This window comes from Sus scrofa, chromosome 13, assembly GCF_000003025.6.
Source record: "Sus scrofa isolate TJ Tabasco breed Duroc chromosome 13, Sscrofa11.1, whole genome shotgun sequence".
In the NCBI taxonomy this organism is placed as follows: Eukaryota; Metazoa; Chordata; class Mammalia; order Artiodactyla; family Suidae; genus Sus; species Sus scrofa.
In genome coordinates this window covers 102,974,167-103,118,345 of record NC_010455.5, presented here as the reverse complement: position 1 = coordinate 103,118,345, position 144,179 = coordinate 102,974,167, and positions in this window count along the sequence as shown.

Below are 144,179 nucleotides of genomic sequence, written 5' to 3'. Positions count from 1 at the left end.
ATTAGAATTAAGTTAATTTTCTGCTTCTGAAATGGAGAAAGTTGGCTAAATTGCTCTGTTATAAGCATTTGGAAAGTACTTCGTATAAATATACATACTTACTGATAAATTAAACAGCTTAACTTCCTGGCAGCTTCCCCTGAAACTCACACACAGTGCAGTGTTCATGAACATTAGCAATTACAAATGCAAATGATATTGCCACTTCTATGTTAGTCTATTTCTTTAAAATACATTCAATTTAATGTATTTTGACCAGTATTTTGATTTATGTGTTGAATATAATTATCAGAATATAATTTTCTCAGTCTTGTTTTAGGATTTAAGAAGAATCTAGATGAAATTTTCCTGGGCATATTCTCTGAGTTCCAAATTATTTTTTTCACTAAGATTAATAGAGTGATTGCATGGGAAAAAGGAGATATAAAAGTATCTCTCGACATGAAAGCATTCTCTGACAGCTCTATAGAGAGAAATGATAAATTTTAAACAATAGGTTTTATTTCTTGATCAGGACTCTGACTCTCTTGTAAAGACCTGTCATAGAAATGATTCAAAGTATATATATCTTGAATATATGCTGAAACAGCTTAATATTCCCCAAGAAGATGTCTTTTGTTCATTGACTAATAGCTAATGTACAAAGATTATAGAAAGGAATAAAAAATAAATTTTAAACATTTTCAAAAATATTTTTATATTGAGATACAGTGGTATAATAGATATTGTTTTAAAGAATTTATATTCACATGGAAATGTATTAATAGCATATAGATAAGTTAAAATTACATAAAACTAGCTATTATATGATTAAGCGATTTAATTAATTAATTAATTTACTTATTTTGTCTTTTTAGGGCTGCACCTGCAGCATATGGAGGTTCCCAGGCTAGGGGTCAAATCAAAGCTGTAGGTAGCTGCCAGCCCACACCACAGCAACATGGGATCTGAGCCACGTGTGTGACCTACACCAGAGCTTTTGACAATGCCAGATCCTTAACCCACTGAGCAAGGCCAAGGATCGAACCTGTGTCCTCATGGAGCTAGTAAGATTTGTTTCTGCCGAGCCATGATGGGAACTCCTGATTATGTAATTTTAAATAACAGTAGATGTTTAGAAGGATAGTCACTAAAACTCATAACAATTATCCCTGGGAGCTGTTATTACAAGGAAAGAAAGTAAGGATGAATTTATTTGCATATTTATACTCGTGATTTTTTTTCAAGCGTTTTCTATTTTATATGTAATATAGTCACAATAAAGCAATAAAAATTATTTCAATTTGAAATAAAACTAAAAATGAAGACATTTCCTATATATTTATATTTTCTTATATCATATTCTCAAGAAAATAATAAATGATATTCATTTTTAAAATAGACTCATAGCTAGTCTATTTAATCAGTTATAGATACCATCGATATGCACTTTTATGATTTTTTAGCAACAATATATTATTTATATTGTTACATACATATTTAGGAAAAATTCTACAAATTTAGTAGATAGTATATCATTTTCTTTCTCTTAATTTCTTGGCATTAATAATTCTTCAGAATTTTTTCTTGAGATTTATGCAAATGTTTTGAATGCCCATATAAGCAGAATTGGAGTAGACATGGTGGGTTCTAATATCATTAAACAATTTCTATCTCCTAAAATTTTGGAGGATAGATAAAATATGTAATTTCTCTCATATCATACAGCAAGATCTAAATATAAAAAAATTAATTCATACAACAGTAAAACAGCTGTAGTTATAAGGAAGAATTAAAAATGAGTTGGTATCTGGGGTGGGTATTGCAGGATTTCCTTGGATGGTGTTATGGATAACTGTCATTGAATGAAGAAAAAATTGAAGGATAAACATGAGGAGGCGGAAAGCTAATAGCCACATTAGGAGTAGTGAAAATACATCCGTTTTGCTATAGCTCACTCTAGGAACTAGTAAAAAGAGTAAAAAGAGGGTAATTGAATGCTAGCTGAATGGTTTGTATTTCATCTCCAAGTCAGTGGGGATGCCTTGGAAAAATCTTGGAAATGCTGTGATCAAAGCAGAGTTCCTGGGATATCAGTCTGATGCTGGCATATAGGACAGACTGGAGAAGGGGAAATAAAAGAGAGCTGCAGAGATGCATTAGAAGACTTTGCTGGTATTCCAGGAATTCATGATTCCCTATACTATGGTGTAAAAAGCACCAATGGAAACTGAAAGGATAAAAATGAAAGCTCTAACTGAAGACTGCACAAAACTTGGCAATAGATTGAATGTGAAGAAGAAAGGAAAGTGTCAAAAATAACAATCCATGTTGGATAGACAGGAATATGGAATAACAGAAATAAGAAAATTGGAGGAAAATCTAGTTTAAGGGATAGAAGTGTAGTTTACTATTAGCATATGAAATTTGGCATGCTTGCAAAATGGCTATAAAGTAAAGGTACATGTAGAAATGACTGAATTAAGCTAGGACTAGAGGCAGATTGAAACTTCAATTCAACTGAGAAATGACCTTGCTTTACTTGATTTCCCTGGCACTGATGGTGGCAGGGGGTGGGGTGTGGCCTCACCATAGGTTTTTTTGTTTTATGGATGTTTATTGGTGTGATCAGTGTATAAAACATACAAATACATTTTTATTATATAAAAAATAAATTTATGTGAGAACAAAGAATGTATACACGTATGTGTAACTGGGTCACTATTTTTTTTTTTTTACCATGTGTACAATAGGAAAAAAAAGTATTGGAGAAATAACAATTGATTACGATTAAAAAAAAAGAAAAAATGTATACACTAGAAAAAAAATTATGTAATTTATATAGAAATCATCTTGGAGAATGACAGACCTTCTTATAGTTTTTTCAATTTTACTTATGAAATAAAATGCCAGACAATAAAAGAGCAGAAAAGCAATTTCAGAATTGAAGTCAACTCTCAAGTATACTTCTTCCCTGCTTTAAGTAAACTGAATTTCAGAATTGAAGTCAACTCTCAAGTATACTTCTTCCCTGCTTTAAGTAAACTGAAATGTTCTAATTAATTGTAGTCTCATGATATGACAATGATAAATATACTCCAGTGCAGATTCAAAAATTCAGATGCTTAAAATACAGACACTTATGCAATATTTTCTGTTTTGCCATTATTTTTTTGGAAAAGTTAATGTTGAATTTACCTCTTGCCTAAATTGCTTCTATGAAAAGCAAGTAAAAAGATAAGTGAGAAGAGTTATTGGTGAATACTGGAATAAAGGCATTTCCGACTCTCAATATTCCCCATTTTTATTATTTAATAACTTTTTAAAGTGATACTGAATAAATTATAAGGCACTTACTCTAACTTTCTCATTTCATCTTAATTCTTTAATAAACCTTACTTGTATGAAATACTCATTTTAAAATGCTCATATGTCTAATTTTATTTGAGTATACCTTAGAGAAAAGCTACCAAGCCAGAGTAAATTTCAACTCTAATTTAGGTTCAGATTAATAAGATATCATAGTATAGTAATAGAGAATTAAACTAATAAACAATATAAAAATGATCAATTTTTATCAAAGTTCTAAGGCAACACCTGGAAGTTTAAAAAATATTAAGAACTCACAATAGCTACTATATTACAACATAATATTTTTAGCAAAATTGTTTTTCAGTAAGATTATAACAGTGTGAAAATAAGTCTTACCACCTGAATATAGCAAACATAAATATTTTGGTAGATAGCCATAATGGTATCAACATTCACAGAAATACCAGGATGCAAATTATTTTAAATTCATTCAAACACTAATATATTTTTTCTGCAACTCTCAATTTCCTATTAAAAAAAAAATCATACCATATATACATACACAAAGAGAATGTTAGTGGCTTCATACTCCATACAGTTGTTCTAGGGGAATAAATTAGGTGATAAATGAAAGAAAAATACTCAAAATACTGCCTAATAAAAAGTATCAAATGCAGAATAAATATTATCCAGTAATAGTATCACCATAATCATGACAATTTCATTGTCGTGAACTATTTGACATTTGAGTTGCCTCATTGATTTTCTGTTTGGAAGATCTGTCTGCTGATGTATGCAGAGTATTTAAGTCCCCCACTATAATTGTATTACTGTCAGTTTTTCCCTTTATGTTTGCTAATATTTGCTTTATAATTTAGGTGCTCATCTGTTCGGTGAATGTATATTGATGGCTGTAAATCTAATTCTTATATCGATCCTTTTATCATTACATAATGCCCTACTTCATCTTTTGTTATAGCCTGTTTTAAAGTTTATTTTTTCTGATATGAGTATTGCCATTCCCAATTCTTTTGTTGTTTCCGTTAACATTAAATAACTTTTTCCATCCCCTAATTTTCTGTCTATGTGTGTCTTTAGCTCTGAAGTGAGTCAATCTCTTCAGCCAGTATATATGAGTTTCATTATTTATTTATTTATTTATTTTTGGTCTTTTCTAGGGCCACACCCATGGCATGGATGTTCCCAGGCTAGTGGTCTACAGAGCTCTAGCCGCCAGCCTGTGCCACAGCCACAGCAACGCGGGATCCTGCAACCTACATCAGGGTTCACGGCAACGCTGGATACTTAACCCACTGAGTGAGGCCAGGGATCAAACCCACAACCTCATGGTTCCTAGTTGGATTCATTAACTACTGAGCGACGATGGGAACTCCTAAGTCTTATGTTTTAATCCAATCAGCCACCTTATGTCTTTTGATTGAAGTGTTTAATAAATTGATTTTAAAGTAATTATTAATAGGTAAGTACTTATTGCCATTTTACTGCTTATTTTCCTATTGTTTATGTAGTTCTTCTTTGTCCATTTCTTCTTCTTTGTATTTCTTTCCTTGTAGTATGATGATTTTATCTAGTGTATGCTTTCATTACTTTCTTTTTAGTTTATGTTAATACCATTGTTTATTATATTTTATTTTTAACTTATACAAAATGAATTCTGTTACATTTATAGTTGTACAACTATCATCATAACCCAATTTTATAGCACTTACATCCCAAACCCCCAGCCCATCATCCCACCCCCAAACCTGTCTCCTTTGGAAAGTGAACGTTTTTCAAAGTCTGTGAGTCAGTACCTATTATGCAAATAAGTTCACTGTATCCTTTTTTTTAGATCCCACATATAAGTGATATATATGATGTTGGTGTCTCACTGTCCGACTAACCTCACTTAGCATGATAATTTCTAGGTTGTTGCTGCAAATGCCATTATTTCTTTCCTTTTATGGCTGAGTAATATTCTATTGTGTATATATATTACACTTTCTTTATGTACTCCTATGTTGATGGACATTTAGGTTGCTACCATGTCATCGCTATTGTATATAGTGCTTCAATGAACATTGGAGTACATGTATCTTTTCGAGTCTTGGTTCTTTCTGGATAAATGCCCAGGAGTGGGATTGCTGGATCAAATGGTAATTCCATTTTTAGTTTTATGAGAAATCCCCATATTGTTTTCTAAAGTGGTTGTACTCTTTTTAGTTTTTGTACATCTATTGTAGGTTTTTGATTTGTGGTTGCCATGGGGTTCATATATGTTGACTTATATCTACCTGTTTTAAAAGTCATTTAAGTTCAAACACTTTCTAAAAGATCTACATTTTTTACTCTTTTTTTCCACTCACATTTTGTGCTTTTGATGTCATATTTTATTAATATAACTATTTTATCAATAATGTTTATCACTTTATTATAATTATGCTTGCTTTTACGATTTTTGTCTTTAATATTCATTCCAGTTTATTTAAGTGTTTCATCCTCAGGCCTTACTAGTGGGATTTTCATTTTCCTATAGATTCTTACCTCTTTTCCACTTACAGAATACTTTTTAACATTTCTTAGTAGTGTTAGCATTGATGATCTCTTAGTTTTTGCGTCCCTATGTAGACTGCTTGTGCCCAGTGTCCTTGGTTGGAGGGCTAGATTTGGCATGCAAGCAAGTCATATCTTTCCTCAGGTTTTACTGGTAGCTATCATGGTAGTAGGAAGTAGGCCTAGAGATAGAAGGGCAATGGCTAGAGATGAGTGTGTGGTAGGGCTTCCCCTCTGCTTAGTGAGGGTGGGGGTTGGAGCACTAAGTTGCTGGGGTAGAAACCTTGAGGTCTAAGCTGGCTCTCTTCTCTTAGTGTTTTCTTTCCCCTCTCCCAGAAAGGGACCCTTGCTCCAGAGAGGGGCAGTGTTGAAGCATGTGCAGTATGAGCAGGTTCTCAGCTCATGATGGAGCATGAGCTGCAGTGTTTCCGCTGTAGACAGATGTCAGAGCTGCCTCCCATGCACTGTCTGTACATGTTCTAGCAACTGTTGCCCTTGTCCTGCTCAATACAATCTTGGGTCTGAGTCTTCTTTGTCCTTTACAGCTGGCCATTTCTGCTAGCTTGCCTCTGCAGCCCTGTTGTGGATCTACTCTGCAGGGCAGCCAGGGCCTTGTATGGGCTCTTTGTCTTAGAGGGATGGGCTGTGGTGGACTGGTCACCATCACAGTTCAAGACTGTGTCTGATATGCTGCCTGAGTGCCTGGCAACAATGTCCGTCCTCCCTGCAGATGTAGCTCTAGGTATGAGTCATCTCTGCCTCCCACAGCCAAGACAGTCACAACCAGGTAATGTCTTTTCTACTTGAAAGCATGGGATTTTTAAGTATATTCATAGAATTTAAAAATAATCTACATAATATTTACATTTATTGAGTGAAACATTTGTCCAGATTTTAATAGAGAAACCAGGGAGATGGGAACAACCAGAAGAAAGCAAAGTCTAAGGCAAAAGGAAATATGAATGCCAAAGGGGGAAGGAAATTTCATTCTTATAATTTTAGAATGGGAGACATAACTCTGGAAAAGATAGAGAATCAATATAAAAATATGCTTCTGCTCCTTGAGGGCTTTTGTTTTTTTAATGGACAACTGGCATGGAAATAGAAAAGGCTAAAATGTATGTATAAAGGACACAAATAGGAATTTTTCTACATGAGTTTACAGTTTTCTTCTGGTATTGATTTTCACTTCTGAAATTCTCATTATAAAATTCAGAATGGGTCTAATTATACCTGTGTTAGAAGCCCTGGGATTTTTTTTCACAGCAGCTGTCACTGGGAAGTGAGGCGGAATGAAATGTACAAGAATTAAAGATGAGTGTCTGAGGTGGATGTGTAAATACATAGTGGTTCAGTAGACAGAGCCCAAGCCCTTTGAGTACATCATGTGGGTAAGATCTTGGTGAAAATTAGATTTCTAACTTACAGCAGCTTTGATCCATCTAGAAGTTCTTATTTACTCTATAATATAGTTTGCAAAATCATGATCTGTCTGAATAAGAAAGATAAATTTAATTCCTCCAGAAATCAAGAATGTCTTATAGCGGAGCTACTATTGTGGCTCAGCGGGTTAAGAACCTGACTAGTATCCATGAGTATCCTCTACTATCCAATCCCTGGCCTCCCTCAGTGGGTTAAGAATCCACTATAGCACAGGTCACAGATGTGGCGTGGGTCCCCCATTGCTGGGGCTGTGGCGTAGGCTGGCAGATGAAGCTCTAATTTCACCTCTGGCCAGGAAATTCCGTATGATGCAGATGAAACCCCAAAAATAGAAAAAAGAAGAAATGAAAACAAAGAAAAAAAAATGAATGTCTTATGGTAATGAAGATAGAAGCAGAAAGTTTAAGATTGAGGTCAGGTTGAAATGTATTACTACTACATTTTACTATGACATGAGTTTAAGTCATCTAGAGTAAATGATTTCATTTTTAAAAATTCTAGGGGAGAGATTAGAATATTTAATATTTTTTTTATAAAAATGGGAATTGAGATATATTCAAAATAAAATGAATATATTTATATATACTGTTAGGCTACTATTGAATCAACAGTATTTTTAAATCCTTTTTATTAATTATTTTTATTTTTTCCATTATAGTTGGTTTACAGTATTCTGTCACTTTCTACTGTAACTCAGTCTCACACACACACACACACACACACACACAACACACACACATACATATATATATATACACATTCATTTTCTCACATTATCCTCCATCATGTTCAATCATAAGTGACTAGATATAGTCCCCTGTGCCATAGAGCAGTATCTCATTGCTTATCCATTTCAAATGCAATAGTTTCCATCTACTAACCCCTGACTTCTGGTCCATCCCACTCCTTCCCCCTCCCCCTTGGCAACCACAATTCTGTTTTCCAGGTTCATGAGTTTCTTTTCTATGGGAAGGTTCATTTGTGCCATATATTAGATTTCAGATATAAGTGATATCGTATGGTATTTGTCTTTCTCTTTCTGACTTACTTCGCTAGTTCTATCCATGTTGCTGCAAATTGTATTATTTCGTACTTATTTATGGCTGAGTAGTATTCCATTGTGTATATATACCACATCTTAGACAATTAATCTGTCAATGGACATTTAGGTTGTTTCCATGTGTTGGCTATTGTGAATAGTGCAGCAGTGAAAATAGGGGTGCATGTATCTTTCTCAAGGAAAGTTTTGTCTGGATATAGTCCCAAGATTAGGATTGCTGGGTCATATGGTAGTTCTATATTTAGTTTTCTGAGGTACTCTATACTGTTTTCCATAGTGGTTGTACCAATTTATATTCCCACCAACAGTGTAGGAGGGTACTCTTTCCTCCACACCCTCTTTGGCATTTGTTATTTGTTGACTTGTTAATATGGCCATTCTGACAGGTGTGAGCTGGTACCTCATAGAAGTTTTTATTTGCATTTCTCTAATAATTAATGATATTGAGCATTTTTTCATGTGCTTGTTATCCATCTGTATATCTTCTTTGGAGAAATGTCTATTAAAGTCTTCTGCCCATTTTTCAATGTTTTTTGTTTGTTTGTTTGTTTTGTTTTGTTTTTTTTTTTTTTGCTGTTGAGTTGTATAAGTTGCTTGTATATTTTTGAGATTCAGCCCTTGTCAGTTGCATCGTTTAAAACTATTTTCTCCCATTCTGGAGGTTCTTTTTTTTTTTTTTTTTTCTTATGGTTTCCTTTGCTGTGTACAAGCCTGTTGGTTTGATTTGATCTCATTCGTTTATTTTTGCTTTTATTTCTGTTGACTTGGGGGACTGACCTAAGAAAACATTTGTAAGGTTGATGTTAGAGAATGTTTTGCCTATGTTCTCTTCTAGGAGTCGGATGATGTCTTGTCTTATGTTTAAGCCATTTTGAGTTTATTTTTGTGCATGGTATGAGAGTGTGTTCCAATGTCATTGATTTACATGTGGCTGTCCAATTCTCCCAGTGCCACTTGCTGAAAATAACTGTCTTTTTCCCATTGTATACTCTTCTTCCCTCTTTGTTGAATATTAATTGACTCTAGGTATATGGGTTTATTTCTGGGTTCTCTGTTCTGTTCTACTGGTCTGTATGTCAGTTTTGGTACCAATACCACACTGTCTTGATTACCATAGCTTTGTAAGATTATCTGCAATCTGGGAGAGTTATGCCTCCTGCTTGGTTGTTGTTCCTCAGAATTGCTTTGGCAATTCTGGTCTTCTTATGGTTCCATATAAATTTTTGGATTGTTCTTTCTAGTTCTGTGAAAAATGTCATGGGTAATTTGATAGAGACTGCATTGAATCTGTAGATTGCTTTGGGTAGTATGGCCATTTTAACAATATTAATTTTTCCAACCCAGGAGGATGGAATATCTTTCCATTTCTACAGTACTTGGTGCCAAGATTCCCCTATGATTTTTTAAAGCAATATTTCATTTAAGTGTTGTAATTTTATGAAAATTAGAATGTTTAATGATTTTCATAAATCTAATATTTTTTTGATTTTGGAGAGTATTTTTATAGGATTTGGGAGAGATTCTAAATCTGTTTGCAGATATTAGGAAGTCATCAAACAATAGTTTTTATTCTTTAAGAGTAGGTATTATATTTTACCATATGTATACTTTATATGTTATATTCTAGACTTTGAAATATATGTGTGTATACTGCATACACAATAATTCATAAAATGATAATATAGAAAAATTAGGTAAACGTTTTGCTAAAATAATGCAATCCTGTTTATTCCAGTTCTGAGAATCTGGGATCTGAGTCAGCAAGTTATGACTAGTTAGGACAAGCATCCACTATCTCATGGAACAAGACTTCTGCCACCCTGCTTTCCTCCACCTATGATCTCCCTCTTTTACACCATGTGCTAAAGGAGGAAACACTTTCTTTTTCTACTTGAGTCAGAGAGCTCAGACAATCTCAGAAAATTCACATATTTGTAGATGCAAGCTAATAAACTTAGAATGGATAAGTAATGAGGTCCTACTATACAGCACACGGAACTATATCGAGTCTCTTGGAATAGATAATGATGGAAGATATTATGAGAAAAATAATGTATATATGTGTAAGACTGGGTCACTATGCTGTACAGCAGAAATTATCACAATGCTATAAATCAACTATACTCTAACAACGACAGTAACAACAGAAAATGACAAAGGATCACTCCACTTTTGATCAGTGAGTTCTGAACAGATTTGAAGAGTAAGTATAAGCATACACTGTGTGCTTTATGCCTAAGATATATTATCACTTAATCTTCAAAGCAACTTCTAAGGATAGCTGTCTACACTTAACAATTAAGGAAACCAAGGCTTAGGGAAATTACATAACTGCCTAGAATAACCATAACATTGAATTGGAAGAGTCAGTTCTTGAATTTGAGTCTGACTTTTTACCATACCATGATGACATTCAGCAAGGTGTTAATTGAAACAAAAGTTAAAAATGGAATTAATTGTAAAGCAACTTCTGTTGTCACTATGATAATCATCTGTCAATCTGTTTTTCTGATACTTTTTAACAGTTGAAGAATTTTTTAACTTTACGAGAATTCTACTTCTAGAAAATATTTGAAAATAATAAACTGGAAACTACAACCTATAATGATATAGGATATTAATATTTATAGATTTTCCCCCATAACTCACCACTAGTGCTGCTTAATGAACAATAGAGAGATTGGATGAGTGCATCCATGATTCAAATATCAATTTTTCTACAATGGGATCTCTAAGGAACTCCCAGTCACAGTTACTATATATCATTACTGAATATCAGGCAAAGAAGTTTCAAATTAGCTTGCAAAAAATGTTTCATTCTCAAAATTAGTGTTCTTGGTCATGGTACATAGAGTCCTGCTAATAAAGCCCCTTCCAGCCTTTCACTCTCTCTCTGTTTTTTTCTTTTTCTTTTTTATTTGCTCTTCTATTGGTTTTTACTCCAATGATGCACTATGAATGTAAATATTTATCTTTTATGTAATCAAATGCCAAAGAAATTCATTATTTATTCTTTTGGATGACAACAATACAAGTGTGTTTTGAATACCTGGTCTTAGGTTAGGCATTGTTAATCTCAAGCAATTATCTGTGAAGTTTGAGAGATTCTAAATCTGGGATTTCAGTGATTGAAAATTTAGAGTTATGAACTGTCCCTGATTTGTCTGAAACTGAAAGGGTTTCCTGGAGTATATGACTTTTGGTCTTAACACTGGGACAGTCCCAGGCAAACCTGGATGGTTGGTCACTATTACCTGTTAGAAATTATTAACAAAACATTTGACTTGGAGGACCACATATGATAGCAAATACATTATTTCTTTGAATTTAGCATTTACAAATATTAATTATCCCATGTTAATTTGCTAGTTCTGTAGAAGTATCTTCCTAACTTTTGGGAGGCTGATTAGACTTCTAAATATTTGCTGTAGTTCACATTCACACAAGATTCCAAAGACTTCCAGCTTCAATGAGGCTATGATTCTCTTGGACAGTTTCTTACCCTGCTACACCTTTATTTTAGGATTATGAAAGAAATATGGAGTTCAGGTGATTGAATTTCTTACAGCATCCTGCTGTATCTCTCCTGTTCTTCTTCAGAAATTTACTGAATCCACTTTTCAATGTGATGCTAATAATAAACATAATAATGGCTCTTTTCTGAACTTACACTTTGGTATATTATTCATTTCTACAAATATACTTAAGAATAATTAATTCATCTGGTTTGTAACTAATCTGAATTTAAACATGACTTCTATCTTTCTCACCCCAAATTACAATGGAATAATAAAAAACAAGCCAAGAGTGTAAAATGGCAAACTAAACTAAACCAACATCAAACAACCAAGCAAAGAAACACAGCTTCCCTACACTGGTCTTCCATAGTCTCTTACCACTTCTCCATAACTTCCCTTCTGTACTCCTTTCATAGTCCATATTCTTGAAAGAACTGTCAATATTGTTTTGCAGTTAAAACTTCTAACCATAAAATGAAGCTTTTTTTTTGTCTTGTTACAATCTTTGGTTATTTGTCTATCAAAGCACTGAGATTTCTCTTTTGTTGTCAGATTCAGTGGGCACTTAGATTTGAATGAAAGAAGAAAAGAAAACAGACTCTATCAACTGAATTGCCATATGCTGCAAGAACAAATTTAATCAAAAGTGCAACAGGAGTTCCTGTCGTGGCGCAGTGGTTGATGAATCCGACTAGGAACCATGAGGTTGCGGGTTCGGTCCCTGCCCTTGCTCAGTGGGTTAACGATCCGGCGTTGCCGTGAACTGTGGTGTAGGTTGCAGACGCGGCTCGGATCCCACGTTGCTGTGGCTCTGGCATAGGCCAGTGGCTACAGCTCCGATTCGACCCCTAGCCTGGGAACCTCCATATGCCACGGGAGCAGCCCAAAGAAATAGCAAAAAGACAAAAAAAAAAAAAAAAAAAAAAAAAAAGTGCAACAAACAAAATTATTATATAATATGAAAATGATCAGTCATTAAAGAACAAACCCACAGGTCCATCTGTGATGAAATAAAATGTAACACCACTTTTAGGGCACTCAAATTTGGAAACATGCATTGAAGACTATGTTTAACCGAAAAGGAGTCTGACAACAAAATACAATATACTTGAAAGCTTAATGAGGTGTGTTTTTCTCATTTTAAATAATCATAATATAAACAAACACTGAGTAAGGTAGGATTGAAAATTCACCTTGTTAGGGGTTCCAAAACCTTCCTGAAAACATTTCTTGAGAAACAACTAGGATAGCCCCCCCCCAAAGCAGAGTTTAATAATAGCCTCAAAGTTTTCTTTGCTGTATATTTGGAGTAGTTGCAAAGATTTGGGGAAAATAAAATTAAGGAATCAATTTCAAAATTAAAGCCTTTTAGTATTTTCCCAAACTGGATCAACCATGTTATAGAATAGAAAAAGGAACACATGTTCAAACCAAGATCTATCTTTGAAGAGAAGAGCCATGCTACTTTAGAAGTACTCATTTGTTGCTAAATATATTACAGAGGCAATGTCTTCAAATGTTTTCTCTGCTCCAACACAGTAATAGAAAATTTACTCCTTAAAATGAATAAGATAAAAAAAAACATAGGTACAAAGCATTAAAATATCTCTCTATCTACCTATCTATCTACTAAATTGATGAATAAATTACTACTTAATCATCAGTCTCTTTTTTGGAACATATGACAACATAGACATTTTTGTCTTTGAGGAATGTCAGCCCATTCCTATGATTATGCATAAAGATACACCTGTTGATTCAAAAGAATGCTTGGTGAGTTATTCAAAGGTAAATGAATAACTGCTTCTGCTTCATATACACATGCACACACACACTGCCCATTGTCATGAAAATGCTGATGTAACATCAGATACTATAGTAGGCAGAATAATAACCCCCCCAAATGCCTATGACCTAACAAGAATATGAACATATTAGCTTACATGTCAAAAAATATTTTTCAAATGTGATTTGGTTAAGGATTATGGGGAATTTATCCTGAATTATACAAGTAGACCCACTATAATCCCAATGGTCTTTATAAGAAGAAAACAGGATTGTTAGAGTCAGAAAAAATAGGAAACAGAAGGATGAACATTGAAGATGGAGGAAAGACCATGAACCATGGAATATAATTAGCCTCCTAAAACTGAAAATGACAAGAAAATAGACTCCACTAAAACCTCTATAAAGAATGCAGCCCTGCTAACATCTTGATTTTAGCCCTATAAGACTAATCTCCAACTTCTTACCTCAAGAAGATAACAAGTTTGTTATTTTAAGCAACAAATTTATGGTAATTTGAATAGCACTAGGAAGCTAATACAAATATAAAATAAATAGTTCTATAGATACAATTTTTACTGCCCTACCTGTGTAAAATTTCCAGGGTAGGGGTTGAATCAGAGCTGCAGCTGCTGGACCACACCCCAGCCACAGCAACATGGGATCCAAGCTGCCTCTGAGACACACCACCAGTTTCTTAACCCATTGAGTGAAGCCAGGAATTGAACCCACATCCTCATGGACACTACTCGGGTTTGTAACCCACCCAGCCACAATGGGAAATCCCTATATAGATAGTTTTGAGGAAGTTTTCTAGTTTCCAATTTTGATAATATTACTGTTAGAAGAAGTTTCTCTCTTTTACAGTTTTCCTATATCAGTTCTCAGGTAAGATGTGAGGAACATCTGAAGAACTGGTTGATAATTTATGCCTACAATATATTTTATGAAATAAGAATTAAAAGTAGCAATAAAATTAGGATTAATATATTATCTTCCTAGATATCAATATTTTCTTATTTAAAAGTTTAGATTAAAAAATTTTGAAACACTTCACACACAGGAAAATATATCTAATATCTCTCATCATACGACTAGACAAATGTATGTTAAAAATAAACTTACTTTAACAAAACGAGAGAAAAAAACTCTAGACTTTTTAAAAGAAATTTAATTATCGATACTGTGGATTGTGTCTGTTGTCTTGATATTGCTACTTATTGCTAAAATAAATATTTACTGAGAATTGATGATAACCTGGTTATATCTTAATTTATATTAATGAAGTCGTCTCTGCTGTTTTTCACATGGCCTCAAAACTATCTACAGTCTTTACAGTAATGATTGTAATTTATGCGCTGGCAAAACCTTATACTTAATGGTCCAGAGAAGAAAACTATAGCATGAAATATGCATACACTGTTCAGTAGACAGCCTTCACTATAATCTATTGAGTATAGTAACAGTGAGTATCTAAAATTAGAAGTCTATGCAGATTATGTAATACTTGGCTGTAAATATTCATGAATATTTTCCACAATAGATTATTTCAGTTGATGCCACTATATTGTCATAAAAATTGGAACGATTCTGGATATGGTGATAAGGATTTTCTGGAAGGTCTTATTAGGATGCTCTTTTGTTAGTCATTGAAATTTACTATTAAAGAAAGCAAGTTTAAAAATTTAAGGATTTTAACTATACGAACTTCTTTTAAGATATTTTATTCTATTTACTGGACTTATAACAACGCTTAAACGAGTTCTTCAGGTCTATCTGTTCCTTGATCTTTTCCTCCCTTTTCTCAAATCACAATCTTAGGTACATTGAGTTTAACATTTTGTTAACTAAATTTAAACTTTATGAATTTTGAACCTTCCATTAAACACTACATATGTAAAATATTTCCCATAATGATTAGGCTGTCACAAATTTCTCCAAGTCCATTTTAATCTTGAATATTTAACTAGCTTTTGAAATTTCATTTCATTCATATATTCACAAATCTCAGACGACTATTTTAGGCCAATTAAATTAACCTCCTCTACCATCCTAAATAACCTGGATGTAGATTTATTCCATTTTTTTTTTCTGATTTAACTCTATGGAAAATAAAGTTAACTGGCAAAATACTTTAGATTTTTACTTAACATATAAAATTAATAATTTCTACTAGAAATAATATAAAATACAAAAAGATAAAATAAATTTCCTTTCTGTAAAAATTATATTATCTATTAAAAGAGTAATATTTAACTAAAAATTGATATTATATATATGCTGATGGTTTGATAAAATAGGTGAATCTGAACACAGATAATTTAAGAAAGGAAAATAGAGAGCTAAAACCCAGTGACACCACAAAATTTACCAAATGGACAGCAGAAGTGATTAGGTAAATTGATAAACCAGGAATTCTTCAAATGAATACCACATTTAGAATTGCCTGGGAGACAGGTCAAAATATAGCATAATAAAAAAATCAGATATTAGGGGGACGGACAGCACTAATATAAATTTTTTTCAGATAAAATATAATACACATTCATTAAATAGTCATCTGAGATCTCAAAAAGTAAGAAAATTTTAAAAAATAATGATTATTGCCAAAAGTTTAGAAATGTGGGATTGTTATTTGTGCTTTTAAGATGACTTGTTAAAGAAGTCCCCATTCTGGTTCAGTGGTTAATGAATCTGACTAGGAACCATAAGGTTGTGGGTTCGATCCCTGGCCTTGCTCAGTGGGTTAAGGATCCGACATTGCCATGAGCTGTGGTGTAGGTCACAGATGCGGCCCAGATCCCATGTTGCTGTGGCTGTGGTGTAGGCCAGGAGCTTAGGCTCTAATTAGACCCCTAGCTTGGGAACCTCCACATGCCATGGGTGCAGCCCTAGAAAAGACCAAAAAAAAAAAAAAAAAAAAAAGATCTATTAAGCATTTGGTGGGCAAGGGCCAGGAATAACAATATTTCAACCATACGCAAGACAGCTAAGGAAATTTTAAATCTGTTCTACTCTAATTACAATCTTAATAGAAATAGGGATTCAGAAAAATGATCTATTTTTGAGTGTGTAAGGAAATATATGACTTGCTTTGTTATTGAATTTTCAAATTCACATCCTCCTTTGACTTAATTATACTCTTAGATAAATACATACCTTAGAGAAACTTTTGCATATATGAATGAGATAATTAAAAATGCAAAAAAAATAGCCATATCAGCATCATTTACATTGGAGAAAAACTGGAAATAACATAAGTGCCCTTATCAGCAGTATAGATAATCTGTGGTATGATCAGAAAATGGAATCCAAGAGAGTAATGAAAATGAAAACATAGCTACAATCAACATAAATGAGTTAAACACACAGAAGAGAGAGTTAAAATCATATAGATCATATAGTTTAAAAAATTGAAAAATGTATTAAGATGTAAATATATTTCAAAATATAAAAAATGATAAACACACAATTCATGATTTGGATATTTCTTGGAAGGGTGGGTCAAGGGTAACACTAGCAGGAAGGCATGTGCAGTGGACATTAACAATAATTATAATAATTTTTTCAAAATTAAATTTTCTAAACTTAGATTCTACAGCTTCGATGTCCAAATTAAATTGAACAAGATTCCAAGTATTCTTTCTTCTATGCTAGCTTGAAATTCAATTTCAGTCATTTCACCTATCATTCCTCCTTAAGTTTGCAGCAGAATCTGGTGGAAAGGCTAAAAGTCTCCAGACAAATTGACACTCCATTACCTGTGCAATCTTACTTTTTATCACTCTTTTCTTGCTCACTCAGGTCCTAATATGTAGGCCTCATATATATTCTTCAAACCTATCAGGGAAGACCCTGTAGAAGTGACTTTGTAATTGAGGTTCTCTCTACGTAGAAACATCTGAGATAGCCTCATGACTGCCCAGCGCTCCTCCTTCAAGTCTTTGCTCACATATTCCCTACAGAAGTTTCCTCTCATCCTTATGCTAAAATACTGATTCCCCACACCCATGCTCCCTAACAGTTTGTAATCTTTTAACTTTTTTCTTCACTGGACTTGTCTTCTAATACACAGCATAGTTTACTGGGTGACTTATTTCCTGCCCCTAGCCCTTTAGGACTACAGCAGGAATTTTTTTTTTTCCTTTGTCTTACTGCTGTCACACATGATAAGTACTTAGTATATTGTTGAAAATATAATGAAGGTCTTCTGATTCAAGCCCTACATACTTGATAATTAGATGTGTTAGAAGCCAAAAGATGATATCTTTCAGTTTTGTTGGTCTCATGTTTGGCAAGGTGATGGGAAATGTGTGTCAAGGCTCAGAGCCAAGTGCACAGAATCCAGTCTTCCATGGTATCTCCTATAGCATCCTCATCATATTTAAAGAAAAAATCTATTGTGATTCTTAAAAAAATTATACTTTAATCGAAGTATAATTGATTTACAATGTTGTGATTTACAATGTTGTGAATTTATGCTGTAAGACAAAGTGATTTGGTTATACATATACACATTTACATTCTTTTTCATATTCTTTTCCCATACAGATTACCAGAGAATAATGGATAGACTTCCCTGTTCTATACAGCAGGTACCCAATGGCCAATCATTCCATATATCACAGCGTGCATATGCCAATCCCAAACCCCTCATCCATCCATACACCATCTCTCCCCTTTGATAACCATAGGTTTGTTTTCAAAGTCTCTGAGACTGTTTCTGCTCTGCAAATAAGTTTATCATTATTCTTTCTTTAGATTCCATATATAAAGTTTGTTCCATATATGAAGTTTGTCTTTTTCTATCTGACTTACTTCACTTAGTATGATAATCTCTAGGTCCAGCCATGTTGCTGCAAATGACATTATTTCATTCTTTTTATGGCTGAGTAATATTCCATTTTATATATGTACCATGTCTTCTTTATCCATTCCTCTGGTGATGGACATTTAAGTTTCTTCCATGTTTTGGTTACTGCAAATAGTGCTGAAGGGAATATTGAAGTACATAAATCTTTTCAAATTATGGTTTTCTCTGGATATATGCCCATGAGTGAGATTGCTGGATCATATGGTAGTTCGATTATTAGGTTTGAGGAATTTCCATAATGTTTTCCATAATGGTTGTAACAATTTACTTACCACGAACAGCAGAAGTGATTTCTTTTTGCTCTGTACCCTCTTCAGCATTTACTATTTCTAAACTTTTTGATGATGACCATTCTGATTGGCATAAGATGATACCCTTATCCTAGTTTTGATTTGCATTTCTCTAATATTAGGGATGTTGAGCGTATTTTCATGGGTTTTTTTTTTTTTTTTTTTGGCCATCTGCATGTCTTTTTTGGAGAAATGTCTATTTAGAGCTTCTTCCATTTCTTTTTTTCTTTCTTTTTGATTTTTTTTTAACATTGAGCTGCAGGAGGTGTTCATATATTTTGGAGATTAATCCTTTGTTTGCTGCTTCACGTGCAAACATTATCTCTGATTCTGTGGACTGTATTTTTGTTTTGTTATAGTTTCTACTACTGTGCAAAAGTTTTTTTTTAATTTAATTAGGTCCCATTTGCTTTATTTTTGTTTTTATTTTCATTACTCTAGGAGGTGGATCAAAAAAGATATTGCTGCAATCTATGTCAGAGAGTGTTCTGCCTATGTTTTCCTCAAGGAGTATTATAATATATGGCCTTTTGTTTGGGTCTTTAATACATTTTTAGTTTATTTTTGTGTACATTGTTAGAGAATATTCTCATTTTATTTTTATTATGTGTAGCTGTCCAGTTTTCTGAGCACCGCTTATTAAAGAGACTGTCTTTTCTTCCTTGTATTCATGCCTCCTTTATCATAGATTACTTGACCATAAGTATGTATATATGTATTTCTGGGCTTTCTATCCTTTTCCATTGATAAATATTTCTGTGCCAGTACCATACTCTTTTGATGAGTGTAGCTTTGAAATGTATTCTGAAGTAAGGGAGCCTGATTCCTTCAGCTCCATTTTTCATTCTCAATATTGATTTGGCTATTCAGGGTCTTTTGTGTTTCCATACAGATTTTAATTTTTTTGTTCTAGTTCTGTGATTAGTCCAGTGAGCTTTGTATATTTCCCTCCTACTTCTTATGCCTCCAATCATCAATTTCTGTTTTAGATATTTTGGTTTCATCTTATACATTAAATTCCCCAACCTCCTGAATTGTATTAAACTTAATCTCTTCAATAACATTTCATAGAAAGCTTTAAGAATACAATAAAACCTTCTACCTTTGTTATAAGTGCACAACTCTACTAAGAAAGAGTTATAGAAAATGACCTGCTATCTACTTACAATGTGGAGAAATACTGAAGGAAAAAAAAAGAAAACTTCAATTAGCTGCTATTTATATTATAGTACGATATAGAGGGCCACAATTGGTGGTCACTATTAGGTTCTTAGTCTTTAAAAATGATAGTTTTTCTTATTTTATTAAATTTGAACTATAATTATTTTGTATTAATCACCATGAACTTTGAAAGTATGTACACACTCCACTCTATGTTACCTTTGTAAACAGAAGAATAGATTTTTATATGGGGCCAGAGACTGCAGTTTCTGAATGAATTTAAACTTGGCTTTTTAGTTCAGTGGTTTCAATAACTTAATTGATTACCCATATAAAATTATTTTAAGCTGCCTAAACTATATTAAATTAAGCAAAACACAGCCAAATTATACTAAAAATAAAAGGTGAAAACTCTGATTACATGTGTCAGTATAAATAATGAAAGAGTAACAACAGCCAATATTCCAAGGAATGTTACGCAGAATAGCTTAATTTCAGAAGCAAATTTGAAATTTGTATGAGAATGATATGAGAAATACATGCCATTTCTATGTTAGTTGCAAATTTAATTACTTCTATACAATGTGAAAAAAAGGAATAAAAGATTCAAATTCAATTACATGCTTTATTAATTTTATGCTCTACTAGATACCTTAACCATGAGAGAATATTTGAAATCATCATTTTAGTGTCCTATTTTTGTTTCAAGGGTATTATTGATTACTTGTGTAGGAGAAGGAAAAGCAAAGGCATGATAATTTTAGTACTCTCCCAATCAATTGATTACCCAGAGTTCACATCGCTTAATTATAGATTATAAAAAAAGAGAAAAGTAAGTGACATTTCCTGCTCATATGATTTTTTCAAAATTTCCATGAATTTTAGTCTTTTATTTCCAAAGGGGAAAAAGTATACTTATTTTTAGTGAAAATATTTTTTTGAAAATTCTAGCAATAGTTTGACATATCTAATATGTGATTTTGACAAGAAAACACACCTTATTTAAAGAGATTAAAAACAAGTTAAGTACTATCATAAATACATATTACTTCTAGGCAGTTCAATCATATTATTAAGGTATTTTTTAAAATATAGAGTTACAAACGTAACACTCTAGCCCCATTTTCCTTCAAAATTTTTGTCATAGGAAGTTTAACAATTTGACACCTGTGGTGAAAATTATAATGGTTAAGTGACTAGGAGAATGTAAAGGCAAAGCTAGGATCATATTTTAATACAAAGGAAAATTAGTCAGGATAAATTTGTAGTGTTAGTGGGAAAAGGGAAAATTCACATACTCATAGTTGAAAGGTCATGGGTAAAAGACACTTCAAATGTTGTTTTTAATATTTATAGAGACTTACTTGAAATTGTGTGTTGAAACATTCACAAGATCTCACCTAAGTTTATATCAAATGGACTTAGAAAAAGAAGAACAAAGCAGAGGAAGTAAATAAATATTAGAGAAGGAATAAACAAATAAAGAATAGAAGCACAGTATATGTAATCAACAAAACTAAACGTTGGTGTTTTGAAAGATAAAGTAAACATGCTCTTAGATAAAATAGCTAAGAAAAAAGAGAGACAATTTTAATAAATAGGATCAGGAATTAAAAACATTAAGATATAACACTCAGAAATAAAAAAGAGACCACAGAGTACTATTATGAACTATTTTTATTCAACTAACTGGATAGCCTAGAGATAATGGATAAATTCCTAGAAAAATACACTTGACCAAAACTGAATCTAGAGGAAATATAAAGTCTCAATTGACCAATAATGAATAAGGAGGTTTAACCAACAAAGTAAAAAAACTTCCCAACAAAGTAAAGCCCAAGGCCAGATGGTGTCATAGGCAAATTCTACCAAACACTCAAAGATTTCCATCTTAAACTCTTCTCCAAAAATACGAAAAGAAGGAATACTTCCAAACTTTTTTTTTTTTTTAATGAGGTCAGCATCACCCTTACCAAAACTAGGCAAAGACATTACAAGAAAAGCAATTTCAGGTGAATTTACATGAAAAAGTGCTGATGCAAATATCCTTGAAAAATACTAGCAAAACAAACTTAACAGCACATTAAAAGATCACAGAATATTACCAAATGGGATTTATCCCAGTGATTCAAGGATGGCTCAGCATACACAAATCAATCTATGTGATATACTACATAAACAAAATTTTTAAAAAATCCACATGATCATCTAAGCAGATGCAGAAAAAAGCATTTGATAAAGTTCAAGATCCATTCATGATTTAAATTCTTGAAAAGTAGGTACCATAGAATTTTCATCAAAACAATACAGGCTATATATGAAAATATCATATCAAACAACATAATCCATGGGGAGAAAAATGAAAACTTTCCAAGATTTGATACTAGCCAAGATGCCCACTCTCACCATGTCTTTTCAACATAGCCTTATAAGTTCTAGCCAGAGCAATTAGATGAGAAGAAATAAAAGAAAAACACATTAGAAAAGAAGTTAATGTATCTCAGTTTGTAAAGGACATGATCATATATAAATAAAAACCATAGAACTCAACATAAAAACTTTTTTTTTTTTTTTTTTTTTTTTTTGTGTGTGTGTCTTTTTGCTATTTCTTTGGGCCGCTCCCGCGGCATATGAAGGTCCCCAGGCTAGGGGTCGAATCGGAGCTGTAGCCACAGGCCTAGCCAGAGCCACAGCAACGTGGGATCCGAGCCGCGTCTGCAACCTACACCACAGCTCATGGCAACGCCGGATCATTAACCCACTAAGCAATGGCAGGGACCAAACCCACAACCTCATGGTTCCTAGTCGGATTCATCAACCACTGCGCCACGACGGAAACTCCAAAAAACTTCTTAGAATTTATAAACAAATTCAATATAGGTTTCAAAATCAACATACAAAAATCAGTCATATACACAATGAACTACCCAAATACAATATTAAGAAAATAATCACACTCACAATAGCAAGACAATAAATAAAATACTTAGAAATGAATAAAGAAGTAAAAGACTTGCTCTATGAGAATAATAAAACATTGTTGAAGGAAGTTAAAGACACAAATAGTTGAAAAAAACACCTGTGTTTGTGGATTGGAAGTAAACTTGATAAAATGTCTATTCTACTCAAAGTGATCTATTGATTCAATGCCATCCCTATCAAATCCCATTGGCATTCTTTATAGAAATACAAAATAATTCTAAAATCATAAGAAACCCCAGAAGTCCCTTAATAGTCAAAGAAATCTTTAGCAAGAACAAATCCAGAGGCATCACACCTCCTGATTTTAAGATTCAGTACCAAACTACAGTAATCAAAATATTATGGTATTAGCATAAAGGAAGACATACAGACAAATAGGGCAGAATAGGTAGCCCATAAATACGTCTAAGTCTCTAAAATTAACTGTCTTTTACAAGGGTGTAAAGAATACACAAGGGGAAAAGATAGTTTTGTCAATAAATGGTGTTGGGGGAGTTCCCATTGTGGCTCAGTGGTAATGAACCTGACTAGTATCCATAAGGATGTGGTTTCAATCCCTGGCCTTTCTCAGTGGGTTAAGAATACAGCATTGACATGAGCTGAAGTGTAGGTTGCAAATGTGGCTCAGATCTGGCATTACTATGGCTGTGGTGTAGGCTGGTAGCTACAGCTTTGATTCGACCCCTAGCCTGGTAACTGCCCTATGCTGTGGGTGTGGCCCTAAAAAAATGGCATTGGTGAAAGTGGGTATCCACATGCAGAAGAAGTAAATTGGGTCCTTACTGACATCATGCATAGAAATCAACTCTACATATATTAAAAACTTAATTGTAAAGCTTAAAACCATACAACTACCAGAAGAAAAATACATGGAAAAAGATTCTTGACATTGATCTGAGCAATGATTTTTTTTTTTTAATGCATGACACCAAAAGCAGAGGAGACAGAAGCAAAATTAGAGAGGTAGTACTACATCAAAGTAAAAGTCTGCACCTCAAAGAAAACCACTATCAGAGTGAAAAAGAATGAGAGAAATCTACAGAATGGGAGAAAATATTTGCAAATTATATCTGATAAAGGACTAATACTCACAATATATAAAGAACTCACAGTTAAATAGCAAAAAGCCCTCCAAAACCAAAAAATAAAAAATAAAAAGTAAAAAAAAAAAAAACATAGCCCAGTTAAAAATAAAGACCTTAATAGATATTTCTCCAAAGAAGACACAAAATGGTCAGCATCTATATTAAAATATGGTCAACTCCACTAATTATCAGGGAATTGCAAATCAAAACCACAATGAGATATTACCTCATACCTGTTAGAATGGCTATTATCAATCCGAAAAAAGATAATAAGTGATGGTAAAAATGTGGAGAAATGTGAATCCAGGTACATGATTGATAGCAATGTAAATTGGCAGAGACATTCTGGGAGGCAATATAGAGCTTCCTCTCAAAATTAGAAATATAACTACTAGGTACAGTAATTCCATTTCTGGTCTTATATCCTAAGTAAATTAAATCAGCATCATGAAGAGATATCTGAAACACCCATATTCATTGCAACATTATTCACAACAGCCAAGATATGGAAACAAACTTCTGTCAACTGATGAATGGATAAAGAAAATGTGATATATGCGTGTGTGTGTGTACCACAGTATCAAAGTGGTGTGTTATTCAGGGCTGAAAAGAAGTAAATCCTGCCTTTTGCAACATGAATGAACCGAGAGGACACTATACTAAACAAAATAAACCAGACAGAACGATAATATTGAATGATTTCTCGTATATGTGGAATCTAAAATAGTCAAGCTCACAGAAGCAGAGAGTAGAAAGGTAATTGTCAGGGGCTGTGGGGAAGGGGAAATAGACATGTTGTTCATGGAGTTCAGTGTCTCAGTTGCAAGATGAAGTTCTAGAGAACAAAGTACAGCAATATGACTTTAGTTTATAATACTGTATTGTAGAAATTTGCTAAGAGAGTTGATCTTAAAGTGTTTTTACCATTTCCCCAAAAAGAAGAAAAGAGAAAAGAAAGTGTTAGGTGATGGGCATGTTAATTGTGGTGATTATGTGACTACATATATGTATGTCAAAACATCAACTTATGCAACTTTAATATATATATACAAGTTTATTTGTCAGTTTTAGTACAGTTGGTAGGCCTAATTTATATTATGTCCTATTTTTGTACTACTTGTGATCTAAGAATGTTTTTAACATTTTAAAAATGAATAGTGTATTCATTAGTAGACCTGTTTATACGTGCCCAGTGATTTGAGACAACATGCAATAGCAATCCACAAGTTGATTTTGGAATACATGATTTATGAACTAATTGGTTATCATATGCTAAAAATTAAACACAATATTTGTCATTATAGGCAAAAGGTAATTCAAAAGTATCAGAGATCCATATGTATAACTAAAATTTCTAGAAGAAAATGTAGAAGGAACTCTTTTTGACCTTGGGTTTGGAAAATTTTCCTAATTATGACACGAAAAGAATGATCCATAAAAGAAAAAAATAATAAAATGCACTTTATCAAAATTAAGAACTTCTTGTTCTTCAAAACACAATATTAAGAAAGTGAAAAGAAAAGGTAGAGATTGGGGGAAAATATTTGCAAGTCATGTGTATATATAAACAGCCTGATCTTAGAATATATTAAATAATACTCAAAATTCAATAATAAGAACCCAAATAACCCAATAAAAATGGGCAATAAATTAGAAGAATTTACTTAATAAGGACATGAAACACTCCCTAATTAATCATTAGGGAAATATAAATTAAACCACAATTAGATATCACTACATGCCTTTTAAAAGATCATAAAAATAGAAAAACAAACACAAAACAAATCAATATACTAATTTTAGTGACAAGAATAACCTGAAGTTCATGTTAAAGCACTGATTTCCAGCCCCCATCTATGATTCTGATACAGAAGATGGTGGAAGTCAAGAATTTGGATTTCTATCGAGCACTCATAAGATAATGATATTCACTACAAAAGGAAAAGAATTGGAGTCACATAGAATCAGAATGTTTTTTGAGCTAAACTTAAGGAATTTTACTGCCTATGATCATAATATGAAAATATTATAAAGTAGAGGATTTCAGTCAGTATCTGAAATACTTCCACAACTATCTTGACGTGTATTAATGAAACGTGTTATATAAATTTCCCAGAGTTCTTATAGCTCAGCTTAGTAGTATACTTATTTTTGTATATTTTCATAATATTTTTGATTTTAGTTACAAACAAAATAAACATACTTTACACACTAAGCAAAACTTGTGGAAATTTAAATTGCTTTCAGAATCAAAGGTAGAGTTTTAAGGATCTAGATTGATTTGGATGAGTTTGAGTAGAGAGTTTGCAAACCTGCCTTTCTCACTTGTCTCTGGCATTCAGAGACATTTCTACATGATTTTACACTTCAATGCACACTGTGATGTACTGATAGCATTTTCCCCTTTTCTTTTTTTCTTTTTCTTTTTTTTTTCTTTTGTTTTTTTGACTTTTTCTAGGGCCACACCTGCGGAATACAGAGGTTTCCAGGCCAGGGGTCCAATCGGAGCTACAGCTGCCAGCCTACACCACAGCCAAGGCAACGTGGGATCCAAACTGCGTCTGCAACCGACACCACAGCTCATGACAACGCCGGACCCTTAACCCACTGAGCAAGGCCAGGAATCAAACCCGCAAACTCATGGTTCCTAGTCAGATTCCTTAACCACTGAGCCACTATGGGAACTCCCCATTTTCCCCTTTTAAAGTAAAGAGATTATTCTACCAGCTGGCAGGAGTTCCACTGACCAACAGTCTTCAGTCATTGTTGAGAAAAAAGCCTCACATGGAGTGACTCACTCACCCAAAGTACTTCATGGAGAAAGCTACATTTAATAGCTGTTTAACAAGGGTTAGAGAGCCATAACCTCTTTACCCCACCTTTGAACAAATCTGCAAGTTTATCCATGTTGAAATGTTCCTGTAGGTTTGACTGAGATCATCAACTCAATCTTTCTCTGTGCAGCCTATTTCCTCTATTATTCTACATGTGACCCCTAATATACTTCTTTCATTAAGCTAAAATATTGTTCCCTCCCAAAGACATGTTCACAACCTAATCATGGAACCCTGTGAATATTACCTTATATGGCAAAATTAAATATTACCTTATATGCCAAATGATGTAATTAAGTTAATGATCTTAAAAGGAGGAGTTTATCCTGGATTATCTAGGTTGAACCTAAATGACATGCATAAATTCTTATAAGTGAGAAGTGAAAAAAAAGGTAACTATGTGAGGTGATGGATGTGTTAACTAACCTAATTGTGGCAGTAATTTCTCAATGTGTACAAACATAAAGTAATTACATTGTACACCTTGAATTTACACAGTGTGGTAGGTATGTCACTTATATCTCAATAAAATTGTGGAAAAGGGAGAGGTAGATAGAATTTTGTCACAGATAGACACAGAGATGAAGGTGATGTAAAGAGAGAGCAATGAGAAATACAGACACAAGCCAAGAAATGCCAATCACCACAGAAAGCTGGAAAAGGCAAGGAACTGATTCTCCCTAGTTTTCACCTTTGGGAAGAACACAGGCCTTCCTACAGCTAGATTTCAGACCTCTAGCATTCTGAAATATGAGAGAATAAATTTCTACTATTTAAAGCCATATGGTTGGTGGTAATTTATTACAGCAGCCACAAAACAACAACAAATAATAACTGATACATTATGTGTTGATTTCCCTCTTAAAGTCTTTGTCCAGTGACCCCAAACCATGACGGACATGGTTATTGGAAATTACAAAACTACAACTCACATCTTCACAAATAGAGATACAAATATACCTCTGAAACCATATGAGTGACCAGGATACAAATCAACCATGTATTACTCAGAGAAGAAGAGAGGAATGAGGGATGGGTAGACAAAACATGTGTCATTTGGTACCTCTTTTCCCCATAACAAATCCCCATATCAAATTATAAGCTAGAAATCAGTGGACATGACTTAATAGCAATTTCTTATACTGAAGTATATAATAAGTATTAGTAAAATCCAAATTTAACTTTGCTTAATTTCATTAATATACATTTTAGTTAAATTGATAAATTTGTTTACTTGTCATAGGTGAATTGTGTTTATATGGTGAGCTTCTGACTTCCAGTATCTGAAAATGTGATTATGTATGTAAATAAGTCTTTTAAAAAGGTAATTAAATTAAAATGAGGTCATTAGGGTGAGCCCTAATCTAGTCCCACTAGCATCCTTATAGAAAGAGGAGATTAAGACATAGACATACACATGGAGAAAATCATATGAAGACAATGGAAGAAGATGGCCATCCATAAGCTAAGGAAAGAGGCCTCATAATGAAACCAACCCTGTCAACTTCTTGATCTTGGACTTCTAGCCTCTAGCATTGTGAGGAAATACAGTTCTGTTTTTTAAGTCATTCGATCTGTGGTATTTGTCCTGGAAGCCCTAGAAAACTAATTCATTACTGGAAGATAATATTTGTAATGTATAAAAAATATAAATAGTAATTTACAAATAAGTAAAAGTAATTATCAGCAAAATAGAGAGTGCTTTCGCATATAAAAATCTCATGAGTAATATTATTAAGATACATATGATTTATATGGATACTTATGAATGCTTCACTGGGTTTGTTTTTTAAGCTAAAGAAAATGGCATTATAAGAAAATAGTCTTATATTCACTGAATTTGTACAAATTAATTCTTGATTTATATGCATGAGTATAACCATTTTAGAATCTGCTCAATTAAAAAACTCTTGCTCATCTTCTGTATAATCAAATATTACATTAATAATGTTGAATTATAACAATTAATTGAAATCATTAACTTTTATCCTTGCACTTCTATCATCATGCAAATAGGGACCAATAACTATACTTTTTCCAAAATCTTGTTACTTTTTTTGTCTTTTTGTCTTTTTAGGGCCTCACCCATGGCACATGGAGGTTCCCAGGCTAGGGGTTGGAATTGGAGCTGTATCCACTGGCCTACACCTTGGCTATGAGGGATCCGAGCCACGTTTGTGACCTACACCTCAGCTCTTGGAAATGCCAGATGCTTAACCCAATGGGCAAGGTCTGGGATTGAACCCCAGTCCTCATGGATACTAGCTGGCTTCATTAAGCACTGAGCCATGACAGGAATGCCCCCAAAACCTTGCTACTTTTAATGCATTAAGAAATAGTACTTGATGATAACAATTATGATAGCTATTATGAGCATTAGGGAGATGACATTATAATATTCTAGGAAAGAAACACATTACATGTTCAGAAAGAGACTGTGGTACCTTTTTTTTCCCATCACAATTAAACATTTGCTTTTCTAAGCCATTGGAAATGCTGAATTCCTCTGTATAACCTAGCCCATCAGATGAGCACACATATTATCAGTAGTGAGCTACTGACAAAACAAAATCTAAAGTACATGGCATTATCTGAACTTCTTTTGGCCAGCAGCATGGAAATAATTGCCTGATATTGGAAAAATTGTAATTCACTATGGATATTTGGCAATTTGGGGAGTAAATTTGTCATCTAATAATACACATAAAGTAGACCATATACCATAAAGCCTGCTGTTCTAGGGGAAATATTGGCAATCAGGATAATAATGGCGGCATACAATAGTTACAGTTGGCTTCATTTAGTAAGATATTGCAAGAAAGGTATGAGTTCAAATATTGATGGATATCAATTTCTGGTCAGAACATAGAAAACAGTGATATGTAATTGCTCCCATAATTAAAAAAAAAGATTAAAAGACTAAAAAATATATGTATATATATTTGTGTGTATCAAACCTCTTTTAATGAAATGTTTACTTTTCTTACTTTTTTTTTTTTTTTTTTTTTTTTTGTCTTTTTGCCATTTCTTGGGCCGCTCCTGCATCATATGGAGGTTCACAGGCTAGGGGTCTAATCAGAGCTGTAGCCACTGGCCTACGCCAGAGCCACAGCAACACGGGATCCGAACCGTGTCTGCAACCTACACCACAGCTCATGGCAACGCCAGATTCTTAACCCACTGAGCAAGGCCAGGGATCGAACCCACAACCTCATGGTTCCTAGTCGGATTCGTTAACAACTGAGCCAGGACGGGAGCTCCTTGAAATGTTTATTTTTTTCTAGCAATGCTTTTAAAAAATGTTTAATAATTTTAGGTATAGAGAAAAATTTTGAGAATAATCAAATAATGAATATATTTGCCTAGATTCTTAAAATGTTAGCATTTTAAATTAGTTTAATGTCTCACATATATACACACATTTGGGTTTTCTGATGTTATTTCACGAATAAATTTCAGTTATGCAGTTTTGGCAGCAATAATGTTCAAGTGATGTTACACTCTATTAAAAGCACATCGTGGAGTTCCCGTCGTGGCGCAGTGGTTAACGAATCCGACTGGGAACCGTGAGGTCACGGGTTCGATCCCTGCCCTTGCTCAGTGGGTTAACGATCTGGCGTTGCCGTGAGTTGTGGTGTAGGTTGCAGACGCGGCTCGGATCCCGCGTTGCTGTGGCTCTGGCGTAGGCCGGGGACTGCAGCTCCGATTCGACCCCTAGCCTGGGAAGCTCCATATGCCACGGGAGCGGCCCAAAGAAATAGCAAAAAAGACAAAAAAAAAAAAAAAAAAGCACATCGTGTCAGGAAACTCATGGGATTTACATTAGCACTGATAATGCTAATTTTATTCACATGACTAAGGTAAGGCCTGGGAGGTTTCTTTAATGAAGAATTACTATATGTTTCTTTTGTATTTGATAATTACCTTTGGGACAGATAATTTAATACTGTATAAACATAGTATTCTTCAAACTATGTCTATTAGTTTTAGTATTCATAATCATTCTTGCCTAAATAAATTATTATAATGTTTTTGAAATAGTGATTTTTTTTAATAATTCCTTTCCTATTTTTTGTCTTTCTACTTTGTCTTTTTTTTTTTTTTTTTTTTTTTTTTTGTCTTTTCTAGGGCTGTACCCACGGCATATGGAGGTTCCCAGCCTAGGAGGCTAATTGGAGCTGTAGCCACTGGCCTACACCACAGCCATAGCAATGTGGGATCCTAGCCACATCTGTGACCTACACCACAGCTCATGGCAATGCTGGATCCTTAACCCACTGAGCACGGCCAGGGATTGAACCTGCAACCTCATGGTTCCTAATCGGGTTCATTAACCACTGTGCCACAAAGGGAAGTCCTTTGTCTTTCTACTTTGAAAGGAAGTGCTTCCCTTTCTCATTATTTACTTATATAACAATGGACTCATATTTCCAATTTATTAAATGGGTCATAATCCTTCATTCATGGCACATTTTACCTATAATGAAGGGAAGACACTTCAGGATGGTTCCTTTGTTTTTGGCTTGTCCTTTTCATTCCTTTAGCACTTTCCAGATTCCAAGATATCCCAGATTCATCCTCAACGTTAGCTGTTCTAGCCCTGGAATAAGATTCCTCCCCAGGGAGACTTAGTTCTTTTTAGAAAAGGCTTGGCCATAACTTGAGTTCCTGGACACTAGAAAGTCATTGTTTTTTAGACTATGTATCTATATCCATCTATATCTATACATACATATTTGCATACATATATATATATACACACATTATATTTATGTGCACAGATATCTACTTATAGATATACCTATATTTAAAACTAAATGAATCTATATTTATGCCTATTTACATCTATATCTGAATATGTATCAGTACGGGTTTCTGTATAAACACAGGAGCTCACACTGAGACCTTCCATTCCAACCCAACATCAAAGCCTCATTCTACCCTCTTTTCCTGTTCTCTAACTTCCATCTTCAGAGTGTGAAGTTGAGCTCCATTATCCACAATATACTTACATAAATGTTCAAGTCTTGTGGTTTCAGTATTTCTAACTATGTCTCTGTGAAAAATAAAGCTATTTACTATAGAGATCAATATGTTTTAGTTTTTTCTTTTTCTGAGGCTGAGGATATATCTTCCAAATAGTGTTGATTAAAAATCACTTGGGATAGTACCTTTCCAGGAGTTTCATGGTGGTCATGTCATTTATTTGAAATATTATTTGATTCATTTGTTTCTACTTGTATTCTTTTGCATTTTCACTCCTTTATTTTCTTTCAATTGTTTTGTAAATATTAATAGGTCCTAAAGTCATAATTCTATAGAAAGATATATTTTCTGAATAATTTTTAAGATAGAGAAAAGGGAATCATATTACTCCTGAAAATATAAATATGAATATTAATTTGGAAGAATATATTACATAATATAGGAGAGGTTCTGTGATATATAGCTCAAGAACTAATCATATTAAAGCACTTCATTCAGAGCACTCGCCCTTACCCCATGACAACCATATGTAGGATTTCTCCCTTCAGTAGTTTTAAAAATAGAAATGTTCCAGTATTTTGTCTATTCTCAAAACATTGTTAGGTTGTCTCTACACATTTTAAAAATATTCAGTAGTTTCTCATCTATCACATTCTTAAAATGTAACTCTAAATGACTAAAGACAAACACAATGAGGAATAATCAAATAAATTTCTACAGCAGAAAAAGGAAAGAGAAGTACCATTAATGGATGAATGAAATAATGAATGGAAAATTTATCGTCTAAATAATATAAAATCCACTCCATGGCTGAGTGAGTAATGTGGCGCTATGCTTCAGAAACCACAGTTATTGGTTTTCTTGGTTAAAGTAAATGAAGAAAATATGTAGAAAATATTTTATGCCATTAACGTTTTTAAAAAGTGTATTTTCCTAGTGATGAAGCATTTCCATAAAATATCAAATTATTCTATTCCATCTATAAATACACTACTTATATTTTATGGCTATTTACATATTTTTAAGTTGTATAATTTTTATTTAAGGTGAACAGAACTGAGCATATGCAACACAACTCTGCTACACTAATATTACATAATCATAATATTTTATTATTAGGAATACATAACATTAGCAGACAATGATTCAGTATTAATTGAGTACTAGCCTCTGCACAATTAAAAAAAAATTTACTTTTCATTTTATTGAGAGAGATAAGACATAATTTTGGACAATAAAATACAGAAGTCATTTTTAAATTATTGTCTTTTTGATTCATATAACCATGGATTAAAATATCTAATATTTATTTTTAATCTTGAAATACTGTTAATATATAAGCACATATATCATTATTACATATTATATTGTACATTTTATTAAATTATGTATATAATTTATTATATATTGCTTATGAATATCTCTATCTGCATCTATATGTATATATTTAACTATCTATTGAGAGTATCTCATTAAGTAACATCTTTGTCCAATAACCACTGAATTTTCTTTCCTAAGATAAAGAAAGGGAGAGGAATAAGGGACTAAAATAGCAGGTAAAAAGAAAAAACAGAACAAGATGATGGAAAAAAGTAATTGACTAAAACATTAGGTTTTGATTTTAAAAGTAAAAGAAGTTCAAAAAATAAAAATAAGTACGTAATTTCAATACAGCTTTTATAAACTTCTGTAACATTAATTACTGGTAAAATATATTTATTTTTTTGTTGTTGTTGCCTTTTTGCCTTTTCTAGGGCCGCTCCCATGGCATATGGAGGTTCCCAGGCTAGGGGTCAAATCAGAACTGTAGCCGCTGGCCTACGCCAGAGCCACAGCAATGCAGGATCCGAGCCACGTCTGCAATCTACACCACAGCTCACAGCAATGCCGGGTCCTTAACCCACTGAGCAAGGCCAGGGATCGAACCTGCAACCTCATGATTCCTAGTCGGATTCCTTAACCACTGAGCCACGACGGGAACTCCTGGTAAAATATTTTTGATTGTCATTTCTAATATTTTTGAGAAACCAGGGTATAGGACAAACCAGTAACCATCTAACAATTCAGTTTCCCAGACAAATTATTTTTGTCTTTGAAATGTGTAAAAAATAATTAGAAATATTTGTCATTTTATACTAGATTTCTTAATATTTTTCTATAAAAGTTTAATGAACTGTTTAAGCCAATGCTCAAAATTTTACTCACAAGAAATGACTTATATACATAGGAAAACTTTACTCACATGTTAAGTATGTGGCAGTTTAGATGTTCTCATAAACAATGTCTCTTTTCCTATAAATGAATAAAAATTGAATATTACATAATTTTTAAAGAAGCATATGAGAAACGAGGATATTGTATCAATAACGTATCAATTTATTTATACTCAGAGCTTTCATGTTTTTCAGGAATTGATTTTCTATACACTTTCACACTATCATAGGACAAATATTAAGTATTTGAAGCCTCAATAAATGAATAAATGTTCAAGATCATAAGTTTTAGATGAAATCCAAGAAAAGGAAATTTTAAATTACCTCGTATGTCTGGACTGAATTACAATAATTATAGTATTCATATCAGTAGTAATAACTTAAAAGGAACTGTCAAATTACTCCTTGATTTATTAATACCATTTTATTAATCAGATTTTACTCAAGCTGTGAGGAATTATATAGCAAAGCAAAATAATACTATTATTTCTTAAAAATATATATGTATAAACACTGGGAGAAAATTAGCCAAAATCAGATTCCTGATATAAGCACAAATTTGATTTTCTAAATCTTAAAATATTTCAGACATGTTTAACTAATTCATTTTTCTACAAACATATATTGAGCACCTTTCTTATTATATGATAGGCATATAGTAGTGAACGAAACAGATAAAAAATCCCTGTCCTCTGATGGCTATAGTTTATTTTTAATCTCAAAATACTGTTAATATATAAGCACATACATCATTATCACATATTATATAGTACATATTATTAAATTTAAATTATGTATATAATTTATTATATTGCTTATGAATATGTTTATATCTGCATCTATGGTATGGTAGTGATCTGCATCTATCTGCTATGGTAGTGATTGTAAGAATTTTTTTAAATAATACTTAAATTATATGACATGTTAGATAACAAGCCCTTTGAACAAATTAAGAAGGGTGGGAAGATAAGAAAAAGTTTGGAGAAGTGGACATAATTTTAACTTTTGAGTTTAAGGAAAGTATATTAGGTAGGCTAAGTTGCAGTAAAAAAAAAAATAGCTCTTAAATTTTGATTGGTTTAGCATATAAATGTGTCTTTTTAACTCCTGCAAATTCTTCTGTAGATATGGCAGCTCACTATGGCAACTTCCTCTTAAGCAGTGACATAGGAACTTAAATTCTAGACTCATTATAACAAAATAAGACTTTGTCTTTGCTGGAATGGGGATGAGCAATTGAGCTTATTAGTTATGAGTCTATCACTACCCAAAGCAGCTGGATTACAGTAACTGGATTGCGTACTATATGACTAATTTTGGCTGATGACCTGTGGGAAGAAATAGTGTCATATCTAGAGACAATCATGTCAGAAAGGTAAAAAAAAGAAAAAGAAGGAAATTTAGATATATATGAACACTAATGGTATCACCACAAATGCTTTCCCAGGAAGTTGACATTTAAGTTGAGAGAAGTTAGGAATTAATCTATTTATATTTAACCTATTTTTATATATGAAGAATCCAGATAGAAGGAATAACAAATTCACATTGCCAGCCAAGCTGCTTGCTAAGCTAGATTAAGGAAAGGTTAGGAGGAATATTATGCTTAGAGATAAGGCTGGCCTACTCCTGAGATAGAGAAGGTTAAAAACTTCCCCAAATTAGAATAATGGTAGATGTATACTGATGCGAGAGTAGTTGAAATCACCCTCTGCTTCCTTATAGTGCTTGAAGATGATGAAGAACATGCAGGAGTAGCATGGTATCCTAGGATATACCATGAATCTGAATTAAACACACAAGAGGGGAAAAGAAGCACCAGAGCTTCAGTGAATAACAGAAGGCCAATTTTATTATCGTATTCAGGTAAGCCAAAGACTCCTGTATATTAACTGCGGTATTTTGGCTCATAGGTGGATTTTTCATGGGAAATTTAGTCATGAATGAAATTCTATGTTTTGTTTGCTAAAAGGGATAGTGACCTAATCGGGTCATATATTAAAATTATGGTGGTTGGTTTCAAGCAATGGAAACAAAGACTAGATCTAGGAGTCTGGTCATGAATGTTTCCATGGAGACTAAGTGGCTATTTGGTATGTCTTCATCCTAAAATAATCTTTGAGCAATTTATATGGTATTTAAGTTAAGAATTGTGTATTGCCACAATATGTTGTGTTTGGAGGCAAAATGGAGCATAATTATGTATCCTTACTAACCCAGGGTTCCTGTCCCTGGACTCTTCACACAATCTAAACAGAAACCAGTGCCTTTTACCTTAGGTAATCTACATTCATGACTTTCTATCTCTAGTTCCCCTGATCATGGATAATCTATAGTAACTTTTCCAAATAATGAGTTTCTGAGTCGAAAGTTATGCCTGCTAAAAAGCTTTTAATTTATGTGCCAAAATTCCTTTCAGAAAGATTACATTATATGATATTCCACTTCTATGCGGGTTTTGGATGAAAAAACAGCATGCCAATTTTATAAGTGAAAAATCATATATATTTTTTTACAAACATAGCACTTTGATAATAAAAATCTAATGATTAGAAAAGTTTGATAAAGATGTCTTTTCTCTCACACTCACGATTCTCCATAAGGAATATAATCAGTGTTTAATCATATGTAGTCAGCTTGCAGATATTTTGAGTTGGAATTTCAGCTCCACAATTTATGCTTGTGAGACTGTGGGCAAATAATTCAACTCAGCACTCAGTTTCTCACCTATACTATAGTATAACAACTTCAAAAAGACTATTTGGGGGAATTAATTGGGATAATGTGTATAACAATTTAGCAGGGTGATTCTCCAAAATATGCATTGGTAAAATGTTAATGATTTTTTTATACAATTTTTCTCAAAAAAGCAGCAAACCTATGTCAATTTTTAAAGTAAAAAAATATAAGCAAATGTGAATTTTAAATTATTGCACTTCTCCAAATTAATTGGAAGGTTTTTCTTTTCTTTTTTTTTCCTTTCTTTTTTTTTTTTTTTTTTTTTTTTTTTTTTTTTATCTTTTTGTCTTTTCTGTGGCCGCACCCTCGGCACATGGAGATTCCCAGGCTAGCTGCCGGCCTATGCCAGAGACACAGGAACGTGGGGTTCGAGCCGCGTCTGCGACCTACATCCCAGCTCATGGCAACGCCAGATCCTTAACCCACTGAGCGAGGCCAGGGATTGAACCTGCAACCTCATGGTTCCTAGTCGGATTTGTTAACCACTGAGCCACAGCGGGAACTCCTGGCAGGTTTTTCTTTTAAAATTAATTTAAAAAACTATTTTCTAACTCACCATAAAACTTAAGATATTTTATCTTGGGCATCTTTTCATGTGAAAGCATTTATTGTTTACGTGATTTTTACAACACAGCCAAATTTAAATGTGCTGTCTGATTTTGTGCCAGAGGACAATGAACTTTATATGGCTTTTAGTACAGCTTTCAAATTGATTACTGAAATGAAAGGAAGCGGTGAAAACCCACCTACATTGTTTGGCAAATGCATGCTGCCTCTGTAGGTGAAATAACTCATTTTACTGAACAATACTCCTCTTGCCAGGCCCTTACTTATTCCGTGGAGGACAATCAAGGACTCTTCAAAGTGGCAGGTACCATTTTGACTGCTATGGCAGGTTTTTCTTTTTTTTTGTTTGCTTTCGCAATATGCCTATAATTATGCTCATGGGTTTAAATTATTTGGGAGATGTTGAAATTAGTACTTATGGAGTAAAATGCAGTGTTTGTACAAACAATTATGAATTTGTTCAGTTATTATCATTGGCAATAATTTTGAAGTTTTAATGTTAAAATAGCCTAACTTTCCACTTAAAACATTGTCAAGAATCAACTGAGATTTCATGAAAAGTTTTGAAAAAAAAAATTTTTTTAAACTAATAAACTTTTAGTAGATTTATCTGTTAATCTTCCTAGAATTAAAATCATTGTGTCCTTGATGTTCCAGACATTCAGGTGCTCAAACTTGTGGACTGCTAATAAGCAAAAGTAGAGTTGATAAGTAAGAGACTCTTTTCGTTAATTATATGTCTCATATGTCTCAGTTCAAAATGATGTTCTATCAGGAGAGAAAATGTTAATAAACATGAAGTGTTTAGCTGTAAGTAAACATTTTGAGACTCATAGATTTACCAATGAAAATTGGAAGTCTATATCTTGAATTTCATCAGCAGTTTATATAAAGACTTGAATACATTTCATTACAATTAGTATTGATTTGAAGCTTTACATTTTACAAAGTTATCTTAACATGCACTGTCATTTAACCCAAAAGGAAGACAATAAAATAAGTATTTTGGCAAATTCTCCAACTGATTTACTCTAATAAAATCAGCACTCTCCATACCACTGCTGGTATCATCTTTTAATATGTATATATATATCAGATGGTATTTCTGCTCCAACAGTTTCCATCTCACTCAGATTGAAATAGAAAATTCTTACCACTCCCTGAACATTTCACATAAACTCATTCTCTATGAGTACATGGAGAGGTACATATGTGACCTCTATGATCACATACATGTTCCTCTAGCTCTGTTCTCTGCTAAAATCATACTGGTCACCTTCACAGTCCTCTAATGAAACAAGCATGATGCTACTTTTTAATCAGTGCATTTGCTATTTCCTTTGCCTGGAGCATTCTTCCCCAGATAGTCATATCATTCACATCTTCACTTTATTTTGGTCTCTTCATTTTATTTTGGTCACTATAGAAAGGCCTTCTATGATCACCCTACATAAAATAATTTTGCAATTGTATTCCTACCAATCTTTGTTTTTTTTCATAGTGCTTGTCATTGATTGCTTATTACTATATAATTACATTTAGAATTCTAGATTACTTCTGCATTACAGACTTCTGGTTCACTGAAAGGCAAATGCCCTTATTGGAAGTGGATGTTTAGGTAATCTGTTGGTTCTTTGATCTCTATTTATTTTGCTAGAATAGTTCCAAAAAATTTAAATGTCCAAAACAAAGTGACAGTGCTAACACACAACTCAGACATGGGGCACTATGATTTAAACAATGTATCACAACCATGCACCTTACACATCATATCAGATATTTATAACTGATACATTAGAATTGTTTTAAAGGTTGACCTTGTTTAAGATTAGTTCTTATCTGAGCACTCAGCTTGTAAATTTCCAACATGGATGTATTGACTGCTCTGTCTCATGTGCCATGCATTTTTGAACCCTCTGAGGGTGCCAACCTAATTCATACTTGGTGAACCAAACTTAGCTCAACTACTGATAAAGCATCTTACCTCCACTTGCAGTTACCCAGTTACTACCCAAGTAAGATCTTTCTTCTTACCCACACACTAGTTTATATCTATATTCTAGGACAAGCTCTACCCTTTCAAGTTTTTATTATAGTTACACACACACTTACACACATATACACCCTCACTCCAGAGGGAGAATTCTAGAACTTCCATGTGACTGACCATGGAATATTTGGCCCTAAGCCTTCCTGATAACACTCCTTTATGTTAAAACTACTAATCAATTATTATCTACAGTTTAGGAGGAACAATGTTTTTCAAAATTGTATCACTGAAAAATATGAATTATAACATGCAAAAACAGTTCTTTTATTATGTTAAAAACTGGAGTTAGATGTAATAGTAGTGGCGTATGTTTGAATAATAGAATGATGCAATGTGAAAAGTTCTAAAATATATTCATTACAAAAAAAAAGTTCAACTCCTACTCTCCAATTTCAAACAATAATTAAACTACCAACCCTCTATCTCAAAGTATATTTATACAGCATTCACATGAGAGGTGTTGTTTATTTATTTGTTTGTTTTTATGGCTGCAAGTGCAACATATGGAAATTCCCAGGCTAAGTGTCAAATCTGAACTAGAGCTGCTGGCCTACACCACATCCACAGCATTCCAAATCTGAGCCACACCTGTGACCTATACCATAGTGTGTGGCAATGCCAGATCATTGACCCACTGAGCAAGGCCTGGATTCAAACCTGCATCCTCATGGATACTAGTCAGGTTATTTTCTACTGAGCTGCAATGGGAACTCCTACTTTTATTAATATCATAAATTAGGCACAGTTTGTATTTAGTCTCCCACTCTATGTGTCATAAGGGCACTACAGTAAACACCATATTTGCCCTTCCATATTGCCTTAGAAATCCAAGTTCTGTGTGGTTTATGTCTAATGGTTGGCACCTGCAATTGTCTGCATAGGTTTGTCCTTTGGTCCTGGAACCCCTTCTCCTTCAGCAGGAGAGAGCTCGGAGTGCCTGAGATTTACAGCCACTCAGGTATCAATGACTTACTTGTAAGGGAATCTGAAATCCTAATTCACTTTCTAGGAGCTGGAAAAGCTCTAGGATGTGATTTATGCTACAGTGTCTCTGAAATCATATTGGGGCTGGAAATTATTCTTAATTTCTTACTTTGTCCTGTTTTCTTCCCCTCTTTCACTGGGTAATTCTGTAAATAGTTCTTTAATAAATACTCAAGGTCTCCTTATAGGAAATGCAACCATAAACAGCACTATAGTTTTTAGTGTTGCTTTTGTCTAATTCATTCATCAATGAGGTCACATTTATCCCTGGGCATCCAAATGCCTAGAATTGCATTCACAACTTAAATAAGTCTACCACCCAGAATCTTCAAAACTCCATCTACTTATGGCCAGTTCCTTAAAAGTCCACTTTCAAAAACTGTGTTAGGACACCAACAAAAGCAAATGGGTTTCTATGAACTTTAGTAGTATAAGCTTTCTACTTCATTCTTGTTTTTCAGTTATTTTGGATATCTTAAGAATTAACACATTTAGATATGGACTATAGGTAATATTGTATCAAATTTATGTTTTCTGATCTATCAAACTTTTAAAATAGAGCTTATTTTTTAAAATAACCTTGTTTTTAGGAAATAAATACCATAAAATATATATAGACACAATGATCATAATATCTCAAATTACTTTCAGACATTTTAGAAAAATTACCATATCTCTGTCTCTTTCACTATAAATATTCATATTCATGTGATATAAGTTTCACGTAAATATATTAAAGAGAGAATGATAAAGGAAATGGAATAAATTGTATACAGTTGATGAATTTTAGTAAAAGGGATGTGAGCATTCATTAAGTATTCTCTCTATGTTTGAAGTTACATTAATTTATACTATTAACTTTAAGATACTTGGAAGTTTTGTTTATATCAAATTTAGTAATAACTCATTTACAAATATTGGAATTCTGAACTTTTTGTAACATACAATGATTACATGGGTAGTTTTCAAATGAAACCTGTTAATTTATCTTCTCAAAGGAAACCTGTGTACTCTAAATGCATTTCAAATGTAAAATACTGCAATATATACTCACTTTATATCAAAATTAATAAATTACAATAAATATTTGAAAACATCAAGATAGCAGTTCCAGTAGTAAGTACACCCTGCCTGCCTGCCTGCCTTCTTTCCTTCCTTCCTTCCTACCTTCCTTCCATCCTTCTTCTTTTTAAGGCCACACCTATGGCACATAGAAGTTCCTGGGCTAGGGATCAAACTGGAGAGCAGCAGCTGAGGTCTACACCACTGCCATGGCAACACAGATCCAAGCCACATCTGTGACCTACACAGCAGCTGGTGGCAAGGCTGGATCCTTAACACAATGAATAAGGCCAGGGATTGTACCCTCATCCTCACAGACACTATGCTAGGTCTTTAATCTGCTAAACCACAACAGGAACACCCCAGCCTTTCTTTTATATGCGTAGAAAACACCCCTTTTAAAGATATTACCACTTAATCACTTCGGAAGTTTTGCATAGTATGGAATTTTGCTCTCTTTGTTTCAAAGTTGACTAACTATTTAAAGTAAAGTGAATGTTTCTCAGTAGTTTTGGATGTAGAAACCAAAATAGATTACTTCAAAAATGGTTGTGTGTCAGTTACACAACTTAGAAGGAAAACGGTAGTATAACTAGGATAACTGGATTTATACCATAGTTAATTTGAACTGACATTGCCTTTGCTGGTATAACAAAGGTCAATTTTTCTGAAATGAGCCATGTTCTTATCTTCATTCTTCTAAAATATGATTTATTGCACATTTTTATTTTGCTTGTCTGAAAACATATCTTATGTGATTATTAAAAAAATAAATTGCTCTTTTCTATGTCTAGTCCCAGGATAATGATTAGATACAATCCTTTCTTCAGGAATTCAATTTTATTTTAAATTATTATCTCAAAAATCGCTATAACCAAGTGGTTTTAAGGAGGTTTCTGTCTCAAAAACACTTGCTTTATTTTATGCAATAATACACACGTGAGCATTGCTTAAATCAAGACTGGGATTCATTTTAAAAAGCAAAATTAAATATATATAGACATTGAAAAATAATATAAGAATTGATAGCATCCAGCTTATCCGGATACATTATTATATGTGGCTCAACCTTGTGAATCAATCACTTTAAACCAGTTTGACTACCTCTCTCTGGCATTTATACAAACCACTTGCCCTGCATCAGGTTAAGATGTTATTTCTGTATTCCTTTTTTCTCAGTAGTTTCAAAAGTACTCCCTACCTTTCTGCATCTTAGTTACTGATGCTGCCTGTTATGGATTGAACTGTGTAACCCCAAGATTCATATGCTGAAGTCCTAATACCAATGCCTCTGAATGTGATCTGATTTGGAAATAGGTTCATTGCAGATGTAATTAGTTAGGATGAGGTCATACTGTAATAAAGAGGACCCCTAATCCCATATTACTTGTATCCTTATAAAAACAAAATTTCAACACAGACCACACATGGGGAGAATACAATGTAAAGACTGGAATTATGCTGCCACAGGCCAAGCAATGACCAGAAACTAGGAGAGAGTTCTGATATATATACTTCATTCCTGGTTCCCTGAGAGAAAACGTGCCTGCTGACACCTTGATCTTGGACTTCCATGCTCTAGGACTGTGAGAAAATATACTTCTCTTATTTAAGCAGCAGAGTTTGCTGTGGCAGCCCTAGGAAACTAACACCAATTTTAACCAATATTGACAAAGTCTCATTTATGGATCCATTTGGATGCACTTTCCTGCTTGAATTTCAATTATTTCATTCTATAAAATATTGATAACCTCATTCCACCCTCCCTTGCCATATCTGAGGTGTTGTTACTGGTTGTTATTTCTCCTCTTTCATCTCTTCTTTTGTTTATTTGGGTCTTCTCTCTTCATAGTGAATCTGGCTAGAGGTTTGTCAATTTTGTTTATCTTTTCAAAGAACTAGATCTTGGTTTTTGTTTATATTGACCTTGGTTTTATTGATCTTATTTTTTTAACCTCTATTTTTTATTTCCTTTCTGAGTTTTATTATTTCCTCCCTTCTGCCAACTTTGGGCTTTGTTTGGTCTACTTTTTCCAGTTCTTTTAGGTGGTAGGTTTGATTGTTTATTGATATTTTTCTTATTTCTTGAGGAAGGCCTATATTCTATGAACTCCCTCTTAGACCTGCTTTTGCTGCAACCCATAGAGGTAGATTGGTAAAGCTACAGTTCACCAACCAAGTTGCAGAGTGGCAATGTGGATAATAGTAGCTCCAGGTAAAAAAGCATACGTTCCTGCATGTCTTACCAAATTCTAGAAAGTTTTCAAGAATAAATTCTTCTCCATTTGTTGTCTGCTGTTGGTCAATTTCCAACGACCTGAAACTGCTATTTTTGAGAATATTGTCCAGTTTTTATTTGTGGAAGGAAACGGCTGTTTTGGTGTTACCACTTCCACAAGAACTAATATCTTACTCCTCAGCATCCAAATACATGTTACACTGTACCAAAATGTTAAAACAATAATTATTTATTCAAATTCCAAAAGGTTAATAAATCACTTAAGAATTAATTCCTTTGAGCCTCCTACAACACTTAAAATATATTAACAATAATGACAGTTAACTCTCATATTAGAGTTGATTATTTTAAAATTCATGTTGGATTTAATGACTCTTTTACCTGTGATGATGTAATGGTTGAATTTCAGAGATATCATTTAAACCTAGGTGTTCTGTTTTCTTCTGCTGTTTATTATTATTTGAAATTAAGTTAACCTTCAGAATCTTTATAATCTACATCTTATTGGAAATTTAATTTTAACTTATGTGATACTCAATGTATACACATTTGTAGATATAGATATATTTTTATTTTATAAAGTAATAAAATTATCTTAAAATTTGGTTCAAGGGAGTTCCCACTGTGGCTCAGTGGGGATGATCCCTGAGGATGCAGGTTCGATCCCAGGCCTTGCTCAATGGGTTAAAGGATCCTGTGTTGCAGTGAGTTGTGGTGTTGATTGCAGATGCAGCTTGGATCCCACGTTGCTGTGTCTGTGGTGTAGATGGGCAGCTGCAGATCTGATTTGACCCCTAGCCCTGGAACTTACATATATCACAGGTGTGCCCTAAATAAAAAAATAATAACAGTTCAAGAAACAAGTATAATTTTATGTATTCTAACATTCTTGTAAATGTCCATTTTTTGTATATTTTTATTAAGCATTCCTTCAATTTCAATAGGGTATTCAAAAACCCTCACTTCAATTCACTTCTTTAGTATCTAATTTATCTATCATCCTCTAATATCTTTGCCCTCTCTCTTTTTTTTTTTTTTTACTGTCCTTTTGACTGTGTGTGTGTGTGTGTGTGTGTTGTGCTGTCATATGCTTGGATGAAATGCTACTTTATTAAAGGCAGTTTGATTATTGTAATGATATTGTTTTAGAAGTATATTTCATTTTAGCAGTTTGGCTGTATATGATCACTTAACATATCTTAATAGTGAATCTGGTAGCACATACCCATGCTTGTATCTTCTAAAGTTATGATTATGCCATTTTAAAAGACTGTGTTTTTGAAAATATTATAGCTCAATATTTTATTTTCTAAGAACTCTTTCATGATACAATTTGAATACTATTCTATCTTACGAATCCAAACTAATTCACTTGAAATATAAAGAATAAAGTCAAATTACATTATGTTTTGGTTGAGGGGAGAATGAAGATATTCAGAGCAATTAGCGTGTCAACACTTCAAAAGAGCTATTCGGAAAACAGAATAGACCTTGGGCACTAGTTCATCTGGATGTTAATGGATATAGTAGTTTGAAAGGGGAATTAATGTGTGTTTTGAGGCTAACTGAGGCACAATTGTTAAATGCCACATCTGTTGTTAATAAACCATATGGTTTTAAGATTTAATCTTGCACAGATCTGGCATTTTTTTCACAGTGTCTGCTTATTTTGGATCTAGGGTGATGTGATCCTTTTGTGGTTTATTTGAATTTGATATTCATGGCTAGATGACAAGAGGGAACCTTTAAAATATTTTAGGAAGGGATTTTAAAAAAGATTGTATTTGATAACTCAACTACTTAATATTTATGTCAAGATAAAATTATAATGTTAAACAGTTTCTAGGAATTAGAAAACATTTCAATCATTAGACTAGTAGGTATTCTGTGGCAAAGAATTTGAGATAATTTCAATTACACAATGTGTTTTTATTTTTGATAAAAATTATTTTTTTAAATTTCTATGTAACTATTTAGCATGGATTTGACTTTATACTGCCTTTCAAGTGAATGAGTATTAACAATATGAATCATACACAAAATGAAATGCATAACAGATAAGTTGAAATACATAAATACTACCACATTTTATTGAAGTTTGGGGCACAGAATTTTATGTTCAATTAATATTATCCTTCATTGTTAGAAGATAATTTGCCTGGTTTTCATGTCTGCAGTCTAGAAAGGTAAAACATGGAGGAAATTACAACCTCTACTTGAACTCTTTTCACATCTAATTTGAAAGCATTTTCTCTGTGGAGATAGCAGTCTCCATGGTTACTGGTTACACAGACTTTTTAAGTTTCTTAACAATGTTAGGGGAACCCATGGGGTTATTGCTTTGCATTTCATCAAATAAGGTCATTTGTCCTCTGAGACTGCACCTGTGAAATCATGTGTAGATTAGATGAAATGCACTGTGGTGTCACTTATTAATGTGCACATATGGATGATTATCCCATGTGAGAATCTGTACTTAAAATTATAATTTGTCAAACTAAATGCTTATTAATAGGTAGAATTGGATTCAAGTGTCTGGACAGATCAATATCACCATGCTGCTCAGATAATGTAGAGACAACCCTCCAACTGGGTACTGGTCTTGTTATTTTTTAGTTTTTTAATTTTTTTTTTTTTTTTGCTTTTTAGGGCTGAACATGCAGCATATGGAAGTTTCTAGGCTAGGGGGTGAATCGGAGTCACAGCCACAGCAATGTCAGATCCGAACTGTGTCTGAGACCCATACCTCAGCTTGCAGCAATGCTGGATCCTTTAACCCACTGAGTGAGGCCAGGTATTGAACCTGCATCCTCATGAATACTAGTCAGGTTCCTTTCTGCTGAGCCACAATAGGAAATCCCTGGTCTTATTATTTTTTAATATGGCAAGAAATGTCATAATCAAGAGGAAAAGCAGATATGTCACAGTATTTTATAAAGATAAACATTTATACAAATAGTCTAAAGCCCGACTTTAATGAATACAACTCCAGGTTTCTTTTGGTAATTTTTGGAAGGCAACAGCTGGAGAAGGAGGAAGTGGTATAAAACATTCAATATTACACATTTTAACACCCTGACCATTTCTTCCACATTTTTTCCCTAAAATAAATCATTTCTCAAGATGCCAATTCTATATGCATAGATTTATACGCTATATGTACATGTTTGCCATTAATCAAAATTGTGGATTTTTTCCTATCTTTAAAATGTTCAAGTCTGAAGATTTTAGTTATTTAAACCATGTAAGTTGTTAGTTCATACAAAAATATATTTTCATTCCCCTTCATATATTTGAATTGTGAAACTTTGAGCATTGACATTAAAAATAAGACAGAAATTATTCAATTTTAATATACTTTTTTTCAGTTACACATATTTTAGCCAATTCATTTGGCACTAACTACTGACTATCTGTATTACAATGATAGACCACAGCAGCAAACTGAAAGAAATAGAGCATGGAAGTAATCCTCTAGAGTGTTGGTATTTTGCTTGAGAAGATTTATTCTATGCTCTGTTTCACTCATCCTCAGAGTCAGTCATGTTAATTCAAAAGCTTTGTGTCATATACTTAAAAAAAATGTTTTCCCTATTAAAACTTAGCATTCAGCTACTTTAATCCCAAGAATGGAAGCTGGCTTTTTTTTTTCTTTACTTGTAAAAATTACAGAGTTAATATAAATTTGTTTTACATGAAAATATTGATAAAGTTTATTGAAATAATTTTTGACTATATATTTATTATTTTAAACACAGACAATTATAAGGACACAAGCAAATCAAAAAAATCCCGTAACTCCTTGAAAGCTACTGTTATAATTTGGTGTGTATGTTCTTTTCTACTTTCAGTCTTGTAATATGAAAATCATTATTTGACTTATGAGAAAGATTAAGTAGCCATTATAAATTATGTTCATGAAAGTACTTATTAAATAAGAAATCTTCAATTAAAATTATGTAAGAATATAAAACTATATTGAAATTTTAAAAATTTATATGAATATACATTATTGCATGATTTAAAAGGACTTACACAATTTTTTTTACATTTTATCATGTACTTAGAAGATACTGCTTTTTTTGTTCCCTTTAGATTATCAGTATAACTAATTCAGGCTAGGAGACTTTATAGAAAGAAAAAAGCCCATGTGAAATATCAAATTTACCATGCAAATATATCTGATCCAAAAAAATATAAAGCATTATTGCATTATTGCATTTATCTGCATGTATAGAAAATAGAAAATATTTCAGACATAAAGACCATTATACTAATGACTTCTTATGATTCTCAACCTACAATATTAAGATTAATCTAGAGATGATAAATAATATTATAAAACATTTCTAAGTGTTGGTATTCATATTTTTAATTAAAAACCTTTTCATTTCTTAAAAAAAATTGGAAGTCATTCAGAAATATCTGTACAGAAAAGCCCATCACAAATATTTTTATATAAAAAATAAGCAAATGTCTGAAATATCCACTAATATATCTATGATATTTTGGTGTATCATTTGGTTTCTCTTTAAGATGACATGAAGTCTACTGCTGGGAGATTCTAAAAGACGTATTTTCCAACTAGCATACACTATATAAATGTTAGTTGTAGATACTGTTATAGTTTCACTGACCTCAGGCAGAGGTAATCTCTGCATCAAAATATAAAAGTACTTAATATACTGAGTGCAGACAATTTATTTTGTCAGATGATTTATATATAATTGTTTATCAAAAACTATTTCCCTATTCTCATATTATTAATTCTTCTTTTTCTCATTTTCTATCATCCTTTATTTTTTTATCTTCTTTCCTTTATGCCTTTCATTCTCTCTTATTCTCAATTCCTCTCCATCTTTTCCCTTACTTTTTCTGTCTTTTATAACCAACTATCTAGGGATATATGTGATGACGATTACATTTATAGTAGAAATATAAGCCACTAATTAAGTTTTCCTTTTATCTATCCTCTCTTACCTTCCCCCAAAATTCTATTAGAATGCATAGAAACTAAGTAAATACATCCTCTTCATAAGTCAGTACACACATTATGTTAAATATATTTTTGTTTACATGTTGCTTGTGTGTATAAAATTTCATAATAGCAATATTTTGCAAGTATATGTTATTGCTTTGGTTCTGCTAACTTTGGATAAAGTGAGACTACTTATTTTTAATACATCAGTAAGACTACTTATTTTTAATACAAGATTGGAACAAGTATTTTCTAACTATGATAATGTTTTATACAGTTCTCTGTGATTTTGGTAGAAGATATCTACATAATTAAGTTCATTTTGTAATGGATAATTCAGGTATTGGGGTGCAAATTGGTTAATAAAAGTTAGATAAAAATATAGAATGCAATCCAGAGTTTAGACACAAGGCTTACTTTCTTCATGCACTGACAAACCCTCTGCTAATTTGCACATCCACAGAGATAGTTTTCAAAAGTTAACAATAATATCCACTATTTCCTCTTCCAATATTTCACACCAGTCTTTTCTCTGTTAATGTATAAATTATTATTAGATAAGATGTTGTCTACCAGACATATGATGATAAAAACATCATGATGTTTTCATTCATTCACTCACTCATTCAGTAACTATCTGAATATTTACTATGGTCCTGGCAATTTGTGAAGCACTGGGAATAGAACAAATAAGACAGGTCTCTACAGTCATAAAAAGCACACTTTACTGTACATAAATGAAAGAAAATAAAGAGCAAATGATAGCATTTTAAAATAGCCTAAAGCAAAGGATAAGAGGGAAGACTTTCAAGAAACTGCTTTTTTTTTTTTTTTTGACAATTACTTTATTAAGGAGCTGCCCCCTGGTAATAACTTTAATACTATATGGTAACTGTCTTGGGCAAGGACCATACACCTGTATCATGACCAACCAGGATAAAAGTGCAGTCTGGATAGAAATAGAGACTGAAGCAAGGAGCAAAGATGAGGTAAGACATGAGCTAAACTTTGAGGTATAAGTCAATGTTTACTGCATAAGAAAAATGGAGGGGAAAGTAGGTATAAAGATTTCCCGCAAGAGAAAATAGCAAGAAACACAGCTATTTCATTATAAGTCATAATTACTCATATTTGGCAACTTAGTTTTAGGTTATTCATATTGATTTTCTTCTCTATTTTCTATCTTAACAGATAAGTCTGCCTTCATTTTTACGTAATTACAACATAAGGGCTTCGTTGTGCTGTTAGAACAATCTTAAACAAACAACAGAAACACATTTGCCTTCTGAATTTGTTAGTGGTGTGACATGTGAATCTTCTATTTGAGGATAAAGCAATGAATCTGTTTCTAGCCCAATATCAGTTTGTTCCATTCAAAAGGACTCAAGTCAGCAGCCTCTGTTCTTGCTTTCCTTCCCCGATACTCTCTTAAACCCAACCATTTATAATTTGTGGCACAGACTTAGATAGCTAGTCTCTGAGGCTTCAGCTGTAAATTCTCTTGTGAACTGATTCTGTCATTAATCACAGGTAGGATATGTGCTATTTTGATTCTCTTAAACCATATAACAGAACTTAATGAGTGTCAGATAAGCGGAAGACAAACTAATTTTTATTTTATTTATTTCTTTGCAAAAACATGTTTCTTTATAAACTATTCCTACAAATAAAGCTCCAAAGAAAGGTAAATATTATAGCAAGAGAATATAATTTACATAAATCATCCAAAGTTCATAAGAGGCCTACACTATGCCATCTATTAGTGCCCTCAGTAATATTATCTTAAGATTCTGAAGGGCAAGTAAAGATGAAATTACTTCATTTTAAATAATAATGACATTCCTAAAATGCAACAAATATATTACCCTAGATCTCCCAAATTATATCAAGCCACAGCTCCTTCTCACGCTTTTTCACTGTCTCTTTTTATTTCCACATCAAAAATAAATACACTTGTGAAATTTAGGTATGTATGTGTAAGCATACAAATAAAAATATTTTATTAGCACTTAAATTCTACTTTATTAAGATATAATTTATGAATGACAATTTTAATTCTAATCCACTAGTTTGAACTGTCCAGTTTAATTATAAATTTTAATTTTGATGTCTTTTGACAAGTGTATATACCCATATTACCACCACTACCACAAACAAGATATAGAATATTTTAGGTGATGGAAATGTTCTAACAGTATTTTTTGAAGATTTTATAATCAAAGCCAAATAGTAGTCATGATATTAATATTTAATCTAATATATAACTAATTAAGATGTAATGAGTATATAATGGCAATATTTATGTACAGTCTCTGAGGACAAAGTTTTTTGTAAGATTTGTTCAATGCCATTTCTGCCAGTGACATGTGGTAGGTGTTCAATACACTTATGTTGAATAGATATATTAGGAATGAATTAGTTACCTAGATAACTGTGCTTACTCAATAACACCTATTCAGAGTCTTTCAAATTTCTCAGTATCTGCAATTATAATAGTTTTTTAAACTCAATTTTATTAAATATATCCCTACCTGAATTTTCATTTGATTTTTTTACAGGAAATATATTTTTCAATGAGGAATAATAAATATGAAGTTATATTAAATTTTCCTAAATTTAATATTGCTTATAAAGATATATAATTTAACCATTTTATTCTTTTATCCCTTTAATTTTAGAATCATTTTGGTTTTTTTTAAATGCTATTTACAACTAATTCAAGACATTTAATTCAATAAACTACCTAATTCTAAGTAAGTATTCATTCACTTTTATAATGGTAATGAACACAGTAGTTTATATGGTTGTATAGCTATTAGCATAAGTGATGTCATTTGGGCCTGTTTAGTTCCTCCTGTCCTTCTATTGGCCCTACTTAGGGCTGTGCTGTGTAGTAAATCTCTTCTTTGTCGTCTTTGTCACAAATAGATATTGTTTAAAGATCTTTAGGTATAGCTGGCCTCGATGTTCTGTTAGTCTCCAAACTATGAAGACTTTAGCTGATTTCCAGGGCCCAAGAGCCTACTTACCCATTCATAAATCTTGGCCTAGGAATGCACTTCCTATTTTCAAAGCACTTCCTATTTTGTCCCAGTGGCCCCTCAGCAGTGCAGAATGAAGCTGTGAATGCTTCCAGATTGTCAAGAAACCAATACTACCCTGTAGGTAAGTTACCCTATAATAAATGGATCCACTGATAATATGGAGCTGTCTGTCTTGTTTTTTGGTCTCAAGATACCTTCTCAGTTCTATGGATACCATTTGTTCCTTCTGTCCTCCAAAAATGATTAATATGAACTCATACTATTTTGAAACATTGAAAAAAAAATGGCTCTTTGAAAAACAGTGACGCAAGTTGAGATTATTGATCAGATGACTTTTTCCCAGATACTAAAAATTTTTAGATTGTAAGCAAACTTTATCATCTAGAATATCCATTTCTCTTTGGTGATGGTAACATTAAAAAGCAGCAACTCAGACTGTTCTAAATCCTACAGAAAAGTTCTCTTCAGTCCGACAGTTTCAGTTCTCCATGACAACAGTAATTTTCCAGCCCTTGAAGAATTTATTTGATATACTCAGGTCAGGAGTTGTTATTACCAGTAACAGTAGGTGCTTCTAATTTCATGACAGTAGAAAAGATCTCACCCACTATGATTGTTATAAAATTTTAGACACCATTCTCCTCACAAAATGGCCTATTTCATTATTTGATAGCCATTCTTCTCACCAAATTGCATACTCTTTTCTTTCCCACAGCAAATATTCTAGATAGTTCTCTCCCACTCACCTTTGGCCCTTCCCACAAAGTCTGGCTTTTCTGGCAGCCAAGTCATTGCTCAGCTCTATTACAACAGATGCTCCTTCTCTTTGAGTTTCTCCAACACTTACATCTGAGTTCAGATGCTCACCTGGCCAATTTCTTTGCAACAGTAAGCAAAACTAAACTATCATCAGCAAAATTAACAAAATGTTATAATTATAGGTTAAATATGTACTTAGTGGCTACCCTGTAATGACAACGAATGGTATATTATTTCCTGCAAGAAAAAATAAAAGCAAATAAATGAACTCAGCTACAGTACAAGTGGTTTCAAAAATCATGAAGGAAAATAGTTTCTTTTTGATTAAAATATAATCCAATTCCTTTAGAAAGCATACCCCTGGGGGAAATTGGGGGAATTTTAGTAGAGATATTTTAAAGTTAATTCTGTAGTTCTCAGTCAGGTACAACCTAGTTTAGAGGCACCCGACAATCACATTTAAACTTCATTGTACTGGGAAATCTCTGTAGAAATGCAGGTGTTTTCATCATTCACTTTCAGAGTATTTTCAACTAAAGAAGTGAGTCATATATCTGAATAAAACTCCTATCCTTACTTCAAAGTTGTGAGGTATGTTATATAATTGATCAAATGAATAAAGTGAGTACCAGTTGTCACAAAAAATCCTTTCATGTCCAACAAAACAATAGCAATAATAATTATTATTATGATAACTTGAATCCAAACCAGCTACATTTTGCAAAACAGGCTATGGATCCTTAAAATGTATAGGAGTTATACAGAAGAATATGAAGACATCTTTCCTTTAATGCAAATTGTTATATTTCAAAGGCCATATGAGAGAGAGATCTGGTGCTTTGCTTTTTTCCTCTATTATTTCATCAATCATTGCTTCTGGGAGACGGAGGCGTGTAACATCCTGACCCCCAACCTGACCTCCAACTATGTCTTGAAAAGACACTTTTGCAAAGATGCCCCCCCCCCAACCTCTTTGGAAGGTGCCACTAACTTATGGAATCCACTTTTTTTTTTTAGGGCCACACCTGCGGCAGGGTTGAATTGAAGCTACAGCTGCAAGGCTACGTCACAGGCAGAGCAATGCTGGATCCAAGCTGTGCGTCTGTGACTACACCACAGCTCATGGCAATGCCAGATCCTTAACCCACTGAGCAGGGCCACAGATTGAAGCCATGTCTTCATGGATCCTACTCAGGTCCTTGTTTCATTATGTGATGACGAGTAATAATTCATTAAAATTATAATATATATATTTTAAATTAAAGACCTGGGAACTTATTAAAATTTATCTTCTTTTGGAAGAGTTTCAATAGGATATGTGTTAATTTTTCTCTAAATATTTAAGAAAATTCACCAGTGCTCTTGCAGTGAAAGAATCAATATTATCAAAATGACTATGCTATCCATGTAATCTGCAGATCCACTGCAGTTTCTATCAAAATACAAATTTTTCACAGAACTAGAACAAAAACATTTAATATTTGTATGGAAACACAAAGGAACATGTAGCCCAAGCGATGTGGAAAAAGAAAAACTGAATTGGAGAAATTAGGCTCCCTGACTTCAGATTATATTACAAAACTACAGTCATTGAAATATATGCTATGTCACAAATGCAGAAATATAGATCAATGAGAGAGGATAGAAAGCTCAGGAATAAATACATAAACTTACAGTCAGTTAATTATGACAAAGGAAGCAAGAATATCCAATGGAGAAAAGACAGCCTCTTTGATAAGTGGTGGCAAAACTGAACAGCTACATGTAAAAGAATAAAATCAGAACATTTTCTAAAAACATAAACAAAAATAAACTCAAAATAAATTAAAGACCTATAAAACTCTTAGAGGAAAACATAGATAGAGAAGACTCTCTGACAAAAATCTCATCAATATCTTTTTGGATCTAACTCCTAGAGTAATGAAAATAAAATCAAAAATAAATAATGGGAACTAATTAAACTTAAACGTTTTTGCACTGCAAAGGAAACCATAAAAAAAGGAAAAAACAACACAGAGAATTAGAGAAAATCTTTGTAAATGAAGAGATCAACAAGGAATTAACATCCAAAATATACATACACCTCATGAAGCTCAATATCAAAAAATAAAACAACCCAATCAACAAATGGTCAGAACATCAAAATAGACAGTATTACAAAGAAGACAGACATACGACCAAAAAGTACATGACAGGATTCTCAACATCTTAACTATTAGAGAAATGCATAACCAAACTACATTAAGATATCACCTCACACTGGTCAGAATGACCATCATTAAAAAGTCTACAAACAATAAATGCTGGAGATGATATGGAGAAAAGGGAACCCTCCTACATTGTTGGTTGTAATGTAAATTGGTACAATCACTGTGGAAAACAGTATGGAGTTTCCTTTAAAAAACTAAAAATAGAGTTGCCATAAGATCCAGAAATCCCACTTCTGGGCATATTCTGGAGAAAATCATAATTTGAGAAAATACATGTATCCCAATGATCATTCCAGCACTATTACAATAGCCAAGACATGGAAACAACCTAAATGTCCATAGACAGAGGAACTGATAAAGAAGATGTGATACATATATACAATGGACTATTACTCAGCCATAAAAATATGAAATAATGTCATTTTCATCAACATTGATGGACCTAGAGGTTACCATACTAAGTGAGACAAGTCAGAGAAAAACTGATATTATATAATATCACTTAAATGTGGACTCTAATAAAAATGATATAAAAGAACGTATTTAAAAACAGAAACAAACAATTTCTAAATCAAATTTATGTTTACCAAAGGGGAAATATGGAGTGGGGGATAAATTAGGACTTCAGGGTTAACATATTCACACTACTATATATAAAATAGACGCATAACAAGGACCTATGTTGTAGCACAGGGAACTCTGCTCAATATTCTATAATAACCTATGTAGGAAAAGAACTCGAAAAAAAATGGATCTGTGTATATGTGCAACTGAATGTCTTTCCTGTATATCTGAAACTAACACAACTTTGTAAATCAACCATACTACAATTTTTTTTTTTTTTGTCTTTGTCTTTTGAGGGCTGCACCCACAGGCATATGGAGGTTCCCAAGCTAGGAGTCTAATCAGAGCTGTTGCTGCCAGCCTACATCAGAGCCACAGCAATGCCAGATCCAAGCTGCGTCTGCAACCTACACCACAGCTCACGGCAATGCCTGATCATTAACCCACTGAGCGAGGCCAGGGATCGAACCCAAAACCTCGTGGCTCCTAGTTGGATTTGTTTCCACTGTGCCTCGATGGGAACTCCCGATAAAATTTTTAAAAAGATTTGCATGTCTAATTTCATGTATAAAATCATTCATTATAATTTTCAAAGTATATGTCAATATTATTATCATTCAATGATTAATTTAACCAATCAAATCTCTCTGATAATCTGAAAGTGATATTTGTAGATTTTGACAAATGGATTTATCAATTTTAATAAAGTTATTTTCATATTATAGCATATCTCTATAATTTAAATAACATCAGGATAATCACTAATTTAAAACTAAATATCATTTGATTTTTTCCTAGTTACCTATAAGGCTTGGTAAAATCAATTTTATTTTTTAGTCACAAGAATATTCTAAGATGTTGTTGCCATCCCAGGGGATTCTACTCTATCAGTTCTGTCCAAAGCCAGCATCATATCTAAGAGTGCTATTGAGTATCATCTGCCCCCTGCATCTTTGCACTGCGAGAAGAGGCACAGTATCCCCAAACTCTGGTTCTTGAAGTAAATATTGGCAAAAGTCTTTGTTCACAAAAAGGAGGAAAGAAAGCAGCAGAAGGGTGATGTGGAGCAGACAAATGCAGGTTAGATTCATCCTCATCAACAGAGCTGAGCACTCCAGGTCAAATGACAAAAGTTAAGTCTTTCATCTGATCCCCTTGAGGAAACAAAGTATATTAAAGCAAGTATACCTACAGTCTTGGACATGCACATAATATTGTTTCTGGGAAATTTTTCTTAAATCAACAAACAAAATAACTCCCAAATTCAACGTCTGCTCTCAGATGATAGCAATAATTTTTCAGTTAAAACATAAGAAAAACAATTTAAATGTTAGGTTAGAAATAAAAGCTTAACTTTAAAACATTCTATATCTAAAAATCCTTTTTTTAATTGGAAGATGTTGGTGGGGGTGTAATATGCTGTTATAACTGGAACTGTAAAGATTATGTTCAATGGAGGAGATAAGCCACTTGGGAAAGGATTTTGTGAGCTGCACAGTCTTACTTTGAACAGATTTGTTTATTTCATCTCTGTTTTGAGAGCACTATTACAACAGCCAAGACAGAGCATTTTAGGTTCTGCCTAACTGCATGGAGGCTCAGCTTCATGATAGCTCTGTCTATAAGCATCTAGAAAGTAATTAAACTATAATAAAATGTCACCCTTGTGAAAATCTATAATGTTTACAAACTCTTTCTCTTGAGGGTACTTAAAATGCTTTATTAATTATGCAGTTAAGACTGACAATTCTGGAATTAAGAAACACTTGGTACATACTTCAAAACCATTAGGAGACAATTTTTTTATGGTATTTTCTGACTCCCTTTAAAATATTCTAAGACTTTTTATTTAATTTTAGTGATCTTGAAAATGGTCCTGATATATAACCTTTTATTATGAAAACTTTAATAACATTTTTGACCATTATCTTAATATACACTCATGCATAAATATAAGCAAATCAAAAATAGCTCTTTTTATGTTTCAAATTAATCTTTCCCAAAGATTTATCAACCCTGTGATTTATCAACACTGCATTTCTTATAGGCTTCAATCCCCTTTGAGGAGATTAAACCCAAAACCCTCTGGCCATGTCTCATTGTAATGCCCCTTCCCACGCCTTGAGCAAACTGGATTGCTCACTCCCTTCTAGGGAAGAATGTCTCCCATTCCTTCCCTGCCACTACATAACCTATTCTCCATGCAAATAAAGTATCCTGTCAGAAACCAATCAGAAGATCAAAAATGCCCCTTACTGAGATCAAACAACATTCAGCCTTTAGGCAAGGTGTAGGGGGCAGGCGAAGGTGAAATCAGGTCCCTGCTCAGGTTTGTTGTGCATGGGGATATAAAAACAATTGTAAAGCAAGATGGACTTTTTTTTTTTTTTTTTTTTTTTTTTAACCCATGCAAGCACCTGCTCTCTTCCTCTCCCTTTCTGAAAATGTACTTTTGCTTTAATAAATTTGTAACATGCCCACCCTTCCAGTGCTTGCTATGAATGGGTGGGGACCAAGGAAACTGCAATTCTATCATTCTGGAACATATTCTATCGCATTTAACAAGATCTTAATTTTTTTAAATATTCAGTTTAATGTACCTATCCTTTCACCTAACATCAAGTTTCCCCAAAAATCAAAATTTGCAGTAAATCTATAATTTGTTTTACATGAGAAGTTTTCTCTTTCCTGGAGTAGGATTGATTCTCTCTCTCTAAAGAAATTTTATTTTTAATGCATGTAGGAAAAGAAGCTTCCTTTCATGGCCTTGTGAAATAACAGTAAATATTCCTAATTTCTCAGGCTCTTGCTTATTGTGTATTTGCTATAGATTATTCTCACCTGTATGTTTTCATTTATAAATTTGTGCACCCCAAGAAAGAAAGAAATATTTACTATGTGTGATTTTTGAGTTTTAATAGAGAACTGGTTTAAATCTACTTATAAGAAGATGAACTATTACTCAGGGATATAGTATTGCATTTTAAGGACACATGCTCCTAGATGGTAGTTTTCCCATGAAAATTCACAGGCTTTTACACTGCTTTGAACCCAGCACACAGTATGGTGCCTGTGTAGCATAATGTAGGTGCTCAGTAATGAAGCATTAAATAGATAGCAAGAACAAATGAAGATATGTAAGTGGCTACACTACAATACATAGATAGATACAAATATTATTTCAAAATATTTTTATTTGCAAACACTCAAAATTAGTTAAATCCCTCTGGAAAAAAAAATAGAATATTCATTAATTCTAGGTTGAAGTTCCAGATCATGGTGGAGCATGAATGGACAAAGCAGCTTGTAGATTTTTCTTGAGATCCAAATAAATGTGTTGAGTAGTTGTATGTTGTATGAAGGAATTTGAACCCATGTGAGTAAGAAGTTGACATAAGCTTTATGAGGCAAACTGTTTTCTCTTGAAGTCAGCAATAGTATCCAGTTGATGTGAGAACTCAGTAATCTTTGAAAGTTGTCAGCTATGGTCTTTTTTTTTTTTTTTGAGGTTAGAAATGTAATTAGTAGAGATGATTTAATCTAAGTCACGGTTTTTCAAGTGTAATTGAAATGTATAGGCCTGCCTTCAAATTTTCAGGGTCCGAAATATATATATTATAATATTTAAAAGTAATAAGTCAAGTTACACGCACAGCTAGTCTTCCTTTCTACATAAGCTTTTCTCTTCTTCTTCCTCCTTCCACAGTCAATTGACTCTAGAGCATCACCTTCTCAGAGAAAAGACAGAAGGAGCATAGTCTCCCTCAGCATCCAGATGACCTGAGAAGTAGCAGGGACATGAGGGGACAGAGACCTGAGGGTGGAAGCTTATCACCTGGGTCACAAGATTCCTGGGCAGTATCTTTCAAATAGTGAGGGATGATGCTGTCAAGCTCCCTTTTGAGCAACAGCAGGCCAGATTCCCTCATATAATTCTTCCTTTTAAAATTGCTAGTTTTTAACAATGGAACTAAGAGGAAGGGACACAGGAATGTAGGACACCTTGTTGGTCTTAACATCTACTTTGGTTGATTTGAGTGGCCTTTTTAAGAGTAAACACTTCTTCTTTTAGGATTCCCCAGTGCAAGCTTGAGATCTCCTTCGTGTCTTGAATATACTTAAATGGAGGGTGTCAAAGAAAAATTAAACAGCCAAGGAAGACTGTATTCAAGACTCCTTGTAATAAGGGAGATTGAACTCAACTCCCCTGAAATGAAAGGCAGAATTTTCAAATACTAGGGTAAGTAAACAGAAAAGTATTAGAGGGGGTTATGAATAACAGGTAGGTTGGTCAGTTTAATTAGGCCATCTGTGTTTGATAATTGCTGCTTATTAAAGTTAGTCTCCTACCCTCTCCCCACCCCCCTGCCCCCAACAGAGACTGGAAGAAAGGGTCTCTATCCTTTCAAGTAACTGCATTTCAAAGGCATGGTTCCCAGGTCCTTGAGAAAGACATTCCTGAGTTGTAACACTGGAGGCAGAGAGAAGATTTAAATTTTAGAGGACAGAGAATTCACAGTTGCAAAATTTTTAGGCAAATAGTCTAAGAAAAGGGATGTCTGAGGGCTAGCCAGGAATCCTCTTAAAGTCTAGGCAAGCTGAGGGGAATTTTAAAGACTCTATGATCAGGGACTCAAATTTGGGTGCATTAGTATCTTAGTTTGAACAAGAGTTCCCTGACCTACGTCCGGTGCTTAAGATGACTCCTCTGGCCTGTTACAGCTATTTACCTTCCATGGGATGAGGAGTCCCACAGAGTTTGCATCTCACTTCTAGTCCATATTCTGAATACCTGACACTGGATTTCCTGCCCAAAGTATTCTTAGTTCTGGTCTAAGGCCTTCAAGAGGTCATTCTTTGGCCTTGTATCACATTACTAGATATTGCATCATGCTACCCGAGTCCACATCCTTAGTTGTGCAGGGGGGCCAAAACATGACTGTGTTTAGGTGTATGGACAAAGCTTGGTTGAATAGACTGTGGTCTCAACACACAGTATGCAAAGCCTCTGAGGGTGTGGGATGGAACTAGAGAGGGGACTGAAGGTTGGAGGCCAATTTTTAGAGTTCCACTGTGTTCCATTTTGTATTCCAATAAATCAATGAATTGTACATTTGATATACTTCCCAATTAAAATAAAGGTATACTTTTAAAAGTCAACAAATACAATTATTGTAATTAGTAGTTTGCTAACTCAGTTTATATCTTTTGTGTACTGAAACATCTGGCATGAGCCCTCCATTTGTACTCTTGTCACAGACACTGGCATCGTTAGGGAGTCCATATTCCTTAATTCTCATTTACTATGTCACTAACCAAACTTTCTCTCAAGTTTTCAGTGTTGTGATACGAAAGACTCTCTCAAATTCTGGACTCAGGACAATGTTATCATGGTCACTATGTGCCCATTCTTCACCCTTACTTTGAATCACATTCGACAGCATATTAAGGGGTTATTCACTTCAAAACACTGCATTTATCATGAAGTTTTGAAAGTTACTTATTTTTACAAATAGCTATGCAAAGTTTGCATATATGTATGCACGTGTCTGTGAATACATATATGTAGAGAGATAGATAGGCATAGATATATACATAGATTTAGATATAGATATACTTTCTCCTTCAATATGAGAATTATTTTGCTGTACATTCCTTAGCTGAATCATCCTGAGATAAATGCATCTTTGAGATTCAGCCATTTATCTCTAACTCTGCATTTACTCTCAAATATCTGATCAGGAGAACAATGCATAGATGACAATATCCTGAATGTTCTGGAATGTTCCAAATACAGCCTTTTCTATATGTGTTTTTAAATTGTTAATAAAAGATATGTGGATAAGCATGCATGTAGAAATTAGTTTGTTTGCATTTTTATTTTTATAATTTATTTATTTATTTATTTTATTATTTTATTTTAGGGCTGCACCTGTGGCATATGTAGGTTCCCAGGCTAGGGGTCTAATGGGAGCTCCAGCTGCCGGCTTATGCCAGAGCCCCAGCAACGCCAGATCCGAGTAGTATCTGTGACCTACACCACAGCTCATGGCAACGCTGGAGCTTTAACCCACTAAGTGAGGCCAGGGATTGACCCGGCAATCTCATGGTTCCTAGTTGGATTAGTTTCTGCTGAGCCACCACAGGAACTCCTTTTTTTTTTTTTTTTTTTAGGACATTTTTTTTTCTTTTTTCTTTTTTTCTTGATTTGTTAACATCTCTCTCTTAATATATATAATGATTTTTTTTCATTATGGCCAGTTTACAGTGTTCTGTTAATTTTCTACTGTACAGCATGGTGACCCAGTTACACATACATGTATATATTCTTTTTTCTCACATTATCATGCTCCATCATAAGTGACTAGATACAGTTCCCAGGGCTACACAGCAGGATCTAATTGCTTATCCATTCCAAAGGCAATAGTTTGTATCTATTAACCCCAAGTTCCCAAACCCGCTCCCTCCCCCTCCTCCTCAGCAACCAGGAGTCTATTATATAAGTCCATGATTTGCTTTTCTGTGGAAAGGTTCATTAGTGCCGTATATTAGATTCTAGATATGTGATACAAGATGGTATTTGTCTTTCTCTTTTTGACTTATTTCATTTAGTATGTGTTTTCATTTTTAAATCTATCCTTTTAATTCTAAGACTGATGATATAAAAATATCTGACTTGTAATACCATTAGATAGCATTGAATTAACTCTCACAGATCATCATGTATTCAAATAACTAAAAATAAAGTACTTATATTTACTGATTCACTATTTATTCATTTGTTCATTACTATAAATCAGCCTAATTGTTGGAGGTAAATTGTCATGTCTAAGTGGACTAAAAATCACAATTAATCCACCCAACAAACTATTAAAAATAATTTATAGTGACAGTGACCAAGTAATCTTTATGCTATCTTCTATTGAAGGTATCCAATCTAAACCATTGTGTTGGTACAGGTAATTTATCACAGTGGTCCTTAATCCATTTTAATGTTATGGTTACTATAGGAAAAAACATTGCAGGGAGGGAATAATTGGGAGGGTGGGAATACCAAATACATACTACTGTATAAAATAGATGATTGGAGTTCCTGCTGTGGTGCAGTGAGTTAAGAATGACTGCATGGGTTCAGGTAGCTACAGAGAGGTGGGTTTAATCCCTGGCCTGGCTCAGTGGGTTAAAAGCATCTGGTGTTGCCACAGCTATAGCTCAGATTCATTCCCTGGCCACAGGGGTGACCAAAAACAAAAACAAAAATTTAAAAAAAAATGTTTAATGAGAACCTACTACATAGCATAGAAAAAAACTACTCAACAGTTTGCAATAACCTATATCAGAAGAAGATTGGATATTTTTATATGTATGGCTAATTTACTTTGTTGTATACATGAAACTAATACAACGTTGTAAGCCAGCTATACTCCAATGAAATTAAATTTTTTAAAAATTATCAAATGTTAATGAAATAGTTGAAAAACTATAAAATTTCAGTATTAGTGCGTTCTAAAAATATGGAAGTAAAATGTGACAAGTTGAATCGCTAGAAATTTTGATAATAATGCATATTCTTAGAATGGAATACTACTCAGCCATTAAAAAATAACAAAATAAAGCCCTTTGCAGCAACATGGATGGAACAAGAGACTCTCATCCTGAGTGAAATAAGTCAGAAAGAGAAAAACAAATACCATATGATATCATTCATATCTGGTATCTAATGTACAGCATAAATGAACCTTTCCACAGAAAAGAAAATCAAGGACTTAGAGAATAGACTTGTGGTTGCCCAGGGGGAGAAGGAGGGAGTGGGAGGGACTGGGAGCTTGAGGTTAATGGATGCAAACTATTGCTCTTGGAATGGATTAACAATGAGATCCTGCTGTGTAGCACTGAGAACTATGTCTAGATACTTACAACACAGCATGACAATGGGAGAAAAAATTTTCTACACATGTATGTGTAACTGGGTCCTCATGCTGTACAGTGGGGAAAAAAAGTGTGTTGGGGGAAATAACAATAAAAAATAAATTTAAAAAATGCATATTCTTTGAACTAAACTCAGAATTGATTGTGATTTTTAGTCCACTTAGACATGGCAATTTACCTCCAATCATGAGGCTGCTTTATAGTAATAGAAAAATGAATGTTCTGGAAGTGAACAGTTCAGATAAGCTCATAAGCACATCTATGACTATTAAGATTTGAGAATCACAAATTGCAGATGATGAGCTAGATATTTTCCAAGATCAAATGCCTGGGAACTAAGAGTATGTTGTGGAAGACTGCAGCAAATAAACAAGTAAGCAAAAAACACAAACTATGGTAAATATGCAACAAAAGTCAAATATATTTGTAAGTCAACTTGCAAAATGTGTTTACTCCTGAAATTTGAAATAAAACATTAGAATTTCCTTTTACCACATTTAAGGCAATAATATTCAATTTGAAAACAAATATATGTTACTTTCTATATATTCTAATTATATATATATATATATGTAAAATTCCTTGACATTTAGCTTTTTACCAAGAAATCCACAATAAAGACCACTGAAGTTCATTTATATAACCTTTCCAAAAACATTCTCTATCTCCTCAAGATGCTTCCCTCTGCCACTGTCTTACATGGCATCTTTTTCTGCCACTGTGATGACACTTTTTATCTGACCACAGTCTCATTCTAGAGTGGCTCATGAAAAAGATTAGCAAATTTCAATTGAACGAGGCATTCTGTCCACTACAGGGGTCATAAAATAATGTCCCGCAGGCCAAATTCTGCCTGTAGACTGCTTCTGCACAGTTTGAGAATTAAGAATGACTGCTATTTTTAAAGGGTTGTAAAAAAATTAACAGCAAACAAACCATATATGTGAGAGTGATCACCTGTGGCCCTCAAGGCCCAGGATGTTTATTATTTGGCACATAATAGAAAATATTTGCTGACCCTTAGTATATTTGGTTGTCCAGCTCTTTTTCTGTGGTGTATACTTTTTGGATATGAATATGTCATACAATTTTTTCATACTTTGTTCCATTTCTATATGTTCAAATGCATGATATACCACAGACTATTTTTCCAATGATGTTCCAGCATTTCTTTCCAAGCCCTTGACCAGGCTAAGCCATCTGCCACTGTCAGTAATGCATATATATTCTTACCTCAGGCCAGTTCTCCACAAAGTGGATAACCAGGTACACTGCTCTCAGTTTTGCCCATTAGGAAGATTTTTTTGTTTTAATGCCTTTCAAGGCCATATCTGAATGTGATTCTGAGGAAGCTACTATACATTTTGAGTTTCTCACACATAGCAAGTCAACTCATCCATAACCTAGCTTGGGCTTTTCTTTCTTCTTCAGCTGGTATATAGAACACCTTAGATGGAAATAGGTTTGAACCCTGGGTGCAGCTGTGAGGAGGTCTTGATTACCAACTCATGAGCTTACTCATGCCCTCTGATTCTTTTCACACTTGATCCCAGTTGTACCATTTTCATCTGCTACTGGGCTCATTAGACATTATGATTTGACAGGTCTTCAATACAGAGAGCGTAATGGATCTTTCTGAAGCACAGTCATCTGGTGTCCCATGGTCAAATTTTTTATATACCAAGGTCACATTTTGCAGTTATTTGTGTGGTGTTGCTCATCTATTACAAACTAGAATGATTCCTCAGAGTTTCCTTGTCTTTTGTGACCTTTATGTTTCTAAAGAGTAGAGGTCATTTATATTATGGAATGTTCCTCATCAGTATTTCTTCATGATTAGATTTAGGTTGTACAGTTTAGGAAGGAACAGTACTAATGTGCTCTTCTCATATCACATCAGAAGGCAAGACTCATTTATCCCTAAAATTGGTGATGTTAAATATAATCATTTAGTTAAGATTTGCCACCATTATTCTTTAGCACTTTACTTTTTCTCTACCTGCACCAGCACTAGATTCAGTGTATTCTTAAAGAAACCTTGTTTCCTCTTACTGTTGAATGGTATTCAAAGATCTGTATGTTAATTATGGCTATCTATGGGATTTCTATGTCATTTATTTTAGGCCCTCTCATCAGAAAAATCCAGAAAACTAATGGGTATTATAGGGAAATTTGAGTTCTGAAATATTCTGAAAACTAAGTTAAACTAAAAAGTTAGCCTGCATGGATTCATAGATGCAGGCAGAAAACCCAGGTATCTGGATCAAAGAGCTTTATTCCTCATGACACAGTAGGCATCCAGTACTTCATATTCATTTTTGCTGCAAATGGCATTTTTCATTCATTTTGTATGGCCGAGTACTATTCCTTTGTATATATGTACCACTTCTTCTTAATCCATTCATCCATCTATGGACATTTAGATTGTTCATAGCTATTGTGATTAGAGCTACTGTAAATGCAGGTGCACATGCATCTTTTTGAGTGAAAGTTTTGTCTTGATATGTGCCAGGAGTGGGATTGCTGGACCATAGGTTAGTTCTTTGTTTTATGAGGAAACTGCATACTATTTTCCATAGTGGTTGTACCAGTTTACATTCTGACTTCCAGAAGTCAGAATGTAAACTGGGGAAGGGGGAGGGAGTGGGATGGCCTGGGAGTTTGGGGTCAGTAAATACAAACTATTACATTTAAAATGGATAGACAATAAGTTCCTACTGTATAGCATAAGGAACTAATCTAATCTCCTGGAATAGACAGGGATCAAAAATAACACACACACACACACACACACACACGTCACCTTGCTGTGCAACAGAATTTGGCACAACATTGCAAATCAACTAGTCTTTAATAAAAAATTTTAAATAAAAAATGAACTTCATATTCTCATCAATTCCTTTTGCCCCTTCTCCCTTCCCCTCCAGGGTGATTTAGAGGTGGGTCCAGCCAGGCACTGTTCACACAGTAGGCTTTATGTAATGACTAAGGATAAATGACATTCCCAATACTATAAGGGGTTGCTAGAAAATCTGTCTACGAATGTCCCTGGAGTGGTTTTCACTACCATGATCAGAAAGAGCCTGGAAGACCCTATGTTTATATCCCCAGAATGAATGCTATAAAAATTTATTGGCCTTGGGCCATGGAGGACAATGGACAAATTAGTGTTTCTCACAGAGCAAAACCAGGGTCCAAAAAAGAAACTTACTACAGTCCCAGTGGAGAGCAAGATTGTAACACCTGACAGTTATCATTTCATTGATGCTATGGAATAATGATTGCTGTATGTTTTACATTTTTATATGTTCACAATTTGGCTTGAACGCTTTCTTTCTTTCTTTTTTTTTTTTTTTTGCTTTTATTCCAGTACTAGTATTCTGTTTCTACTCATTTATTATATATTGGATATAAAGAGAGAGTAAGAACATGGTATGGTAGATACTGTGTACTTATTCATAGATTACTAGACTTTCGAAAGCCACCAAAAATAGGATGTAAAGGATCACAGACTTTGGGCTGGATGTGGCTTAACATTATTTCTCCCATAGGCAGACAGTGGTTGCATAGAGTATACATGATACCTAAGTGGCTAGAAGAAAGAATTGTGGCTTAGAATATAAATTTTTCCCGAAGAATACATTCAATTTCCTTACTGTTAATACTAAATTTCCTTTCCTTGCTATGGTTTAGCTGAGTACATGGCCATCCTTAAAAGACATTTTATTTCCTAAACTTTTTCATAGTAGATTTCACCATGTGAATACATTTGGACTAAGGGGATCCTATTGAAAGTGACTGGCACAATCTCCACCTTACCTCCTTAAAGATGAGTCTGTTTGCTTTGACTCCTCCTTTCTGACTCCTCCTCCTCTTTCTTATGGTTGAGAAGTGAAAATGATTTGAATCTTGGATCCAGAGATTAAACTTGTATTTTGAGAAAAGGAAAATCAATAAACCAGTCTAGATCCTGAATAACTTCATAGGGAAGAACCATCTGGCAATATCTGGACTATTAAGTCAGGGAAAAACAAACTTGATCTTACAAACTACCGGGAGAAGACAGGAGTTAGATTCTGGCAAACACCATCAGACCAACCCTTCCACAGATGGCAACTATAAACTCTAGAAAAATTATACAGATCAACTACATGAAGGCACTACTGAGTGAAAAAACAACAACAACAACAAAAAAAAAAAAAAAAAAAAAAAACAACCATGATATTAGAAGGGTGGTCAAACCTTGAGAGAAAGCAATGGGAGTGGTTATAAAGTTTCCTGTTGTCATGGCTTCTAGATTAGGGACTATTTCCAGATGTCATACCTTGGGAAAGCTAAGACTTGCATAGAAACTTTCAGGTTTGCTATCCTGAAAAAAACAGAATGGAGTTTGGAGCAACTGTACTGTTGGAAAGTGTAGAGAGATGCTCTAGTGAGAAAAGAAGTAGGAAAATAATCTAGGAGTTATAGATTCTAAGTAGGAAATCTTATAGAATAGTTGAATTACAAATCTAGACCATGAACTTCAAAGGTTTTAAGCAGAATTCTAGCAGCCCAACTAAAGATAAAAAAATATAAACTGGAACTTTAGAGTCTGGAATTTGACTTCAGACAAATCAACTGCCAGATAAACATGAGAATGCCAGTAACAAAAAACAGCACATTGCAAATAAAGGCAAGATAATCCAGAGTCTTTATAGCATATTGTGGAACACGTTCAGGATCCAATACAAAATTCCTAGTTATATGAAGAAAAAGGAAAATGTCACTCATATTAAAGATAAAGGTAATTAATGGAGACTAATCTTGAGAAGCTACTATAACACTGCTTAAGGGCAAAAGAGAAAATATTCTTATAATGGAAAAAAAGTAGGACATTTCAACAGAGAGATAGAAACTGTAAGAAGTTCCAACTGGAATCTGTATGACTAAAACTGACAAAATCTGAACTAAAACCTGGACTAAAACTTAAAATAAAAGAATAGGCAAAAGAACAGATTTGAGAGAGCAGAATAAGGACTCAATGAAATAGAAGATCTATAGACCTAGTCTGATGTGAATTAAGAAAAGAATTAAAAAAACAGAATTTCTCAGTCCTCCTCTTGGTGAATCTCTAATGGTCCAATCTGCATATAATTGGAGTGCCCTAAGACGAGGAAAGAAATTGGGCAGGAAAAGTATTTGAAAAGATACCAGTTTTTTCTTCCCTAAATTAACTGAAGATATATAGTAACAGGGTTAAGAAGTCCAATACAATGCAAAGCAGAGGAAACAGAAAGGAAACCATGCCTAAGCACAAAATGGTGATTGTGATTAAAATAAAAAAATAAATACGAAGTCTTTAAACCAACCAGAAAAAAAAAAGCATACAAAGGAATAATAATTTGAATGATCACTGGCTTTTCATCAGAAGCAATGAAATCGTATTTTTGAAGCACTAAAAGAAAAAAAAATTCTGAAACCTAGAATTTTACATCCAACAATACTGTCCATCAAAAATAAAGGTAAAGCAAAGAGTTTTTAATATAGAGGACAGCTAAGAGAATTTGATGCCAACAAATCTGCACTTCAAGGAAGCTTAAAGGAAGGCTGAAAGGCAATCATAGCCTATGGAGACCTGAATGGTCAGGAAGAAGGAATGGCTGTGCAAAGGTGTTCATGCATTATCTATGGGCAGTTACAAAATGCTATTTTTCTCTTAATTTGCTTAAAATAAATATGTCCATTTAAAGCAAGAAAAAAAATTTATTGGAAATCTATCTGGAACAAATGCTTTCAGTACTTTTTCTCAGAAAATGTGCAAAAATGCATGGGTCATAGAAAATGTCTACTACCGTGTGTGTGTGTGTATGTGTGTGTGTGTGTGTGTGTGTGTGTGTAAATGAGTTCATGTGGATAACTCTAATTCTAATCCATGGCGTGCATTCTAGCCTTTTCTCATTCCATGTTTGTGGCTCTACTTATTTCTATTATTTTTTAATTTACTTACCATATGCCTTGAACATATAGAAAATACTTTCAAAATTGTCAACCTATACAAGAGAAAAAAGTAAAGATACTAAATAAAAGTCAATATTTTACAGTTATTTTAAAGGTATTTAAAAACTTATTGCATACAACTTAAATGTATAATTTAATGTTTTGAAGAATACATATACCTTTGCACCCCACACACTATCAATATAGAGAATGTTTCCATCATTCTAGAAATTTATTTCATACTCATTCTGAGTCATCTACTTCCACCTTTTTCTGAATATTTTTACCACAGGTTATTTATATCTGTTTTAGAACTGCGTATAAAGGAATAATATATATACATTACTATTACACTATTTTTTACTTAGTGTAATACCTGTGACAATCGTACAAATGTTTATATGCATTATTCATTTCCATCGCTGAGTGGCATATAATCCCCTTGTATGAAAATAGCACAATTTGATTATCTATTCTCTTGCAAATGGATATTTGGCTTATTTCCGATGAGTTTTTTTTTTGGGGGGTGGTGTATCTGAATAAAGCTGCTAAGAGCATTCATCTATGAGCCTTTTTATAGGTATACATCTTGTTTCTCTGGGGTAAACCCTAAGATCAAAATTGCACCTAACAAAAGATATTTAATTTCTTGATATTTTTATCTCATCTTAGTTATTAGCTTTCTCTTCTGCTTTTAACTTCAAACATTTTGGTACATATAATTCAGAAAAATAAATAAATGATTAAATACCTGTTAACATTTCTTAACATATTAAAATTTGCTCTAAATAAGAGAACAAGAAAAAGTATGGAAATAAAAGGAAAAGGCTTAAATAATTATGAGTAAAAGAATAGAAAAGACATTGTGGAGTGATTGGCTATGGAACACATATTTTGACGAGCACATTTTTACATGTGCAGGGAAAACATGCTTGAAGAGTCCTCCATCCTTCAATACGAGAATAAACAGAAGCCTGGGGCATGTTAGACTATAGTATCTTTAGAAAGACTGAGTGGTTTAGGGTAAGAATGCATACTTTAGAAGAATGAGGTTGTAGAGAACAGTGAAAATATATATGGGACTAGATTTGTAGTTTTTCTTTTTTCTTTCTTTTTTTTTTTTTTTTTTTATGCTGGGGCCCTGGCTTGTGGAAGTTCCTGGGCAAGGGCTCAAACATGAGACACAGCATTAACAATGCCAAATCCCTAACTGCTAGGCCACCAGAGGGATGCCTAGATCTGCAGTTATTTATTTATTTATTTATTTATTTATTTATCTATTTATTTAGTCTTCTTAGGGCCGCACCCATGGCATATCAAAGTTTTCAGGCTAGGAGTCGAATTGCATCTGTAGCCACTGGTCTATGCCACAGCCATGGCAAAACCAGATCCTAGCCACATCTGCGACCTACACCACAGCTCACAGCAACTTTTGATCCTTAACCCACTGAACGAGTATAGGGATCAAATCTGCTCCTCATGGCCTCCTCATGCCTCACATTCATTTCAGCTGAGCCATGCTGGGAACTCATGTAGATCTTTAAATATCGTTTTTCATAATTTCAGTACATTTATTTCTATAAGCAGGTCTTTCTTTCTCCTTTTCCCTTGCTTTTGTCTTATTTTGAACTATTTCCCCAAAAGAATAATCAATACTCTCACAAATAAAATGAACTATTTTCTAGTCAAGAAATATTATTTTCCTATTAGACTTTAACAATAATCCTATGTTATAAATAACTGTAAAATATGCATTTTTCCTTATATGTAGATCTCTATATTAATAGCAATATGCATACATGTATATCTCTAACTGATATCCTATTTGCTTAATGTATACAAAATATGCTATGTTTTTCTTTTGGGTTTTGTGTTTGTGTTTTCTTCTTTATGTTATTTAAAGTAATATTTATAAATCACATGAAAACCAATGCTTATGGACATAGTGAAAAAAGTTTCTTATCTTTGCTAATAACAAAACATAAACTTTTGAAAGCATTATTTTGGAATTTAACTTTGCAAACATGTAATATTATGATGCCCTTATTATGTGAGGCTTATGCTTTTGTATTCAGTGTTGGTTAAGAAAGTGCTTAAATTGAAAGTTATCATAAAACCATGTTCCTCCAGTACACAATATATTATGTGGGTAAAATAGCATGAAGTCCCAAACAATTTATTTCCCTCTTAAATCTTTTCATTCTGAATTGTTTATTTCTGTTTATATTCAATACCTTCTGTGTTTGTCTAATTTGTCTCAAAAATTGATCTTTTGTTTATTTATTTATTTAATTTTTGGCGGCAGCACCTGTAGCATATGGTTCCCAGGCTAGGGGGTGAATAAGAGCCACGGCTGCCTGCCTACAGCACAGCCACAGCAACACCAGATCCCAGCCTTGTCTGTGACCTACACTACAGCTCACAGCAATGCCAGATCATTAATCCACTGAACGAGGCCAGGGATGGAACCTATGTCCTCATGGATACCACTGGGATTCATCACCGCTGAGCCAAAACAGGAACTCCAAACCTTGATCATTTTTTTTCAACTCCTCTGTTTTTCTGATTTTTTGTTTTTTCCCTCAGACTAATTCTTAAACGTCTCTCTTTAATATTTCACACATATTTCCAAAGGTATTTCATGCTAAACAAGCAAAAATGTTTTAAAAAAATACTTTTCTCCAAAACATTTTCCTTTTAACTAGTGTCTAATTTCTTAAACCTCCTTCTCATCTCCACATCTCTCATCCCCACAGTGTAATGTCACATATCCATGTAAAACTCTTTAAATAGTCATTATTTTTTCACTAAGCACTTTTACTTCAAAGTTTGGTCACATCTCTAATTAGGTTCATCCATAAGCTAATTATACTCCAGAAGAGAGGGTGAAAAAATGAAAACTGTTGGTCAAATTGATTTACCTAACATAACATGTTTCAACCTTCAATGAATTAAAAAAAATTAAATATTAACTATAAATAAGAGTTGATTTTTCACTGTTTCATAATTCAGTGTTTTTAGAGTGCTTTATCTTCATAGCCTTACAACAAGCGTGTTACTAAATCTTGAATAAACATATTTTTATTTTGTAGGGTTAGACATTAAGGAAAAAACCTGAAAATGCAGAGTGAATGTAAGAAAATTTCTGAAAGCCATTAAGGATAAATATCCACAATGAATTACTAAACTTTAATTTTAAACATTGGTTGAATATGAAATTGCTACTTTTATGGTAGACTCCTTGCAGGTTTCTATTTCCAGTGACAGCTATACTTCAGTAATCCTGTAAATGTTTGCTGCTTGCATAAAGCTCCTGCTTACCCATGATCACATGCTGTTTCAATTTGCTAGCACAAAATCAGATATAATTCTCTGTTCAGTCATTTACAGTACTCTTTTTAAAGGTATTAAAAAAGAATCAGAATCAGAAAGTAGATAGTGTTGAAAAGGGTGAACCCAAGACATGGATTATTTTTTTAAACAAATAATTTGAAGCTATTTTAAATCCATTTCCTCTATTATGCTTTTAAATTTAACTGGCAATATTTCTGCCCTTTATAGCATAATTGAAGCAACTACTGAAATATTAAAAATGATGTCTGTATAACATTTTCTGTTTATCTATAATAATTTAATAAACTTCTAAATAGCAATATGAAACACTGGCCATTTTTTATTTGTGAACACATTAACATTAGTGCAAAATTCAATGTTATATCATTTAGGCAGAAATTAAAATGCATAAATATCTTTTAATTTTGTAAAACTGACTTAAATAAGTTAAATGAAATAATATTTAGAAAAATCAATACATGAAACAGCATAATTTAAGGAACTGATATGTGAGTAGATATGGAATATTCAAAAATAAAAAGTTTAAACAATGTACCTGTGATAATCCTCATAGGTACATAAGGCACAACCTATAATGTACAGATTTGAAAGAGATATACCAGAAGAGTTTATTCAAACCTTAGGCTATTCTTGAGCAGTGTCTAGACGGAGCATCCTCTGTAGTTCCAGCACTTGTACCAGAAAATTTTTTTAAGGACAAAAACCATGCAGAATGCTATTGGTCCAGTCCAGCCGATGGTTCTTTATTTTATACACACCCATGACAATAACTCAATCTCAATGTCATGATTAGTTTAAAATTTCCCTTGCCTTTTTGCCTCTTCCCTTTCTCCTTTTTTGGCTTTTAGTTATTCTTGCTTACATGTTTGGTTGGTTGTTTGTTTTAAACTCACTACCACCTCCTAACCTCCCATTGCTGTTTCTCTCCTGCCAGTGAGTTATCTTTCTTCGATCAGTACTAGCACCTGTCCTCAAGTCCACTTTTTGGTTTCTATAAATTTTCCCTAGTGATCTGATGCTTTATGTTGCCCATAAATCTTCAGTCTTGTGTGAAAGGCAGATAGTAAAATTCTAGAAATATTAGGAAAGGTTTTTATTGCACTGTTTCAAATATTAATCTGGTCTAGATGATGCATTCATGCTTATATATTTAATTATCTATTTGGTTTCACTTTTTTTCTTCCTTCTACCTTTTTTTTTTTTTTTTTTTTTGGTCTTTTTGTTGTTGTTGCTATTTCTTGGGCCGCTCCCGCGGCACATGGAGGTTCCCAGGCTAGGGGTTGAATCGGAGCTGTAGCCACAGGCCTACGCCAGAGCCACAGCAACGCAGGATTCCAGCCGCGTCTGCAACCTACACCACAGCTCACAGCAACGCCGGATCGTTAACCCACTGAGCAAGGGCAGGGAACGAACCCGCAACCTCATGGTTCCTAGTCGGATTCGTTAACCACTGCGCCACGACGGGAACTCCCCTTCTACTTTTTATTCTTAAATTTTAAATAATTATTTTTTTAGTTCATTGTGTACCACTGAATTTATTCAACTCCCAGCTTGCTAATAATTATTGATACCTGTAACACAACTAACCGCATTAATTTATGTATAGTTACATTCTGTTGTCAAATTGCACATTAATAGGAAGTGAATATAGATTTATGAGCATTATTTGAAAGATTATGATAGATATTTAAGTAAATCAACTCAATTTATTATACAAAAATGTTGTAAGATTCACAGAAATAAAGCAAGTGAGAAAAATTCTGATCTTGGTTTGATAAAATCATAACAGTTTTTACTGATGAGGAAGAAATGAACCCAGCCATATAAAGTGGGTAATAATTTGGCAATAGTCAGCAGACATTATTTAGAATCATTCCAGAAAGCTGAAATCATGTCGATACTGGTTTTGGTGCCAAGCTTGCAAAAGTATGGGAAACTGTTGATTTAGTCTTATTGAAGTCTATGGTTGATTATGGGGGTATTAAATGATAAACTAGTAAACTAAATTTTGTCAAGAATGTGCAGGAAATTGACCTTTGTTCCACTAATAAATATGCATGCAATAAAAAATATAAAAAATTACTGGTGCCTGAAAATAGGTATAAAAATACTCTGTTAGCAAAACAGAAATAATGGATGTGTGTGGTCAGAAAAAAATTGCCAGAAGTCATAAGAGAAGTTTCATTTCTGTTTTGGATCTTAGTCAAATCATTGACCAAGTTTCTATTTGTTCAACTCTAAATTTGAGATGATAATATCAGTAAGTTCTGATTGTTTTATAGATATGTAATAAGGATTAAAGTATCACACACAAAAGCATATGTTTTATGTAAAGCTACCAATAACACCAAAACTTGACGTAGAAGGGAGTTTCAATTGTCTAGAACTAGTTGCAGATCATAAAGGCTACTAACCTCTCCTTTTTCTAGAGGATCAATACTAAAGGTTTTCTACAAATGAATAAATGTCCAATATTGTAAAATATAAATGGTTAAAAAGGTGAACATGTGATTAAAAAGCAAGAAAAAGAACAGGTCTTTTAAACATTAGATGTTTAACATCACCTACCATGAAGAAATAAAAATTAAAACATGGGTTTCTTTTATATCCTACTAATTGGACAAAATCAATAATGTTGACAATATATAACACAGTATAAGGGTAGAAAAAGCAAACTTACATTGCTTATGAAAGGTGTTAATCAATATAAGCCAAGGTCACACTGTTTAAGTAACTGCAAAAGAAATTGTGGACCATCCTCTGGAATCTGGGCTAGATTCAGAAGTTGGAGAACGTTTAACTTCTTTCTTTCTTTTAAACTTTTAATATGTGAATGGATCAATCTCATAACAAAATAACATTTTAATTATAAAAATGTTATGTAAATGTCTGAAATTATGTTAATGTAAATTTTCATTTTGTTTATCTTAATAAAATACATGCAGGACATTCTACTTCTTTTGTTTGATCTAATTCACTGTGTGATTATTTTCTCTGTGATTCCAGTCCCATTAAATTGTTCTTCATAGACAATCATCTCCTCTTGCTTTTATTACTGGTCATTTTGAACCCCACTGCTGGTTTTGATGAAATCTGCCTAAAAGGGAAGTAATTCTAGCACTAAGTTTAATCTACCCATCTCCACTCCCCACTCAATGGTGAAAATACCACAGTTTCTGCTAAGAAGCAATCATAAGTGATAATATAAGTTGGCTTAATTATCATGATTGCTGCATGCTGTGATGAAAATTAGAGATATCAGTTTTAGCAACATACTGAGTCTATCTACAGATTCTTTATGTGTTAAGATGAATCCAGATATCAAAATAGCCATGGATCAATGAAAACATTCTTTATCAGATGCATTTGATGTCCTACTTAAAAGTGACTTATCATCTGGCAAATAATTCTAATCACAAGCCTTTACCAGCTTCATTATGGACTTTCCAAAATCTAAGTTAAATAATTGCACAATAATTTGCTTTCCTTTAAGTTAGTGGGCATTTTGCTTGCTCTTCTAAAAATTATTTAGTAGAAATAATCTATTTTATATTTTTATTTTCTTTTCAATTTATGGACATATATATTCATCCTACAAATAAACAAGACAGGGAAGTCACCCTCACTGAACAGAAACATTGAGGACAACAGGTGAGTATGTAACTTTTCTTATGTCTTATTAATATGGGCATTGAACACAGATTTTTTGCTTTAATGTCAAATTTCTTTCTGAGGCAACATAGTTATCTATATACTTTGAAGGCAGTGTGTTTGCTTAGAAATGTTAAAGTGTATCAAAATGACATTCATCTGTACTACGGACTTAAGAGTAAATGCTCTCAATGCCTAGTACATATCCCCCTGTTTCTCCGTATTTCTGGGTACAGGGCTGAAATTCCAGCTGGTAGCAGCTGCATCCCTTTGCCTGAAGGATATTTCTGGCAGCTGGAACCAATTTGTCCATACAAATACCGAGACAGAATTGCTGTAGAATTAAAACCAAACTACCCAACCAATGACAGACAAGAATTGGTAAATAAATACCCTGGCTTCTTTGGGTGAAATGACTGAGGAGTGTGATCCATGTTGGCTTTCCACGTCCCTAGTGGGGTGGGATTAAACTTGCATTATCTCCAGCAGTAATGTGCTTAGTAATACATGTTTACTGATGTTCTTCCCCCTCTCCAAGTCAAATCTGACTCTTGTGTGAGGGTTTCCAGAGATCATCTTTGAAATAAAATATTCACACTTGTTTTCTTGTTAACATAAATTCCCAAATTTTAGACTATTTTTGATTCAGTTGTCAGAAAATCAATATGATTCAGAATCTGAGGATTCTCAGAGTGAATAAAGTATTAGTGAAGTACAGAAAGAGAGTTTGCAATATTAAAGCTGATATTTCCTTGCTAAGGTAATTTTGAATGACTTATTTTGAATTATTGTTTTGCTACAGGTTTTTCTTTACCTATGCCACATCCTTCCTACACATTCAGCTCATTGAGGTACATGTTACTGGATTTTAAATATCACAGGCAGAAAGAAGCTAAACTACCATTACCACCATACATATTTCTACTCATTTAAATTAAATGGGTTTTCTTTATTTAACTGTTTAAAGATGCAAGGGATGGCGTTCAATTATGACAATTTAGTAGAAAGATAACACAAGGCAATACTTCAATAATCTGAAATCCTGTGGTGACATTTCAGTTATAAAGCTAAGTTTATTCCAAGAAGGACTACTGAAGATTATTCTAGGGAATTTTATTTCCCCAGAAAAGACTGAAAATGAAAAGATCTGAAAAATATAAAATGCTGCAAGAATAGAGTTCTAGTTCTGTGCACTTTTCCATACAGAGGTCCTTCTCTACACAGGGCTGCTCATCCCACTCTCTACTGATATGGAAAGCACAGTTATGTGTAATAGTGTCCCCAGTATTCTAGAGTACAAAATGTTTTGTCAGGAGGGAATGAGAACCTTGTAATATCCGACCTTATAGTCTTCCCAGACTGTTAAGCCACTTATTTTTCAAGGGTCAAGAACCTTGGTTATGGTTTCTCTGGTAGCATTTCTGATGGGAAAAGCGTGCAAATAATAACATATCTCCATAGAAAATCACAGAACAGTAGCAAACTGTCTGGAGAAAGCCTTTGTAAGCTAAAATTCCAAAGTCACATATCAGGAAATCTAAAAATAAGTGTCAGAGAATGATTAATTGAGTCATGTACACAGCTAGATCATCTAAATTTAGGTATCCTTATTATCTGTAGTTTGTGACAAAAGAGGTCACCTAAAGAAAAACATGAGTGCTGAAGATCTCAGCTTCCATTGGTCTCCAAAATTATAACTTTGGTAGCTTTAAGTGAAGAGTAGACCAGGCTCTTGTGTCTTCAATTGTTAATCCATATGATTTGGATTGTGGGTTATAAAGGTTTATAAAAAGCAGTTTATGTTTGACAAAAATTACAACAAGGAAACACAGTGTATTTAGATGTAAATTAACATTGAAAATATTCAAGAAGAAAAAGACAATTTGATTTAGTAGAAAGAGAGCAAAACTAAGATAAAAGGTACCAATCACATAACTGAAAAACTAATTGTTTTACAGCAGAAATCACCACTCCACAATTGTCTGGCTATTAAAGAGAGAACGTAGTCTGGTAATAGCACCAATCTGTTCTGTAAGCATATGAGAAACACCTGGGCAAATATTGTGATAATTTCCTCTAGCTCATGAGAAAAATATCATTTATTCATACAAAATAACAAAGGATACTTTCATTTTCTCCATACATAGGTAAAGTATTTAACAGCAATTATAGGAATGCATCATTAATATTTTTCAGTATTTGATAATTATATTCCATTTCAAGGAATGAGTGGAACTTATATCCTCCTCATTTAATTAAATTATATTACAGTAATTAGGATTTTAAGCAAAAAGTACATATAAGTACACGAAAGTGAAGAAAACAACTTTTATTAAAGTAGTGGGAGTTGACTTAGAGTGTAGTATATTAGAGAGTTAACAAATTAAATCTGTTCTATTTACGCCATAAATTCTAAATTTTTAATTCTTTCACTCATGACACACCCATTTCATTTATTTCTCCCCTTTTCATGGTATGCATTTTTCTTGGGACATTGATACAGCTCTTTTTCTCTTTTTACTTTTCTGGTTGAATTTCACCTCTTCATATAAGCACTTACTTAATATTCTCTATAAATAGGACCTCATATTTTCCTTAACCCATTGCCTTACTCTATTTCTTTTTAATTTTTTTATTAAATCATAGTTGATTTAAGTATTTTTTAATGGCACAAACTGTTTTTTAATGTTTTCTTCAAAAACTTGTTACTTGCTTAATACTCAGTCTATGATGCATAAGCTAACTATGGCTTATAGACCAAATTTAGCCCTCCATCCTTTTCTGTAAAGTTTTACCGGAACATAGCCATACTGAAGTGGTATATATACATTTTGGCTGCTATCATACTACAACAGCAGAGTTGAGTGTTGCAACATAGACCAAATGGCCCACAAAAGCTCAAATATTTACTCTATGGCCCCTTACAGAAAAAAAAAGTTGGTTGACCCACTGTCTATACTATGAGACACTGATGACAGACAGACTTTTGTGCTTGTACTCAACTGCTCTATTTCCAAGGCATATAATAGGGCTAATACTTTGTTGATTCTGAAATAGTATTAAAATATAAATTAATTTATTGTTAAATAAATTAGTAAATGATGAATAGGTCTAGAAAATTGCCTGGCATATATAGATATCTAATAAGTGCATGTATTAAAATAAAATGATTACTTTCCCTTTATGTGAAATAAGCAGTTTAAAAAAGATAAAGTAGAAAATTTTATATATATATATATGTCATCTTTACTATATACAAATATATATGTATATATTATAGTACGTATAGTCTATACATAAAAATGATGTACATGTATTTATGTGTCTATATGTACAGACCATAAATATATAAGTAAATATATGTACATATTTAAAGGCTATAATTATGTCTATGCTAATGCTCTATAATGATTACCTCTGTGTTGTTCAGTTTTCCATTTATACATACATCTATGGAAATACATATATATATATATATATATATATATATATATATATAATTTCTTTTAAACTTAGGGCCACACCCACAGCATATGGAGGTTCTCAGGCTAGGGGTCAAATCAGAGCTTTAGTTGCTGGCCTATGCCACAGCCACAGCAACACCAGATCCAAGCCATGTCTGTGACCGACCTACACTGCAGCTCATGGCTACACCGGATCTTTAACCCAATGAGAAAGGCCAGAGATAGAACCTGCAACCTCATGGATACTAGTCGGGTTCGTTACTCCTGAGCCATAATGGGAACTCCAGTTTTCCATATTTTTTATAAACTTCTGTAATAATCACAGTTGCTTCAGGACAATACAAAAAGTAAGTCATTATTTTACTTTAGAATTGTTGTATAAGTTATGGTTTAACCTATTTTCCAAAACATTTTATTTTTAATTCAATTTTCTTTTTCCTGGCTCAATTCTAATTTTTGATGTATTGACATGCCTTAGGCACTGAGAACTTTGTTATTGTCTTTGAAAATGGAATCTTACTAATATTTGGCTTAAATAAAAATATAATTTTTCAATATTAAATTATTCCTATTTTTATAAAATTTAAGAAGAGTATTATAATAAATTCTAGTATTCATGTTTTTAGCCAGAAAATCTGCATAATTGTATTGCTCTTTTTCAATATATCATATGCTTATCTATACTCATTTTACCAATGTCTAAGTTTCTCGTGTTTATGAGATCTAGCACTCTATTTTAGAGAATCTTTGGAGAGGAAATTAGAAATGTTTTCTTTATAGATCTGAGTATAGGGAGTGGACAGTGTCGTTTATTTACACATTCAATCATTCCTAATGATTTAAATATTATATTTCAACAAAAAATTTATATTTTCCTACTTTTTCCAATTCCAGACAATGTTCAGAAGTCACTGCTTTAAGCTGCTCAGAGCATGAGAAATATATTTTAAAAAATACATATACTTATGTGTGTGTATGTTTGCATGTATATATACATGTACATATATACACACACTCTATGATGGATGCTTCAATGGAGTCATCTACCAAGTGGGAAAAAGACAGAAATGAACATGGCATAGTCAAGGCACATAGGAAACACCAAGGCTGAAGCAGAAAAAGTTAGAAAGAGTCATAGTGTAAAGAGATTTAAAATGTGTTCCCAGAGGTTTTGATATAATTTACAGGTGATAAGGAGTAGTAGAAGGTCATTAAGCAGTGTGACAATAGAATTAGAGTTGTATTTTACTGCAGAAGAGAGACTATGGGATAGAGTGGAATAAACCAGTGGGAAGGACTTATATTTAAATAACCCGTCTAGACTGAAGAGCATTTTAACTTGATCTCAAATAATTATGGTTGATGAGAAGTATAAGGAAAGGCTTCCAGTATCCAAAGGCAGTTGGATAACTTTGTACACATAAAATAACAGGAAAAAAAAAAGAAGAAGAAGAACTAAAATAGAGGTGGGGGTTGGATGGTGGAAAGGATTCACCAGTCACAGATTTTTATTCTTTTACTTCCTCTTCCCCTTCATAGGTAGTGCCAAGCAAACCCTATTCTCTCCCTCTATGTTCTCTTTCTCTGTCTCCGACTCTGCCTTTTTTTGTCTGCCTAAGGAAGAAAGAAAAAAAAACCTATTTCAAAGATGATACCGGAAAATCTGAGCTTTAATGTTCCTGCTGCATTTAGAAATAATACTATTAAATCCACTAGCACTTCACATCTTTTTGTTTGTTACATTGTTTGTTTGATTTTTCCAGTAGCATCAAGGGTCAGATTATTTTTATTCGTGTAGGTCTTTTTTTTTTTTTTCCTTGTGTTTACTCAGGATGTGGAATATTTCAACAATAAACGTAAAATGAGACACTTTAAAATGCAAAATTCAGGAGTTCCCGTCGTGGCGCAGTGGTTAACGAACCTGACTAGGAACCATGAGGTTGAGGGTTCGATCCCTGCAAAGACAACAACAACAAAAAAAGCAAAATTTTGAATATAAGTTTTTTTTTTTTTTTTTTTTTGGCTTTTTGCCATTTCTTGGACCGCTCCCGTGGCACATGGAGGTTCCCAGGCTAGGGGTCGAATCGGAGCCCTAGCTGCCGGCCTACGCCAGAGCCACAGCAACGCAGGATCCGATCTGCGTCTGCAACCTACACCACAGCTCAAGGCAATGCTGGATCGTTAACCCCATGAGCAAGGGCAGGGATCGAACCCTCAACCTCATGGTCCCTAGTCGGATTCGTTAACCACTGCGCCACGACGGGAACTCCTGAATAGAAGTTTAGAAGTCCAAGTGAACTTCAAATCTCATATTGGACTCAAAAATAGACTTAGGAGTTATTTTACTGTAGTGATAGTCTAATATGTTTTTATCTCCTTAGTTTTAAATAAATAGTTCTAAAAGAGATTTTTCGAACTTTCATTTGCGGTTTCCTTTTTCTCAAGAATCCTTGCTATGGGCTGCCTATTGTCTGGGTGCTCATCAATTACAGCTGCTTTGGGTGGTATTGCTACTTTTGTTCCATCAGAGCTGACAGAGGTAGTTCCTAAAGTGCATGTAATGAGACCATTTTAAAAATTTTAAATGTTTGCTTAAACTAAATAAATTAACATTTAAGGTTTATTTTTTCCAAAATCATTATAAGATACATTTGCTATAATACAGGGTTTTTTTTTTTTAAAATAAATAATACGTTTTACACATATACCCACAATGATTTTTACCTAGGCTTAGTGAGAAAGAGAAATTAAAGAGTAGGAGAGAGCTCGCTAAAGTATAAAATTTGATTGCATGTGTGCGTACTCATGCACCTGTGTGTTAAAAATTTTCTTCTTATGTATTTCCTTTGGATGAATTTTTACATTTTTAAAAAAGTCAAATTAAATTACAAAAACTGTTGCTAGGTTTATTCCTGTATATGTCCCTTTGTGCATGTGAATAGGTGTTTTTCCAGCGTATATTTGGTGATTACTGATTCATAAGGTATTGGTATTTAAATTTCTATTAGATCATTTTAAATTACTCCTTAAACTAACTGTTCCAATTTACATTCCCATTAGAAATGAATGTGTAGTATACATTTTTTGTGCCCTAGCTTAATGTTGGGTTAATAGCATTTTCCTTTTACTCCAAAGCCATCTTTTATTCCTGTTCCGATGTAAATGTTTTAAAAATGCAGTTACATTGTTTTAGTCATTAGCCTTAAATATGTAACATATATTTTTTATCCAAGTCTGAATTCATTTATATTTTTAGTCTACTCTGAATAAGGCATATTATTTTATCAGAGTCTTATCCAGATTCTCACTTCCATTGAAAAGCTTATTCCTAAATTCCAAGGTACTATTTTGTCTAAAATTTTAATAACTGTATTTTAAATACATAAATATATATTTACTTTTTTTTTTGTCTTTTTAGGGCTGCACCCATGTCAAATGGAGGTTCCCAGGCTAGGGGTCAAATCAGAGCTGTAGCCGCTGGCCTACACCACAGTCACAGCAGCACCAGATCTGAGCCATGTCTGAGACCTATACCCCAGTTCACAGCAACTCCAGATCCTTAAACCACTGAGAGAGGCCACGGGTGAAAGCTTCATCCTCATGGATATTAGTCAGATTCGTTTCCGCTGAGCCATGACAGGAAATCCTATATTTACCATCTTAACAATAATCATATTTTGGATTTGGCTAGAATGTCCTATTGATTTACTTTTTCGTTTTATTTTACTACATATTTTGAATTATTTTTTCCCTTTGAAATATATTTTTATATAATCCCTTACATATTCTCAGCTTCAAATATTTCGTTTAACAAATCTCATAGTGTCAAAATTTTGGGAAAGCTACATATACCTATATTTAAAAATTCTTTTAGGTTTATTAATTTTTTGGCTATAAAAGTCAAATTTCAATTTCCTCTTAGAATTTAAGGTTATTTACCATCAATATTTGACATCTATTATTGTTAATAGTCACCTCTCCATTTAAAATACCGTTTCTTTATCGTTCATTTGCTTTTATTAATCTTTTCCCTAATAAGCTTCAATTTTATTTTATTTATTTTTTTGATATAATGATTTTTATTTTTTTCATTATAGCTGGTTTACAGTGTTCCGCCAATTTTCCACTCTGACCCAATTACACATACATGTATACATTCTTTTTTCTCACATTATCTTCCTCCATCACAAGTGACCAGACATAGTTCCCAGTGCTACACAGCAGGATCTCATTGCTAATCCATTCCAAAGGCAATAGTCTGCATCTGTTGATCCCAAGCACCCCATCCATCCTACTCTCTCCCCCTCTCTCCCAGCAACCATAAGTCTGTTCTCCAAGTCCATGATTTTCTTTTCTGTGTAAAGGGTCATTTATGATGTATATTAGATTCCAGATATGTGATAGGATATGGTATTTGTCTTTCTCTTTCAAACTTACTTCACTCAGGATGGGATGAGAGTTTCTAGTTCCATCCATGTTGATGCAAATGGCATTATTTTATTTTTTATGGCTGAGTAGTATTCCATTATGTATGTATACCACATCTTCCTAATCTAATCATATGTCAATGGATATTTGGGTTGTTTCCATGTCTTGGCTATTGTGAATAGTGCTGACATAAACATGTTGGTGCATGTGTCTTTTACAAGGAGAGTTTTTACGGATATATGTCCAAGAGTGGGATTGCTGGGTCATATTGTAGTTCTATATTTAGTTTTCTAAGGCACCTCCATACTGTTCTTCACAGTGGTTGTGCCTGCTTACATTCCCACCAACAGTGCAGGAGGGTTCCCTTTTCTCCACACCCCCTCCAGCAATTATTATCTGTGGACTTATTAATGATGGCCATTCTGACTGGTGTGAGGTAGTATCTTGCGGTAGTTTTGATTTGCATTTCTCTAATAATCAGGGATATTGAGCATTTTTTCATGTGTTTGTTGGCCATCTGTGTATCTTTCTTGGAGAAATGTCTATTCAGGTCTTTTGCCCATTTTTCCATTGGGCTGTGGACTTTTTTGCTATCGAGTTGTATAAGTTGTTTGTATATTTTAGAAATTAAGCCCTTGTCATTTGCATCATTTGAAACTATTTTTTCCCATTCTGCAAGTTGTCATTTTGTTTTCTTTTTGGTTTCCTTTGCTGTGAAAAAATCTTGTCACTTTGATGAGGTCCCATTGGTTTATTTTTGCTCTTATTTCTGTTGCTTTGGGAGACTGACCTTAGAAAATATTCATAAGGTTGACATCAGAGAGTGTTTTGCCTATGTTCTCTTCCAGGAGTTTGATGGTGTCTTGTCTTACATTTAAGTCTTTAAGCCATTTTGTGTTTATTTTGTGCATGATGTGAGGGTGTGTTCTAGTTTCATTGCTTTGCATGCAGCTGTCCAGGTTTCCCAGCAGTCTTTGCTGAAAAGACTGTCTTTTCCCCATTTTATGTTCTTGCCTCCTTTGTCAAAGATTAATTGACCACAGACATGATACTATATATAGAAAACCCCAAGGACTCAACCCCAAAACTGCTTGAACTGATCAACAAATTCAGCAAAGTATCAGGATATAAGATTAACATTCATAAATTGGTCACATTTCTGTATACTGATAATGAAATATTATAAAAGGAATACAAAAATACAATACCTTTTAAAATTGCACCCCAAAAAATCAAATACCTGGGGATACACCTGACCAAGGATTATAAAAGACGTATATGCTGAGAAATATAAAACAATAATCAAAGAAATTAAAGAAGGTATAAAGAAATGGAAATATATCCCGTGGTCCTGGGTTGGAAAAATTAATATTGTAAAAATGGCCATACTACCCAAAGCAATCTATAGATTCAATGCAATCCCTATCAAATTACCCACGACATTTTTCACAGAACTAGAACAAACAATCCAAAAATTTATATGGAATCATAAAAGATCTAGAATTGCCAAAGCAATTCTGAGGAACAAAAACCAAGCAGGAGGTATCACTCTCCCAGACTTCAGGCAATATTACAAAGCCACAGTCATCAAGACAGTGTGGTACTGGTACCAAAGCAGACATACAGACCAATGGAATAAGCTTCAATTTTAAAGCAATGTGTATCAATGCTGATCATCAAAATTAATTCCACTCAATATTCAGTAGTGCTTTTCATTTGAGTACTCAGACTTTTCTAAATTTCAGGGAAATTCTTGGATAGTATCCATAAATCAATTTTTCCTCTTTATATCAATGAGCATTTAGGAGAAGACTGAAGGCTAAAAACGGAAAGATAATTCACTTAATCCAATATTATTCTCGCCAAAGAAATCGGCACAATTTTAGTTTATACAGAAGCTTAATAATTATTACACAGTGTAATTGCACAGTTTTTATCTCAAGTTTTGCACCTATTTATCATTTGGTAGTAATATTATTGTAAATTTGTGTGTGTGTGTGTGTATGTGTTTGTTTTTGGGTTTTTTTTGTTATTGTTGTTTTTTGTGTTTTTTTAGGGCCATACCCACGCCCTGTGGAGGTTCCCAGGCTAGGGGTTGAACAGGAGCTACAGCTGCTGACCTACGCCACACCCACAGCAATACCAGATCTAAGCCACATCTGAGACTTACACCAGAACTCATGATAATGCTGGATCCCCAACCCACTGAGCAAAGCCAGGGATCAAACTTGCAACCTCATGGTTCCTAGTCAGATTCGTTTCTGCTGCACCATGATGGAAACTCCATAAGTTGCAAATTTTTAAAAAAGAATAGGAAAATGGCAAATAATTTATTAGAATATCTTGAGTTTATTTCAGAAATCAGAATCTGATTCTAGGGGTTGCAGTCAGGTAACTCATTTGGGATACTGATCCCAGAGACCAGGAATGGAGATACTAGGAAGAATGAGACAGAAAAGAAAGGAAAGCTGATCTAAACTTGAATAATGAGTGGGGATCACTGTTGCTGGGGATAGCCTAAGGGAGATTTTATAATGCATTTCAGAACTGTTTGAGACACCAATTAAGTGGAAATTTATCTATTGTTTTTGATGCTCATTAATCAAAGTTTAGTCCAGTGTTTATACATCTTTCCCATTTCCAGGTTTTACCATTCAAAGATTTACCCAGTTTGGATATTTGAATGGGTTCAGCAGACACCACAGAACAAATGATATGATCCAGGAAGAAAACAAGATTACAAGCAAGTGTCAGGTCCCAGAGACATTCCATGCACAGGATCCCCAGAGACCATCTTCTCACTCCAACTCAAACCACCAACATCTGTGTTAGCAATCTTGGCTTTAGGTGAACTCAAAGAAGAAGCTCCTAGTGAGAGCTTTAAATACCCCTCTGTTCACTTGGTCAAGAAAAATTAAGAAGTGATTAGGCCAGAGGCAAAGCATCAGGAAATAACTGATTTGTGACCACCAGGAGAGTTTCAACTTTCAACTGCACATCATGGGTCTTATCCTATCTTAGCCAAAGGTCAAAAATCAGACAAAGATAGAGATTGTTCAACCCAGGTGTAAACAAACTCTACATGTGCCAACTTATTGAATAGGTTCCTGCAGGTATCCACATAATAAAGAGAGAAGATATCAAAGGCATAAAACAAAAGGTAATGATGTAGTCAAGCTAAGGTGTTTTCAGGGCAAACCTTCAACTACCACCTGTGAAAAACACAAAAAGGTGGGTGAAAATACATAGAAAACATGTGAAAGATATCCAGCACAAGAAAGAATGCAATGCCGTTTACTGGCTAAGGCTCTCAGACTCTATCACTTGTATTTAATACCTAAAAACTTAATATTTGTTTTACAGGCAGTCTTTAACTTATAGAAACAAATCTGAATTGTTGTCAATAACACTGAACCATAACTTGTCAATATCATTGTAGCACTTCTAAGTTTTTTGGTGAAATTTAAAACTTTTCATTTAGAAGAGAATCTTAGCATGATTATGACTCAAAATAATAAATAAAAATAATAAGAAAATTATTTTTTTCATGTCAGATTCACAGTTTTAAGAGATCAGCATTAACTGGTTATAACATACTTATAAAATGGTAGTGTAGTCCCAACATGTACATAAGTTGGTAGTTTGCAAAATAAATATAACTTTAAGGGAAAATAAAAATGAATGGTTTTTACAAGTGTCCATAAGTATGTGGAGAAAGGGGTAACTTTGGTGTGAATGTAAATTGGTACAGCCATTATAGAAAATAGTATGGAGCTAAATAGTTATAATATGGAAATAAAAATATAGTTAAAATATGATCCAGAAATATTTCTTCTCGATACATATCCAAGGGAAGTGAAAAACTAGTACCTCAGAGAGATATCTGGACTCCCTTACTCAGTGCAGCATAATCCATAATATCCAAGGCATGGAAATCTAAATGTCTGTCACAGATGAATATATTAAGAAAATGTCATACATACATACAAGGGAATATTATTCAATTCTAAAAATAAGGATATCTTGCAATTTGTGACAACATGAATGAAACTTGAGGATATTATACTCAGTGAAATAAGACAGAAAAATAAGGAGAAAAAAACTGTGTGATTGCTTTTATATGTGAAATCTTAAAAAGTTACTTTTAAACTTTGGTAGGGAGGGTAGAATATTGGTTTTCACAGATGGGGAGAGGTGGAGGAAATGGGGAGATGTTAGTCCAAGGGTACAAAGTTACAGTTACATAGGATGAATAAATATAGAGATCTAATATACATAGTTCTAATGGATGTATAGATGACTATAGTTAATAGCAGTGTATTAAATACTGGAAATTTGCTAACAGTAGATTTCAAGTAATTTCATCACAAAAATGGAAACTACATCAGGGGATGATGCATTAATTAACTTGACTATAATAATCATTTAATTACATGTGTATATGTGTGTATGTATATATATATATTATCATTTTGTACCCTTAAATATATATAATTTTATTAAAAATAAAAATTAAAAGAACACATTCTACTTAGGAGAAAATATAAAAGTCCAATAAAAGATGCCCAACTGCAATAGAAAATAGGCAAATACAAATTAAAACCGAAATAGGGAAGGATTTGAAAACTAACATATTGTCCAAACTAAAAACCTTAAATGTAATTTTGGTAAAATTGTTTAACAAAAGTAATTCTGTCATAAAAATCTTTGTAGAACTATAAATTGATATAATATCCTTGTAATTTGACATTATCTGGTATATTTGAGTGTTTTTGTAATCTACCCATTTAGTAATTCAAATACATATTAGTCTGGATCCTCCAAAAGCTGACATCAAGGCAAGATTTAACATGGAAGAATTTTAGGGCAAATGCCTATTTGAGAGAAAACAAGAAATCCTTTAGCCATCTCTGACCATCTGAGGAATCCCATATCTTCCAGAAGCAATTCTTTGATAAATGTCCCTGCTGTACTCCATCACTGGCTAGGAGCAGTCCACAGACAGCATGATCCCCAAATAAACAGGGCAACAAATTCTAGAGAATACTTACTTGGTGAATTACATTCCCTGTGGTTGGAGCTCTACAAGGTATTTTAACAGCTACCACACTCTCCCTCAGAACACGCAAATCTATTTTTCCATACAGGTTCATGATTGTATAACTCTTCCATGGTTTCCACTTGCCCCTTTGCCTGAACAAGGATAACACGTAGAACTACAGCCCCCATCATTTCAGCTGACCTCTGTACCACAACTGGTATTTATCTTCTCCCCCAACCACTATCCATTCCAATTTATCTTTAACTCAAACTACTGCTGAGTCAGGTCAACCTAGTGCTGTGAACCAAACCTCTGTTACTGAACCTCAGTACTCATTGCCTTCTCAGATCAGGTTGCTGCACTGATTCCTTCATAGTAAAAATGGATCACAGTGGCATAAAGAGACACCAGGATTACCTAGGTTGCACCCATATTCCTTCTTGTCCCTATCGTGTAAAATCAGCCCTACCTCCTCTTGCTGATTATACTCCACTAGTACGGTGACTCTTCTTTTCACCTGCAAGTACCTGGGCACAAAGTTCAAAATGGCTTGGCAACCAAAAGCTCTAACAGGTAATTCATTAATACTTTTTGTGTCTCCTGAAAAGAGTATATACTCCTCTTTGTGGACCATACTTCTGAATCCTCAGAGGCCAGATTGTGGTGGCGGAGAGTATAATTGCCCATCTGAGTCACTGGAAGTGATACAAATGGAAGCTCCTGCTACTTCACGTCTAGGGTCAGAGACCCATACAGCCTTTCCTTTGAGAACACAGTACCATATTGAGGTTTCTAGATGGTACAGGTCACGATCTGACTAGTAGACCCTATGATTATGTGCTGGTTTCTCTATATCTTTCTTTATGAAGTAGAATTCCAGGTTGGATAATATACCTTGGGGATAATGCATTGCTTATATATATGGCATTACACAAGCCTCAAGTAATTTGTACCTAAGACCTTATTAAGCTACTCTTAACACTAATAAAAATAGCATAGATGGAGCTGCAATCAGGGCTAATACATGGTTAAGTCTGGATGGTGCATATACTTTTCCCCATGATCCATCTGGTGTCTTGAAAAATCAGACAGGAAAATTAAATGGAAATATGATAAAAAGCACCCCTTCTGTTTTGTTTTTTTTTTTTAATGTAACTTAAGTTTGAGATTTTTTTCATGATTATTATGGAGTTAAGGACTTGGGAGAAGAATTACCAGAGAGATGAGATGTTCACATCACATTAAATAAGGGGGCATGTGGTATCAATACAGCATAGGATTTTTCATATTAATCTTTTTAAATTTATTTTTTAATTAAAGTATATTTGATTTACAGTGCATTGTGCTAATTTCTGTACAGCAAAGTTAACCTGTCATACATACACACACATGCACAAACAAACACACACACACACATTCCTCTTCTTATATTACCTTCCAACATAGTCTATCCTAAGAGATTGGATATAGTAGTTTGTGCTGTATAGTAGGATCTCATTGTTTACATCGTATTAATCTTGATTACTTGGATAACATAATGTCTGTCAAGTTTTCTCCAGTAAAATTACTTGTTAAAAATCTTTCTATACTCTGTTGTACAAGTTGCTAAAACAGGCCTAAATTCAAAGGTTAGGATGTTAAACTCTATATCTAAGAGGGAGGAGTGTCAATTAATAAATAAGTTGGAGGCGATATCTTGAAGTTCTGCAAATGTTCTTTTTCTTTTTTTTTTTTTCTTCTTAAGATCAAGAACAAAGCTAGGATGCTTAAATATAAAGTTTAGCATGCTAATTTTATCATTCCACTGAGGATGCTGTATACAGAGATTATTATTCTGGTTTTTATAGTGCTTTTCTATTTCCCACAATCCTACATTTACTATTTGGAATTCTGTTAGAAAGATCTGTTTATTCTCATTTTTAATTAAGCCATTTTTCATTCGTTCATTCATTCACTCACTCATTCATTTATATAATGCTATATCAGTTCTATATGACTACATAGCAAATGACTAAAATTTAGCAGTTTATTTAAAACAGCACATTTATTAGTTCTATAGTCAGAACTGTGGCAGGTGTGACTGGTTTCTCTGGGAAGAGAATTATAAGGGTGAAATCAAGGTGTCTCTAGAAATTTGAAAGGAGAAGAAATCCATGTCCAAACTCATTCCTGTTCTTAACAGAATCTTGTTCCTGTGGTTATAATATGGAGATTCCTTCTTTATTTTCTGTCTGTCACTATTCTCATTTAGCAACCAGGCTTAGATCCTATTGAGATGATTCATGGCATGAATGTTTGCCTTCTTTTAGGCCAAATGGAGGGTCTCTCTGATTTCTCTTCAGTGACTAGTGATTGAGAACATGCTGCTCTAAAGAGCTCATGTGATTCCTGTGATTATGTCAGGTCTTTTTGGATAGTCACCATCTCTCAAGATAGTGTTACCATATAAAATATCTCATCATGGGAGAGATATCCAGTATTTCCACTGCTCTGGAAATTATAACGGTACATACGTCAAGAAGGTTGAAAATTTGCGGGAGCATCTTACGTTTTGTCTATAATAGAATAAACTCATGGTCATCTTTTTTAATTCTTTATGTTAAAATTCAATATTATTTATTTTGATGCTGTGTTTGTATCAGATTTGATCATTAAAAACTCTTTCAGTTTGTACCTACCCACATCCATTTATTCTTTTCCATTTATTTTTTTAGCACTCTTACTCTCTGATGCCATAGAAGTTTGAGAATCACTTTGTATATTCCCTGGTCAGCGTTAGAATACATCAAGACCTGATTACTTTTATTGGAGAATTTTTTTTAGAAAACAAAATATGGATTGTGGGTATGCTGGTTGCTACTGAAGTGTCCTCATCTTTACACCTCTAAGATGTTAAAGCAAGAAAATATTTGTAGGTAGAATAGTGCAGGTATATGCTTCTGTCTACTTATATATCTATGTACCTACCTATCATATATCAATCACATATCTATCTATGCATCTATATTAAGGCAAGTATGAGTTCATGCTGATATCTTAAAGCCAGATATCTTGCCAGAAACCAATTCTCTTAGCATCTTGATCTTAGACTTCTCAGACTTCAGAACTGTGAGAAATAAATTTAAGACCACCCAATTTATCATATTTTGTTATGGCAGCCAGAGCTAAGACAAATGTTGAATATTTTTTAATATGCTTATTTTTCATCTATGAACCGTCTTTGATGACTTAGCTGTTTATATTATTTGTGCAATATATAATTGGGTTGTTTTATTTTTTATGAATTTTAAGGATTTGGGGGTTATATTTTGGATATGATTCCCTGTCATATATATATATATATTTTAAATAATTTATTTATTTCTATGGCTTATGTTTGCATTCCACAGGGTCTTTTTGCAGGGCAAAACATTTAAATTTTAATGAAGTCCATCATGTCTATTTCTTTTTTTCACTGATTATGCTTTTAATGTGAGTCTAAAAATTAATGACCAAAGCAAAGTTCATATAGATTTTCTTCTTTGTTTTCTTCTAGATGTGTAATTTTTAAAAATTTATGATGTGAATCTATGAAAATTTTGAGTTAAATTTTGTATAAAATATTTTGTATAGAGCTTTATGTTTTGTTTTTTTACATAAGGGTTATCAAATGTTCTGTGACAATTTATTAAAAAGACTATCCATTCTGTTGACTTGGCATTGAACTATGGTCTAGAATCAGTTGACTATGTTTATATGCATTTTTTTCTGCATTTTCCATTCTGTTTCATTAATCTGTGGGTCTATTTTTTCTGACACATTGCCTCAATTAATGTAGATTTATACTAATTCTATGATTCAGATGGTGTGAATTCTGCAACTGTTTTTTTTTTTTTCTTCTTTTTATAATTATTCTGGCTGTTCTAGTTCCTTTGCCTTTCTTGTTAATAATAGAACAAATTGTCAATATCTGGACCTTGTTGGCTGGGATTTTGATTAGGATGGCCTTGAATTATAGATCAATTTGGGAGGAATTGACATATTAAAAAAATGAATCTTCCAGGAGTTCCTGTCATGGCACAGTGGTTAACGAGTCCGACTAGGAACCATGGGGTTGTGGGTTCGATCCCTGGCCTTGCTCGGTGGGTTGGGGATCCAGCATTGCTGTGAGCTGTGGTGTAGGCCGATGGCTACAGCTCCAATTAGACCCCTAGCCTGGGAACCTCCATATGCTGCGGGAGCGGCCCTAGAAAAGGCAAGAAGACAAAAAAAAAAAAAAAAAAAAAAAAGAATCTTCTGATCCATAAGCATGGATATCTCTTAATTTATTAATTTAGATCTTCTTTTATTTCTTTCATCACTGTCTTGTGGTTTTTCCATACTCAAATCCCATACACAGTTTGTTAGGTTAAACCTCAGTATTTCATTTTTGTTGTGGCTATGTAAATGGTGATGCTTTGTAAATTCAAAATGTTGTTGTGCATACTGGAATATTAGAAAGCATTAGACTTTTGTATATCAATGCTATACCATGCTTCCTTGTGACAATCACTATTAGTTCTAAGAAATACTTGGAAATTCTTTGAGGATTTCTAATTAGGCAATTGTGCCATCAGAGAATAGAGTTTTCTTTCTTCCTTTCTAGTATGTATACATTTTAGGTTTTATTTTTTTAATTTTATTTAGTCACACACTAGAACTTCCAGTAGAAGTTGAATAGTTGTGGTAAGATAAGCCATCCTAGCCTTGTGGTAAAATAAACCATCCTTTCATCTTAAGAGGAAAAAAATTCAACCCACCTTTAAGTATGCTATTATCTATGGGTGTTTTGTAGGTGTTCCTGTCAAGTTAAGGAAGTTATGTTTTTGATTCTTTTGAAGGTTTATATCATGCATAGGCGGTGTTGGATTTTGCCAATGTATTTCTGCTTTTATATTATTATTTTTTTTTAGACTGCTTATATTAATTGATTTTCAAATGTAGAACTAGCCTTGCCTAACTGTATTAAATGCCACTTAGTTTTGGTGTACAAATCTTTTTAAACATTGTCAGATTTTGTTTGCATCTTATGTTAATAACAGACATTGATCTGTAGTTCTCTGTTCTTAAAATAACTTTTTAAAAAAATTGGTATTGGGGTTAATTGGCCTCATAGAATAAGTTAGGTGGTGTTCTTTCTGCTTCTATTTTATGAAAGAAATTATGAAGAATTGGTATTATTTCTACTTTAAATGGTGTAATTCACCAGTGAAACCATCTTGGGTTACTTCTTTCTATTTGGGAAGGTTATTAATTACTGATCAAATTTCTTTGATAGGTATAGGAGTACATGGTATTTTTTTTCCATCCTTTTACTTTTAACTTGTCTCCATATTTATATTTTAAATGGATTTCTTGTTAAAACTGGGTACTTCTTCTGACAATTTCTTTTACTGGTTTACCTATTTACTTTTAAAGAGATCATATCATTTTGCTTGCTGTTTTCTATTTGTTCCATTTATTGTTTTTTTTTTCCCTTTTTTTCTGCCTTCTCTAGATCAATCAGTTTTTACTATTCTATTTCATCTCATCTATTGATTTATTTATACCTATATTTAAAAACTTTTTGTAGTTGCCTTAATTTTTGTATTACATATTTTAAATTGTCCTGAGGCTACCTTCAAATAATAATAAATTGTTTCACATGTAGTGTGAAATCTTATAAGATTTGTGTAAGAATCTTACTTTCCTAAATCCTAATTTCTGTAACTTGTCTTCATTTCCCTATTCATTGCTATGAAAACACACCACATTGTTATTTCAGATACCTATGGTAATACTTTATTTTTGTCTTACCATTTATGTTAAGGGTCTTACATCTCTGTCACATCCCAGGAAAAAATCTGTCTTTTATAGCTTTACTTTCTTTATTTCAGTATTATTTGTGTTAAAAATGCATTAGATTTATGTTGGAGGGTGGCAGGTTCTTTCTTTGATGGTCCAATTGCCCCTTAGTCTACCTACATACTGAGAACTGAGATATCAAATGTGTGCCTATCACAAATGTTACTATCCCTCCTCTGTATAATACCGTGCCCAACATATCTTTCTTCCCCTTTATCAGCCACAATGGATTTCTACTCTGTATCTAGGCTACGGTTTTAATTTTTGGGTTTTATTGTTTCCTTTGCAAATTGAGGATTTCTTGAATAAAGCAGATAGATGTGTTCAGGCAGATTTTCTTATGTGTATATTACTTTGGAACATTTATAACAAGAATTTTTAATTTATAACAAACAAATGAGGATTTCCTGTCATAGCACAGTGGTTAACAAATCTGACTAGGAAGCATGAGGTTGTGGGTTCAATCCCTGGCCTTGCTCAGTGGGTTGGGGATCCGACATTGCTGTGAGCTGTGGTGTAGGTCACAGATGCGGCCTGGATCCCATGGTGCTGTGGCTCTGGTGTAGGCCGGCGGCTATAGCTCTGATTAGACCCCTAGCCTGGGAACCTCCATATGCTGCAAGTGTGGCCCAAGAAAAGGCAAAAAGAACAAAATAAATTAATTAATTAATTTAAAAAAAATAATAAATGCTCTAGCCATTGAATTAAAAGTGTATGTTGAAGTGCTCAGTACAAGGGCTGTTTTATGAAGATATAAATCTAAGAATTATAAACAAGATAATGTTTACTGTTAATGGCCAATTAGCACATTATTTTCCCCAGCCAGTTAAATGGCTAAAACAAATATAATTTAGCTTTTTTCTTTCTGTTCTTATAAAATTATAATAATCTCTAAAGATGGAAAGTAATCAATCAATAAATCCTTCATACATATAAATTTTCAGTTCATGGTATTTTAGTTAAGAATTAACAGGTAATATTGATTGTCTTATTATTTTTCTTATGAGAAAAAATATTTCTCTAGGTTCTAGTTGAAGTCAAGAAATGAAATGATGGGAGGTGGGATCAAGATGGTAGAGGAGTAAGACCTTCTCCAAAGCACATCAAAAAAAAAAAAAAAATCCATAGGAATAGGAATCTGCACCATGGAAGAATAGGAATCTGCATCATGAAGGTCACCTAACTGACAGGGAGATTAGCCTAGACAGAGGGGAACATCAAAGCCTCAGAGAAAAGTGCAGCAGCTAGACTTAGTAGGGCAAAGCAGAGAGAGAGCTGCACAAACCCTTAATACCACCACCCCTGGACACCACAGCCTGAGAAACTCAGGTGGGGGCTGGGCGCTAGACTCAGGCTCTGGAGGTCAGTTCTGGGAAAAGGACTGTGGTTGACTGTGTGGAAACAGTCTGAGAGGCTAGGGAGCGGTACACCACAGGCTGGGGAGAGGAGTGCCATAGCTAAGGGAGCACAGGAAGAGGCTGAGGCCTGCAGGAGAAGCAGTACACCATCACTGGGGGGGGGGGCAAGAGGAGGAGGGGTAGACCGCTATGGGACTATCTTTCTCTGCACCCACAGGCTCATGTGTATGCAGGGAGCCTCTTTAATAGGTTATGGCCAGCAGGATGCCTCTTGTGTGGGCTACTGGCAGTGTGATCAAACTTGCAGCCATCTCAGATTCCAGAGGTGGGCATGGACTTCTACCACTAAAGGTCTGTGAACAGGAAAAAACCTGCAGCCCCAGTCACCTTAGAGATCTTTACAGAGGAGGGCACTGCAACCAAGCACCACTAATTTTTGTTCTCCCTCCCCCTTGCTATTGCCACTGCCAAAGGATCTGGGTGATGCCTACACCTGGGCTACAGTCACTGCCACGTCCCAGGGCCCTGCAACCAGGAGCAGCCTGTGCCACCTCCCTGTGGGAACTTACCACTGTCAAGGGACAAATGACCAGGCACTGACTATAGGCACTACTCATTGTCTCCAACCCCCTGGAAACACACACAGGCCATACATCAACACACCCACTCTCAAGCGAATAATAGCCTGCACACACTGAGGAAGGAGACAGCAAACATCCAAACTATAAGCAGCTCTGAAGCCTAAAAAAAAAAAAAAAAAGCAAGCCCTCAAAATCTATCCAAAGGTGCTCTTGCATATAAATAGCTCCACAAGAATACAGTAGTTGGAAGCTCAGGGACCATTCCCAGTTAAAAGAACCAGAGAATTCCCCTGAAGGAGTAAACAAAGAAATAGACCTGTGCAGTCTAATATACACAAAGTTCAAAAAGGAGATGGTGAAAATACTGAAGGAATTAAGAGCAGATAGAGAACAGTAATGCAGATTATTTTGGAAAGGAACTAGAAAAGATAAGGTGGAGCCAAGAAAAATTATAAAATTCATTTGCAGAGATGCAAGCTGAGTAAAAGGCATTGAAGTGCATAAGGAATAATGCAGAGGAACTAATTAATGACTTGGAAATCACCCAATCAGGACAGCAGACAGAAAACCAAGTTAAAAAAAAAAAAAAAAAACATGAAAGCAATATAAGAGATCTATGAGATAATATAAAGCAGGCCAATCTATACACAATAGGGATTCCAGAAAGAGAAGAAAGGAAAAAGGGGATTGAAATATATTTGAAACATTATGATTAAACCTTGCCAAATCTAAAGGAAACAGATATCAAGATATAGGAAGCACAGAAGGCCCAAAAAAGTTGAACTCAAACATACCAACAGCAAAATGTATTATTTTAAAAAATGGCAAAAGTTAAAGATAAGGAGAGGATTCTAAAGGCATCAAGAGAAAAAGAGAGTTAATTATAAGGAAATCCCCATAAGGCTATTAGCTGATTTCTCTACAGAAACCCCACAGGGCAGAAGAGAGTGGCAAGATATATTCAAAGTTCTAAAAGGGTAAAATTTGTAGCCTTGAATACTCTACCCAGCAAGAATATCATTTAAAATAGAAGGAGAAATAATTTCACAACAAATAAAAACTAAAAGAATACAGTGATACTAAATCCATTCTGAAAGGAATACTGAAAGTTCTCCTCTAAATAGGTGAGAAGTAAGAAGATATAGAATGGAGGAAATCACAATTGGAAAGTAATCACTTAAATAAGCCAGCATACAGATCTAAAAGGTAAATATACATACCTCTTTATAAAGTGATGATAAACACAAGAAACAGCAAAAGATGAACATAAAGATGTTCAAAAATTACCTCAAAATCATAAAATATGGGGAGGAAGAGTAAGAAAATATACAGAAACAACCCAACTGAATAATGGGCAGAAGATCTGAATAGACATTCCTACAAAAAAGGCATACAGATAGCCAAAAATCACATGAAAAAAAAATGCTCAACATTGCTAATTATAAGAGAAATCAAATCAAAACTATACTGAGGTACCATCTCACTCCAGTCAGAATGGCTATAATTAATAAGTCTACAAATAACAAATGATGGAGAGGGTGTGGAGAAAAGGCAATTAAGTCAGAAAGAGAATGACAGATACCGTATGATATCACTTATTTGTGGAATCTAAAATATGGCACAAATTAAGCTATCTACAGAACAGAAATAAACTCATTGACATAGAGTACAGACTTGTGGTTGCCAAGATGGAGGGAGAGAGAGTGGGATGGACAGTGAGGTTGGGGTTAGTAGATGCAAACTATTGCATTTGGAGAGAATAAGCAATGAGGTCCTACTGTATAGAACAGGGAACTGTATCCAATCATTGTGATAGAACAAGATGGAAGTTAATATGTGAAAAAGAATATATTTATTTGTAAAACTGTGTTACTTTGCTATACAGCAGAAACTGTAAATCAACTAAAAAAAATTAAAAGAAATTCAGTGATGGATCTTAATACATTTATTATGCATATCTTGATGTATAACTTTTTAATATTTTAAATAATTCACACATGCCTTTCTAATTTTACAGAGATTAAAAAGAACTTTATACATTTCCAAAAGTTGATAGAATTAAAATGAATATATTACTTATTCTATTGTTTAAGTGGACTACTATTATATATGGTAGACTACTTAGATTATATTGCAAGAAAGACAAATAGGTGACTGCAAAATGACAAGATATATCAAAAGCTGAGTTATTTGCAAGAAAGAATTGAACTAACTAGGTGAAATATTTGACAGTTTAAGGAAAAACTGTAATAAAAATTGTAAGAAATTGTAAAAAAAATTTTAAGGAAAAATTTAAAAAAAACTTTGGAGAGATTTTGATTTCTACTGCTAGAAATTAGTTTTATCAGATTCCTGAATTATGTGGATAGGTTTTTGTCTCTTCATTATTGCAAGAAGAGTCCTGATTTTTGTAAGTATCTTAAAGTTAATGGAAATGACAATTTAAAGATTCCACTTACATATGAATCTAACTGAATCTAGCAAATTTCTTCACTGTGTTCATGATCTTTTATGACTTTGGATGACTTTCTAAAGCCTTATTCACAGCCTTATTCACTTTGCTGCAAACAGAGTGAAGAAACAACAAAATAGTGTTGTCAACTGTCAATGTGATATTCTATAAATTATGACAGAATAAAAAAGGAATTATTGTCTTGCCTACTAAGATTAGATGTCTATTCAAAAATGGAGAATTGGGCAAAGATATACTGTGGCCTTCTATTTTTCTTTAATAAATGCAGCAATTCTTATGTAAAACCTTATTTTCAGAAAACACACTACTTTTGCCTTGGGTATCAGAACACAGATGTTTATAATAAAGAATTTGCAATGTTTTGCAAAACAACATATTAAACGATTTGATTCCTAGAGCAACTCATTTCTTTTATGTGACAGGCAGAAATCAGCATATATTAAACTGCTTTATTACCAAGTTATCATACTGCCCATCTTTATCATTTTGTCTTGTGTACTCTAGTAAAAAATTGATAAAGAATTTAATCAGTGAAATTACCCTCTAATATCAACATGAGAAACTATTGTCAGTAGGTACTTTCAAGTAAGGCTACTATAGTTTTTTGTTTTTTGTTTTTTTTTAATAGTTGGATTTTGTATATTTAGTCAGGGTGTAAAATATTTATTTTACTAGAATAATGAACCCATATTGGCTAAAATCTTTCAAGTTAATTTTGAGAGCACAATGAGGTAATCAAATATGTATTTAACTTCAAATAATTTCAGTACATTTTTCTACTTGTAATACTTTTTTATAATTCTATTTTGTTTAATCAGAAGCAAGATTTCTTCTACAAACATTATTTTTTAATTAAAAAAAGGTACTCAGAAAAAGAAGGAAGAATCTTGTATTACAGGAGCAAGAATTAATTTTGTGGGATAATCAAATTCCATTGATCCACCCACTCTGAGACTAAACTATTCTATGGGATCTGAAGCTATTAGCCTGAAATATTGAAAGTTGATAGCCATGATATTCTACAATATGAAAGATTAATTAGATGCAAAATGGCACTCTCTCAGGCATATTAAAATACATAAAAATCTTAGGCAAAAATTTAAAAAAATCTGTCACACAAAAAAAAAAGAAAAGAAAAACATTAACTTTTAGAATTGAAGAGAAAAGGCAAAAATTGTGAGGTTTAAGGTACGTAAGAGCAATGCCATAGGAGATCAGGGTATCACATAAAATCTAGATTTCAGGATTATTTTTTTTTTTCTTTTTTGGTCTTTTGTCCTTTTTAGGGCAGCACCTGAAGCATATGGATGTTCCCAGGCTAGGGGTCAATTGAAGCTGTAGCCGCTGGCCTACACCACAGCCACAGCAATGCCAGATCCAAGCTGCATCTTCGACCTACACCACAGCTCACAGTAACACTGGATCCTTAACCCACTGAGCAAGGCCAGGGATCAAACCCACAACCTCATGGTTCCTATTCAGATTCATTTCTGCTCCATCATGACAGGAACTCCTAAGGCATTGCTTTTTAATCTGAGGATGGTGACCTCTCAGTGATTACTGAAATCAGTCTAGTGGATGGTAACAGGGAAAAACATCTGAATATTAAAATTAGGTGAAAATATTAATTAAGATTACTCTTAGTGAAGTGTTCACGTTGAACTTTTGTTGAGGTTTGACTATATTTATGCAGAAATTAACTTGTAGATTTTTATTTGGGAAAGATGGGAATAATTAATTCCTCTAGATGTAATAACACTAATATTACAGTTTGTTGCCATGTAGGTCATTAAACAGTCTGTATCTTACCCTGAGATTTTTATCCTAACATTCTTTTATAAAATTTCATATTTGTAGTTTCTCAAATTTTCATTTTAACCCATCTTAATATCTTACTAGCTCCCTTATAAATAGGGTGAATAAAATTATCAAAGCATATTTTTTATTTGAATGTGATTTTGTCCACCTTTTAGAAATTATACTTGAATAACTGTGATTAACATTAATCAGAATAAATCTTTATGATAAAGATAAATTTTATTTTTAGAAATGTGGTTTTGTGCATATATATATGTGTACATATGTACTATATTACAATATAAGTGAAAATGTATTACTGTTTCAAAACCATTGTTCTAGGGTTGAGGGTCTGTGTTGTTAATATCCACCAAAAGACTTTTTAAGAATCTATTGGCAAATGTTGAGAACTAAGCCCTTCACCAAAAGCTAGAACCATAGAAGAGCTATATTATCTGTGAAACTAGACCTAGAAAAAATTATTTCTGGCCCAACAAGGCAGAAATATATTTTATATTCATCCAACTATAGGTAGGGAAAAAAAAATGTCACCAGAGAGAAATTTAAACACAGATTTATATTACAAAAATGCATAAGAGGTTCTATTTTTTTTCTACATGGTTATGTAAGAACCCTAGCCATAGAAATCAACATAAATATAAAACAGTTAATTTGGAATTGAAAACTCCCCAGCAAAAGCAAATTAAAAACTACTCTATAGGCATATTTTAATAAGAATCTAACCCAAAAAACAAAATCTTTGTCAAAGACAAGTTAAAAGAGTATATTAAATTATTTTCAGCATTTAAAAACAATCAAAAGTAATTAGGATAACAGTAAGAGAACTTAGAACGTCCTAAATGATATTATAAAATAAATATATGTGATCAATAAAGAAAAATTTTAGAAAAAAAGAGACAACTTTACAAAAATAATGGACATTATTAAAAAAAAAAGTCAACAGGTTTAATATTTATTGTAGCTTCAAAATTCAGATTGGTTGAAATACTAGATATTTAACTACCACACTCAGCAAACTAGAGCTTAGAAGTTATTTTCTTATTCTGGTATGAATAAGAGGACCTGGATGAATAGTCAGGCTCCACATTTAGCAGGCATGGAAACTTGGATGATGTACTTAACCTTCCACGGCCTGAATTTCTCTTTTATTAATAATACCTACAGAGTTGTAGCAAGGTTATTTGCTGTTAAAAACAAAAGACAAAAGACAAAGATCAAACGTATAATAGTATCTAGAACAGATCTTAGCTATAACTATTATTATCATTATCATTCAACATCTCATGGAATTTAATGTTGATACATATAGACATATCACTGTTTATCAAAAGAAAGCAAATTTGTCTGCGTTGTTCTTATCTTTGTTTTCTAGAATGACATTTCTTGATATTATCTGAAACTAATTTCCACCTAGTACAAATTAGCTGGATCATTGGTCATTGGTAGCATTAATTATAGCTAGACAGAATACAAACAGCTAGCCACCTACAAAACATTTACTTTTTTTGCATTTATGAGTTTGAAATCAATTCCTCAAAATAAGCATTTCAGAAATGAAATATCTTTATATTCATTGCCTGTGGCACAGAAATTAATAGGCTTAAATCAAAAGTTATCTTAAGATAAAATGTATGAATATAAAATTGGAACTTTTAAAAATACTGAATAGATTATTTTTATTAAAACTTTAGTTTGTTTTCAATCTTGGTGGGTCTGTATTTAACAGTGAACAAAATCTATGAAAGCACACATAAAAAATTCTCAGTGTGACATTAGTCACAAAAACTTTTCCTAGTAGATATTCAAATATTTTAACTCAATTAATTAAAACAGTTTACTCCATTTTCTAAACAGAATAAATTAAATCAGATTCAGCCTTTTCTATCCACAGTTTAAAGATAAATCTGACATATCTCCTGTATACTCTATCAGAGTATATAGCTGATTTTGAATAATTTATCCTTATTTTAGACTTTCTGTGATATTTTCTTTTACCTCTCACCTATTACTTCTAATAATTCTTTAAAATATTTTATATTACCTAAAGGTAAAATTGATTTTTAGAGTGATTTGCTATGACTGAATTTTAATATATGCATGTATGCATCATGCAATATGTTAGAACTACCACAATCAGGATGAAGAGAATTCCACCACCACGCATACTTCCATCATGTTATTTTTGTATAGTCCACACACTTGCTTCAATCCTATCCACTGGCAATTGCTATTGTGATCTCTCATTATTATTTTGCCATTTTTAGAATATCATAAAAGAGAATTATAAAGTATGAAACTTTTGAGACTGACTTCTTTTATTCAGTATAATTCCTTTGAGATTTGTCCAAATTGCTGGGTATGTCAATAGTTTATTCTTTTTTTTTTTTTTAAATAGGGTAGTATTCTCTTGTTAGGATGTACCAAAGCTTATCCATTCACTTATTGAGGGAAGTTTGGGTCATTTCCTGTTTAAGAAATAGAATACAGGTGAATAGAATACAGGTATAGCTGAGATATTGCTGCTGCCAATAATTGTGTCCCCTTCTTGACCAAATTACATGGCTTGCAGTGTATCTGAAAGGAGAGAGAATTGGTGTATTCATCTTTACTCTTCAACTAATTTGAAAAAGTACTGTTGTACTGATTATCTTGAGAAATCTGTAACCTGGAAAAAGCCAGTCGTTGAAATAACATGCATAACAAAGGAGGGTCCAGTCCCTCTGGCCCTCATCATCACAAGGAAATGCAGTTTTAGGCAACATACATGATTAATACTATGAGTTCTGTGCTAGGCTAATTGCAGCATTGTAGGTAAGAGAGGCCCACAAGAACATAACCTGGAAAAACTCAATTCGAAATATGAAAGATCTGCATGTAAGTTTAGTACTGGGGAAAGTAGTATTTTCTGCCACAATTGGAAAAATTGCTAAAAAACTAAGAACCAATATTGTGTTTGAAAATAATATGAAGTTTAATATTTTACTTTAAATGATAAATCCTCCAATTGCAATTGTTATTAATATTTGAACAAATTTTGAATGTTGCAGCAGCAATAGTTTTCTTTAAAAATAAAACTGGATTCTTTATGTAACATTAAGGCATTTTTCACATAAATCCCTGGAATTAGAATGACACTATGTGTCATTATTTGATGCAAAAAAGATTCTATATTAAAATCCAGACAAGGAAAAACCGTGTTATACTTTAACAGATTTATAATTGCTGAAGTGCATAAAAGTTAGTGCTATATTTTTACAGGCTTGCTTGACCCACTAAAAAGCATTTTCAGACTAATTATTTGAAGAATAAACATGTCAATATAAAATCATTACTATCTCACTGCATTTAAAAGAACATTGGCATATGCACACTGTGGTATATGGAATTACTGGCCAGAGACTTGATAATAGCATAAGGAAATCTACCCAATATTCTGTGATAATCTATATGGAAAAATAATATGTAAAAGAATGGGTAAGTGTATACATATGGTTGAATCACTTTATTGTACAACAGAAATGATGATAGCATTGTAAATCAATTACACTCCAATAAAATTAAACAATTATTATTGTTTAAAAAGAACATTTTATTTGACAATAAGTTTATCTGGATTTATAATACAAAAAATGAATAAAATATTTTTCTGATTTTAATTTTTAAAAATATTGGGAAATATTGTATCTACACATACTGAATTCTGATGAGTATTTTCATAGCTTTAATAAAAATCTTTCAGTTGGCCTGCAATATTTCATGCTTTTCCTTAAATTTATACAGGAAGGATGCAGAGGGATATTTGGTTTCTCTGCACTGAAACCTCTCCAGGAATTTGGTTCTATTTAAGTTATAATTTCTTATTTCATACTAATGCATACAAATAGGTTTTTACTCATAATAATATATTTTATATTGAGGTATAAAACAAAGGGAATATAAATTATTTTATATTTATCAACAACTTTTTCACTGTAATATGTATATGAGAAATAATGTGCATATAAGACTAGGTGCAAATTTTCTTTTTTTTTTTGTTCCTTTAGGACTGCACCTGGGGCAGGAGTTCCCAGGCTAGGAACTACAAATCAGAACTACAGCTGCCAGCTTATGCCCCAGCAACACAGGATCTGAGCTGTGTTAGTGACCTATACCACAGCTCATAGCAACATCAGATCCTAAACACAAGAAGCAAGGCCAGGGATTGAATCTGCATCCATATGGATCCCACTTGGGTTTGTTAAACACTGAGCCACAAAGGGAACTCCCACAAATTCTCATTTTCATATTTAGTCCTTGGTATGACAATCACTAGTAACTTCACATAAATAAGTAATAAACCAACTAGTGTTTTAGGGCAAAATATGGTTATATAAATGTTAATTATAATATCAGAATTTTTCTCTAAACTTCAATGCCTTAATTTAGGTATATATTAAGACATCTTTATCATACATGGCCAAGAAATGTTTAATTTGAATCATATGTGAATCACCATAAATAAAATTACCACAATCTTTATGCAGTGTTGATATAGCTTTGGCAAAATGCTTCTGAAAAAAATAAATCTTTTAAGGCAACTGTTATATGAGGCAATCCTACTGCAAATATCTTGAAGATAAGATTATTTAAAATATCTCTGACCTCTTAAGTGTTAGCATCTGCCCTCACCAAATCCCAGTCAACCATTTGGATAACGTAGCCACAAAGTCAGACTATGTTTGAAATTCAATGTCCTAGTTCTACTAACAGAAGCAGAAAATAATCAAGTGTTCAAATATAGATGTGATTGGAATCTCAAAATGTGAGGAGATAGAAATAAAACAGTTAAAATATTAGAACAGATAGTAGATGATAATTTTTCAAACACGGTGAAAGACATTGCATTCATGTAGTTTAATGAGAATCCAGTAGTTAGAAAAAAAAAGAAACAGTTAAAAAAAAAAAAACCTATAGAAATGGCTTTGGAAATAAAGGGACAGCTCAAAGGGTCTTTTGGGAGAGATGGAACTGTTCCATATTAACATACTAATATGTTAATTAAAACATAATATATAAAAAATATGAACTAATATAGTGCATTATCTTTGATGTAACAACATAAGATTTAAAGCCAAAATATATTTTATCAAGAGAAATGATGGATCCTAGCAAAGAAGAAAATAATATTTTGCTCTTCTTGAATATACTCTTATAATTTTTACAATCATTTTTTTCCAATTTACATTTTAGTTTTGGAAAGTTCTTTTGACATTTATTCAAGTATACTGATTTTTACTTTTCTGTGTCAGGTCTACCAATTAGCTCTTCAAAGGAATTCTATATTTCAATTACAGAGTTTTTCGTTTCTAGCATTTACTTTCAAATATATTTCTGAGTTTTTCAATATCTATAGTTACATTACCATCTATTCTTGCCTTTTTTTCATTATGGCCCTTAACATATTAATCAGTTATTTTAAATTAATTTTCTAATAATTCCAATATCTGCCTCATATCCCTTTTGCTGATAATTTGTCTCTTCATAGGGAATAATGTCTTGCCTTTTTGTATGTTTCTAATTTTTCTAAATTTATAATCCAACATATATTGAGTAGAAGGGATTGAGTATGCCAAATAGACCTTTAGTATGAGGCTTCATGTTAATATGGTTGAGTTGAGATGTCTTTAATATTTTCCATAGATATATATGCCAGAATATTAAGTTCCTCTAGTGTCTTTGTTTTTTATCTTCCACTTTGACTTTGAATCTTTCCTATGTACTCCAATGCAAGAATCTATGCCTTTCAGTTGTAATCCATCGTTACAATGAGGCATTATTGGTGTAGTAGTAGTGGTAGTAGAAGTGGGGGGGGAGAAGTGTCATAATTCCTCTGATTACTTCCCAGTATTTTAGTGAGTCTGTCTCAGAGATGGAGCACTTCTCTCTTCCAGAAGTATAGCATTTCTACCCCTATACCTGACTGCAGCATTCCTACTCTATTTTCTTAAAAGTATTTTTTGGAGCAGTATAATTATGTTAAAAATAAATAATAAAGATTCAAAAAACAACATAAAAAATTAAAACCAAGAGCTGGTTCTTTGAAAAGGTAAACAAAATTGACAAACCTCTGGCCAGACTCACCAAGAAGAGGAGGGAAAAAACCCAAATAAACAATTTAAGAAAAGAAAAAGGAGAAATCACAACATACTGTAGAAATACAAAAAAAAAAAAAAAAAAAAAAAAGGAGAATACTATGAACAATTACGTACCAACAAATTTGACAACCTAGAAGAAATGGACAACTTTCTAGAGACATACAGCACTCCAAAACTGAAACAGGAGAAAATAGATCAACTGAAGAGACTGATCACTAGAAATGAAATTGAATAATAAAATCACTCCATACAAATATAAGCCCAGGACCAGATGGATTCACAGGCAAGTTCTGACAAACATACAAATAGGAAATTATACCCATTCTCCTTAAACTCTTCCAAAAGACATTCTATGACTCCCAATCACCCCAATACCAAAATAAAAGATACTACCAAAAAAAGAAAATTATAGGACAATATCATTGATGAATATAGCCCCAAAAATTCTCAACAAATTTTTAGACAACCAAATCCAACAACATATAAAAAAGATCATATGCCACAACTAAGTGGGATTCATCCCAGGTTCACAAGGATGGTTTTGTGTACTCAAATCAATCAACGTTATACATTACATTAACAAAAGAAAAATCAAACACCACATGATCATCTCAATAGATGCAGAGAAAACATTTGAAAAATCCAAGATCCATTCATGATAAAAGCTCTTACCAAAGTGGGTATAGAGGGAAAATAACTTAATATAATAAAAGACATTTATGACAAACACCAGCAAATATAATACTCAATGGAGAAAAGCTGAAAGCCTTCCTGCTAAAATATGGAACAAGACAAGAATGCCCACTCTCATGAATTTTATTCAATATGGTATTGGAAGTCCTAGCCACAAGCAATCAGAAAAACAAAGGAAATAAAAGATATCCAAATTGGAAGGGCAGAGGTAAAACTGTCCCTGTATGCAGATGACATGATACTATATATAGAACAGCCTAAGGAAACAACCCCTAAACTACTTGAACTGATCAACGAGTTCAGCAAAGTAGCAGAATACAAGATTAACATTCAGAAATCAGTCACACTTCTGTATACTAACAATGAAATGTTAGAAAAGCAATGCAAAAATACATATGTTTTAAAATTGCATCCCCAAAATTAAATACCTAGGAATAAACCTGACCAACGAGGTGAAAGACTTATATGCTGAGGACTATAAAACATTAACCAAGGAAATTTAAGAGGATTCAAAGTGTGGAAAGATATTGCATGCTTCTGGAATGGAATAATTAATATTGTTAAAATGGCCACAACACCCAAAGCAATCTACAGATCCAATGCAATCCCTATCAAATTACCCATAACATTTTTCACAGAACTAGAACAAACAATCCAAAAATTTATATGGAACCACAAAAGACCTAGAATTGCCAAAGCAATCCTGAAAAACAACCAAGCATGAGGCATAACTCTCCCAGATTTCAGACAATATTACAAAGTCACAGCAATCAAGACAGTGTTGTAGTGGTACCAAAACAGACATACAGAAGAATGGAATAGAATAGAGAACCCAGAAATAAACCCAGACACCTATAGTCAATTAATCTTTGACAAAGGAGGCAAGAACATAAAATGGGAAAAAGACAGTCTTTTTAGCAAGTATTGCTGGGAAACCTGGACAGCCACATGTAAATCAATGAAACTGGAACACACCCACATACCATGCACGAAAATAAACTCAAAATGGCTTAAAGACTTATAGACTTAAAACATAAGACAAGACACCTTCAAACTTCTAGAAGGGAACATATGCAAAGCATTCTCTGACATCACCCTTACAAATGTTTTCTAAGGTCAGTCTCCCAAGGAACAACAGAAGCAAAAGCAAAAATAAACCAATGGGACCTAATCAAACTGACAAGATTTTGCACAGCAAAGGAAAACATTAAAAAAAAAAACACCAAAAAGACAACTTACAGAATGGGAGAATATAGTTTCAAATTATGAAATTGGCAAGGGTTTAATCTCTAAAATATACAAGCAACTTATACAACTCAAAAGTAAAAAAGCCAACAACCCAATGGAAAAATGGGCAAAAGACCTGAATAGACATTTCTCCAAAGAAGATATACAGATGACCAATGAGCACATGAAAAGGTACTCAACATTGCTGATTATTAGAGAAATGCAAATCAAAACTACCACTAGATAGCACCTCACACCAGTCAGATTGGCCATCATTAATAAGTCCACAAATAACAAATGCTGGAGAAGGTGTGGAGAAAAGGGGACCGTCTTACACTGCTGGTGGGAATGTCAATTGGTACAACCACTATGGAGAACAGTATGGGGGTACCTTAGAAAACTAAATAAAGAACTACCATATAACCCAGCAATCCCTCTCTTGGGCATATATCTGGAAAAAACTTTCTTTGAGAAAGACACACACACATACATGTTTATTATGGCACTATTCACAATAGCCCAGACATGGAAACAACCTAAATGTCCATTGACCAATGAATTGATTAAGAAGATGTCATATATTTCCATATGGAATATTACACAGCCATAGAAAACAAAATAATGCCATTTGCAGCAACTTGGATGGAACTAGAGACTCTCCTACTGAGTGAAGTAAGTTTGAAAGAGAAAGACAAATACCATATGATATCACATATCTGGAATCTAATACAAGGCATAAATGAACCTTTCCACAGAAAAGAAAATCATGGCCTTGGAGAATAGACATTTGGTTGCCAAGGGGGAAAGGGAGTGAGTGGGTTGGACTGGGAACTTGTGGTTAATAGATGCAAACTCTTGCCTTTGGAATGGATAAGCAACGGGATCCTGCTGTATAGCATTTAGAACTATATGTAGTCACTTATGATGGAGCATGATAATGTGAGAAAAGAATGTATATATATATATATATATATATATATACACACACATGACTGGGTCACCTTACTATGCAGTTGAAAATCGACAGAACACTGTAAACCATCTATGATGGAAAAAATAAAAATCATTTAAAAAATTAAAAACTAAAAATTTATAAAAAGATTTTAAGGTCTCTAAAAATTATAATTCAAAAGAACATATCAAAACCTGGGATATTTGGCTTATATAATTGAATGTATATGTAAAATGAATATATATTAAATGGGAGAGATAAAAGAGGAGTTAAAAATTAAGGGTACGGGATTAACATATACAAACTACTATGTATAATATATAATATATACACAAATACATAATTTATAGCATGGGGAATTATAGCCATTATTTTGTAATTACCTAATGGAGTATAGTCTGCAAAAATACTGAATTACTATGCTATATACCTAAAACGAATACAATATTGTAGACCAACTGTACTTCAGTAATAACCACTTTAAAAATTAAAAAATTAAAGATGTTAAAATTTGATTAAACTTTGTCTAAAAGTATCAACCCCAAACAAGTTGGAAAGTAGAATCTAAGAATGAAATATAATAAATAAATGATCTTCTGCCCATATAGTCAATCTCTTGGGAGAGAACATGATGGAAGATACTATGAGAAAAAGAATGTATACATAGATATGACTAGGTCTCTATGCTGTACAACAGAAATTGGCACAACACTGTAAATAAACTCTCTTTAATAAAAAAGGAATAAATGAAAAGTAGGAGAACTATATAATAGAGATAGATGGAGTGATTGAAAGATAGATGCTAGATAGATTATGACAGATTTTTTTTCTTCTATGTTTCCAATGCAGATCATTGTTGGAAAAAAAAATGGAAAGTAGCAATTATACATTCATATAAGTATACGTAATATTGTTCAATCTAGGCATAAACAAAAAATACAAATAAAATTTGTCATTTGCTTAGATAAAATATGCATTAAATAAGAATTTTAGAAGGAAGTATTTAATATCACTTCTGGATTTGAGAAAATATTATAAGCAACAGATAATGTATTATTTTTAATGACCAAAAATCTTAGCATTTTAAATATGCTGCCTCTTAGTTCTACACATGTATATATGTGCATTATGAATATTTGAATTCATAACTCGATAATTCAATTTGAATTACCTTTTACTCTTTAGAAAAAATTTCTCTGAGTTTAAATGGTACTAATTAATTCAGTGGCTTCTAAATCAATTACTTACCCAATGATTTTGGTCAAATATTTTAAGAAAACAAGAAAATACTTATCTAAAATATATAAGGAGAAAATTTCTTTCATTGTATAAGATTAAAAAAGACTAAAAAATTGCTATATTTAAACTGAATATAATTTTATAATATTCTATATTAATGGAGATTCTGCAAAGAAAAATTATTAGAATAAATACATTTGTAATAAAAAATTTTACTATAGATGGTAAGGAAAAGGAATTCCTACATGTATTGATAGAATAGTATTTGTAAGACTATCCATACCTAAATCCAAAGCAACTTCCGATAACATTCAGAAGTGGATAATTTAAAGTACACTTATTTCTTAAAAATCATCAAAGCTTAACAAAGAACAAGTAAAGTACTAACTTTATTGACAGTGTCTATTAATTATTTGATTATCCTTTTATCTTCAAGGGAGTAGCACTCCCTTTGGAACCATAAGGATTAAAAAATACAATGTTTACTTTTTGGCCCTTGTTGGTAACATTTTATTGAAGTTCAATAAGCCCTCTTTAGTTTTCTCTCTATTTCATATAAAGATTATTTGCAGCAAATAGTCCAAAGGATATTAAAATTGAGTCATGTTAATAATTCATAGAAAATACTGAAAATTTAGGTTAGCATGGTATTATTTTTTTTGGACAGGCCCATGGCATGTGGAAGTTCCTAGGCCCAGGATCAAACTTGTGCCAGAGTAGTGATCTGAGCCACTGCAATGATAAGACTGAATGATTAAGTAGCTGTGCCACAAGGAAATGCCAGAAAACTCCATAATGTTTTCTTTTTCTTTTATTTAGGGCTACACTTGCAGGATATGAAAGTTTCCAGGATAGGGGTTGAATTGGAGCCATAGCCACTGGCCCATACCACAGCCACAGAAAGTGGGATCTATGTCACAGCATGTGGCAATACCAGATCCTTAGGTATTGCCTAAGGGATTGAGGTTAGGGATTGAACCTGCATCCTCATGGATACTAGTCAGATTCTTAACCCACTGAGCCACACTGGAAACTCCCAAGCATTGTATTATTTTAAAATAATTACTTTTTAGAAGAAATATTTTGAATAATTCAATGGTTCACCCATGTCTAGTTTTCAATTCTTTGATGCAGTTATAAGAGAAAGATTTTCTGAAGGTTTCTCTAGAAACAGACATGGAATTCTAACACATACAATTGATTAATCTTAAACAAAGGAGACAAAAATACACAGTAGGAAAAAGACTATCTCTTTAGCAAGTGGTGCTGGGTAAGTTGGACAGCTGCATGTAAATCAATGAAGTTAAATTACACCCCCACACCACACAAAAGTAAATTCAAAATGGCTTAAAGACTTAAATATATGACATGACACCCTAAAACTGCTAAGGAGGACATAGGCAAAATATTCTCTAACATAAATCATACCAATGTTTCTTAGGTCAATCTCCCAAGGAAATATAAATAAAAACAAAAATAAACAAATGAGACATAACCAAACTTACAAGTTTTGGTCAACAAAGGAAGCCATAAAAAAAAAAGAAAAACTTCAGACTGGGAAAAAAATATTTGAAAACAATGATTGACAATGGCTTAATTTCCAAAGAATAAAAATTGCATATACAACTCAAAAACAAACAAAAAAACAATCCAATTGAAAAATGGGCAGAAGATCTGTAAAGATATTTTTCCAAAGAAGACATACAGATAACCAAAAATCACATGAAAAGATGCTCAACATTGCTAATTATTAGAGAAATGCAAATCAAAACTACAATGAGGTAACATCTCACTCTGGTCAGAATAGCTATCATTAATAAGTCTACAAGTAAAAAATGCTGGAGAGGGTGTGGTGAAAAAGGAACCCTCCTACAGTCCTGGTGGGAATGCAAGTGACCACAATAAAAAAAAGTATGAATAGTCTTCAAATAACTAAAAATAGCAATGCTACTCCTAGGCATAGCAGCACTATTCACAATAGCCAAGATGTGGAAAAAACCTAAATATCCATTAATAGATGAATGAATAAAAATAATGGGATACATGTGTATAATGGAATAATAACCATAAAAAGAATGAAATTATATTTTAAGCAACATGGATGGAACTAGAGATTATCATGCTAAATGAAGTTAGTGAAAGACAAACACCATATGATATAACTTATATGTGGAATCTAAAATAGGACACAAATGAACCTATCTATTAAATAGAAACAGACTCAAAAAAAATAGAAAACAGATTTGTAGTTGCCAAGAGGAAGGGGTTGAGGGAGATGGATAGACTGGGAGTTTGGGGTTAGCAGACAAAAACTATTACACAAAGATAAGCAACAGATCTTACTGTATAGCTCAGTGTATTATATTCAACATCCTGAGATAAACCATAATGGAAAATAATATTTAAAGAGTTATATAGGGTAGTTGCAGCAGCAGGCTGGGTGTTTTATACATATAAATAAATAAATATATATATATTTAATTTTGCTATACAGAAGAAATTAAAACGACATTATAAATAAGCTATGTTTCAACAGTAACAAAAAAAAACAGCATGGAAACTGTCATCTGTCTTATTCAACTGGTGAAAAGCTTTTTCATAGACAGATTATTATTTGTAAAGTGTGTTTCCATTTGACAAATGTTTCTAATTGTATTAGCTGTTCAGTGCATTTCAAGAAAGTTTATAAGTACCTTAGATGGAAGTGAATATGTATATCAATCTTGGCATGAAATAGACAATTCATATTTATATTTAGCATTATTTTGATGTGGCATTTCTACCTACATCAATTCTTAGTAGGTTAAAACATCAAGAGAGCCATCTGCTGGTAAAAATAAGACCTGTGGACATGACTTTACTTCTTCTGTTATTTAGAAGAAAAAATTTGTGTTCATAATTATTACATATTAACTGAACAAATTAAGTTATTCAGAGCTGTTTTAATGTAACAGTACCAATAAAGCAAAGGATACAGAGAAAATAAAATGGGATCACTAAAGTATCAACTAATGTTTTTCCTAATTTTTAAGGGCATTACTGTTTTCCATTTCTGTTTATAAACAATATATTTCCTATCCTATATTTAAATTTATGTGTTCAGGGAAGGATCAAGATGGCAGAGGAGTAAGACCAGATGCTCAACTTCTCCCACAAAAACATCAAAAAAAAAAAAAAAAAAACTACATGTAGAATGATTCATGATTTGCACAGAACATCTACTGAATGCTGGCAGAAGACCTTAAACCTCTGAAAAGAGGAAGAAAGACTACAAAGCTGGGTAGAACAAATGAAAAAAAAATAGAGAAAAGGAATCAGGACAGGACTAGTACTAATGAGAGGGACCTGTTAAAGATGAAAGGAACCCACATCCTGGAAAGCCACCTAACTGATGGGGAGATAAGCTGAGAAGGAGGGACGTCAAAGTTGTGGAGAAAAGTACAGCAGCTGGACGGAGGACGACAAAGTGGAGTGAGAGCCGCACAGATCATCTTTACCACCACCCATGGACACCATAGCCTGAGACACTCAGGCAGGGGCTGGGCATGGAGACTCAGACTCCAGAGGTCAGGAGGTCAGTTCTTAGGAGAGGACTAGGGTATTTTGTGTGAAGACAGCCTGAGGGGCTAGAGAGTGATGCACTATGGGCTAGTGAGCCTAATGCCACGGGCCAGGGAGCTGAACAGCACAGATAGGGAACCCAGGAGGAGGTCTGGGCCCTTAGGAGAAGCAAGGCACCATTTCTGGGGAGGGAGAGAGAAGGAAGGGAAGACCACCATAGGAATCTTTCCCCGTGCATATCAGGAGAGGGCAGGGTACCTCTGGTGCAGGTTATGGGTGGCAAGGTGCCACCTTCTCAGGCTGTAGGCAACTGGGCTAAGGGCAGTGGGGGGGGGGGCAAGCATGACATGGCATTTCTTGCATGATCTACAGATGGCAAGGACAAACCCCAGAACTCATCTCAGACACCAGAGACGGGCATGGCCCACCACCACTAGATGTCTGTGAACAGGCACCACCTCTGGCCCCAATCAACTCAGTGGTCAGCAAAGAAGAGGGCACTTCAACTGAGCACTGCCTGTTGTTGCTCTCACTCACCTGGGAATACACTCTACTGCTGATACTGGCAAATGTTCTGGGCATTGCCTACACATGCCTGATCACTGTCACTTCCCAGGTACCTGCAACTAGGAGTAACTTGCAACACCTTCCTATGGGGCCTTGCCACTTTCAAGGGCCCCAAAATCAGGTACTGACTACTAGCCTTGGTCATTGCCTCTATCTCCCTAGAAGCAATGCATCACTCTAAAAATAAAAAGTAAGCCCTAACAAAATATCCGAAGGCACTTGCACATATAAAGAGCCCTCTAAGACTACAGTAGTTGTTTTCCCTAAACTCACAGAATAAGAAAAATATAAGCAAAATGAAGGAGCTCAAGAACCATTCCCAGTTAAAAAAACAGAAGGAACATTCCCAAAGACATTCTGTGAAGCCACCATCACCCTAATACTGAAATCAGACAAAGATCTACCAAAATAAGCACGGACAGCTTATGTAAATCAATTAAACTAGAACACACCCACCTACCATGCACAAAAATAAATTCAAAATAGCTTATAGATTTAAACATAAGGCAAGACACCATAAAACTCCTGGAAGAGAACATAGGCAAAACATTCTCTGACATCACCTGTACAAATATTTTCTTAGGTCAATCTCCCAAGGTAACAGAGATAAAAGCAAAAATAAACCAATGGGACATAATCAAACTGACAAGTATTTTCACAGCAAAGGAAACCATAGAAAAAAAACAAAAACACAAAAATACAACCTATGGAATAAGATAAAATATTTTCAAACAACGCAATGGACAAGGGCTTAATCTCTAAAATATACAAACAACTTGTACAACTCAATAGCAAAAAACAAACAACCCAATTGAAAAATGGCCAAAAGACCTGAATAAACATTTCTCCATAGAAGATATACAGATGACCAACAGGCACATGAAAAAATGTTCAACATCACTGATTATTAGAGAAATGCAAATCAAAACTATTAGGTACCACCTCACCCTGGTCAGAATGGCCATCACTAATAAGTCAACAAGCAAAAAACGCTAGAAGAGGGTGTGGAGAAAAGGGAACCCTCCTACACTGTTGGTGGGAATGTAAATTGTTACATCCACTATGAAAAACAGTATGGAGGATCCTCAGAAAACTAAATATAGAGCTACCGTATGATGCAGCAGTCCCACTCCTGGGCATATATCCAGACAAAACTTACATTTAAAAAGATTCCTACACCCCTATGTGAATTGAAGCACTATTCACCATAGCCAAGACATGGAAATAACCTAAATGTCTATTTACAGATGAATGGATTAAGAACATTTTGTATATATACCCAATAATATACTACTCAGTCATAAAAAAGAATAAAATAATGCCATTTGCAGCAACATGGATGGAACTAGAGACTTTCATCCTAAGTGAAGTAAGCCAGAAAAAGACAAATACCATATGATATAACTTATATCTGGAATCTAATATAATTAAGGCAAAAATGAAACTTTCTGCAGAAAAAAAAATAAAACAAACTTACTGACTTGGAGAACAGACTTGAGGTTGCTGAGGGGAGGGGAAGGGAATGGGATGGACTGGGAGTTTGGAGTTAGTAGATGCAAACTCTTGAATTTGGTGTTGATAAGCAATGAGATCTTGCTTTATATTTATAGCACAGGGAACTGTGTCTAGTCACTTGTGATGGAACATGATGGAGGATAGTGTGAGAAAAAGAATGTATGTGTATATATAGACATACATGTACATATATATATGTAAGAATGGGTCACTTTGATATACGGCAGAAATCTACAGAAGAATGTAAATCAACTATAATAGAAAAAATAAAAACTAAAAATGCTTAAATAAATAAATATGTTTATGTGTCCACACAGTTGCCACATCCTAATTGGACATTATTTCTTCAATTGAATATATTATTAATTCTGTAAAAATATTGGTAATATGTAAATAAAATTTTCTAGTTTTATGTTTGAATTTTCATGTTGTCATCTCAGTATAGATTATTAAAAATTTCAAATTTTTATAAAAATTGGTGGCACATTTTAAGTATTAATGTTCACTGTTGAAAATTTTCATTTTTGACAGTTCAATATCAGCACATCCAACTAAGCAAAATACTATTTTCTTTGCAGAAGTCTTTGCATCACTATTATTTCAGAGAACTGAAAAGTGGTAGTTTGTTGTTTGTTTTAGGAACAGATTAATAATCATTTGTAGGAATGCTTGTACTTGCACACTTTCTGAACCCATAATACTAGTTCTATTTCAAATAATTTTTAAACTTTTAATTATTGGTTGTTAAAATTAATTAAGCGCTCTAAGATAAAGTATACTAAATAGACACAATTTGAATCTTGTTAGGAAAAAAGGGCATGTAAAAATGTCACACAATGTTAGTAAACTTCCACAATATTACTTCAGAAAACAGATGGATCAAATGAATTTGCTTGGTTGAATAGAAAGTTTGAATTTTTGAAGGAAACTAATTTTTCCTGAGTTTGACAATTAGCTTAAGTAGAGAAGTTATGACCAATTGTTAGGCATATAATTTTAATGGCTATTTATGTATATATTCAATTTTTCGTTAAGAATCATCAAGGAAATGGTCAAATAAGAAGAAGTAGTTAGGGATTCCATGCTGAATGTATTTTTACATATTCTGTTTTCAAGAATAACTGCTTTCAAAAACTGATGTTTTTATGAAATTGAAAACAGAACTTTAAAAATTAATCATAAATAATTCTGCAAACATATAATTTTAAATGACAATAAAGACTGAACTATTTGTCATAAATCTTAACAATAAATGTTGCATCAAGAAATAAAATACACTTATTTCAAAAATATCTCTATAGAAATGTAAAATGAGAGCAAGCCAAAAATTCATATTGCTATGACAAACCACTGTCATGGAAAGCATTACACCAGTGTACCAGAAAATGCCTACAAGCAGCAATTTTGGATGCTTTTATTAGGAGAGTTACTGAAGGTGATATCTATTCCACACTCAAATATAAAGACAATGGTGCAAAGGGAGAGTCAGCATTGGGTCAGCAGATACTGAAAAGCAGATTTAGAAGATGTCAGAATAAATGTAGTAGTGAAACTCATGAGCATGAATGATGGTGCCCTCAAGAAGCATAGAAATAGATGCACATTCAAGTGGAATTTTGAATGATCCCTGTGTGATTCCCACAATAACCTGGACAATACTAGTTTAATACGAACATATAAAAATAACACTTTAAGAAAACTAAAACTGGGAGTTCCTGTTGTGACTCAGTTGAAACAAACCTGACAAGTATCCATGAGGTTGCAGGTTTGATCACTGGCCTGCTCAGTGGGCTAAGGATATGGCATTGCTGAAAGTTATAGCGTAGGTCACAGATGCAGCTTCAATTTGGTCCCTAGCCTTGGAACTTCCATATGCTGCACCCATGGCCCTAAAAAGCAAAAAAATTTTAAAAAAATTAAAAACCCTAAAATTGTTACAAGCTATGGCCATATAAAATTTCATATAAAAATCAAATACTTTAAATTCATACAGACAAGAGAAATAACTGTGCCTTTAATTTATGGTGGAAATGAGTCTTCAAAATTCAAAAGAAAAAAAAATTTGCTTATTTTTATTTAATTTATTTTTATCAACAATTATATAGCACTTACCATATGACAGGCATTTTTTAAGTGCCCATAGATTTTAACTTGTTTAATAATATAATAAACAAATATAATTCATGTGTTACTGAGGAAAAAGTTGATTTTGTAATTTATCCAAATTCTTGTAACTAATCAGTGAAGGTGCTAGTTTAAAAATTCAGCATCTTGCCATACTCTGTAGAAGAGCATAAAAGATTATTAAATTCATAGTAATTTAATGGCAAAAAAGTCAAAAAAAGTAACTGAAGATTTGTCCAAAACAGTATTTGTAATGTTCTCCATGGGAAGAAAGAAGAACTGAGGTTATTTCATGGATTTGAATGTAATTTTTTTATAGCAGTTGTAAGAGCCTTGGAATATCATTTTGTTGCTCTGGCACATGCATTGATGTGAAGTAGAAATAATAAGCCACCACTTTAAGACAACCAGTTCATCTCAATATGCCAAAAATATTTCTGGTTTACAGTACTGAAAGTCCAGCATCCTGAGAACTTCACAAATACCAGGCAAAAAAGACCAATTCACCACTTTCTCTCTATAGTCAAAGAAAACAGACATTGACTGAGTCAGAGAAATACTAATGCCTCTGTTAGGAAAGGAGCCACATTTTTGGTGAGGGGATTATGGCTGAGGGCTGAAAATGATATTCTGAGGTAACTTGTTCTTCACAGGGGTACTTGCCAATCTGAGCCTAAGATATAAGAACTGGAATGTAATTTTTTTGTATGCAAAGGGCCTCCCCTAGGTTTAGGGAATCAGGAAAGATGCAGATATGTTGGTGGGGGCTAGAATACAAAATTGCAGAATTAGGGCCAAAACTCCTGATAAGAAGGAAGAGGTAGAAAATTCTATCTGATGATAGGACAATATTATATATATAATATATACCATATATTATGTGTATATGTATATATATAATTTTATGTCACACATAGAGTTAGGTCTTTAAAAACTAAGCCATTGTACATGTACAAACACCTATTCTCTTTAATATTCTTTTCCTACATAGATTACAGGGAACTCTACCCAATATTTTGTGATAATCTTTATTGGAAAATAATTTTAAAAAGAACAGATGTGTGTACATCTATAACAATCAGTTTTTTGTACAGAAGTTATCACAATATTGTACATCAATTCTATTTCAATAAAACTTTGAAAATGGAAAAAAAAAACCTAAAAATAGTGTTGCCATATGATCTAATAATCCTACTCTTGGGCATATATCCAAAGAAAACTATAATTTAAAAGGATACATCCATCCCTATGTTGACAGCAGCACTAATAACAACAGCCAAGACATGAAAACAACCTAAATGTCCATTGAAAAATTAATGTATTAAGAAAATATGGTACATTTACACAATGGGAAACTACTCAGCTATAAAAATGAAATAATGCCATTTACAGTAAAATAAATGGACCTAGAGATTATCATTCTGAGTGAAGTAAGTTATAGAGAGAAAGAAAAGTATCATATATCCCTTATACATGGAATCTGAAATACAACACAAATGGATTTGCCTAAGAAACAGACTTACATACAGAGAACAGACTTCTTTTTGCCAAGGTGGAGGGTGGTAAAGATTATTAAAGAAATATATATGTATATATTAAAGTTCATATTATTTAAAAGGAGAGGTAGAGGTGCCAAAATGAATAGATATGAATTTTGTATGGCCTGCATAAAACAGCAAAAATCCTCTGGAATACAGATCACGGCATTATAGCAATCTCACCAAGCCAAGGCAAAAATTATTAGAAATAAAGTTCTCTGCTTTATGATGTGGAAGGGCATGCCTTAGGAGTAGACTCATTAGAGATAGACACAACCCAACCAAACATAAGAAACCCATGGAAAAATATTTCCCAACAAATACTTTTGAAACACTAGTAATAAATGCTGTATGCCATATCTACAGAGGGGTAGTTTCATTTATATTTGGGTTCAAGAAAAACTCAAGCAATTTATAATTTAGTCAGAAAGATAAACATATGCCAAGAACCATAAGAAAGTTTACTCATATTCTTCTTTTCTTTTCTATAATTTAGACAACTTCCTAATTAATAACAGCTATGCATGCAAGTTCATTGAAAATCACCATATTGAATTCTTGTGTGAAATGTGACACAGTATTGTTAACCCTAGAGCAATGCACATTTGAAAAAATCCTCTTTTGATTTTCTTGCTGTTGTAGAGGGCATTCGTTTTCTTCCTCATGGGATTTATTTTTGAACTGAAAATTTTGCTGTGTTGAATTTACATTGAGGAGACACCCAGTTCTCCTTAGACCTAAGACTGTGTACCAGCTTTCTGTGCTCACTTACTTACTTGCTAGGCATATATATGTCTCCATGAATATTAAAATAAGTTCATTATTACAAATAGCAAAATGAATCTCAAGTGACCTAAACTTTCTATTTTTAATGGGATGCCTGTAGTGTAACTGTGTTGTAACATAATGCTTACTTTATTAATTCAATTAAATAATTCTTTCTTTGGTTAGAAATAATATTTATTATCCCCTCCCCCATGTCCAGATTACTTTTCAGAAATATGAAGATATTATCCATGTCTTCATCAATAACAGTTTGTAGAAAATAAATGTAGTTCATATTATGTCAACAATATATTTCTATCATTTTTTTAAAACAATAGCCATTTTATTTTTCCATGTTCAAGAATAGCTTCAAGTTTTATGTTTCAGATCAAATCAAGACAATCTTTGTTTACAGCTAATTTCCTGACAGGGCCCCTTCCCCAAACCCCTAAAAAAATTCTGTATCCTAAGTGATAAACTCTTCTTGTACATCCAGCAAAATTTATATTGGAAAGGAAAAAGGATACTTGAGATAGGTACTTACTCTCATAAGCAGTAATAAACCTAGCTGAGCTTCTACACCTGGCTTTGTAATGTTGTTTACATAAAATAAACCATATCTTATCAAGTTATAATAGTAATTTCTTGAAATGTAGTTACAAAAGCTATACAATTAATCCACTGAGATTTCCTTCTAATGTCTGAGTCTGTAATTAAACCATCACCATAAGGAAAAGCTTCATCCCAAGAGGATGTTTTCCCTTTCCCTCAGCTACTTCTCTCTAAAAGCTTGAATCCTCTCTCAGATCATGTAACAAGACACATTAAAAGAACAGGAAAAAAATGTTTTAGCTTGCTAACATAATGCCCTTAAGTTTGCTGATATAATGCCCATATTTTAACTTTAAAATATAAAATCAGAGTTAAAGCATCACTTAATTCATACAGTACATTATTAATTAATCAACAGTGTCCCACCAACTCAGAAGTTCCTTAAACTGGTTGTCTTCTCCACATTTAGTAGGTTTATAATCAATGACTCGATCAAAAAATGTGCTTGTAATAGGCTGCTGGTTTAATTTTAGAATTAGAAGTTTTGATCTTGGGCTATCTTCAAATATAGAAATACTATGAGTGGCATATGAACTATTTCCCATTACCTACAGGAATAATTTGTTCAAATAAAATTTACAAGACAAAATGCAAATCCCTATACCTATATACAGATGTATACATACATATATTGAACCTAACTAAAGTTTTATAAACAATACTAACATAGCTCTGGTTACACATTCCTAAAGATTTAGTAATTGTTTTAAAGATATATGTTATAAAGAGGCTTATGCAAAGGCAAAAATTAAGAAACAACATGATCTTTGAGGTTTTCAGTACTACTTCTAAAAGCCATTTCTATTTCCCATAGAAGAAAACTATGGATCCTAGCAAAAAAAATATAAAAAGATAATGCTATCATGTAAAGAATTCACAAAAACTATAATGTATATCCCGTAAGAGTCATACCTATTTAAGGTAAATCACAATTACGGTTTATATTGTATTGCAGACATCGCCATCACATTTCCTCTTTAATAATGAGATGGTTTTAACTCTTTTCTAACTTACTTAACTAGTGCCACAGAAATTCAAGTCCCAGTAATTCAATTAAATAAATAATTCTGAGAAGATCCTATGTATCAGAAACTTTTAAAGAATAGTTTCTATTCTCAAAATATTCATCTTTATGTCAATGACCATTGCTCTGTTGTACACCCTTCTGCAAATTGATAACTGAAGCCAAAATTGTTCCTTTATAATACATGCTCCCATTTTCTCTCTCTGACTCTCTCTTTTGAAATGTTACTTCTTCAGGACTACTGATATCCAGGTCCATTACTTCCTAGGAAAATCAATGTAGCTGCTAAAACAAATGTTATGATGAGATATATCACTGCAGTTCGGAAGACAACCAGAAAACAACCAGATCCAATTGGTCTCATAGAGAAAAATGGTTTGAAACCAAAAGTGAAACAAATTGGCTTGTTACCTCATAATTGAAGGTAAGATGAGCTTTTCTGTGTTCCCTACCTCAGGGCCCCAGGAGGTGATTCTGTTTCATATGGGAAGTAAGAGTTGGATGAAAGCATCTGCCTGTGATACATATTGACCAGAAAGATATTTCAGGAGTGACTTTATGTTAGAAATTTTGTGAAAATTTAAGTACTAGAGAGCAATATCTTAGTGTCTTAGAGCAAATGCTGTGATTTTTTTTCCTTCTCTCTTAGATATTGTTTTAAAAAACAATTCATAACTAGAACAAGCGCTGCTTGAATCAGTCAATATCAACTAAGAAGATACATAATCTTTGATGCAAATAGCATCAAATCTCTCATCACACTAAGAACATTGATCTGTCAACAATCATTTTCTCTGGAATCTCAACTGTATCTTTATAACTGCGTAAACTGTAGTTATAATACAATTACCAGAAATATTGTGAAACCAAATACCACCCTGAAAACAAACCCCCCAAAAATCCCAATTATAATATTATTATATTAGTAAAACTCTTGAGAAAAATTTAAAATATCATACTTTGTAATATTTGAAAGTTACTTTGAGAACATTGAGTATTAGATCTTTTGTTGGGCTATTCTATTTGACATCATGTTAAAATATAAAATTCAAGTAAAAATTTAATTTTCATCTTATGTATGTCTCATTTTAAAGTCTATATCATCAATTGGAAGAATATTTGCTAAACCTCAAACCATATTAGAATGCAAATCTCATTAACTTTAAGTCTGCATTGTAGCATTTTCTAAGCCATACAAAATGGTACAATTTATTTCTATTAAATAGTTTTTAACAGTTTTTAACATAAGTAACTACGAAATAAGGAGGCTTTGTTGCTATTAAATGAATCAAAATTACAAGTTAATATTCTGGCCCATCTCTCTCTCTTAGTGGTGGTTCTTGTATGGAAGTATCCTCATTTCTACTCTTAACTAATCTTTCCATGTAATTTTCTGTCCAAACATCCCAGAACATTTTGATTCAATTCTCATAAGATTATACAACCGTCTTTCCTTATTGCAATTATCTATTGATTCCTAAATTACTACCTGTAACTCCTTGAAGGTTTCTCTATACTACTTTCAGCATTACTCCTGTTACTAATCTTGGGGTTTTCAATATCCACAAAGATAGTGCTTTTAGGAACTGCTGCTTCATTTCTGTTACCTTCTCTCTTCCAAATACTCTCCAACATTTAATCTCACACCCACTCACGTATATGATCACACATTATTATTTCCTAAAATATCACCCTCTTCATCAGTTTGATTTCCAGCATTCGAATGTTTACTAAAAATTTCTAAAGTTCAAATTGTTCTTAAATCACTATACCCTGATTCAAAAAAAACTTTCACCTTACTAAGACTTTTACCTATTTTTTAAACACTTTTTATGTTTCTGTTTAGTATTTTCATTTACCATTCTTTCCAGCCTAAAGGCAATAGGGAAACATTAGAAGAATAATAAAAATTACTTCCAGTGTGACTAGGTCACTTTTCTGTACAGTAGAAAATTGACAACACTGTAAACCAACTATAATGGAAAAAATAAAAATAATTAAAAAATTTAAAAAATTACTTCCTTACATGGATTCTTTTACACTTTAAACTGTATTCTACTTCTACACTTTGAAAATCCGGAACATTATGAATTTAGGGGGGGGTGGGCACAATTCAGCCCATAATATCACTATTGGAATTGTCAACTTTCCTTTTCAAAATTTTCAAATTAACTCTTATCAAGTATGCAGAGTATATTAGGTATTCGGTACTTAAAATGAGACTTTTTGCATTGTAGAGTAATTATGGCACAAAAAATTGTTTACTTGTGAAAACAAAATATAAACATTGTTTATCATATGCTTAATTCTTGTGTGTGTGCATATTTGTGTTAAATGTGCTTACAAGGTAGACAGTTAAGACTCTACTAGATAAAAACTCATAAATATAATATGAAATTAATATTTTAATGATACAAGAATCAAGTAGGGAGTACCCATTGTGGATCAGTGGTTAATAAACCCGACTCGTATCCATGAGGCTGTGGGTCCAATCCCTGGCCTCACTCAGTGGGTTAAGGATCCAGCATTGCCATGAGCTGTGGTGTAGGTCACAGATGCAGCTCAGATCCATCATTGCCATGCCTGTGGTGTAGGCCGGCAGCTAAGCTCTGATTTGGAACTTCCATAGGCCACAAATGTGGCCCTAAAAAGCCAAAAGACCAAAAAAAAAAAAAAAAAAATCAGGTAGAAATTGTGACTTTACTTTTTGGCCATGCCCACATCATGTGGAAGTTCCCAGGGCACAAGCTGAGCCCATGCCACAGTAGCAGCCTGAGCCACTACAGCAACAACACCAGATCCTTAACCTACTGCACCATAGGTGAACTTCTAGAAGTTGTGACTTTAAAAGAAACTTCAATAAGAACTATAGAAATGTAAAACATAAAAAAACTTTATTCACTAAATTGTCAATTATAAATAAAGAAAAGTTTCAAGTGAAAAAAAATCCAAACACCTAATTTTGGACAATTTCCTAGAATATGTTGAAGTGTGTACAAATTGAGAAAATGAACTATTATGTTTTAGATTAACAGAAAAATCTCCTGATAAAGGCATACAAAAATACTGAGTAAAACAGCATTTTTTTATTTGATAGGGACAAAAACATTATTGGAAAGTATATTCAATACGTTTTTCAATAAATAGCTCAAAGGAAAGAAGTCTAATTCAATGGAAATTAAAATTAAAAAGATCAGAAAAGATAAAGTGGACATGTTACATTAAAAAATGCAGATATAGGGAGCTCCTTTTGTAGCTCAGTGGGCTACGAACCTGACTAGGATCCATGAGGATGCAGGTATGATCCCTGGCCTTGCTCAGTGGGTCCAACATTGCCGTGAGCTATGGAGTAGGTCACAGACTCGGCTTGGATCCCATGTTGTGGTAGCTGTGGCATAGGCCAGTGGTTGTAGCTCCAATTCAATCCCTGGCCTGGGAACTCCCATATGCCACATGGGGCAGTCCTAAAAGCAAGAAATAAAATGAAATGAAATAAAGTAAAATAATAATAAAAATGCAGATGTAGGTATATTACATTAGAAAAAATGACATTCAAAGGAAAAGCATTATTACGGGGAGAGATACATTGCATTCTTTAAAAATGTGTACTTACAAGTTAAGAAATAGTGGCAATTTCAAACTGATACACTTTTTAAAACATTGTTTCAAATAATATAGTAGAAAATTTAACTGAATAATAGAGAAACTTTCAAATTCATCAGTGGTACAAATGATTATATATCTCATATATTATGCAGAAGATATGAACATCAGTATAAGGTAATAAATATAGAAGACATACCAAATTAGTTAATACATATTATGTACACATTCATACTTAATAATTGCATATAAACATACACACTTTAACTTCTATAAAACTTGACCATGTACTCAAGGACAAACAAACTAAACACATATTTTAAAATAATTTAGAGTTAACTTAAAAGTCAATAATAAAGTAACTGCTACATCATGCTCCATTTATTTCACATAGTTACTTTTAACGACATCATAAGTTAAATGAATAAAAAAACAGGGATTTCCTTTCATGGCTCAGTGGTTAACAAACCCAACTAGGATCCATGAGGATGTGGGTTCCATCCCTGGCCTCACTCAGTGGGTTAAGGATAGGGCACTGCCATGAGCTGTGATGTATGTCACAGATGCGGCTTGGATCTGCATTGCCGTGGTTGTGGTGTAGGCCAATGGCTGCAGCTCCAATTCAACTCCTAGCCTGGGAACCACCATATGTTGCCAGTGAGGCCCTAAAAAGCTAAATAAATAAATAAAATTTAGAAATAATGTAGAGGAGGACAATGTGATGATGCCTGACACATTTTATGAAGCAACATTACTCTGCTACCAAACTCAGACAAGAAATTAGAAGGAAGAAACTACTGACCAATATTTCCCATGAATATAGATGCAAGTGTTCTTAACATAATTTACTTGGATTTTTAATCCAATAATATTGAAAAGAATAAACACATTATTATCAAATTGATTTTATCCTAGAAATACTATGTTACTTTTGCATTTAATATCAACCAATGAAGTTCTTAATATCAACAGACTGAAACAAGGAAAAAGCATGCGATCTTTTCAATAGAGGCAGAAAAATATATGACATTAGCCAACATCCTTTACTTAAAATTTAAAAATACATATGTCACCCATCAAGAAACAGGGAATTTCCTGTCCTTGGCACCTATGAAAGTCTAGATCTAATTAAATGCTTTCTGTCTACCATCAGGAATGCACTAAGAATATCCACAGTTTGTTTTTTGTTTTTTTTTTTGTCTTTTTGCCATTTTTCTTGGGCCGCTCTTGTGGCATACGGAAGTTCCCAGGCTAGAGGTTGAATTGGAGCTGTAGCCACTGGCCTATGCCAGAGCCACAGCAACTCGGGATCCGAGCCACGTCTGCAACCTAGACCACAGCTCACAGCAATGATGGATCCTTAGCCCACTGAGCAAGGGCTCATGGTTCCTAGTCAGATTCGTTAACCACTGCGCCACTACGGGAACTCCAGAATATCCACTGTTATTTTCCCCTCAGTATTTTAATATTGAGATCCATAGATAAAATAAAATAAATTTTAATTCAATTCAATGTGAAGAGGTGTAGGGTAAAAGCTAATGAAGGAGTTAATATGAATTATGCTATATGTCTATTGCTGAACAGTAAAACAGGGTTCTGACATTGTCCCTGATGGTCCCAGGCTGGCTGAGCCTTTCATTTAAAATCACTGTTCATTATAGTAGATGATAGGAAATGAAATGAATCATAAAAGTGACACACATGACTTTGATCAACATCATTTAAACAGGTCTAGCTACAGAACACTAGGGAAAGGCAAATGTATTATGTACTTTAAAGGTAGAAAATAGGAAATCTCCATGAAGAAAACTAAGGACTATAACTCTTCCTATCTGAAAGATACAAAAAATATGTTATAACCCTCTATTAAAATTTTTACCAGATGTAATAACCAGAAAAATTGCCCCCTTGTCGGGAGACATGTTTCTACAATATTTTCTTAGCCTCTTTGCTGAAAACTCTATCTTGTCCTGCTTTACACTACCCCATCTTCCTGCTTGAAAAACAGTCGCAGTGAAGGTGAATGACTTCAGCTTAAAAACAAAGACCTAAAGGCATAAGTTATTCATAGGGTCAGCTGAATGAGGATTTAATGCGTTGTTCTAGGCATGCCAGACCTGTGCAGATTGGCACGCTGTTTGCACAGCAGGAGATGTCCTCTTAATAAAAGAGGAGCCCCATAGCCCCAAGGGGTTTATGAGGGGTCGTTAGCTGGATATGCATTAGCAAAGAAGACCAAGGTGCAAACCTAGGCACGCTGGGTTGCTGCAGATAGGCATGCCTTCTGCAGAAGCACAACGGTGATTCTCTAGATGCTATGCATAGATAGCTGACGCCAAGCTTCCTCAAATGCTAATGAGTGTTAAATGCCTAAAGGTCAGAGTAAAAGCTTAATCAGCAACCAGCTCTGTGACTTTTAAAATAACTTAAAAAAACCTATATCCTGCACCTACAACCCCCTTCTCACGTGACATAATCCTAAAGAGCACAATAAAAGCAGTGTGCTTTCTTAAGGTGGTGCTCTTGGTCCCTGAGACCTTGAGTTCCCAGGTTCCCACCTTTACTTAAGATAAATGTCTCTGTGTCTTGTTTTATGTTAACTTTTTTCCTTAAGTTTCACAGCTCCCTTTCTTCAGCCCCATCCTGCTGAGCTGGTTTCAGCAAGTGGCGCCCAACGTGGGGCAGACAGGCAGGCACGAAGAACCAAGGACCGCAGCTAAAAACCAAGGACAGCGACTACAGCGGAATTTTTATTCACTGGAAGTGCTGTGGAACCCTGAGAAGAAGGGAGGAATTTTGTGTGGCCACGCTAAAGAAATCCTGTGGATACATTCCCTCTCTCAGGTATTTACAGGGTAACATGGGAAATAAGGTAATTGCAGGAAACTATAGCCCTTACATTTGTTTGTTAGGACAACTCCTTAAAAAAGGGGGTACAAAAACAAGTGAAAGAAAGCTTTTGGAACTTTTTCAGACTATTGGGAAACATCATGATTGGTTTCTTACATTAGAAACGTTAGATTTGAGGATATGGGAAACGGTAGGAAGGGAACTTAAGATATTATATGATGAGGGCATTCCAATTCCTGTGTCCATTTGGAGTACTTGGAGCTTAATTAAATCAGTTTTAGAACCTCTACAGACCACGGAGGACTTAGAGGAGGAAGAAGAAGGGGAGTTTACACCTTTGTTGGAGGAATCTAAACATGCAGTCCCTGAACAAAATTATCATAGAGAATATTTGGCTCCTGAGCCTTCAGCTCCAAATTTTGATTTTGATATTCCTCCATTGCCTCCTATTAGGAGTGAGGTGATGAGGACTTGTCAAGCCTCTACATCTACGGTTGTAAAGAAAATGAGCGCTATCCCTGAACACCATCTATCATCCATTCAAGAGGGAATTTTACAGGCTCGAAGGGAAGGTGATTTGGACGCCATACATTCAGACTTTCCAGTAACTGTCAGGGAGACAGTGGCTCCAGGCATTGATCCTGCCAATCCTGATGGAGTGTAAGAGTTCATTCATGAGCCCTTTCCTTTTAAAATTCTTAAAGAATTAAAACAGGCCATTCAAAACTATGGTGTTAATTTTCCCTTTACAAAAGGAATCATGCAGGGAGTAGCTGAAGGAAATCATACGATTCCTGCTGATTGGCATAACTTAACCCTTGCTGTGCTATCACCTAGTGAATATTTGCAATTTAAGTCTTGGTGGAAAGATCATGCCCAAATTACTGCTAATCATAATCAGGGTCAAAATCTTCCAATTACAATGGAACAATTGTTAGGGATTGGTCCTTGGAGTAATCTTCAAGATCAAATGAGAATAAACAATTTGGCTATTGAACAGATTAGACAATGTTGCTGAACGGAATGGGATAAAATTGAATCTAAGGATCAAATAAATACTTCTTTTCAAAAGATCCTACAAGGCCCTAAGGAACCTTATTCTGAATTTCTAGCTCGTTTACAAGAGGCATTAAAATGACAAATTGCTAACTCTGAAGTGTCTGATACTATTTTTCAATTGTTAGCATATGAAAATGCAAATACTAATTGCAAAAAGGCCATAGGATTTTCAAAAGGAAAAGCTAACATTGCTGAATATATTAAAGCCTGTTAGAGAGTGGGGACAGAGTCCTTTAAGGCCTCAATGCTAGCCCAAGCAATGGCTAATTTAAAGGTTAAAGACAAATTTTCAGAAAAATGTTTTAATTGTGACAAGACAGGACATACTAAAAAACAATGTTGTGCTCCTCCAGGAGCCTGACCCCCTTCCCATGGGAATATTGATGCAATTAGAAAATATTCTCGAGTGGCTTTTTCTTCCCAATAATGTCACACCCCTAAATGTATTAGGTCTGAATATGTGTATTAAGAAAATAATTTTATGAGGAAAAATGTTTCTGTACATATGATTAGATGAAGATATTGAGATGGTAATTTTCCCTGGATTTTCTGGAGGGACCCTAAATGCAATCAAAAGTAGGGGAGTTAAAACACATTCTGTAGAAGAGGGGAAGGCACTGTGATAAGAGAGGCAGATTGGAATGAATGATGTGGTCATAGCCACAATCAGGAAATGCAGACAACTACAAGATACTGAAAGAGGAAAGAAATGCATTGTTATCTTAAAACCTTCTAGAGAAATATGGCCCTGTTGGCACCTTGATTTCAATACAGTGAAAGTAATTTTGTACATGTGCCCTCCAGAACTGTGAAATAATATATTTTTGTTGTTTTAAATCACCATTAGTGATAGGTTGTTACCGAAGCTACAGGATATATTGACCAATTGACCAAACTAATTTACTGATTTTGCTAAAATATCTCATTAAATTATCTTCACAAGCTTACCAAAATACTGAATATTGCATTTAATTAGGTTTTGAAATATTAAGTGTATTCCTTTTAAATTTAATTTCATAACATTTAAAAATGATACTTTGTGATCTTATTTTTTCCCCAAATGTAGTGCGTTCTTATATTGGTTATGTTCCAAAGACTCAATTCAAGTAAATTTGATTCTACATTCAGATCACGCTGATGAAGTCAGTGAAGATATTAAATAAATGTATCATTTATATCCAACTAGAATGCAAATCAACATTTTTTCAGGGAAAAGCTACTCCCACTTCAGCATTTTCTGATAAATCATGACAGTTACAAAATTATTTATGAACATGTTTTATTGATTAAGCCAGCAACTAAATAATTATCATGAAGATATATACTAGAACAATTAATGTGACAGAAAATGATATAGTCATGTTAGGAATTAAAATGCCCATGTTAATTTTTAAATGGTGCACTCTGATTCTATATTTCTTTAGCAAAGACATCTATTAAATGATCTAACTATGATGACATATTAGTGAATGACTGTGAGGTCAATGTAAGATATCTAAATTCTAATCTTCACTTCTTAGGAAGAACCTGACTTTAACCTTTTTAGGTAAAATATGAATGCTCAAAATGAGAAGAAAATATGAATGTGTGTCTTAATTATCAAGAAACAAATGCCTGCGAATCATTGATAAAGTTAGAAAGTCAACTAGTGCCTTTATCTGAGATCATTTCTCTCTTACTCATTTTTTAAGGTAACAATTATTACAGCTGCAATGAATATAGCTTCCTCTTGTTTGTTTTAATCTCTCTATAAACAGAAGAATAAAAATATATTACTATGTTTGGCTTTTATTAAACATTAAGTTTATGAGGTTCATTAATATTTGTGAATTTTATTTCTGTATAGCATTTATATAATAAATGCACCATAATTTATTTAAACATTCTATAATGTTAGATTTTATGTTACTTTTTGTTTGGGCTAATATAAATAGTATTTTATGATTATTCTTGTATAGTCTCTTGATGTGAATACACTTATATTTCTCCTTGGTGTCTGCCTAGGAGTGGAATGACTTGGTCATGGATTACATGAATATTAAAAACATTTGTGACAAACTTCCTCAAATTGTTTCACCAATGTATATAGCATATCCCTCAAACCTCTCTCAGCAGCATGTGAACATTCCAGTCATTCCACATTCTCACCAACACCTGATAGAGTACTATTCGTGAACATGGTTGGGGTTCTTATAGTTTTTTGAAACCTTGGTTTATTTCCTTCCTTTGGTCCTTGATTATTTTCCTTTGATAAAATTTCCTTTGATATTTTAATTTCAAATACTCTGCTTTCCTTACTTGTTTACTTTCATCTGCGATTCCAGTTACAGATATTTAGGTGTTATCACTTTATTTCCTATATTTTTAACTCTCTTCTGTATTTTACGTATTTTGTTTAACTTGATTTCTACTTTTTTTTTTTCATATTATCAATTCACTAGCCCTATTTTAGATTCTGTCTAGTTTGCTGATAAATCCATCCATTCAGTTCTTAATAGTCGATATTTTAATCTACTATTTTACAGTTAGTACTTGGCTCCATTTTACTATTTTCAGATTTCTTCCAAATTTATTATATATTACATTTTGTGTATCTCTATTATAATAAGTAGAATTATTTCAAGTCTGTGCCTGATTACTCCTACATAGGTTATTCCTGTGGACTTGTGTGTATGGTTTGATGTTTCTCTGTTTTCTTTTGTGTCATTTGGCACCTTGTGTCTAGTTATATTCGATTATGTGCTGAGGGTTCTTTATGTAAAGAATTAGAGAAAAAAGTGAAGCTAAAGATGCTGTCACCTTCTGTTGGAGAGATCTGGATTTCTCTCTGGTAGGAATCAAGGCAATTAGCAAATTTTGATGATATCCTTAATCCAGTTCTAGAGACTGGAATAATTTAAGGTTGGACTTTCAGTCATGGCAATAGAGTAATCTTCAATTAGTGTTTACTCTTACTGCTAGAATATGTTGTTTATCCTCATTTCTCCCAAATTCTGTTTTTTAACATTGTTTAATCAACATACCCAAAAGACCATTACTAGATTTGATTAGATTATTAGATACCTGTTCTGGATTAGAAGAGACCCATTGTATTAATTTTGTATTTAGTGCTGTAACACATTACCACAAATTTGGTGTACAGTGTAACAGTTTTAGAGCTCAGAAGTCCAAAATATGTCTCACTGGGCTAAAATCAAGTTATCAGCAGGGTAGTTTCCTATCAATGGCTCCAAGGAAGAATTTGTTTTCCTATTCTAGCTTCCTCAGGTCACCTGCAGTCCTTGTTTGTGGAAGCCCTTCCTCAAACCTGAAAGCCAGCAGCAGAGCATCTTCAAATTTTCCTCCACTCTGACAACTCATCTTCTTCTCTGATGTTAACTCTCCTGCTTCCCTCTATTGCTTATAATGACCTTCGTGATAACATTTGACACACTCAGATAATCCAGGATATCTCCAACTCAAGATTGTTCTCTTTATGATAGATGAGAAGTCCATTTTGCCATGTAATATTTCTGTGTGTTTTCAGCACTGAGAGGTGGACATTTTTGAAGTTCCACTATTCTGCCTAACTTAATTTAATGGGAAATTAAGCACAAACTGTTTTTGTCACCCACTTTAAGATCTCTCTTCTAAATTATTTCCACTTTAAGATCTCTTCTCTAAATTATTTAATGTTTTACAGATGGTCAGTAGGTACATGAAAAATGTTCAACATTGCTAATATTAAAAAATGCAAATCAAAACTACAATGAGGCACCACCTCTCACTAGTCAAAATGGCCATCCTTAAGAAGTTCAAAAAAATAAATGATAGAGGGTGTGTGGAGAAAAGGGAATCCTCCTACACTGTTGGTGAGAATGTAAATTGGTATAGCTGCTATGAGGTTCTTCAAAAAACTAAAAATAGAGTTAGCATATGATCTGGCAATCCCACTCCTGGACATATATATGAGTAAAACTATAATTCAAAAAGGTACATGTTCCCCAGAGTTCATAGCATCACTATTATAATAATAGACAGGACATGGAAGCAACCTAAATGTCCACTGACAGAGGAACGGATAACGATGATGTGGTATATGCATACAATGGAATAACATAGAATGAAACAATGTCATTTTTAGCAACATGGATGGACATAGAGATTATCACACTAAGTAAATTAAGTCAGAAAGACAAATGCTATATGATATCACTTACATGTGGAATATAAAATACAACCCAAATGAAATTATCTTCAGAGACATAGAGAATAGACTTGTGGTTTCCAAGGTGTGAGAGAAGGGGAGGTATGGATTGGGAGTTTGGAATTAGCAGTTGCAAACTATTATATATAGAATGGATAAACAACAATGTGCTAATGTATAGCACAGGCAAATATATTCAATATCCTGTAATAAACCATAATGGAAAAGATGAAAAAGAATATATACATATATATAACTAAATCTTATTGCTATACACCTGAAACTAAACATTTACATCAACTATACCTTAAAAAAATAAATATAAATAAAGTAATTTAATATCTTGTTACCAATCTAATAGGTTTAAACAGATTAAAAATATTTCTTTTGGTTTTTCTAGTGTTTTTGGGCAAGAGGCTTATTCCAGAGAACCTAGTCCACAAAAACCAGAAAGGAATGTCCTAGTAGGTAGAAAACTTATCTTAAAAATATTTAAAATCCAAGATCTAATTTCTACTCTTCATACACACAAAAATGCTGCTCTCAAAAATATATTTTTCTCTTGCTAAGACAGTAGATCTGAAAAGTTCTCATCACAAGAAAAAAATTGTAACCATGTGATAGATGTTAACTAGACTTACTGTAGTAATCAATACATAACATATATATCTATATATAAAATCAGTTATTTTGTATAACTTATAGATATAAATTATATCTCAATAAAACATATTCTGAGCATTGAGATTTAAAAAAAAAGTAAAATCTATTTATTTTTTACTTTAACCTGGTAAAATTTGAATGTAAACTTAATTTTTAAAATGGTATGCATTTTTGGAGTTCCCGTTGTGGCACAGAAGAAATGACTGACTAGTAACCAAGAGGTGGCAGGTTCAATCCCTGGCCTCACTCAGTAGGTTAAGAATCCAGCATTACTGTAAGCTATAGTGTAGGTCACAAACGTGGCTCAGATACTGTATTGCTGTGACTGTGGTGTAGGCTGGCAGCTGTAGCTCCTATTCGACTCCTAGCTTGGGAACCTCCATATCCTGTGGGTGCAGCCCTAAAAATTTTTTAAAAAGTATGCATTTTCACAAATTAATGATAACACATATTTGTTCAATTTGAGTCAATTACCATTTTTTCCTGCCTATAGGTGTATCCGTAAGTTAACTTATGATTTTGTTATCTATTGAAACATAATTTATCTATGGTAAACTGCATTTATTTTAAGTGTATAGGTGGATGGATTTTGACAAATGTAAATGGCCAGTTCATCATAACCACAATTCGAATATAGGACATTTCCATCACTCCAAATATATCCCTTATCCTACCTTGTAGAAAATCCCCTTTGCTCTTTCCCTAGTCCCAGACACTATCAGATGTACTTCGCAACACTGAAAATTAGATATCTCTATACTAGAATTTTACATTCATTATATCATACATCATACAATCATATTTCTGGCTTCTTTTGCATTGTATTATAATGTGAATTCCTTCCATATTGTTGGGTTATTGGCATGTTATTCCATTTTATTGATAGAGTGTATTCCATTTTGTGGATACACTATAGTTTATATTCTATTCTCCTATGATTGGATATATGGGTTGTGTCCAAGTTTTAGCTAGTATGGGTAATATGTTATGAACACTCTTGGACAAGTCTTCAACTGCATGCATATTTCACTTTTTTCTGGAGTAAATATCTAAAAATGGATACACTAGGTCACTTGGCAAATGTGTATTTAATTTTATAAGAAACTGCCAAATTTTTCTCAAATTGATTTGACCATTTAACACTCTTACTAGCAACATATGAGTGTTAAAGTTCTTCCATATTCTCAAAAGCTGGTATTTTCAGTTCTTCTAATTTTAGCTCTTCTACTGGATATGCAGTAGTTTTTATTTTAATTTAGCTTCTATTGCTCTAATGATGATAATATTGAACACCTCTTCATGGACTTATTCCACTTCTATATCTTCTTGTGCATAATGTCTCTTCAAATGTTTGCCAATTATTAATTTGGTTTTTATTATTTATAAGAATTATTTAATATTAAAAATATAAATCCTTTACCAGAAACACATTGAAATAATTTGCCAGAATTTTGCCTGATTTTTTAATGTTACTACAATGTCTTGCAGAGTTCCTGCTGTGATGCAATGAGGATTGGCTGTGTCTCTGTAGTGCCAGGACACAGGTTCAGTCCCCTGTAGGCACCAGTGGATTAAAGGATCCAGTGTTGCTATAGCTGCCATGTATGTCGCAAGCCTGGCTTGGATATGATCCATGGCCTGGGAACTCCACATGCCAGAGGATGGCCAAAAAAAAGTAAAAAGTAAAAACCAAAATCTAAAATAAATAAAATGTCTTTCAAAGACATATTTAAAAATTATTGTTTTCTGGATATTAGTTGTATGTCACTTTAGAATTGAAGTACTCAAAAGCATTGTGTTATTTTCCATATTCTCTTCTCTTGCAAAGGAAATGCTCAAGGCATGTGTTGGCCTGGCACTATTATTAGAGGAAAATCCTCTGTTAACCTTGCCTCAGGTTCCAAGGAGGCTAGAATACAGCCCACTTGTTGACCTATGTAACACAAAGAAGATATTGCTTTTGTGTTTTAAAAAAACCACTGGTACATTTTTTTAGGGTGTGGGAAAGGTATTGCTTTTGTTGCTGTTTTCCCCTATAGTATTATATCCTGAAATACAGTATTTCATTCCAATTTTAATTTTCCAAGCAAATTCTTCTGAGACCTGGATAGCAAATATATAGTAAATGTCTCTGTTGTTAGTTACTTTGCCTTCATCCTTCCCTAGGACAATTACTCAGCTTCTTTCTCTGATGATCACATTTTTATTGCTGGGCTTCTTTCCTTAAACTTGTGTCTCAACCTTTCCAATAATTCAATCTTTATTGTAATCCACGTAACTTCCTCTTAGCCAAAAGCTAAGAATAAAAAATGCAACTCAAGTACTTTTACACTTTCAAATCTTTAGCAGCTGAAATACAAACATGGCTGAAGAAAATCTCAGTCAATTCCACTTAAACTATACAAATTCTCAAGGAATTTTCTACCACTGTATAAGTCATTTTACTATGACTATTCTGGATCAGTAGAATACTTTTAAACTCAGCATGGAATACACATAACTGATTTTCACCTTCTGCCACCGAAAGAAATGTTACATTCCCAGTGAGTTTTGAAGAATGTTTTGGTCTGAGAGAAAAAGACCTGCAGTATTCTGACTAGGAAGTTCCTTTTCAGGAAAGGCTTCTCATCAGGCCTCATTTTTAGTTATTAAGTGCAGAAAGAACTCCTGAGGTTTTTGCTTTATATAAAAACCAACAAAGGCCAACAACCAACTGATTCTTAAATAAAATAGTGTCACACTGTTTGGATAATGGTATTAAGAAATTCTCTGGATTGTTTGAAAACAACAGCCTTTTAAACACCAAATAAAGTAAGTTTGTAACTCCTGTAGATTGTGTCCCCTCCCAAAACAAAGACCCTCAAAATAATATGTTTTAATTAAGAAATAGCTAAGACCTTTCTTAACAATTTCTTAAGAAATTCTAAGATACATCGACTATATTTTAAAAATTTTAAATCCTAATAGGATTTATATTAAGAAATTATAAAACAACTACTAAGAGCAAAAAAGAAGAGTAGGAGTTTTACACAGAGATTTGGTTAATAAAAAAATAATAAGATGATTGTCTGAATTTTGGTATTTTAATTCTGTTATATCATAGGTGAGAAAAATTAAAGGGCCTAAGAATATGTCATGCTATATGTTATTTACATGTAAATCCAATATATCACTTTTCCCCCTGAATGAAATAAATCAGTTTTATGATTAAGTTGGTTTATAGTTTTATAATTATAGTTTCCTATGAAAAACACTTAAAAGAGCAAGTGCTTGGTATTACATGGCATTGGTGATGATTATGAGACATGTAGACTGAAGATCTTAACCTACCAATTCCTAATTTGAACAAATAAGGGCAAATGATTTTTGGTGTAGATAATTTTGAGCTTTTCAAATCTTGAAATATAATTTGCAATATATTTGTACATGTGTACATATATTCGTGTGTGTGTATACACACAGGTGTGTTAAGAAATTCGAAAATTTTAGTATTTTCTACTATCATCCATAAGTAAAACTACCTAAATTAATAACTTGACCACTTTGTGGAGTATTAAAGATTTCATATAAATTGGATAACAATCCTTACCAGATATGTTTTTTGTAAATATTTTCCTATAGTCTGTAGCTTGTCTTGTCATTGCCTTAACAGCAGAATGCTTGGAACCACATCCATATAAGACTGTGAACTTAACTGATATATGTTCTGTGTGTTTTGACTGCTCCACAGACCAGCCATTTCCTCATCTCTCTCTACTGTGCATCCCTATTGCCTGAGACAGACTAATATTGAAGTTAGACCAATTAATGACCCTCCAATGCCTATGAGTGTTTAAGTGAAAGAAAGTCAAATGTCTCTCACTTTAAAAGCTAGAAATGATTAAGCTTAATGAGAAAGGCATGTAAATGCCATGATGGGCAGAAAGCTAGTTCTCTTGTACCAAACAGTTAGCCAAAGTGTGAATGCCAAGGAAAAGTTCTTGAAGGGAATTAAAACTGCCACTCTCGTAAATGCACAAATGATAAGAAAGCATTTTTCATGTGCTTGCTGGCCATCTGTATATCTTCTTTGGAGAAATGTCTATTCAGGTCTTTTGCCAATTTTTGTTGGCTTTTTTGCTGTTGAGTTGTATAAATTGCTTGTATATTCTAAGATTAAGCCCTTGACAGTTGCATCATTTCAAAGTATTTTCTCCCCTTCTGTAAGTTGTCTTTTTGTTTTCTTTTTGGTTGCTTTTGCTGTGTAAAAGCTTGTCAGTTTGATTAGGTCCCACTGGTTTATTTTTGTTTTTATTTCTGTTGCTGATATCTGGTATCTAATATACAGCACAAATGAACCTTTCCACAGGAAAAAAATCATGGACCTGGAGAATAGACTTGTAGTTGCCTGGGAGGAGGGGGAGGGAGTTGGAGGGATTGGGAGCTTGGGGTTAACTGATGCAAACTATTGCTTTTAGAATGGACTAACAATGAGATCCTGCTGTGTAGCACTGAGTACTATGTCTAGATACTTACAACGCAGTACGACAATGGGAGAAAAAATTATGTATACCTATATGTGTAACTGTGTCCCCATGCTGTACAGTGGGAAAAAAAAAAAGTGTTGGAAATAACAATAAAAAAAAAAAAAGCAAAGAAAGCAAAGCTGTCTTATTTCTGATATGGAGAAATAGTAGTCTGGATAGATCAAACTAGCCACTCCATTCTCTTAAGTCAAAGCCTAATACAGAACAAAACCTCCTTTCAATTCTATGGCATCTGAGATGTGAGAAAGCTGGCAGAAGTTGAAAGCTAGCAGTGGTTTAAGGAAAGAAGCATTCTCCATAAAATATACATACAACACGAAGTTGCAAATGCTGGTGTAAAAGCTGCAGCAAGTTATCCAGAAGATCTAGCTAAGATACTTAACGAAGGTGGCTACAGTAAACAACCCATTCAATGTAGACAAAACAGCCTTACAATGGAAGAAGCTGCCATCTTGGACTTGGACAGCTTAAGAAGATAAGTCAATGCCTGGTTTTAAAGATTCAAAGAACAGGCTGACTCTTGTTACAAGATAATGCAGCTGGTGACTTTAAATTGAAGCCAGTGTTCATTTACCATTCCTCAAATCCTAGGGCCCTTAAGAATTATGCCTATGATCTATATATGATATAACATAGCTTTGAAGACAGCACATCTCTTTACAATATGGCTTACTTAACATTGTAAACTCACTGTTGAGAACCTCTGCTCAGAATAAAACATTTCCTTTTAAAATATCACCGCTCATTGACAAAGCTTTTGATCACCAAAGGGCTCTGATGAAGATGTAAAATGAGATTAATGTTGTTTTCATGTCTGCTAACACAATATCCATTCTTCAGCTGATGGATCAAGGAGTAATTCTGACTTTCAAGTCTTATTCTTTGAGAAATACATTTCACAAGGCTACAGTTGCCTGGTTGTCTACAGATCTTTCACTGTATCTTTAAAGCTTTGTGTTCAGACAATGCTGTGAGCATAGATTCTGCTCAAACACCTCAGAAGCCTTCCTTCCATTCTCTGACAAACACTTTTGTAGGCATTTGAAAGCACATTCCAAGTTAAGTTGGTTACTTCCTTGGTTTTTCTTACCAATATGCTAACCCGGCTTCCCTGTGCATGCATATAAGGTCCCAGCAGGCAAGAACTTGGGGAGATTTTATCTAGCCTTTATCCTTTCATCCAAGAAAACCCTGATAAAATTTTGGCTGGTTTCCTGCTCCACCCAAGCTAACCACATCCTCAGGATCACAAAGCTGCAAGTTTCCCTTGTCTTTTCACACCAAATCTAACACTTTTATCTGACAAATCATTTATTTTTCCTGTCCCATCTCCCTCCTAAAAATCATACCCACTCCCTCTTGCGGCAAAGCTGCTAGTCTTCTTAGTCAGCCTTATCTATGGGAAGTCTAGCTTTTAGCATGGCTTGGCTGAGGGAGGGGGCTGTTAGGAAATTGCATATTTTATTATAATTATTCTGAGTTCACAAGAAGCTGATGTCATGAAATTAAAAGGCTGAAACAACTTCACCTTTAATTATATTCACAATATTGCTCTACATCCACTAAGCAATAATTATTAATTCTCTCCTCTCTCCAGACCCTGGTGATCTCTATTCTATTTTCTGTCTTTATCAATTTGCCTTTCCTAAACAATTAGAATAAGTGACATCATACAATATTTGTCCTTTTGTATGTGGCTTACTTCACTTAGCAAAATATTTTCAAGTCATACAAACTGTAGCATGTATAAATACTTTGTTCTTTTTATAGCTGAATAGTATTTCATTAATATTATATCACATTTAAAATTTGATTTATATGTGGATGGGTTTCCACTTTTTGGTTATTGTAAATAATGCAATTAACATTAGTATACACTTAAGGGTTTGAATCTGTTTTTAGTACATTTGGCTATATTCCTATATCATATATAAAATGTGTGATAATATGTGTATATACATAGTATATATGGTATAGGTATAGTATATATAATTTGTGCCTTCCAGAAGTCTGTAGTTGTCCTTTCCATTTTACCTTTATATAAGAACTGCAAATTTCAAAATAATTTATTAACTCACATCTGTTGCTTTCTATTCACTTTTCTAAAATTTATTACTCTGTTTCACAAAAACCCATTACTACTTTTGGTAATATCATATAGATCACTGAATGTGACTTGCTTTATCTTGCAAATGAGAAATCACATTTTAATTCAAATGACATGGCATGAAAATATGTTGTCTTGAAGCTTATTAACTTTTTGGCCTTAATTTTTGAGTTTATGTGAACTTCATTTTCTCCAACATGTCTCTTGCCCTTAACTTTCACAAAGTGACAATGTGACTAGAAATTATAGTATAAGGCAGTCTTAAAAGATAATTATGTCTGAACATAACTAATTTTACTCTTTGTTTTGTTTATAGTAAATGTATAATTTAAATAAGATCCAAGATTCTATGGTCCTATAGAAAGTTATTCAACAAATTCTTGAAAGTCATTTTGTGTTTACTTGGGTAATATTTAAATTATTTAATAAACATAAAGTTCAAAATTGATCCCTGCTATGTGAATTTGTCCAAAAATAAGTTAGGAGCATTACAATAAATGACCACTTATTTCATTGCATAAATTTTATATATTATATCCTTCATATATTTTATATCTGAAAAAATAAACTTTGACATGCATTTATTAAATTTCAACTGAAGTTGTAATGATTAATAAGTTAATACCTTTAAAAATGTTAGATTATTTGTTAAACATATTTTTCTTTGAATTAATATATTTTGATTAACTGAGCTTATTATACCATTACAAAGGAAAAGGGTCAGGTGCTACAGGAAAGAGAAAAAAAAACTTAAAAAAGGAAAATATGAATGCAAACATCAAATGATATACTGAATACACAAATGAAGTATTTTTAAAATCTATGGCCTCAAGGATTAGAGAACGATTAATATTAGCTTAACCATAAATAATTTATATTTAGCGATGTTCAAGTACACATTTAAATAAACAGTAATTGAATAACAACAAATTAATCACAATAAAATGCTGCAGATATTTCTCATTTTTTATTAAAATTTTTCCTATAAATATTATTTTGTAAAAAGTACATAAATTATTTAAAAGTTTCTGTGATAAATGTTTACTGTAACTATGAGCAAGCATTTATATATTTTGGAAGTGAGTAAAGTGTATTTATAGTACAATAGGCTGTATTTATAGATGTAAAAATAGTTGTTTCCTAGTTTTTGTTCTAATTTTCATGGTAAGTCAAAGAATCAACCTCACTAAGTAAGCTTATAGATGAGTTTCAAAGTTATACTTCAGGAGTTCCCATCGTGGCGCAGTGGTTAACGAATCCAACTAGGAACCTTGAGGTTGCTGGTTCGATCCCTGGCCTTGCTCAGTGGGTTAAGGATTGCCTTGAGCTGTGATGTAGGTTTCAGACGCGGCCCGGATCCCGCGTTGCTGTGGCTCTGTCGTAGGCTGGTGGCTACGGCTCCGATTAGACCCCTAGCCTAGATTGGGAATCTCCATATGCCGCGGAAGAGGCCCTAGAAAAGACAAAAAAAAAACCCCAAAAAACAAAGTTATACTTCATTCAGAAATAATAAACTTTAATATGTAGATAAATTCATTCTAATATTTATGAAAAATAATTCATATCACACTACATCAGATTTGTATCTAACACAATTTCGTGAATGATTTTTAAATATTCTATTAATTTTGAACTGATAGCAAAATAATTAAATTTTGGCAGCAGTGATAGTGTAGTTGGAAATGTCTCTGGTAAATAGTGATAAAACTTCTATAAGATGCAGTCGTTATATATTTACTGCTAACTACAAACAAAAATTATAGAAATATGATGCCTTTCTAGGAGGGTATTCAGAACTACAACAAACTTAACTGAAACAATTTGGAAAATAAGGTTCCATCCTGAAAATTCATTTTATTAATGTTACATTTAAACAAAAATTTGATTTAAAGTGAATTATATTTATACTACATATGACTTGTACTTTTTGCTGTTGTCACACTGTGACTGATTAACTCTTCTGAAAGATATTGACAGCCCAGTCTGTCAATTTTTCTCTTTTCAGCTCTGTTGCACTTCACACTGC